This window comes from Scyliorhinus torazame, chromosome 5 (assembly GCF_047496885.1).
Source record: "Scyliorhinus torazame isolate Kashiwa2021f chromosome 5, sScyTor2.1, whole genome shotgun sequence".
NCBI lineage: Eukaryota > Metazoa > Chordata > Chondrichthyes > Carcharhiniformes > Scyliorhinidae > Scyliorhinus > Scyliorhinus torazame.
In genome coordinates this window covers 148651135-148771224 of record NC_092711.1, presented here as the reverse complement: position 1 = coordinate 148771224, position 120090 = coordinate 148651135, and the positions used below count along the sequence as shown (strand labels likewise).

At 46.9% G+C, this 120090-nt stretch overlaps 6 protein-coding genes and 3 long non-coding RNA genes across 18 annotated transcripts; 4 read left to right on the top strand and 5 right to left on the bottom strand.

Moving 5' to 3' along the window:
• The first annotated feature begins 6897 nt into the window (after nucleotides 1-6897).
• Nucleotides 6898-24718, top strand: LOC140422020 (uncharacterized). 5 transcript variants are annotated; one of them, XM_072506993.1, is made up of 3 exons: nucleotides 6898-7773; nucleotides 8536-9860; nucleotides 18421-22153. In XM_072506993.1, the coding sequence occupies exon 3, from the start codon at nucleotides 18763-18765 to the stop codon at nucleotides 19687-19689; it is 927 nt and encodes a 308-aa protein (XP_072363094.1). In that variant the 5' UTR covers nucleotides 6898-7773; nucleotides 8536-9860; nucleotides 18421-18762; the 3' UTR covers nucleotides 19690-22153. The 5 variants fall into 5 exon arrangements, with proteins under 5 accessions (XP_072363094.1, XP_072363092.1, XP_072363095.1 ...); XM_072506995.1 differs by lacking the exons at nucleotides 6898-7773; nucleotides 8536-9860 and adding exons at nucleotides 17588-17904; nucleotides 23971-24718 and having other exon boundaries at nucleotides 18421-18543; XM_072506991.1 differs by having other exon boundaries at nucleotides 6898-9860.
• A 2663-nt stretch (nucleotides 24719-27381) lies between these two features.
• On the bottom strand, nucleotides 27382-38482 carry LOC140422013 (uncharacterized). Of its 3 annotated transcripts, none has more exons than XM_072506974.1 (3): nucleotides 38439-38482; nucleotides 33055-33214; nucleotides 27382-30739 (listed from the first exon to the last, which is right to left on the bottom strand). In XM_072506974.1, exon 3 carries the CDS (start codon nucleotides 30387-30389, stop codon nucleotides 29289-29291), a length of 1101 nt encoding a protein of 366 aa, XP_072363075.1. In that variant the 5' UTR covers nucleotides 30390-30739; nucleotides 33055-33214; nucleotides 38439-38482; the 3' UTR covers nucleotides 27382-29288. The 3 variants fall into 3 exon arrangements, with proteins under 3 accessions (XP_072363075.1, XP_072363073.1, XP_072363074.1); XM_072506972.1 differs by lacking the exon at nucleotides 38439-38482 and adding an exon at nucleotides 38133-38426; XM_072506973.1 differs by lacking the exons at nucleotides 33055-33214; nucleotides 38439-38482 and adding an exon at nucleotides 38133-38426.
• A 3945-nt stretch (nucleotides 38483-42427) lies between these two features.
• Nucleotides 42428-45941, bottom strand: LOC140422023 (uncharacterized). 2 transcript variants are annotated; one of them, XM_072507008.1, is made up of 2 exons: nucleotides 45883-45941; nucleotides 42428-43883 (listed from the first exon to the last, which is right to left on the bottom strand). In XM_072507008.1, exon 2 carries the CDS (start codon nucleotides 43518-43520, stop codon nucleotides 42669-42671), a length of 852 nt encoding a protein of 283 aa, XP_072363109.1. In that variant the 5' UTR covers nucleotides 43521-43883; nucleotides 45883-45941; the 3' UTR covers nucleotides 42428-42668. The 2 variants fall into 2 exon arrangements, with proteins under 2 accessions (XP_072363109.1, XP_072363107.1); XM_072507006.1 differs by lacking the exon at nucleotides 45883-45941 and adding an exon at nucleotides 44992-45812.
• Nucleotides 45903-50666, top strand: LOC140422039 (uncharacterized). The gene is made up of 2 exons (XR_011947237.1): nucleotides 45903-46235; nucleotides 47562-50666. It is a non-coding gene; the product is annotated as an uncharacterized lncRNA (long non-coding RNA).
• Nucleotides 50667-66297: 15631 nt separating this feature from the next.
• On the top strand, nucleotides 66298-117410 carry LOC140422012 (uncharacterized). 3 transcript variants are annotated; one of them, XR_011947221.1, is made up of 2 exons: nucleotides 66298-66418; nucleotides 67359-72064. XR_011947221.1 is itself a non-coding variant. In XM_072506970.1 (2 exons), exon 2 carries the CDS (start codon nucleotides 115221-115223, stop codon nucleotides 116340-116342), a length of 1122 nt encoding a protein of 373 aa, XP_072363071.1. In that variant the 5' UTR covers nucleotides 66323-66418; nucleotides 114866-115220; the 3' UTR covers nucleotides 116343-117410. The 3 variants fall into 3 exon arrangements, 2 of the variants coding, with proteins under 2 accessions (XP_072363071.1, XP_072363070.1); XM_072506970.1 differs by lacking the exon at nucleotides 67359-72064 and adding an exon at nucleotides 114866-117410 and having other exon boundaries at nucleotides 66323-66418; XM_072506969.1 differs by lacking the exons at nucleotides 66298-66418; nucleotides 67359-72064 and adding exons at nucleotides 107194-107325; nucleotides 114866-117410.
• Nucleotides 76642-84201, bottom strand: LOC140422032 (uncharacterized). The gene is made up of 2 exons (XR_011947231.1): nucleotides 83748-84201; nucleotides 76642-77364 (listed from the first exon to the last, which is right to left on the bottom strand). It is a non-coding gene; the product is annotated as an uncharacterized lncRNA (long non-coding RNA).
• LOC140422015 (uncharacterized) lies at nucleotides 84203-88329 on the top strand. The gene is made up of 2 exons (XM_072506983.1): nucleotides 84203-84458; nucleotides 85696-88329. Exon 2 carries the CDS (start codon nucleotides 86052-86054, stop codon nucleotides 87060-87062), a length of 1011 nt encoding a protein of 336 aa, XP_072363084.1. The 5' UTR covers nucleotides 84203-84458; nucleotides 85696-86051; the 3' UTR covers nucleotides 87063-88329.
• LOC140422040 (uncharacterized) lies at nucleotides 96495-107110 on the bottom strand. Its single transcript, XR_011947238.1, has 3 exons — nucleotides 106837-107110; nucleotides 103257-103631; nucleotides 96495-96870 (listed from the first exon to the last, which is right to left on the bottom strand). It is a non-coding gene; the product is annotated as an uncharacterized lncRNA (long non-coding RNA).
• Nucleotides 99650-100772, bottom strand: LOC140422026 (uncharacterized). The gene has a single exon (XM_072507015.1). It carries the CDS (start codon nucleotides 100756-100758, stop codon nucleotides 100144-100146), a length of 615 nt encoding a protein of 204 aa, XP_072363116.1. The 5' UTR covers nucleotides 100759-100772; the 3' UTR covers nucleotides 99650-100143.
• Nucleotides 117411-120090: the final 2680 nt, after the last annotated feature.

The window sequence follows — 120090 nt, the reverse complement described above, 5'->3', positions numbered from 1 at the left end:
GGTTTATACGGAGAAGATTTTCCAGTAACAATGTTGGAAGGTTGCTGAATGTGATTCAGGCTTTTCAGAAATATGCTTTGGATGGGCTGGTGATCTCCTTCGATGCAGAGAAATCTTTTGCTTGAGTGGAATTATCTGGTGTATCCGCTGCGAGGCTTCGGGTTGGGTGAGGATTATATTGAGTGGATTTAATTGTTACATCACAGACCGGCAGCGGCGCTGCTCACCAATGGTTTGCGGGCATCGAATTTTCAGCTTCAGAGAGGGACTAGACAGGGCTGCCCTCTGACCCCCTTGTTGTTGGCCACTGAGCCATTGCCAGAGGCTATTAGAGCGGATCCTCTGATATCGGGACTGGGGGGTGGGGTGAGGCAGCACAAGATCACTCTGTGTGCAGAGGACAGGCTGCTGTTTGTGTTGAACCCCAGTGTTTCAGTCCTGGACATTATTGGAGAAGTGGATAGATTTTTTGAAGTATTTTCATTCAGATTTTAACAATTACAACACATAACATTACAAAGTAAAACCAACAAAAAAACCCTAAACCCACCCCAACTCCCTAACCAAACTCTTCACCTCCTTCCCTCCCACCTAGCAGTTGATGGTAACCAGCGCCGTGAAATTATAGGATCCCAACAATGCAGAAGGAGGCCATTCAGCCCATCAAGTCTGCACCGGCTCTTTGAAAGAGCACCCTACATAACCCGTGTCTCCACCCTATCCCTGTAACCCATTAACCCCACCTACCCTTTAATGTAAACCTACAAAGCCTCCGTCTCCCTGCTCCAACCCCACACCTACTCTGCGTTCGCCGCCCAATAATAGTATAACAGGTTCAGCAGGGCCAAGCCGCCTGACTGTCGCCCTCTCTGAATCACCGTCTTCTGAATACTTGCCACCTTATCTGCCCACACAAACGATTAAACCAACCAATCCACCTCCATAAAGAACAATTTCGGCAAAAAGACCATTAGGCACTGAGATAAAAATAAAAACCACAGCAAAATGTTCATCTTAATCAGCTGCACCCGATTGTGGACAGATTTAGTGACTTCTCTGGTTATAAGAGGACTTTTACTGAGTCAGAGGCCATGCTGGTGAGAGGAGGGGGGGCGGGTGTTGAAGGGTAAGCCCCCTCCTCTTGCTAACTTCCCAATCAGATGCTCCCCCCTTGGGATTTAAATATCTGGGAATGTCAATGACCCCCTCTTTCAGGCAACTTTTTGGGGCCAACTTTCCACAGCTGATGGTGACTATTAGGTGGGACCTTGTCCGGTGGTCGGCTCTTCTGATTTCATGGCGAGGGAGGATTGTCTTCATTAAAATGAATGTGTTGCCCAGACTGTTGTACCCTCTGCAGATGCTGCCTGTACTGCTGTCAACCAGAGTCGTTCAGGAAATTAATGGAATGATTAGTACAGTTATCTGGACCAAAAAGAAACTTTGCCTCAAGTTTGTTCAGCTCCAATCACCAGGATCTAAGGGAGGGTTGGGTCGCCGAAATATCGGGCTATATCAATTGGCCTCTCATCGAAGGTTCATAAGGGATTGGGTGAGGATGGACCCAACATCCCTCTGGCTCGATATAGAAGCAGGCCAGTCACTTCTCCCTCTATCCAAAACTGGCATAGGCCGATTACAGAATGCACCCCCATGGAATTTTTAATGTCTGTAGTTCATTCAAAGTCTGATACATTTGGTAAATTATACAGCCCTATATATCTCAGATATATAGGTTCCAATTTGACTGACTTGCTCCTCCAGAGATTTCCATCAGTGAATTAAATTCAACTTAGTTCGGGAGTAGGGCACAGTGAGGCACAGTGGTTAGCACTGCTGCCACACAGAGCCAGGGACCCAGGTTTGATTCCTTGAGTGGCTATCTGTGTGGAGTTTGCACGTTCTCCGTGTCTGCTCCTGTTTTCTGCCACAGTCCAAAGATGTGCAGGTTCAGTGGATTCATCATGCTAAATTGCCCCTTCGTGTCCAAAGGTGTCAGGTTAGGTGGGTTGACCATGATCAATGCACGAGGTTACGGGGATAGGGTGGGAAGTGTGCCTCAGTGGAGTGCTTTTTCGGAGGGTCAGTGCAGATTGAAGGAGAGAATGGCCTCCTTCTGCACTGCAGAGCTTCGATGTCATTATGTTATGTTATTCATTTGAATTCGACTATGCTGTTAGTCCACTTGTAATGTTTTGGGGGTGCGTCCTGCATTATTATCCTTCCATTTTTATATAATCTTACCCTCTTTCTCCACTCACTATGTTAACATGTTAACTGGTTGTTCAATGGATCAGGCATTTCATCACGAGGCTCTGGTCACTCAAATATTCTGCTATGAATTAATTCTGCAATGTGTTGCTTGTATTTATGTTGGCCGTATCAGTTGTTCTGCTCTGTACCCGTTTTCCACATTTTTTTCTGTTATTCTGTTGCATTCGTTATTTAAAAATTGGTTAATAAACATAACAAAATATTAAAAATATTAACTCATCCATGAACACATTCAGTGACTCCCAGACTCCACTGGTCCCGGTGGAAGAGAAATGCAGAAACTAACAACACTCTTGAAGGAAGAGATGACTGTAAATATATACCGTAGCTACAACACAATATTACACGACTGAAATAATAATAAATATACTTCATTATAGAACCATGAACAATATATCTAATATGTACCAAATAACAACACTGGACATATCTCTGTCCGATATTAATTTACTGACCCCTTAAATGTCAGACACCTCCTGGGGAAAGCAGCCCTTTAATTGTGAACTTCAAGAAATAGACCATTCTTTTAACCAAATAAATAAATGTGTCAAGCTGAGGAAGCAAAGGATGTCAATGTCTTTGAGGGAGAGAGAGACCTGGGCCAAGCTTTGCAGAGTCTGCACCCTCCCTGGATTCACTTCCTTTCCCTTCAGTTGCTGCAAGTCACCAACTGAAGGTCAGAATGAGAAATGAAATGGAAAGGGGGAGAAAAGAAAGTGTTTTACTCACAGATGTTGGAGACAGGAGGACGTTTCAGTCTGTGTGAAGCCCAATCTCCTTTCACATAAAGCCCGCGCTGACTGGAGGACCAGCGTCCTTCCGGTCCTAACTCTATCCATTGGCCAACACCTCACATGAAGGTCAGGGGCTGGGCTTTCCTCCACACATGCGCAGCTTCCCCTCACCCTTGGACATGCGCAGTACCTGATCACCCGCCTGTGCGGCGGATAGAGCGGGTTCCCCAGCGCGGGGGATTGTGGGAGCTACGGCCGACACTGTCCAAACTCCTGGGGTGAAAAGTGGTGGAGGCTTGGGCGGTTGTGTGCGAGCTTGGTGTCCGCCCCCGGGCCGATTCGAAAGGCAGGCCGCCTCTGGGAGCTTCCTGGATGGGGTGAAACAGCAACTCGGCGCCCATTGCTCCTGGTCCCCGAGGGAAGGGGAGAAGACCGGTTTCGGAGTACTGCGACCAGTCGTGTTTCAAGTCAGCGGTTGAGCTGCGGAGACGCTGCTTCGGACTGCGAGGTTTGCTGTCGCCGGTTTTGAGTTCGCCCAATGGAGGACGAAGCAATGGAGGAAGGATGGCAGCTGGATAGGCTGCTGGAAGCGGCGGGTCGGAACCGGGAGTGGATACCCGATGGGCGGCCCGCGGCCTGCACTCCGGGGTGGGTTGCTGCCGTTCCTGGGGTCTCCGGGGGTTCGGCCCCCCTTGTCGCCCTGTGGGCGGTTGGGACTGACTCTGGGACTTTCTTCCCCGTTGTCGACTGTTGCCAACATTGGAGCGACTCTGGCCGCTGCCATTGGAGGACTTTGAGGACATGTTGTTCCTTGTGAAATTTCGGCTGGAGCGCCGGGGTCATGAAGTGGAACGTGCAAAATTAATGGACTCTTTTTATAGACTTTTCTATGTGTGCTGAGGGATTTGTTTTCTAGTTTTCTTTGCTTTTGTTTTATTTAGCAGCCTATGACATTCAACTCATTTCGGTTTCTCCGAAATGGTATTTAGTAATTGTGGTGGAACGCTAGTTGGTGCGAAACTGCTCTCCCGCCGAATGGTCCCGTGCCCTTGGGCGGGGTCCAGGAGGGGGGAACCCTCTCTCCTCCGCCGCGCCCGGGTATGGTTCTCCGGAGGTCTGTGCTCTTAGCGAGGAGGGGCCTTTCCTCCGGGGTGTCGGCTGCAGGGCGGGGTGAACGGGGGTGGGCGAGCAGGGATTAGTGTTCGGTGATGGATTCTATCCTGTTAAATCTTTTCTGGGGTGAATTGAGGCCTGGTGCCTGGTGATTGGGTTTGATATGATACTGTTTAAATGAATCGAGGCCCTGTAGGTCATATTTGTACCGGAGCGGCCGTATTGTATCGGGGCCTCGCGACTGCTTGCCTTATGTGTTTAGAGGTCGTCACCTTGAAATGTGCCTGTGTCCTGTGTTGTATTTTTGGATTTTGTTCCTTTTCTTTCTTTCTTTGTTTTTTGTTGGAGTGGTCATATGGTTTTGAGGCCTTGTGCCTCGCGACTGCTTGTTTATGTGTTTAGAGGTCGTTGCCTCAATGTACTTGTGTTTTGCGGTTTTCTGTTCCTACTTGCTTTTGGAACGGTCGTTTGGTTTCGTGGCCTTGTGCCTCACGACTGTTTGTGTCATGTGACTGTCTGATTGTTACCTGAACTATACGTAGGGCCTGTGCCTTGCGGCTGGTTGTGATAAGTGACTGGTTAATAGGTATTTGGAACTGTATTTCGGCCCTGCGCCTTGCAGCTATTTGTGTTCAATGACTGTTACAATGTTACTGTGAAAAGTTCTTCATCCAGACGCACGGAACAGCCATGAGGACCAAATTCGCACCCCAATACGCCAACATCTTCATGCACAAGTTTGAACAGGACCTACTCACCGCACAGGACCTTCAACCGATGTTATATACCAGATACATCGATGACATTTTTTTCCTTTGGACCCACGGCGAAGAATCACTGAAACGACTACACGATGACATTAATAAGTTCCATCCAACCATCAGACTCACCATGGACTACTCTCCAAAATCAGTTGCATTCTTGGACACACTTGTCTCCATCAAGGACGGTCACCTCAACACTTCGCTTTACCGCAAACCCACGGATAACCTCATGATGCTCCACTTCTCCAGCTTCCACCCTAAACACTTTAAAGAAGCCATCCCCTATGGACAAGCGCTCCGTATACACAGGATCTGCTCAGGCGAGGAGGAGCGTAACAGACATCTACAGACGTTGAAAGATGCCCTCGTACGAACGGGATATGGCACTCGATTCATCGATCGACAGTTCCAACGCGCCACAGCGAAAAACCGGACCGACCTCCTCAGAAGACAAACATGGGACACATCCGACAGAATACCCTTCGTCGTCCAGTACTTCCCCGGAGTGGAGAAACTACGTCATCTTCTTCACAGCCTTCAACACGTCATTGATGACGATGAACATCTTGCCAAGGTCATCCCCACACCCCCACTACTTGCCTTCAAACAACCGCGCAACCTCAAACGAACCATTGTTTGCAGCAAACTACCCAGTCTTCAGAACAGTGACCTCGACACCACACAACCCTGTCATGGCAATCTCTGCAAGACGTGCCAGATCATCGACATGGATACCACTATTACACGTGAGAACACCACCCACCAGGTACGCGGTACATACTCGTGCGACTCGGCCAACGTTGTCTACCTCATACGCTGCAGGAAAGGATGTCCCGAAGCGTGGTACATTGGCGAGACCATGCAGACGCTGCGACAACGAATGAACGGACATCGCGCAACAATCACCAGGCAGGAATGTTCCCTTCCAGTCGGGGAACACTTCAGCAGTCAAGGGCATTCAGCCTCTGATCTCCGGGTAAGCGTTCTCCAAGGCGGCCTTCAGGACCCGCGACAACGCAGAGTCGCCGAGCAGAAACTTATAGCCAAGTTCCGCACACATGAGTGCGGCCTCAACCGGGACCTGGGATTCATGTCGCATTACATTCATCCCCCATCTGGCCTGCGAAATCCTACCAACTGTCCTGGTTGGTACAATTCACACCTCTTTAACCTGGGGTTACCCCATCTCTGGATCTGTAAAGATTTAATCACCTGCTAATGCTCGCATTCCAAGCATTGTTTGGCATCTTTGAATTTATATGTGTTTCTGGAACATACCTCTTCATTCACCTGAGGAAGGAGCAGCGCTCCGAAAGCTAGTGATTTGAAACAAACCTGTTGGACTTTAACCTGGTGTTGTGAGACTTCGTACTGTGCTCACCCCAGTCCAACGCCGGCATCTCCACATCACTGTGAAATGTAATTGGGCCTTGTGCCTTGCAGCTGTTTTGTGTTAAGTGACTGTTTAATCGTCAATTTGAAGTGTAATGAGGCCTGGAGCCTTGTAAATTGGTTTCTGTAATAATTGTGACGACAATAAAAGAGTTACTCACAAATGTTGGAGACAGGAGGAAATTTTACCTTCACTTCCGCTGTGACATCACAATGGAGCCCTGCCTGAATCAGCCAATTAGAATTACTCTATTCCGAGGTGTTGTCACTGGGTTCCAGTGCGCGGTCGCGGGAGCCCCGCCCCCACCCGTTCAACTTCCTCCCTCTACACCTCGAGACCAGGTTTCCAGGCAACCGGCTGACGGCTGCGACCAGAGCTGGAGGCGGCTCGGTGATCTCTCCCCTGCCTGAGACTGCGCACGTCTGAAGGAGAGTGGAAGCTGCGCGTGTGCAGGGGTGCTCAACTCCTGAGAGGCATTGACCAATGGGAAGAGTTGCACGACCGGAAGGAGTCTGGTCCTCCAGCCAATCATAGCGCGGGGTTTGTGTGACTGAGCTTCACTCCGGCGGAAACTTCCTCCTGGGCCTTCATCAAACAAACCTCCAGACGCCGCTTGTTCTCCATCATTCTGCACCTTTCATCAGCAATGACAGAAATGATCACCCCCCCCCCCGCCCCCGGAATGAGCTTTACACGTCTGGAGGGGGAAATACCAGGGGCCGAGTAAACGGAAGAACTCAAACTCTTCCTGAAAATGTGCAGTGAATGAAGTACCTCTGAGGACAAGAAAACAAGGGAATGGGGATCGAATTTCCTTCCCCCATTTTAGACCCACCCGTGAAGACCTACATCCACCACCACCCACCCTTCAGCAATGTCGCCACTCGGTTCTGCCATGATTAACGCTCGGATAATAGAAGGAAGCACACGGCACATCTACTATAACAGATAAGATAATACAATTCTCCGCAACACTCGAGGAGAAAAAGACATTCAAGCGGGACTTACAGAATAACAACTCCCTTCAACAGGATAAAAGATAACAAATTCAAACAACACCACGACAGGGAAAGAGTCCGGATTGGAGCCTGAGTTAGTCCGAGCTGCAAACCATCCCTCCAAATCTTTGCCCTTCATGGATTTAACGAAGACCAAGGCAGTAGTCGGATTATCGAAAGTCTTGACGGAGTTGTCAAATATAATTTTCAGGGTCACAGGATAAAGCAACATAGTTCCCTTCAAACTTCATCAAAGTCTCGATGCTTCGTTTGTGTTGCTGTTGAAAAATCCTGGAATAAGGAAATCCTCACTCCCTCATGGAGGCAGGTCCCACCTCGCCTTACCCGTCTTCAGGACATTCTGGTGATCTTTCAAGTTGTGGAAGTGAATGATTACAGGAACAAAGAAATGTACAGCACAGGAACAGGCCCTTCGGCTCTCCAAGCCCGTGCCGACCATGCTGCCCAACTAAACTACAATCTTCTACACTTCCTGGGTCCGTATCTCTCTATTCCCATCCTATTCATGTAGGATGAAAGCTATTCCTCGGCCTCAAAGACAGGACCCGATGCCCTTACTAATTTGAAACACCCAGGCTTCACATCCAGCTTGAGAATACGTGGCAGCCGGTCCTCGAAGAACCTAACGGGAGCCTCACCCTCCACACCTTCTGGCAGGCCGATGACTCGGATGTTCTTTCTCTGACCTTCAGTTTTCCAAATCCTCCAGGACCACCCTCACGTCACTCGGCCGGTTTTCCAAGGATTTAATTCTTGCCTTCGCCGAGGAGGCAACTTGCTCAACATTCAGGATTCTCTCCTCGGGATCGTTGATCCTTTCCTTGATGTTTTGCAGCTAGGCCTCATGAGCTCACAGATATTGAGTCAGCACACTCAGCCTCTGGTCAGTAACACGGAGAATGTCGCTGACATAGATCGGCCAATGATTCCATAGAATAGATGAGCAGGCTCGATGGGCCAAATGGCCAACTGCAGATCCTATTTGTTACGGTCTCTGTGACCAGGACAGGAAGCAGTGAGCAGGGATATGTCAATCAGCCTGAATCAGCACCTTTAGGAGAATTGGGAGGGTGAATATTAGATACAGCAGAGTGAGAATGGAGGGAGAGTGTGTGGGACGGAGATTTACAGCATTTGGGGAATAAGTGAAAAAAGAATGTTCTCTAGAAACTAGAATTGTCTGTTCTGAATTTCTATCCAGTGCTGACAGTGGTGTCTTTTGGAAATTGTTTTTCCAGGATATTAGAAGAGGAGGAATTACAGACAGAAATCTGAAACGTCATCTCTCAATCTGACTGAGTCTCTCAATTCCTTGGAACTGAATATCACCGGACTTTGAATCGAGAAGGAGAAATGTTTGTCTGTTCTTTCGGCTTCAAAAGATTTCAACCATCAGTGTGACTGGAAAAGCACCGAGACACACACACCCGAGTGAGAGTGTTCCAGAGTATTGACTATGGAAAGAGCTTTAACCAGTTACACAGCCTGAAAAAACATTGCATCATTTACAGCGGGGAGAGACCCTACACGTGTTCTGTGTGTGGACGAGGTTTCAGCTGATTGTCAAACCTGGAGGAACACAAAGAGACCTCAAACATGGAGAAACCGTGGAAATGTGGGGACTGTGGGAAGGGATTCAGGGCTCCATCTCAGCTGGAAGCTCATCGACGCATTCACACTGGGGAGAGGCCATTCACCTGTTCTCAGTGTGAGAAGGGATTCACTTTGTTATCCAGCCTGAAGTCACACCAGCGAATTCACAGTAGGAAGAGGCCATTCACTTGCTCTCAGTGTGAGAAGGGATTCACTCAGTTATCCAACCTGCGGATACACCAGTATGTTCACACTGGGGAGAGGCCGTTCACCTGCTCTCAGTGTGAGAAGGGATTCACTGATTCATCGAACCTGCGCAGGCATCAGCGGGTTCACACTGGGGAGAGGCCGTTTACCTGCTCTCAGTGTGAGAAGGGATTCACTACTTCATCGAGCCTGCGGACACACCAGCGAGTTCACACTAGGGAGAGACCGTTCACCTGCTCTCAGTGTGAGAAGAAATTCACTTGGTTATCCACCCTGTGGAACCACCAGCGAGTTCACACTGGGGAGAAGACGTTAACGTGCTCTTAGTGAGAGAAGGGATTCAGATATCCACCCTGCAGGAACACTAGCGAGTTCACACCTGGAAGAGGCCATTCACCTGCTCTGAGCAGGGGAGACATTCAATGAACCGTCCCAACTACGGATACACTAGCGAGTTAATTCTGGGGAGAGACCATTCATCTGCTCTCAATGTGGGGAGGGGTTTGTGATTCATCACACCTATTGTGACTCCAACAAGTTCACAATGAATTACAGATGTTGGCTTTGTTGTTATTGTTTCTGCTCTCACTTACATCCAGGACTGCATTTTGTTCATTCTGACATCTGGTGAATGGTGATGATTTGAGGGTTTCTTTCTGCTGGACTGGCCGGTCTAACACCTCTGCCTCCGGTGGGCTGACCATTTTTGAGCCTCGTTGCGATTACCTGGTTCCATGTTTGATGAGGAGCACCGAATGAAAAGGTGTTTGCATGTTGGAAGATACTTAGTTCCCAAAGCAGCCACGTTGCCATGAAGATGGGCTATGGCAGTTACAGGGTTCTTTTGTCTAATTTATCTGGGTGTTTCTCGCAGAAGGAAACTGTCATGGTATGAGGAGCAAGTTGACTGTGGTAGATTGGGAAATTACAATAAACATATAACTGAAAGTGGCAATGCAGGTGGATCAGGTAGCTAAGAAGGCATGATTAGTAAGTTTGCAGACGACACAAAGGTTGGTGGAATTGCGGATAGCGATGAGGACTGTCTGAGGATACAGCAGGATTTAGATTGTCTGGAGACTTGGGCGGAGAGATGGCAGATGGAGTTTAATCCGGACAAATGTGAGGTAATGCATTTTGGAAGGTCTAATGCAGTTAGGGAATATACAGTGAATGGTAGAACCCTCAAGAGTATTGAAAGTCAAAGAGATCTAGGAGTACAGGTCCACAGGTCATTGAAAGGGGCAACACAGGTGGAGAAGGTAGTCAAGAAGGCATACGGCATGCTTGCCTTCATTGGCCGGGGCATTGAGTATAAGAATTGGCAAGTCATGTTGCAGCTGTATAGAACCTTAGTTAGGCCACACTTGGAGTATAGTGTTCAATTCTGGTCGCCACACTACCAGAAGGATGTGGAGGCTTTAGAGAGGGTGCAGAAGAGATTTACCAGAATGTTGCCTGGTATGGAGGGCATAAGCTATGAGGAGCGATTGAATAAACTCGGTTTGTTCTCACTGGAACGAAGGAGGTTGAGGGGCGACCTGATAGAGGTATACAAAATTATGAGGGGCATAGACAGAGTGGATAGTCAGAGGCTTTTCCCCAGGGTAGAGGGGTCAATTACTAGGGGGCATAGGTTTAAGGTGAGAGGGGCAAGGTTTAGAGTAGATGTACGAGGCAAGTTTTTTACGCAGAGGGTAGTGGGTGCCTGGAACTCGCTACCGGAGGAGGTAGTGGAAGCAGGGACGATAGGGACATTTAAGGGGCATCTTGACAAATATATGAATAGGATGGGAATAGAAGGATACGGACCCAGGAAGTGTAGAAGATTGTAGTTTAGTCGGGCAGTATGGTCGGCACGGGCTTGGAGGGCCGAAGGGCCTGTTCCTGTGCTGTACATTTCTTTGTTCTTTGTTCTTTATACGGCATGCTTGTCTTCATTGGTTGGGGCATTGAGTATAAAAGTTGGCAAGTCATGCCCATCTCCGAGAGAACCCCGTCATGGTCCCTCTCAAGGCAAACTTTATTTTCTCAAGACTGAGAAACCCAGCCATGTCACCAAATCAGGTCTCCATACTCAGGGGTTTCGAGTCCCTCCACATTAAAATTATCCGTCTCCGGGCTATCAGGGAGGCAAAGGCCAAAACCTCGACCTCTTTCGCTTCCTGAACTCCCGGATCGTCTGACACACCAAAGATCGCTGTCTCTGGACTCGGCACCACCTGCGTGTTTAGGATCTTGGACATTGCCTTAGCGAATCCCTGCCAGAATCCTTTGAGAACCGGACATGCCCAGAACATATGGATATGGTTCGCTGGGCTTCCCGCACATCTATCCTTAACCCCAAAGAACTTGCTAATTCTTGCTGCCGTCATGTGTGCCTGATGGACCACCTTAAACTGAATTAAGCTAAGCCTGGCACATGATGAAGAGGAATTGACCCTATTTAGGGCTTCCGCCCACAGGCCTGCATCCAGCTCCCGCCTAGCTCCTCCTCCCACTTGCCCTTAAGCTCCACCACTGGGGCTTCCTCCGCCTCCTGTAGTTCTTGGTAGATGTCCGACACCTTCCCCTCTCCTACCCAGGTGCCAGAGACCACCCTATCCTTTATCCTACATGGGGGTAGCAACGGAAATGCCACCACCTGTTTTTTCAGAAAGGCGCGGACCTGAAGGTATCTGAAGGCATTTCCAGAGGGCAGATTAAATTCCTCCTCCAGCTCTGAACTAAAGAGGTTTGTGTGCACACAGATATTGACATGAAGGGTTTTTTATATTCACAGACCCTGAAGCAGATTATTGCAAGTCGCACTGAGGTGATTTCAGGTGCTGCTATTCCCATGTGTTTGCTGTCCTTGTCCTTCATGACAGTCAAGGTTATGGGTTTAGAAGTTGATGTCGAAGGAGCTCTGTTGAGTTCATAAATCATAGAATTTACAGTGCAGAAGGAGGCCATTCAGCCCATCGAGTCTGCACCGGCCCTTGGAAAGAGCACCCCACTTAAGACCACGCCTCCACCCTATCCCCTTAACCCAGTAAACCCACCAAACCTTTTTGGACACTAAGGGTGATTTATCTTGGCCAATCCACCTAAACTGCACATCTTTGGACTGTGGGAGGAAACCGGAGCACCCAGAGGAAATCCATGCAGACCTGGGGAGAATGTGCAGACTCTGCACAGACAATGACCCAAGCCAGGAATTCAACCTGGGAGCCTGGAGCTGTGAAGCAACTGTGCTGTCCCAACCACTGTGCTACCGAGTTGCCCCACCACTGTGCTACCGTGAACTATCTTGCAGATGGTACACACACTGCCGCCATTGTGCTCTGGAGGTCAAGGGAGTCATTGTTTCAGGTGATGGATGGGGCACTGAGCAAGCAGATGCTTTGTCCTGTGTAAAAAATGATGTGGAGATGCCGGTGTTGGACTGGGGTGGGGGGGGGGGGGGGGGGATGAGGAGGCATAGTAAGAAGTCTCATAACACCAGGATAAAGTCAATCGGTTTATTTGAAATCACAAACATTCAGAGGACTGCTCCTTCATCAGGTCTCACTTCACCTGATGAAGGAGCAGTGCTCCAAAACCTTTTGATTTCAAATAAACCTGTTGGACTTTAACCTGGTGTTGTGAGACGTCTTACTGTATAAAACAGACTCCATAATTTGAATAAGACTGGCTGATAAATAATAATTGTTGTCGGAAAGGACTGTGACCGAGAAAATATAACCAATTCAGTCCACTTGAAAAAAGATCTGCTCTTCAAAGATATATTGGAAGAAATCCCATTTGATGTTTGTGGTTGAATTTGTTGCCTCAGCAGCTCACTCAGGTACCGGACTGGCAAAGGCATTGATTGGACAATAGTGGAAACAATGATCTGAAATGTTCTGTGAGTGAAACATTTTCTCTTTAATCCAGAATGGACTATGTCAGAGTTAAAGGCAATAACAGTAGGATGTGGGTGGTGAGGGATATCACCGGTGTCCCCACTGACTATACCTGCGGGAAGTGCACCCAACTTCAGCTCCTCAAAGACCGTGTTAGGGAACTGGAGCTGAAGCTGGATGAACTTCGGATCATCCGGGAGGCAGAGGGGGTGATTGAGAAGAGTTACAAGGAGGTAACCACACCCAAGGTACAGGACAAGAATAGCTGGGTTACAGTCAGGGGGAAAACAACAAACAGGCAGAAAGTGCAGGGATCCCTCGTGGCCGTTCCCCTTCAAAACAAGTATACCATTTTGGATGCTGTTGGGGGGGATGACCTACCGGGGGAAGGCCCTAGCGGCCAGGTCTCTGGCACTGAGTCTGGCTCTGGGGCTCAGAAGGGAAGGGGGGAGAATAGTAAAGCAATAGTTGTAGGAGATTCAATGGTTAGGGGAATAGATAGGAGATTCTGTGGTCGCGAGCGAGACTCCCGGAAGGTATGTTGCCTCCCGGGTGCCAGGGCCAGGGATGTCTCGGATCGTGTCTTCAGGATCCTTAAGGGGGAGGGGGAGCAGCCAGAAGTCGTGGTGCACATTGGTACCAACGACATAGGTAGGAAAAGGGGTGTGGAGGTAATAAACAAGTTTAGGGAGTTAGGCTGGAAGTTAAAAGCCAGGACAGACAGAGTTGTCATCTCTGGTTTGTTGCCGGTGCCACGTGATAGCGAGGCTAGGAATAGGGAGAGAGTGCAGTTGAACACGTGGCTGCAGGAATGGTGTAGGAGGGAGGGCTTCAGGTATTTGGATAATTGGAGCGCATTCTGGGGAAGGTGGGACCTGTACAAGCAGGACGGGTTGCATCTGAACCAGAGGGGCACCAATATCCTGGGAGGGAGGTTTTCTAGTACTCTTCGGGAGGGTTTAAACTAATTTGGCAGGGGAATGGGAACCGGATTTGTAGTCCAGCAACTAAGGTAGCCGATATTCAGGACACCAAAGCGTGTAATGAGGCAGTGGGGAAGGGAACACTGACAAAGGAGAGTACTTGCAGGCACGGAGAGGGGTTGAAGTGTGTATACTTCAACGCAAGAAGCATCAGGAATAAGGTGGGTGAACTTAAGGCATGGATCGGTACTTGGGACTACGATGTGGTGGCCATCACGGAAACTTGGATAGAAGAGGGGCAGAAATGGTTGTTGGAGGTCCCTGGTTATAGATGTTTCAATAAGATTAGGGAGGGTGGTAAAAGAGGTGGGGGGGTGGCATTATTAATTAGAGATAGTATAACAGCTGCAGAAAGGCAGTTCGAGGAGTATCAGCCTACTGAGGTAGTATGGGTTGAAGTCAGAAATAGGAAAGGAGCAGTCACCTTGTTAGGAGTTTTCTATAGGCCCCCCAATAGTAGCAGAGATGTGGAGGAACAGATTGGGAAACAGATTTTGGAAAGGTGCAGAAGTCATAGGGTAGTAGTCATGGGCGACTTTAACTTCCCAAATATTGAGTGGAAACTCTTTAGATCAAATAGTTTGGATGGGGTGGTGTTTGTGCAGTGTGTCCAGGAAGCTTTTCTAACACAGTATGTAGATTGTCCGACCAGAGGAGGGGCAATATTGGATTTAGTACTGGGTAATGAACCAGGGCAAGTGATAGATTTGTTAGTGGGGGAGCATTTTGGAGATAGTGACCACAATTCTGTGACTTTCACTTTAGTAATGGAGAGGGATAGGTACGTGCAACAGGGCAAGGTTTACAATTGGGGGAAGGGTAAATACGATGTTGTCAGACAAGAATTGAAGTGCATAAGTTGGGAACATAGGCTGGCAGGGAAGGACACAAATGAAATGTGGAACTTGTTCAAGGAACAGGTGCTACGTGTCCTTGATTTGTATGTCCCTGTCAGGCAGGGAAGAGATGGTCGAGTGAGGGAACCATGGTTGACAAGAGAGGTTGAATGTCTTGTTAAGAGGAAAAAGGTGACTTATGTAAGGCTGAGGAAACAAGGTTCAGACAGGGCATTGGAGGGATACAAGATAGCCAGGAGGGAACTGAAGAAAGGGATTAGGAGAGCTAAGAGAGGGCATGAACAATCTTTGGCGGGTAGGATCAAGGAAAGCCCCAAGGCCTTTTACACATATGTGAGAAATATGAGAATGACTAGAGCGAGGGTAGGTCCGATCAAGGACAGTAGCGGGAGATTGTGTATTGAGTCTGAAGAGATAGGAGAGGTCTTGAACGAGTACTTTTCTTCTGTATTTACAAATGAGAGGGGCGATATTGTTGGAGAGGACAGTGTGAAACAGATTGGTAAGCTCGAGGAAATACTTGTTAGGAAGGAAGATGTGTTGGGCATTTTGAAAAACTTGAGGATAGACAAGTCCCCCGGGCCTGACGGGATATATCCAAGGATTCTATGGGAAGCAAGAGATGAAATTGCAGAGCCGTTGGCAATGATCTTTTCGTCCTCACTGTCAACAGGGGTGGTACCAGGGGATTGGAGAGTGGCGAATGTCGTGCCCCTGTTCAAAAAAGGGACTAGGGATAACCCTGGGAATTACAGGCCAGTTAGTCTTACTTCGGTGGTAGGCAAAGTAATGGAAAGGGTACTGAAGGATAGGATTTCTGAGCATCTGGAAAGACACTGCTTGATTAGGGATAGTCAGCACGGATTTGTGAGGGGTAGGTCTTGCCTTACAAATCTTATTGAATTCTTTGAGGAGGTGACCAAGCATGTGGATGAAGGTAAAGCAGTGGATGTAGTGTACATGGATTTTAGTAAGGCATTTGATAAAGTTCCCCATGGTAGGCTTATGCAGAAAGTAAGGAGGCATGGGATAGTGGGAAATTTGGCCAGTTGGATAACGAACTGGCTAACCGATAGAAGTCAGAGAGTGGTGGTGGATGGCAAATATTCAGCCTGGATCCCAGTTACCAGTGGCGTACCGCAGGGATCAGTTCTGGGTCCTCTGCTGTTTGTGATTTTCATTAATGACTTGGATGAGGGAGTTGAAGGGTGGGTCAGTAAATTTGCAGATGATACGAAGATTGGTGGAGTTGTGGATAGTAAGGAGGGCTGTTGTCGGCTGCAAAGAGACATAGATAGGATGCAGAGCTGGGCTGAGAAGTGGCAGATGGAGTTTAACCCTGAAAAGTGTGAGGTTGTCCATTTTGGAAGGACAAATATGAATGCAGAATACAGGGTTAACGGTAGAGTTCTTGGCAATGTGGAGGAGCAGAGAGATCTTGGGGTCTATGTTCATACATCTTTGAAAGTTGCCACTCAAGTGGATAGAGCTGTGAAGAAGGCCTATGGTGTGCTCGCGTTCATTAACAGAGGGATTGAATTTAAGAGCCGTGAGGTGATGATGCAGCTGTACAAAACTTTGGTAAGGCCACATTTGGAGTACTGTGTACAGTTCTGGTCGCCTCATTTTAGGAAGGATGTGGAAGCTTTGGAAAAGGTGCAAAGAAGATTTACCAGGATGTTGCCTGGAATGGAGAGTAGGTCTTACGAGGAAAGGTTGAGGGTGCTAGGCCTTTTCTCATTAGAACGGAGAAGGATGAGGGGCGACTTGATAGAGGTTTATAAGATGATCAGGGGAATAGATAGAGTAGACAGTCAGAGACTTTTTCCCCGGGTGGAACAAACCATTACAAGGGGACATAAATTTAAGGTGAAAGGTGGAAGATATAGGAGGGATATCAGAGGTAGGTTCTTTACCCAGAGAGTAGTGGGGGCATGGAATGCACTGCCTGTGGAAGTAGTTGAGTCGGAAACATTAGGGACCTTCAAGCAGCTATTGGATAGGTACATGGATTACGGTTAAATGATATAGTGTAGATTTATTTGTTCTCAAGGGCAGCATGGTAGCATTGTGGATAGCACAATTGCTTCACAGCTCCAGGGTCCCAGGTTCGATTCCGGCTTGGGTCACTGACTGTGCGGAGTCTGCACGTCCTCCCCGTGTCTGCGTGGGTTTCCTCCGGGTGCTCCGGTTTCCTCCCACAATCCGAAGATGTGCAGGTTAGGTGAATTGGCCAATGATAAATTGCCCTTAATGTCCAAATTGACCTTGGTGTTGGGTGAAGGTGTTGAGTTTGGGTAGGGTGCTCTTTCCAAGAGCCGGTGCGGACTCAAAGGGCCGAGTGGCCTCCTTCTGCACTGTAAATTCAATGATAATCTATGATTAATCTAGGACAAAGGTTCGGCACAACATCGTGGGCCGAAGGGCCTGTTCTGTGCTGTATTTTCTATGTTCTATGTTCTATGTTAACAGGCTAAATTACATTGAATATACAGCACAGAAACAGGCCTTTCAGCCCAACCAATCTCTGCCAGTATTTCTACTTCACTTCATCCTCCTCCCATGCTTTCCCATCTGACTCTATCAGTGTGTCCGTCTGTTTATTTCTCCCTCATGTGTTCATCCAGCTTCCTCTTCAATATATCGATGTTATTCACCTCCACCACTCACTGTGGTAGTGAGTTCCACATTCTCACTACTCTCTGGAAATAAGTTTCTCCTGAATTCAATTTTGCTCTTACCCCTACAAGTGTGACCCCCCCCCCCCCCCCCCCCCCCCTTTTCATCCCAGTACAAGGAGTTTGGAGACTGGAGTCCGGATGAGCAATGGCGGCCATCAGACCCAGAATCCACCGCGGTAACGGAACCACTCTATTCACCGAGCGGGTTGCCCGGACTGCGCATGTCCCTGGGAGCGATGGGAAGTTGCACATGTGCAGAGAGAACCCAGCCTCTGACCTTTCTGCTGAGGTGTTGACCAATGGGAGCAGTTGGAGGACCGGAAGGACTCTGTCTCTGAAGGAAAAGGAAGTGAATCCAGGGAGGGTGCAGACTCTGGAAAGGTTGGCCCAGGCCTCTCGGTGAGTGCACGGATTGTGCGACAATTGGAGGGGTGGTAAATAGTGAGAAGGATAGCCTTTGGTTACAGGGATAATAAGCTTTAATATTGACAAAAGCAGCGTCCATCCAATTCAGTCAGAAAGTATTGATCATCTCTGCTTGAGAACCTTCATAGGCAGAAAGTTCCAGATCATGATCAATCACTACCTCCTGTATCTGAACCAACTGATACAATCCTATATATTAAACACAATTTTCGTCCTGTTACATATTTCCGTTAGGCTGGCAGTCTGCATGAAGATTTCCAGGGCTCTCTGTCCACGATTGTAAGCAGTGAGCATGGATCTGTCAATCAGCCTGAATCAGCACCTTCAGGAGAATTGGGAGCAGAGTGAGAATGGAGGGAGAGTGTGTGGGACGGAGATTTACAGCTTTTGGAGAATGAGAGAAAAGAATATTCCATAGAAACTAGAAAAGTCTGTTCTGAATTCCGATCCTGTACTGACAATGATGTACTTTGTAAACTCCTTTTACAGGATATCAGAAGAGGAAGAATTACAGACAGAAATCTCAAACCAAACCTCACGTCCCGATTTAACAGATTCACTCAATTCACGGGGACTTGAATATCATCAGCCTTTGAATCGAGAAGGAAAAAGGTTTGTCTGTTCTTCCTGCTTCAGATGGTTTTAACCATCAGTGTGACTGGAAAATCACCGAGACACACACCTGAGTGAGAGTGTTCCAGAGCACTGACTGGAAAGAGCTTTAACCAGTTACACAAACTGAAAATAAACAGCACGGAGAGACCGTACACGAGTTCTGTGTGAGCCTTCAATTGACTGTCCAACCTGGAGAGACACAAGGACACCAGCACCATGGAGAAACCATGGAAATGTGGGGACTGTGGGAAGAGATTCAGATTCCCATCTATACTGGAAACTCATCAACGCATTCACACTGGGGAGAGGCCATTCACCTGCTCTCAGTGTGGGAAGGGATTCATTACGTTGTCCAACCTGAAGAAGCACCAGCCAGTCCATGTCGGGGAGAAGCCATTCACCTGCTCCACGTGTAGGAAGGGGTTCAGTACTTCATCCGAACTGCATACACACCAACAAGTTCACACTGAGGAGAGACCATTCACCCACAGTGAATGTGGGAAGGGATCTACTCGGGTATCCAATCTGCTGGGCCACACTGTCACTCACAGCAATGAGAGACCCTTTAAATGCTCTGACTGTGGGAGCAGCTTCAAAAGGTCTCACAAACTGATGAACCATCAGTGCATTCACACCAGGGAGAGACCATTCAGCTGCTCTCACTGCACAAAGAGGTTTCGAAACTCATCCCATCTGCTGATACACCAGATCCTGCACACCGGAGAGAGGCCGTTCACCTGCTCTCAGTGTAGAAAGGGATTCACTCAAATAAGCAACCTGCGGAGACACGAGCGAATTCACACTGGGAAGAGGCCGTTCACCTGCTCTGATTGTGGGAAGGGATTTACTCGGTTATCCCACCTACAGACACACCAGCAAATTCACACTGGGGAGAGGCCGTTCACCTGCTCTGACTGTGGGACAGGATTCACCCGGTTATCCCACCTGCAGGCACACCAGCGAATTCACACTGGGGAGAGGCCGTTCACCTGCTCTGACTGTGGGAAGAGATTCACTCAGTTACCCAATCTGCAAGCACACCAGCGAGTTCACACTGGGGAGAGGCCATTCATCTGCACAGTGTGTGGGAAGGGATTCACTTGGTCAACACTTCTGCTGAGACACCAGCGAGTTCACAAGTGATGACAGGGGTTGGATTCTGCTGTTATTGCTGCTGTTAATCACATCCAGGACTGAGCCATGTTCATTCTGACACTTGGTGAAGTGGGAGGGTCGGAGAGTTTCTTTCTGCTGGACCGGCCGGTCTCACGACTTTGCCTCCAGTGGGCTGATGCTCTTTGAGCCTGGGAGAGCACATTTCCACTGAAATGGTCCACGAAAGCTGATGAAGGACATTTATTTTATCCTGAATAGTAAATAGTGTTTTTCCCCCATTACAGGTAGATCTAAAATAAATACAGAAAGAACTGGAAAAACGCAGCAGGTCTGGCAGCACCTGTGAGAGAGAAACAGGTAATATTCCACGTCCAATGTAACTCTACCTCAGAACTAAAGAGAGGGAGAAATGTGATGGGTTTGATGCTGGTGAGAAAGGGGGGAGGATGAGACAGAACAAAAGATAAAATAAGGGATTGGTGAGATGAAATGACAAAAATGTCCTGGAACGACACCAGTGGAGGCCATGAGTTAATCAGACGAACACAAGGTGACTTCTGCTTGGAAGCTTGGATTCCTGGCCCTTTCTGCCCGGTTAATGGGCACTTTGTTTGTAAAAAGTGCAGAATAAGTGGAGGGAGTTGGTTTCTCCTCCAAAGTGGAATATCAGCAGGTTACAACACCTGGCAAAAGTCGAGTATAGCCTTGGCTTGAGATGCAGGATCTGTGTGGTGCAGCAGCTGAGAGTATGGCGGAGTTGGAGGGTGTTTCGGCAGCATCGGAAAGAGATGCAAGAGGATTGAGGAAACAGTAGCCCCTCTTTGTGGGACATTGGAGCGGGTGGTGGAACGCCTGCAGTCACAAGGTGCAATGATCCAAGAGGTGGAAAGGACGCTGTTGGATCCCAGTGATCAGATCGTGTTGCTGGAGGCAGAGATGGTGATGCTGGGAGAGGCCTGCAAGGTGCTGAGGGCGAAGGTGGACGACCAGGAGAATCAGTCCAGGCGACAGAATCTGTGAATTGTAGGCCTGAAGAAGGGGTGGAGGGAACGAGTGCCATGGGCTATGTATTGAAAATGTTCACGAAGCTGGTTGAGGAGGGGGTCTTCGATAAGGCCCCGAAGGTGGATCGGGCCCCCCAATCATTACAACAGAGGCCGAGAGCTGGGGAGCCGCCGTAGGCAGTGATCGGCCTGATGCACAAGTTCCAGGAGAGGATTCTGAGGTGGGTGAAGTCGACGTGAGGCTATAGCTGGGAGGGGAATCTGATCCGGATCTACCAGGACATTGGGGCCGACCTGGCCAAATGGCAGGTGGGTTGGGTTTTAACAGGGCCCAGGCTGCGCTCTTTCGGCCAAGGTCTGGTTCGGGGTGTTGTATCCGGACAAACTCTGGGTGACTTTCACAAGGGCAAAGGATATTATTTTACGATTTCAGAAGAAGCGGATGACTATGTCAAGGAGCATGGGTTTGGGGAGGAGTAATGGTGGGATCTGTTCTGTCTCGATGTGTATATATAAGTTTTGTAAATGTTATGTTCTTTCATAGAATTTACAGTGCAGAAGGAGGCCATTCGGCCCGTCGAGTCTGCACCGGCTCTTGTAAAGAGCACCCCACCCAAGGTCAACACCTCCACCCTATCCCCACATCCCAGTAACCCCACCCAACACTAAGGGCAATTTTGGACACTAAGGGCAATCTATCGTGGCCAATCCACCTAACCTGCACATCTTTGGGCTGTGGGAGGAAACCGGAGCACCCGGAGGAAACCCACGCACACACGGGGAGGATGTGCAGACTCCGCACAGACAGTGACCCAAGCCGGAATCGAACCTGGGACCCTGGAGCTGTGAAGCAATTGTGCTATCCACAATGCAACCGTGCTGCCCAAGTTTTTTGCATGTTATGACTCGAGCTCGTATGGGTGGGTTCTTCCCGGAGGTTGAGGACAGATGTGAGAGGTACAGGAGGGGGCCTGTCAATCATGTTCACATCTTTTGGGTGTGCCCGCAGTTCGGGGATTCTGGCCATTGATTTCCGAGACCCTGCCGGAATTGTGGGGGTGACGATGGCGCCGTGATCTTTAGTGGGGCTTTCATGTGTTTCGCATCTGCCAGAGCTGCTGGAGGGGAAGGGGGTCTTCACCACTCTGATTGCCCGGCGGCGAATCTCACTGGGTTGGAGGTCGGTCGCCCCATCGAAGGCATCGGCATGGTTGGGGGATTTGACGGAATTTCTGCAGTTGGAGAAGACTTAAGTACGTTCTCCGAGGGTGACGAGGGTTCTACTTAAGACGGAGGGTCTTTCTGTCTCTATTTAAGGATCTGTTTGTCGCCGTGCGTGGGGGGGTGTCAGTTGGGAAAGGGATGTTGGGGTAGTTTAGGGGGGAAAATGATAAATTGTTTGAAAGCCAATGGTATTTGATTGTTGTTTATTTGTATAATTGATTATGTTTCGAATAAAATACATATATTTAAAACGCGAACTAAAAGCCTAATGATCTTGTCCATTGTTGGTAGAAAAAAAACATCTGGTTTACTAATTCCCTTTCGGGAAGGAAATCTGCCTCCTTACCTGGTCTGGACGACATGTGACTCCAGATCCACAGCAATGTGGTTGACTCTGAAATGGCCCAGCACAAAGCTGTAAGAATCCTCAAGGATGTTTATTCCATAGAATGGAATTCTACAGTCCCAGAAGGGGACCATTCGGCCCATCGAGTCTGCACCAACCGTACCAAGAGCAGCTACCTCAGTCTGTTCCCCCGCCATATACCCATAAACCCACTTAACCTGTATATCTTTGGACAGTGGGAGGACTCCAGAGCGATGGAGGAAACCCACGCAAACACGGGGAGAATGTGCAAACTCCACACAGATAGTAACCCAAGGCTGGAATTGAATCCGGGTCCCTGGCACTGCGAGGCAGGAGTGATATTATGAATGAAACCAGTCTATTTGTGTGCCAAACATCAAACACAGCTAGCAATAGTCAGAGTTAAATGATGCAACAACCAATGGATCAGATCTGAGCTCTGCAGTCCTGCAAGTAACTTTGAGCCACACAAATGCCAGGCAATGACCACCTCCCTTATGAGAGAATCTATCCACCACCTCCTGACATTAAATGCCATTACCATTGTTGAATTCCCCACTATCAACATCTTAGGGGTTACCATTGACCAGAAACTGAACTGGACTAGCCATATAAATACTGTGGCTACAAGAGTGGGTCAGAGGCTGGGAATCCTGCTGTGAATCATTCACCTCCTAACTCCTGAAAGCCTGTCCATTATCTAGAGGTCCGGAGTGTGATGGATCACTCTCCACTTGCCTGGATGAGTGCATCTCCAAAATTAAAGAAGCTCGGCATCTTGCAGGACAATGCAGCTTGGTTCATTTGCACCCCGCCCACAATCATTCACTCCCTCCACCACCAAGGCACAGCAGCAGCAGTGTGTGTACCATCTACAAGATGCACAGCAGGAATTCACCGATGCTCCTCAGGCATTACCTTCCAAACCCCTGAACTACTATATAGAAGGACAAGGACAGCAGACAGACAGGAACACCACCACCTGGATGTTCCTCTCCAAGCCACACACCATCCTGATTTGTAAATATATCACTGTTCCTTCAGTCACTAATAGCAGTGGATGTATCAACACCACATGGACTGCAGTGGTTCAAGAAGGCAGCTCACCACTACCTTCTCTAAGGCGACTAGGGATGGTCAATAAATGCTGGGTTTAGCCAGCAAAGCCCACATCCTGTAACTATATGTATTTTTTTATTTAAAAATTCGATTGGGCCAATAATGGACTTGGGAGAAATAATACTGAGTAAGAACTGTCCACAAGTTGGACAGGGGTAAAGAGGGAGCTGGAGGATATTTTACATCCACGTTTGATCTGTTGCTTAAAGCATCTGTCCTTATGTACCAGTAACTTAGAACTCACGGCATTCCTTCAGGAGAAAAGATCGAGTAGATGTTACCGCGGGTGGGGCCAGAACAGAACTGGAAGACAACGGAGTGAAATTGAGTGAGGGGTTGGAGAGAGAGTTCTCCTCCCCCTCAAGGTGTGGACTGTAAGAATCCTGGGGGACTCCGTGCTTCGGGTTTTCTTGTTAATTAGTGATCATTAAATTAAATTCTATGACTGGCTGTGGATTTATTTTGAATTTGATTGTTACACTTCTGTTTTTATTCCTGTTGTGATCATGCTCTGGGTAAGGATGGTCGACAGGTGACAGGATGGGAAATTGTGGTTTGGGTCTTCACTGACAAAATGTTTTATTGATCCGAAAGGTGTAAAAGGGACCAAACTCCAGCAGAAATCGAGCAGAGCTGAGAACAGACGACTTGCTGTGTGGGAACAGGGAGATAAACAGCTCCCAGAGGACAGAGAAAACAAGAGTGCCTGGAATCCTAGATAACACCTGGGTGTCAAGGCCACCATGTTTTCACCGCTTGGCATGGGAATGCTGACTCCCTGTACCGGGGACGAAGCATAGAGAAGACAATTGTTTGACAGTTTGACGTGGTTTGGGCGGGTACAGATGGTTCAATGACAGGTTTTGTAATTGGTCCGTTCAAATGTTAGCTCGGCAATGATTGGGTTAAATCAGTCTCCATAGACTTTGTGATGTAATAAAGTATAAGAAGGGATTCCCCGAGCACAGAGATTTGTTGAGGTTTTACAGATTCCACTGACTGGGACCATAGCATCTGGGGCAGAGCAGGGAGCATTTACCTGGAGATGGTGCTTCTACCCAGAGTGTAATGGTAATACTGCTGCACTTTGATATTACTGCTCAGACACAGGAACAGGAGCAGGACATTCGGCCCCTCGAGCCCACTCCGCCATTCAATAAGATCAGGGCTGATCTGATTGTGGTCTTAACTCCACTTTCCTTCCTCCACCCGTTCACTCCCTCGTCAATCAAGAATATATCAAATTCAATCTGAAAACATTCACTGACCCTGCTTCCAGCACCCTCTGGGGATGGAGATTCACAGACCCACAGCCCTCAGGAGAAAAACAATATTCTCATCCGCGTCTTAAACGGAAGACCCCTAATTTTTAAGCAGTGTCCCCTAATTCTAGTCTCTGCCACAAGGGGGAAACATTCTCTCAGCAATCTCTCTGTCAATTCCACTCATGATCTTATTGAAACACATGAGATCCTCTCTCATTCTTCTAAACTGCAATGGATACAGTCCCAACCTGTCAAACCTTTCCTCAGAGGATAACCCCCTCATTCCAGGAATCCGGGGAGTCAACCTCCTCTAAACTGCTTCTGATGCAATTATCTCATTTCTGAAATAAGGAGACCCAAACTGTACACAGTGCTCTAAATATGGTCTCACCAAGGTCCTGTACAACTGCAACAAAACATCCCGACTTTTATATTCCAGTCTCTTTGCCATACACAACATTCCATTGTGCTTCCCAAGTGATTTCAACTCACTCGATAAAGCCTGATTAAACTGTTCAAGGACTCGATCGAGCCACTTGCTGTACCTGCAAACTAACTTATTGTGATTCCTGTACACGGACGCCCAGATCCCTCTGTACCTCATCATTCTGCAATATCTCACCATTTAAATAATATTGTTTTATTTAATCCTTCCTGACAAAGTGGACAATTCACATTTTCCCACATTATCCTCCATCTGTCGAGTTTTGTCCATTCACTTAATGTCCTTTGCAGTCTCCTTATGTCCACTTCACAAATTACTTTCTGAACTATCTTTGTGTCATCAGAAAATTTAGTCGCCATCCATTCAATCCCATCACCCAACTCATTAATACAGTTGTAAATAGTTGAGGGCCCAGCACTGATCCTTCTGACACTCCACTTGTCACATCTTACCAACCCAGAAATTACCCATTTAAACCTACTCTCTGCTTCCTGTGAGCTAACCAATCCTCTATCCCTGCTGATATGTTAACCCCCTACACCATGAGCTCCTATTATGTGTAATAACCTTTGATGTGGCCCCTTGGAAAATACCTTCTGGAAATCTAGATAAACCACATCTCCAGGTTTCCCTTTATTAACATTCCTTGTTCCCTCCTCAAAGAGCCTAGATAAATTAGCTCATCCCTGAATCTCATTTTTAAACATTGTGTGTCAAAAGAAAAGGTCTCCTCCATCCCTCTGTCTCCTTTGCTAATTACCTTCAAGGGGCTCACTCTCTGTTAAAGAGCCTGCCAACCCCTCTCACCCACTTTCCCCAAAGTGAATGAATTTAATCAGAAAAAGACAAAAAATATATATATATTTTTAATGAAACAAGTTTATTATTGAAACAGAACATGGGATTAAAAAAAAATCAGAAAATGACTTGAGGATCAAAGACAACCAGAGTAAAAGAATAACCAGAATAAAAACATGTTCACAATGTTTCAGACCCAAATGTTTCTCTTCAGCTCCCCTGTACCCTGCCCCTGTGACTCCCCACATTGGACACAGGGGCACTGAAACGAAAGAGAAAGTGCTGGAAAATCTCAGCAGGTCTGGCAGCATCTGTAGGGAGAGAAAAGAGCTAACGCTTCGAGTCCGATGACTCATTGTTAAAGCTAACAGACTAACAGAGAAAGTGGGAAATATTTATACTGTGGAGTGAGAATGAAAGATGAGTCATAGCCACAGAAACCCAGGGAAACCGGGTGCTGATGGTCACAGATACCAAGGGGAAAGAGTGTTAATGGCAGTCCCCAGAGAGAACAAAAGAGGTGAAAGGTCAAACAGCAGAGAAACTAACATCAGAGGATGAACTGTAGATGTGGGGGGAGGGAAAGGGTGTGACGTGAACCCACCACCCACCATTTTAAATGTCATATTAGTGAAGTAATCAGTGGGGGTGTTGCCCTCTATCCTCTCCGGCAGACCCACAATACGGACATATTGCCTAAGTGACCAGTTTGCTAAATTGCTCATCTTAGTCATTTTTGTTAACCTCGATTACTGATGTCAGGCTGGTTTCTATCAGTATGATCCGATCAGTGTGGTCGGAGAGGCTGTTACGATCTGATCAGTATGGTCAGAGAGGCTGTTACAATCCGATCAGTATGGTCGGAGAGGCTGTTACGATCCGATCGGTATGGTCGGAGAGGCTGTTACGATCCGATCGGTATGGTTGGAGAGGCTGTTACGATCCGATCGGTATGGTCGGAGAGGCTGTTACGATCCGATCAGTATGGTCGGAGAGGCTGTTACGATCCGATCGGTATGGTCGGAGAGGCTGTTACGATCTGATCGGTATGGTCGGAGAAGCTGTTACGATCCGATCAGTGTGGTCGGAGAGACTATTATGATCCGATCAGTGTGGTCGGAGAAGCTGTTACGATCCGATCAGTATGGTCGGAGAAGCTGTTACGATCTGATCAGTGTGGTCGGAGAGGCTGTTCCCAGCTTTTCTCGGTGGCACCACGTGTTTCCAGGATTTTACTCAGATTTTCCCATTTTGCAGAGCTATGAGCCGGGGCCTCCTCGACCGATTTCTTTAATTCCACCGCCAAGCTTTGGTGATGTTTCTCTAACTCGGCTGCCACATTGCGGCTGATATCGTCGCCATCGGTAACATAGTCGGCAGGGGAAAGGAGAGCCCACCCTTGCCACCTTGTTATTTGCCGAGCCCTGTGACACTTCAAAATCTCCCCCCCCCCCATCTCCCCCGTCTCCCCCCCCCCCCGCCCCCCGTCTCCCCCCGTCTCCCTCCCCCCGGGTTGCGCAGTTCTTTGGTTCCTCAGCTATCTTGTTTTTTAAAATTCTTAACTTACTCCTTGTTTCGGGCCTCGAACAGGTTTTGGAACACACCGTGGGGCAGCACGGTAGCACAGTGGTTAGCACAATTGCTTCACAGCTCCAGGATCCCAGGTTCGATTCCCGTCTTGGGTCACTGTCTGTGCGGAGTCTGCACGTTCTCCCCGTGTGTCCCACAGTCCAAAGATGTGCAGGTTAGGTGGATTGGCCATGGTAAATTGCCGTTAGTGTCCAAAATTGCCCTTAGTGTTGGATGGGGTTACTGGGTTATGGGGATTAGGTGGAGGTGTGGACCTTGGGTAGGGTGCTCTTTCAAATAGCCGGTGCAGTCTCAATGGGCCGAATGGCCTCCTTCTGCACTGTAAATTCTATGAACTACCCCCAAGTATCCAGGAAGCCTTCCTCTGACCCTCGGATGTCGTACTTAATCTTCTCCAGGTGGAGAAATTCCAAGAGGTCAGCGAGCCAGTCTGCAGCTGTGGGTGGTGCTGCCGATCGCCAGCCGAGCAGGGTTCTCCGGTGTGCGATTAGGGAAGCGAAAGCAAGGGCGTTGGCCCCCTTCCCCATGTGTAACTCTGGCTGCTCCGATACCCCAAAAATTGCCACTATTGGGCATGGCTTCACCCTCACCCCCACAACCTTGGACATTGCCTCGGAGAAGGCTGTCCAGAACCCAGCAAGCTTGGGGCAAGCCCAAAACATGTGGGTGTGGTTGGCCGGGCCCCTCTGGCACCGCTCACATTTGTCCTCCACCTCCGGGAAGAACCTGCTCATTCGGGTTCTGGTCAGGTACGCTCTGTGCACCACTTTGAGCTGCATTAGGCTTAGCCTTGCACAGGAGGAGGTGGAGTTTGCCCTACTCAGTACTTCTTTCCAGAGTCCCCACCCTACCTCTGTCCCCAGTTCGTCCTCCCATTTTTGTCTGGTCTCGTCCAGTGGTGTTCGAGCTCTGTCCAGTGGCTGTCAATTTATTTTCCCACATAGCCCCCCCTTCTCGCTGTTTGTGCCAATCAGATCCTCTAGTAGTGTGCTTTCTGGGATCCCGGGGTACCCGACTGTCCTTTTGCGGAGGAAGTGTTTTATTTGGAGGTGTCTCAATTCCTGTCCTTTTGAGAGTTTCCACTTCCTCGTCAGTTCGTCCAGTGTCGCCAGTCTGCGTCCTACGTAGAAGTCCCAGACCGTCAGTGTGTTACTGTCCCGCCTCCATCTTTTGAAGGTGGTATCTAGCATAGCTGGGGGGAGGGGGGAATCTGTGATTGCCGTAGATGGGGCCATGGGGGCCATTTTAGTTATCCCAAAGTGCTGTGTCGACTGGGTCCACGTTCTCAGCATGGCTGCTACCACTGGGCTTGTTGTGCATCTTGCTGAGGGGGACAGGAGTGCTGCTGTGGCCAGGGCCCAGAGGGTCGTTCCTTTACAGGATGCCTCCTCCATTTGTACCCAATCTGTGTTGGGTTCTTGTACCCATCCCCTCACTCTTTCTGCAGTTCCTGCCCGGTGGTAGTATTGTAGATTTGGTAAAGCCAGGCTCCCTTTGATTTTTCTTCTTTGCAGTGTCGGTTTGGGAATTCTCGGGTTCTTACCGCCGACAAATGCCATGATTAGACTATCTACGTTTTGGAAAAAGGCCTTGAGGATGAAGATTGGAATGGATCTCAACAGGAAGAGGAACCTTGGCAGTACGTTCATCTTAATCGTCTGCACTCTCCCCGCCAGGGAGAGTGGGAGTGAGCCCCACCGTTGAAGGTCTTTTCTAACTTCCTCCACCAGGCTGGTCAGGTTCCACTTGTGGATCTGTGTCCAGTTTCTGGCTATCTGGATCCCCAGGTAACGGAATCTGTTCTGAGCCGTTTACTAGTGGACTCGCTGGTGTCTCAGCAGGTGGGATGACCGAGAGAATCTCTGCCCACACACGGTGCAGGTGAACGGCTTCTCGCCAGTGTGAACTCGCTGGTGTCTCCGCAATGTGGATGATGTTTGAAACCTCTTTGTGCAGTGAGAGCAGCTGAACGGTCTCTCCTCAGTGTGAGTGCGCTGGTGTTCCATCAGTACCTGAGAGCTTTTAAACCCATTCCCACAGTCAGAGCATTTAAAGGGTCTCTCATTGGAGTGAGTGACATTGTGGCTCAGCAGATTGGATGAATGAGTGAATCCCTTCCCACACACTGAGCAGGTGAACGGTTTCTCCCCAGTGTGAACTCGCTGGTGTGTCCGCAATGTGGATGATGTTTTAAAGCTCTTTGTGCAGTGAGAGCAGCTGAACGGTCTCTCCTCAGTATGAATGCGCTGGTGGGACATTAGTTCCTGAGAGCTTTTGAACCTATTCCCACAGTCAGAGCATTTAAAGGGTCTCTCAATGGAGTGAGTGACATTGTGGCTCAGCAGGCTGGATGACTGAGTGAATCCCTTCCCACACACAGAGCAGACGAATGGCCTCTCCCCAGTGTGAACTCGCTGGTGTGTCTGCAGGTTGGATAATTGAGTAAATCTCTTCCCACACTGAGAGCAGATGAACGACCTCTCCCCAGAGTGAACTCTCTGGTGTCTCCGCAATGTGGATGATGTTTTAAAGCTCTCTGTGCAGTGAGAGCAGCTGAACGGTCTCTCCTCAGTGTGAATGCGCTGGTGGAACATTAGTTCCTGAGACCTTTTGAACCTATTCCCACAGTCAGAGCATTTAAAAGGTCTCTCATTGGAGTGAGTGACATTGTGTCTCTGCAGGCTGGATGACTGAGTGAATCCCTTTCCACACACAGAGCAGGTGAACGGCTTCTCCCCAGTGTGAAGTCGCTGGTGTGTCTGCAGGTTGGATATTTGAGTGAATCCCTTCCCACACTGAGAGCAGCTGAATGGTCTCTTCCCTGTGTGACTGTGTTGATGAGTTTCCAACTGAGATGGATATTTAAATCCCTTCCCACAGTCTCCACATTTCCACACTTTCTCCATGTTTATCATCTCATTGTATTTCTCCAGTTCGGATATTCAGTTAGAGCCTTGATCACACACAGAACACGTTTACGGTCTCTCCTCACTGTGAATGGTGTGATGTTTTTTCAGGGTGTGAAACTGGTTATAGCTCTTTCCACAGTCAGTGCTCTGGAACACTCTCACTCGTATGTGTGTGTCTTGGTGTTTTTCCAGTCACACTGATGTTGAAAATCTATTGAAGTCGACACAACAAACATTTCTCCTTCTAGATTCAAAGGCTGATGAGATTCAGGTCCCGATGAATCGACTGATTGTCAGACTTGACATGATGTTCGTTTTGAGATTTTTTTTCCTGTAAATCCTCACTTTCTAATATCCTGTAAAAGGGGGTTACAAAAATCATCACAGTCAGTACAGGATAGAAATTCAGAACAGACAATTCTAACAATTCTAGTTCTCTACGGAACATTCTTTCCTCTCTCATTCCCAAAGAGCTGTAAATCTCCATCCTGCACACTCTCCCTCCATTCTCACTCTGCTGTATCAATTCTGCTGTATGCAGAACTGGTTTAGCTCAGTGGGCTAGACAGCTGGTTTGTAATGCAGAACAAGGCCAGCAGCGCAGGTTCAATTCCCATTCCGGCTGAGAATTCTGAATTCTCCCTACCTGAACGGGTGCCAGAATATGGCGCCTACGGGCTTTTCACAGTAACTTCATACATGTGACAATAAAAGATTATTATTAATATTCACCCTCCCAATGCTCGTGAAGGTGCTGATTCAGGCTGAGTAACAGATCCACGCTCACTGCTTCCTGTCCTGGATGCAGAGATCTGAAAATCTTCATGCAGGCTGCCAGATATATGTGTACATTACTGGCTTAAAAATGTGTTTAATGTATAGGTTTGTTCCAGTTGGTTGAGAAACATGCATTTGTGACTGATCATGATCTTGATACTTGCTGCCTATAAGGGTAGACAAGCAGAGATGATCAATATTCCAAATGAAATTGGATGGTCGCTGCAGGTTACAGAATGGGACCCACTCGAGACTGACAGAATTGCTCAACAGAGTCGGCATCAACTCGAAATGTCCATTGGACTCCTGATCTTCTGTAATAAATCTAATCGGAAATATATAACGTAGCTACAGTACTATAATAATATTTTATTGTCACAAGTATGAAGTTACTTGTGACAATAAAAGCCCCTGGTTGCCACATTCCGGCGCCTGTTCGGGTAAGCTTGTACGGGAATTGAACCCGCACTGCTGGCCTTGTTCTGCACCACAAACTAGCTGTCTAGCCCACTGAGCTAAACTAGCTCCAGTACTATGCTACAAGACTGGAATAATCAATGTACTTTATTCCAAGGCCACCAATAATGTATCAAATCTGTGCAATGTAACAACACAGATATATCGCTGTCCTCATTGAATCAGAGTTTCACAGCAGAGCAAGAGGCCCTTCAGCCCATCCTGTCTGTACTGGTTATCAGGCACCTATCTATTCTCATCCCATTTTCCAGCACTTGGTCCGTAGCCTTGTGTGCTTTGACCTGTCAAATACTCATCTAAATGCTTCTTCAATGTTGTGAGGTTTCCCGCCTTGACCACAATTCAGGCAGTGAGTTCCATATTCCACCATCCTCTGGTGAAAATGTTTTTCCTCAAATACCCTCTAAACCTCCTGCCACTCATCTTAAATTTATGCCCGCTGTTTATCGACATGTCTACTAAGGGGAAAGGTTTCTTCCAATCTACTCTTGCGATGTCTTTCATAAATTTGTAGATCTCAATCACTTACCCCTCAGCTCTAAGGGGAACAACTCCTAACCAGCCTTTCTTCATAGCTGAAACGTCCAGGCAACATCCTGGTGAATCTTCTCGGCACCCTTTCTAGTCTAATCACATCCTTCCTCTAGTGTAGCGACCAGAACTGCACACAGTACTCCAGCTGTAGCCTAATGAGCATTTTATACGGCTCCATCATAACCACCCTGCTCCTATATTCTATACCTCAGCTGATAAAAAGCAAGTATCCCATACCTCTTATTATCCACCTTATCTCCGTGTCTTTCTGACTTCAGGGATCTATGGACATGCACACCAAGGTCCCTCTGGTCTTCTATGCTTCCTAGGATCCTACCATTCATAGTATATTCCCTTGCCTAGTTAGTCCTCCCAACATGCATTACCTTACACTTTGCAGGATTAAAATCATTTGCCACTGTTCTGACCATCTAACGAGATCATCTATAGCGTCCTGTAATATAAGGCTTTCCTCCTATTTACCACTCCACAATGTTTTGTCATCTGAATACATTCTTGCCTCCTACATTCACATCTACATTATTAATGTACACGACAAACAGCAAAGGGCCCAGCAGCAATCCTATCGGAACACACTGGACATGGGGTTCCAGTCACAAAGACAACCTTCAACCATCACCCTCTGCCTCCTGCCACAAAGCCAATTTGGGATCCAATTTGCCAAAATGCCCTGGATCCTTTGGGCTCCTACCTTCCTGGCAAGTCTCCCATGACAGACTGAAGCCTCACTGAAGTCCATGTAGACCACATCAACTGCACAACCGTCAGCACCTATTCACCGCCTCGAAAACTACAAATCAAATTTGAAAGACACGATCTCCCCCTGACAAAACCTTGCTGACCATCCTTGATTAATCCTTACCTTCCCAAGTGGAGATGAATTCTGGCCCTCAGAATTGTTTTCAATAGTTTCCCCACCACTGAAGTTAGACTCACTGGTCTGTAATTTCATGTTTTTTCCCTACTTCCCTTTGTGAATAATGGCACCACATTATCTGTCCCCCAGTCCTCTGGCACTGCTCCTGTGACCAAAGAAGATTTGAAAATTATTGTCAGAGCCTCTGCAATCTACTCTTTTGCCTCCCACAGCAGCCTGGGAAACATCTCATCTGGGCCTGAGGATTTAAACAAGCCACCAATTGAAGGTCAGAATAAGAAATGGAAAGGGGGAAGAAAAGAAAATGTTTTACTCACAGATATTGGTGGAACTTGGGTGAATTTATACCGGGGTTGGTAAATCCTTTAACGGATTACTGAGCTCTAATATGTATTTACGTTTCCTCTCCCTCATCGGACATATTTCTTCTCCCCCTGTTATTATCCCTGGTGCAGTTGCATAGCTCGTCCCGTCATCACCTCATAGGGTGATAATCCAGTTGTTCGATTTGGGCTCGCTCTTAACTGCATTAGGACAGTAGGCAGCACATCTACCCCTTGCTGCTGTTTCTACTCTTGAGCCTTTGTCAGGGCAGTTTTTAGAGTCCTATTCATCCGCTCTACCATTCCTGAGCTTTGGAGATGGTAAGGGATGTGGAATTTGTGTTTGATCCCCATCCACTCACATATTTTCTTCATTACTGTTCCAGTAAAGTGTGTTCCTTGGTCCGAATCTAGTTGCAAGGGTACCCCCCAGCGAGGAATCACGTCCTTGACTAATATTCGTGCCACGGTTGTGGCCGTGCAGTCTCGGGTTGGGAATGCCTCCACCCATCTGGTAAATTAGTCAATTATTACTGGCAGTATCGTTCTTCTGGCTCAGGGGCTGTGATCCAGTAAAGTCAATTTGGAGATTCTCCCAGGGTCCCTTTGGTCTCGGCTGATGTGCCACCCGGATCTTTATGGAGCGCCCCGGGTTGTACTGCGCACATGGGATGCATCTCTGACAGTGATTAACTAGATCTCTCCCCATTCCTGGCCACCACCATTCCTTAATAATAATATAATAATCACTTATTGTCACAAGTATGCTTCAATGAAGTTACTGTGAAAAGCCCCTAGTCGCCACATTCCGGCGCCTGTTCGGATGACTGGTACGGGAATTGAACCCGCGCTGCTGGCATTGTTCTGCATTACAAGCCAGTTTAGCCCACTGTGCTAAACCAGCCCCTTTCCGATTAAGTGTATCATGGCCTCTCTTCCTGAGTGGTCCATTCCATGGTGTAATTCAAGGAGGGTCTGCCTTATGCAGGCAGGGGCAATTACCCTTCCATCCTTCCTCCAGATCTTTTTCTTCCCTTGATATGTCTTTGTGTAATTGTTCATCACTGATGTCTTCTACCTGGGCATTCATGACGGCAATGTTGTGTTCCAGGGCAATTTGGGCCGCCTTGTCTGCTGCTTTGTTACCTTTTTTTTGGGTGTCTCTACCTTCTAGTGGGCCTTAACGTTTATCACTGCTACCTGTCTCGATAACCTTGTGACTTCCAATAAGGCTTCTACATGCTGTTGTTGTTTTATCCTATCTCCTCCAGAAGTGACAAAGCCCCTCCTGTCCTATGCCGTTATATAGTTGTGCACGACCCCGAAGGCATACCTATTATCTGTGGATATGTTCACCATCTTCCCCTTGGCCATGATCAGGGCCTGAGTGAAAGCCACCAATTCAGCCACCTGTGCTGACAGTGCTTCTTCCAGCCTTCCCGAGAGGACTGTTACTAATTTGTCATCTCCTACTGCCCATCCGGTTCGTGGGGACCGTTGACATATTTTCTAGATCCATCTACATCCAGGTGAGTTCTGGGGTTTCTCGAGGGTCTTCCACTATCGCTCCACTTACCCCAGGTTCGATTCCGGCTTGGGTCACTGTCTGTGCGGAGTCTGCACATCCTCCCCGTGTGTGCGTGGGTTTCCTCCGGGTGCTCCGGTTTCCTCCCACAGTCCAAAGATGTGCAGGTTAGGTGGATTGGCCATGCTAAATTGCCCTTAGTGTCCAAAATTGCCCTTAGTGTTGGGTGGGGTTACTGGGTTATGGGGATAGGGCGGCGGTGTTGGCCTTGGGTCGGGTGCTCTTTCCAAGAGCCGGTGCAGACTCGACGGGCGAATGGCCTCCTTCTGCACTGTAAATTCTATGATTCAATGATTCCTCACCTGTCTCAGAGTATACATGGGACTCTCCTGTGTATGTGATTCCTTCTGCAGGTTTTTCCCCCGTGTCCTTTATGATGACACTGATCTATCATTAGGAATTAAGATTCCCATTGGGCCTGTCGTAGGTTTGAGACTGACCTGAGTTTACTGTTGTTCAACATTTCTACAATGGTATGCCTGGTGTGTACGATGATATCTCCGTTCATTACTGTAGGTTCGCTGACCCTGACCACCCATGCTGCGCAGTCCAGAGCTGCCACGCAGCGAGCCAAGCCCGCCAGTGCGGGCGGCTGTCTTGTTGAGTAATATGCCACTGGTCTTCGCCTGTCCCCGTGGATTTCGGTCACTACTGCGGCATGGAACTCACCTTCGTTCCTGCAATGTATGTGGATCGGCTTTCTCGGGTCTGGCAGACCGAGGCCGGGGGCTGAAGTCAATGCTTGTTTTAACTTCCCGTGTGCTTCTTCCTGTTCCAGTCCCCAGCCTATGGACTGGGTGCCAGGATTTCCCCCTTTTACCAGTCTTTGGATAGGCTCCGCTATGGCGGCAAAGTCAGGTATAAAATTCTGACTATAATTAAACAGCCCTAAAACCTTACGAACTCCGTGGACAGAGATATCTTCTTGATTGCCGCTCGGCTTCCTGGGGCATGGTTCGAGTTCCCTGGGATATCTGTTGCCCCAGATAAATGACGGTCTTGCGTCCTATCTGAGCCTTTTTGGGGTTTACTTTAAATCCTCCTGTTTCTAATGCCTGTAGGACCTCCGTCAACGCTGCAGCGTATCCTGGTTCGTCCTCTGAGGCGGTCAACAGATCATCCACACACTGCAGAATTGTGCTGCGATACAGGCTTAAATCCACCCTTTCCAGCAGGGAGTTCATAACACGGTGGAATATGGCTGGGCTGTTGTGGAATCCCTGCGGCAGCCTCGTCCATGTGCATTGTTTATCCCCCACGTGAAGGCAAATTTATTCTGGGACTCTGGATCCAATGGTACGGACCTGAATCCATTAGCTATATCTGAAACTGTGAGTATCTTGTGTTCTAGGTTCAAATCGGTCAAAATGGTAGCTGGGCTCGAGACTATGGGGTGTAATTTAGGAGTCACCTTGTTCAATTCTGTGTAATCGATGGTCAGACGGAATGTTTTATCAGGTTTAATTACTGGCCATACTGGTTCGTAGTACTCTCGGTCAGCCTAATTATTCCCTTCTCTTCTAAATCCCGAACAACTTCTTGTACTGCCTGTTATGTCTCGGGCTTCATGGGAAATTGCTTTTGTGGTTTTTGTTCAGGTCCTTGGAGGACGATGGGTTCCATAGGGATCTCCCCCATCTCCTGTTTCATTTTGGCCCATACCCCATCCATCAATCTGCACACAGTGCCGAAAGGCCCCGGCTCCTCGTCCCAATCTCCTTTTAGGATGCTTGCACTCCTCACTTTGGCCATGTGGTGGCAATGTTGGTTGAATCGGACCTTGGATCGTCATTTCGTGGCCAGTGAACCTTGGGGTTCGCTGCGTCTATCAGTATATTCAGTTGTTTTAGTCGGTCCATTCCCAGGACGCATCCCTCATTATTAGGGCATACAAAAATCTGGACTGGTCTCAGTCGGTCGGCTATGTCTAATATAACTGTTTTGCTCTTATAGACTCGGGTCCTTGAACCCCCCAATCCAATTATATATATATATATACTTTTGTAAGTGGCAAGGGTTCCGAAACCCTTCAAAACAGCCAGCTTCTCAGCGGAGTGAGGCTTTGGGCGGGATTCTGCGGGAATCGGCGGGGCGGGCAACTCCAGCGCTGAGGAGTGGCGTGAATCACTCCTCCCGCCCAAAGGTGCTGATCAGGGGCTAGGCCCGCGCCGGAGTGGTTTGCGCCGCGCTGGCAAGGGGCTTGGTGCCACGTCAACCGGTGCCGCAGGGCCTCCGCCAGCCGGCGCGTGTTGGCGCATGCGCGGGAGCGCCAGCGTGTGCTGGCGTCATCCCAGCGCATGTGCAGGGGGCGTTCATCTCCCGTCGGCCATCGCGGAGGTCCACAGCGGCCGACGTCATGGCACAGGCCCGACCGCAGATCGGTCAGCCCCGATCGCGGGCCAGGCCACCGTGGGTGCACCTCCAGGGGCCAGATTCTCCAACCCGGCGGGGGGCGGGCAGAGAATCCCGCCCCTTGTATCTCTGGTTTGTGGCAGTAGCATCCCGCTGAATGGGTGCACACTTGACTCCTGTTACTTCTTCCCCGTCCCGTTTTGGTGGGGCGGAGCCATTGGGTGGCGGCTTTATCAGTTTTACCAGTTGATGGACCAAGATGATCCCGGCCTTTTCGGTCGTGTCCCGTTTTTGTCCATCCCACCACTTTCTCTGCGCTGTGAGGGACACTGTGGGATCCCATCCTTCTTTACACATTTTCTTCACTAACTCTTTGCCTACATTTCAGGGACCCCGGGGGGCCCCAGTTCGGTGGTCCTCGACCACTCGCTTCCATGACTTGTTAACTAATATCACCACGAATCCGGTCCCGCTCAGGCGACTCGTTCTCGGAGGTCTTCCCACTCGTCCACCTCGAGAGGTGGGGGTCCTGACTTGTAACTATGTTGTTATGGTGATTACACCGGACGGGTAACACATGGCACTCTGTGCGTCTCAGATTCCCAACTAACTCTGGCCGTCACGCGGGGCTCAATCGCACCCTTCATTCAGGCTCAGTCTGATGTGTGGCAGCAGTGCTAACCGCTGTGCAACCCGTAGTTGAAGTCGGCAACCACAAAGAGTTAGTTGAAGCTAACTCTGCAATATCCACAAACGCCTTTAATAGCAAGATGCTCACATTTTAAATTGTGTCTCTTACTCACTCGGTCTGACTGCCTGATCCGCTGAATATCACTTCGCCGTCCGGCCGCCTCGCCAAATGACTCTAATTTCTGGCTGTCAGAACTTTGACGACTTGCCCAGTTCACTGGCTCGGGCGGCATTCCAGCTTGTTACAGAGCTCTGGGAGAAGAGTCCCAGACCCTGCAGTCTGTGGAAACATCTTCTCGTTCGAGCCAGGGCTTACACTGGTTTAACATACAGTTTCAAAAAGCGGAATTAGTTTATGTACTCATTTACATGGAGCCTATTAACACATTTAGATCACATTTCTCCAATCAATTCCTGACACATTAGGTTACATTGTTCCAATCAGCTCTTCACATTCGTGATTATATGTTAGTCATGGTGTCTGTTAGTGACGCACAAAGAGGGCCTCTTCCTCTTTTGGTTGCTATTTTGAGTTTGGTCACCCGTTCCTGTGGTTGTGGAGCAATGGGTCAGTTACATACACAGGATGCACCTGGTCAGGGGACACTTATTTTCCCCAAAGTTTGTGTTCAGCAGAATTCGGTGTTCGTACAATAGTATCCCGGCGTGCACCGCCAAGTCCAAAAATTCATTCCAATAGTACTATGGTTAGTTAGGGTGAGGGGTATTTTGTTCCGGTTTTAGCGGGCTATTTTGAGTAAGAGAGCCTATTTTGGGGTTTGTAGGAGGAGATGCACCTGATGTGCGACTGCTCAGCACAGCTCCGTCTCCGGAAGTCTACGAAGGCTTTTGTGGATATTGCAGAGTTAGCTTCAACTAACTTTGTGGTTGCCGACTTCAACTACGGGTTGCACAGCGGTTAGCACTGCTGCCACACATCTGCAGGGTCCTGGGTTCAATTCCAGCCTCGGATGACTGTGTGGAGTCTGCATGTTCTCCCCGTGTCTGCCTGGGTTTCCTCCCACAGTCCAAAGATGTGCAGTTTCAGTGGTTTGGCCATGCTAAATTGCCCCTTAGTGTCCAAAAGGTTATGTAGGGTCCCCGGTTAGGGTGGAGGTGCGGCCTTAAGTAGGGTGCTCTTTTCAAGGGCCGGTGCAGACTCGATGGGCCGAATGTCTTCCTTCTGCATTGGAGGGATTCTATTCTACAAACTTGAATCCTCTGGTACATAAGCTCCCAGTTACCAGGAACCATCCCTCCCCCCTGGGCTTGTGAGGAGGTGGTTATGTGGATGTTTGAAGAAATTTGCAACCGGTGCAGGGATTTTCCCTTCTTTCCAGCCCCACAGCAATGTCATCCCAGAACCTCCTGGGCTTTCCATGAGGAAATTCAATTCAACTTATTCATTTTAATTCTGCTGTGTTATTAGTCTGTTTTGCCCCTACCTCCCTCCCTCCACCCCCCCCCCCCCCCCCCCACCCCCCATTTTGTATCTGCTGACACTTAATTTTCCCTGAAGAGGCCAATAAACGGCTGCCACCTCCGGGCGAACCCTAACATTGATCCTCTCAGGACGAACTTGATTTTCTCAAGCCTGAGGAACCTGGCCATGTCACTAACCCATACCACACCAATAAGATCCATCTCTGGGCTACCGGGGAGGCAGAGGCCAAAACATTAGCCTCTCTCAACCGCTGGGCTCCCGGGTCTTCCGACACACCAAAAACCGCCACCTCTGGACTCGAAACCACCCATACCTTCAATGTCGTGGATATGACTTCGGCAAATCCTTGCTAGAATCCCTAAGCTTCTGACATGCCCAAAACATGTGGACATGATTTGCGGGCCCTCCCACACACCGCCCACACCTATTCTCCATCCCTTCAAAGAACCTGCTCATACAGGCCACATATCATTGAAGACAAATGGACAATTCCAGTGATGCTGAATGCCACATTAATCAACTGCAAACTCGTCACGGGAACGAGTGCCAATCTCCTCAGCCTCTCCGATTTGAACCACCTGAGAGTTCAACCAACAGTTTTTGTTTGACTGGAACAACTGATTGGCTATGCGCAGAATGCGATTGAAATGCGAGGGGTATGTGACCTAGAAGCATGGGTGCATAATCAAAGTCACATTGTGCAATTCGCCATTGTGGACACAAAGTGAGAGTCCATATTGGGAGTGAAAGTGTGCGAAGCCCTGAACCTCGTTGAGCGACTGTACGTTCCAGACAGCGTGAAGACAAAGGATTATTGTAACTGGCTACGAGATATGATGCCGCAGTCATCCGATGAGGACAGTGATGAAACAGATGATGAGCCAGAAGAGGAAGACTATGAAGGTCTATCAACTTTATTTGCAACTGGTTGATCAACTGGATGAGTACCATTTGGACATGCAGCATTTGTGCAGTAGATTGGAGCAATTGTGCAAACATTTGGCCACCACAGTGTATGGTGAAGGTGAAGGAAGGGATTTAACTGAGCATATGGGAGCATCTCTTTTCCATAGTAACTGTGTTAAAGACCAAAATAAGCCAGAACTTTATTGCAAAATGGATTATATGAATGAGGAAATTGATGCAGATAAACTGTTTTACTGGAAACACAATTTTTGAAAGATTTTTCACCAATGTCTTTGGAATCCCAAAAGCTTTGTTTATTTCCTACTTTGGGCAGCTCGCCATTGAATGACCCAGAACCTGAAGATGACCTAATTGGCATTTGAGCTGCTTCCTTCCAACAATGAGTCTGAAAGTCCCACTGATTGTGAAAGATTCTCTACGGACGTGGGACAGTTAATAAACTTCTCGTGGTCTGAATGTTGCAATAAGATATGGTTGATATAATAATTGATATGGTTAATCTCTACAGATATGAGGAAACAATAATTGTAGTTGGGTTGACAAAAAGGGACTTATTGATGTCACTCAGAACATTGTGTACAACAGGTTTCTGCTGGATGCGTAGCCAGAGTGGCTCCTTCAACAATGAACCTGTTGATTCAATCTGTTCTCTGATGGATGTCCATTGGACGCCATCTTGGAAATATTGGGGCCAAAGAATCACATTAAAAATAAAATGTTTATCTTAATTAAAAAAACAAAAAACTTTATTTGCAACTAGTGACAAAGTGATCACGGGTGGCATGCAATGTGTGCAGGATAACGGTGAGACTGACAGTTCTAAGCTGGACTGTACAGAGGCTGACAATGAGAGTGCAACACTGAACAAATAAGTCGAGAGCACACCTATTGTGAACAGCCAACAAAAAAATGCAGACATCTTGGAGAAGTTGACTCCAGATGAGAAGCACAAAGAGGTCAAAGATACGTCAAATAATCTAAAGGGAACTGATCGTAAAAAGATTAAAGATTGTGGGAGAATCTAGAAATTGGAGTCACTTTAAAAGTAAGAACTTGCACATTTAAGGCAGAGGAGAAATTTTTCTCTCAGAGGGTCGTGAATCTTTGGAACTTTCTTCCTCAAAGGGCAGTGGAAGCAGAGTCTGTGAATATTTTGAAGACGGAGTTGAATAGATTCTTGATAGCAAGGGGATGAAAGGTTATCGGGGGGAATGTGGAGTTGAGGTTACAATCAGATCAGCCGGGAACCTATTGAATGGTGGAGCAGGCTCGAGGGGCCGAATGGCCTACTCCTGCTCCTAATTTGTATGTTATTACATCCTTTATAATAGATTGTAGCATTTTCCCTCCTACTGATGTCAGGCTAATGGGTGTGTGGTTCCCCGTTTTCTCTCTCCCTCCTTAAATATTGGGGTTACATTTACCACCTTCCAATCTGCAGGAACCATTCCAGAATCTATAGAATTTTGAAAGATGACCACCAATGTATCCACTATCTCTACAGCCACCTCTTTCAGCACTCTGGGATGTAGAGCAGCAGCTTTTGGAGATTTATTAACTTTCAACCACATAAATTTCTCCAGTACTACTTTTTCACAAATACTAATCTCTTTCAGTTCCTCGTGCTCACTAGTCCGTTGGTTCTCTCGTGTTCTGGGGACAAATTCTGTATCTTCCTCCATGAAGACAGACACACATTGTTTAGTTTCTCTGCCATTTCCTTATTCCCCATTATAAACTCTCCTGTCTCTGTCTGGAATGGACCCACATTGGTCTTTGCTAATCTTTTCCTTTTCACATACGTATCGGAGCTTTTCCAGTTGGTTTTTATGTTTATCGTCAGTTTGCTCTAATATTCTATTTTCTCTTTATCAGTTTCTTGGTCCTTTGCTGAATTCTAAAACAAGTTCTCAATCCTCAGGCGTACAGCTATTTTGGCCACTTTATGAGTCTCTTCTTTGATCAAATGGAATCTTTAACATTTCTTGTTAGACACGGTTGCATCACTTTTCCTGTTGGATTTTTGCTTCTTAAAGGAATCTATGTTTGTTGTTTTTGTGTGAAATAAGAGTCGTCAAGTCCCAGGGGACCAGAGGCTGCTTTCCCCTTTGAGAAAGTGAGCTGACTGGTGGTGATAGAATCTGAGGGTCACCACACCTCAGGCGAGGGGCAGTGTTGAAAAGGTGGGGCCTTCATGGATAACCTCAGCCGGTACGGGAGCTGAACCCATGATGTTGAAGTCGCTGTACACCACACACCAGCCATCCAGCCAACTGAGTTAACTCTCCCTGGTGTGAACTTGCTGGTGTCTCCGCAGGCTGGATAATGTAGTGAATCCCTTCCCACATCGAGAGCAGGTGAACGGCCTCTCCCCAGTGTGAACTCGTTGGTGTGTCTGCAGGCTAGATAACTCAGTGAATTTGTTTCCACACTGAGAGCAGGTGAACGGCCTCTCCCCAGTGTGAACTCGCTGGTGTCTCTGCAGGCTGGATAATTGACTGAATCCCTTCCCACATTGAGAGCAGGTGAACGGCTTCTCCCCAGTGTGAACTCGCTGGTGTGTCTGCAGGCTGGATAATTGACTGAATCCCTTCCCACATTGAGAGCAGGTGAATGGCTTCTCCCCAGTGTGAACCCGCTGGTGTGTCTGTAGGTGGGATAACTGAGTGAATTCCTTCTCACATTGAGAGCAGGTGAATGGCCTCACCCCAGAGTGAACTAGCTTGTGTGCATTCAGATAGGATGAATGAGTGAATCCCTTCCCACACTGAGAGCAGCTAAACGGCCTCTCCCTTGTGTGAACCCGGTGGTGTGTCCGCAGGGTGGATGAATCACTGAATCTCTTCTCACACTGAGAGCAGCTGAATGGCCTCTCCCCAGTGTGAATGCGCTGGTGTGACCGCAGGCCGGATGGATCACTGAAATCCTTCCCACACTGAGAGCAGGTGAATGGCTTCTCCCCAGTGTGAACACGCTGGTGTGTATTTAGGTGGGATAACTGAGTGAATCCCTTCTCACATACAGAGCAGGTGAACGGCCTCTCCCCAGTGTGAATACGTCGATGAATCTCCAGTTGAGATGGGGCACTGAATCCCTTCCCACAATCCCCACATATCCACGGTTTCTCCATGTTTTGTGTCTCCTCGAATCTCTGCAGGTCAGAAAATCAGTTGCAGCCTCGTCCACACACAGAACACGTGTGCGGTCTTTCCCCGCTGTGAATGGTGCAATGTTTTTTCAGGCTGTGTAACTGGTTAATGCTCTTTCCACAGTCAGTACTCTGGAACCCTCTCACTCGGATGTGTGTGTCTCGGTGCTTTTCCAGTCACAATTATGTTTAAAATCTTTTGATGCTGACAGGTTGGGCAAACATTTTTCCTTCCCCTTCTCGATTCAAAGGCCGATGATATTCAGGTCCCAAGGAATCTGGTGACTGTCAGATCGAGAGGTTATGTTTGAGATTTCTGTCTGTAATTCCTCCTCTTTTCATATCCTGTAAAAGGAGTTTACAGAAGACATCACTGTCAGTACAGGGTAGAAATTCAGAACAGAGATTTCTAGTTTCTAGAGAACATTTTTTTCTCTCACGTTTCCCAATACCTAGTCTCTAATACCTATTTTGCCATACCTAGGGAGTGGACTCAGAGGGTGGAGTGCCGGAGCAGTAAGTACAAAACACTTACCTCGGGAATTCAAGGCCTAGTCTCCAGGGAGAGGATTTGAAGAGGCGGAGCATCAGAGTAGTAAATATAAAGACCTTTCCTAGTTTCCAGGGTGAGAACTGAGAGGTCTGGATTTTTGGAGCTGAGTAAAAAACCTTTCCCTGGGGATTCGTGGTCTGCTCGTGGAGCGGACTTAGAACATACAACATACAGTGCAGAAGGACACCATTCGGCCCATCGGGTCTGCACCAACCCTCTTAAGCCCTCACTTCCACCCTATCCCTGTAACCCAATAACTCCTCCTAACCTTTTTGGTCACTAAGGGCAATTTATCATGGCCAATCCACCTAACCTGCACGTTTTTGGACTGTGGAAGGAAACCGGAGCACCCGGAGGAAACCCACGCACACACGAGGAGAACGTGCAGACTCTGCACAGACAGTGACCCAGCAGGGAATCGAACCTGGGACCCTGGCTCTGTGAAACAACAGTGCTATCCATGGGATGGCCGGCAATCTCGAAAGTCCGTTGCAGCTCGCATTTTACAAGCCGGTCTCAACCGTTGGGCGTTCCTCTCGCAATCAGAAATGCCGCGAACGAGTGCCGCGATCCTCCCAAAACCTGCCCACTACCCACCCGCGGGTTGCGACACTGAGTTTGTAAACCCCTTGAGTGTTGGAGGCGTGAGTACAAAGACCTTGCCTCAGAGATTCGCAGCCTAACTCTCCAGGAGTGCACCCGGAGGGACGGAGTATCGGAGCTGTGAATATAAAAACCTTACCTCGGGAATTCACGGCCTAGTCTCCAGGGGGCGGACTCGGAGGGACTGAGTACTAGAGCTGTGAGTGTAAAAACTTTACCTCAGGGATTTGCGGCCCAGTCTCCAGGGAGTGGACTCGGAGAGGCAGAGTATCGGAACTGTGAGTATAATAACATTACCTTGGGGATTCGCAGCCTGGTCTCCTGGTAGTGTACCCGGACATGTGAAGTTTCGGAGCTGTGAGCATGAATTTGCACTGGTTGGAGATTTTAAATCTGGGGCATAGTCTAAAAATTAGGGCTAAACTGTTCAGGAGCGATATTTGGAACAACATTTTCACACAAAGGATGGTAGAGGTTCGGATTTCTTTTCCACAAACAGCATTTGATGTTGGATCAGTTGTTAATTTTAAATGAGATCTATAGATTTTTGTTGAACAAAGATTTGATGGGATATGGACCAACGGCAGGTATGTGGAGTTAGGCACATTCTCCCCAAGTCTGCATGGGTCGAACACCCACAACCCAAAGATGTGCAGGATAGGTGAATTGGCCACGCTAAATTGTCCCTTATTGCAAAAAAAATTATTGGATACTCTGAATTTATAGAAAACAAGGAAAGAAAAAGGTATAATGGAGTTAGGTCACAGATCAGCCATGATCTCCTTGAATGGTGGGGCATGTGCAAGGGACTGAATGGCCTACTCCTGTTCCTATAAGACCATAAGAGAACCATAAATAATATATCTAATCTGTAGCATATAACACTAGGCATATCTCTGTCCTACATTAGTTAGATGTCCACTTAAATGTCAGCCATCGCCTGGGGAAACCAGCCCTTTAATTGTGAACATTGGGAAGGAGACCATCCTTTTAGCCAGACAAATAAATGTGTCAAGCTGAGGGAGCAAAGGATGTCAATGTCTTTAAGAGAGAGACCTGGGCCAAGCTTTGCAGAGTCTGCACCCTCCCTGGATTCACTTCCTTTCCCTTCAGTTGCTGCAAGTGACCAATTGAAGGTGAGAATGAGAAAATAAATGGAAAGGGGAGAAAATAAAGTGTTTTACTCACAGATGTTGGAGACAGGAGGAGGTTTTAGTTTGTGTGAATATTCAGTCACACAAAGCCCGCGCTCTGATTGGCTGGAGCAACAGAGTCCTTCCGGTCCTGCACCTCTTCCCATTAGTCACCAAATCAGCAGGAAGGTCAGGGGGTGGGCTCTCCTCCGCACATGCGCATCTTCCCCTCTCTCTTGGACATGCGCAGTCCCGGGTCTGGGGGAGATCACCGAGTGGCTTCTCGCTCTGGCCGGAGCCGTCAGCCGGTTGCCTGGAAACCTTGTCTGGAGGAGGTTCTGTTGTCGGGTTTTTCTCCCTCAACCGACAGTAAATTAATATCAGAGAAATGTCCAGTGTTGTTAAATGGTGCAGATTAGATATATTATTGATGGTTATGTAATGAAGTACATTTATTATAATTTATAGCTGTGTAATATTGTGCTGTAGCTACGTTATATATTTCCAGTCATCTCCTCCCTCAGAGGGTTGTTCATCTCTGGAATTCTCTTCCACAGGGACCAGTGGAGTCTGGGGGTCACTGAATATATTCATCGCTGAGTTGGACAGATTTCTGATTGACCAGGGAGTCGAGGGTTATGGGGAACAGGCAGGAAAATGGAGAGAAAGCTGAGATGAGGAGGGATTTCCTCACTCGAGGATGAAACTTTGGAATTCTCTCCCCTAGAGACCGTGGAGCCTCAGTCATCAAGTATTTTCAAAATGAGGAGATGCCGGCGTTGGACTGGGGTGAGCACAGTAAGAGGGCAGCACGGTAGCATTGTGGATAGCACAATTGCTTCACAGCTCCAGGGTCCCAGGTTCGATTCCAGCTTGGGTCACTGTCTGTGCGGAGTCTGCACATCCTTCCCGTGTATGCGTGGGTTTCCTCCGGGTGCTCCGGTTTCCTCCCACAGTCCAAAGATGTGCGGGTTAGGTGGACTGGCCATGCTAAATTGCCCTTCGTGTCCAAAATTGCCCTTAGTGTTGGGTGGGGTTACTGGGTTATGGGGATAGGGTGGAGGTGTTGACCTTGGGTAGGGTGCTCTTTCCAAGAGCCGGTGCAGACTCGATGGGCCGAATGGCCTCCTTCTGCACTGTAAATTCTATGATAAGTCTTACAACACCAGGTTAAAGTCCAACAGGTTTGTTTCGAATCACTAGCTTTCGGAGCAGTGCTCCTTCCTCAGGTGAATCATCTGCGGAAGGAGCTGTTCTCTGAAAGCTAGTGTTTGAAACAAACCTGTTGGACCTTAACCTGGTGTTGTAAGTATTTTCAAGACAGAGATTGATAGGTTTCTTGATATTGAAGATATCAAGGCATATGGGGGAATAGTGTGGGAAAATAGTGCTGAGGTAGATCGGTCAATTAGCTCATTAAATGGTTCAGCAGATTTGATGGGCTGAATGGCTGACTGCAGCCCCGATTTGTTATGATCTCTGTGCCCAGGACAGGAAGCAGTGAGCATGGATCTGTCAATCAACCTGAATCAGCACCTTCAGGAAAATTGGGAAGGTGAATATTAGATACAGCAGTGTGAGAACAGAGTGAGAATAGAGGGGGAATGTGCGGGATGGAGATTTACAGCTTTGGGAAATAAGAGACAGAAGAATTTTCCATTAAAAACTCAAATTGTCTGTTCTGAATGTCTATCCTGTACTGACAGTGATGTCTTTTGTAAATTGTTTTTGCAGGATATTTGGCAAGGAGGAATTAGACACAGAAAACTCAAATATCAAGTCTTGATCTGACAGAGTCACTCGATTTAGCAGGCCCTGAATATCATTGGCTTTGAATCTCAAAGGAGAAATGTTTGCCTGAACTGCCAGCTGAAAAGATTTTAAATATCAGTGTGACTGAAATAGCACCAAGGAACACGCAGCCGAGTGAGCGTGTTCCAGAGTACTGACTGTGGAAAGAGCTTTGAACAGTTACACAGCCTGAAAAAACATCGCACCATTTACACCGGAGAGAGACCATACATTTGTTCCGTGTGTGGATGAGCTTTCAACTGATCGTTAAACCCAGAGAGACACGAGACCCAAAACATGGAGAAACCGTGGACCTGTGGGGACTGTCGGAAGGGATTCAGAACCCCATCAGAGCTGGAAGCACATCGACGCAGTCACACTGGGGAGAGGCCATTCACCTGCTCTCAGTGTGGGAAGGAATTCACTCGGTTATCCAGCCTGCGGACACACCAGCGGGTTCACACTGGGGAGAGGCCATTCACCTGCTATCAGTGTGAGAAGGAATTCACTCGGTTATCCAGCCTACGGACACACCAGCGGGTTCACACTGGGGAAAATCCATTCACCTGCGCTCAGTGTGAGAAGGGATTTACTCAGTTATCCCATCTGCAGACACACCAGCGAGTTCACACTGGGGAGAGGCCGTTTACCTGCTCTGTCTGTGGGAAGGGATTCACTCAGTTACCCCATCTGCAGACACACCAGCGAGTTCACACAGGGGAGAGGCCATTCACCTGCTCTGTGTGTGGAAAGGGATTCACTCAGTCATCCCACCTGCTGACCCACAAAGTCACTCACACCAATGAGAGACCCTTTAAATGCTCTGACTGCGGGAGAGATTTCCAAAGCTCTCATGTACTGATGATCCACCAGCGCATTCACACTGAGGAGAGACCGTTCAGCTGCTCTCACTGCACAAAGATGTTTCAAACATCATCCGCACTGTGGCAACATCAGCAAATTCACATTGGAGAAAGGCCATTCAACTGCTCTGACTGTGGGAAGGGATTCACTCGGTTATCCACCCTGCTGACACACCAGCGGGTTCACACTGTGAAGAGACCGTTCCCTGATCCATGTGTGGGAAGAGATTCACTTGGACATCCAGTCTGATGAAATATAATGTCACTCACACCAATGAGAGACCCTTTAAATGCTCTGACTGTCGGAGAGGGTTCAGGAGTGCTGGAGTTCTGATGATCCACCAAAGCATTCACACTGAGGAGAGACCATTCCGCTGCTCTCACTGCACAGAGGTTTAAAACATCGGCCAATCTGCATTTACACCAGCGACTTCACAAGTGATGACAAGAGTTGGATGCTGCTGTTATTGCTGCTGTTAATCACATCCAGGACTGAACCATGTTCATTCTGACACTTGGTGAAATGGGAGGGTCGGAGGTTTCTTTCTACTGGACTGGTCGGTCTCACGACTTTGCTTTCAGTGGGCTGATGCTCTTTGAGCCTGGGAGAGCACATTTCCACTGAAATGATCCACAGAAGCTGATGAAGGACATATATTTTATCCCGGACAGTAAATAGTATTTACCCCCCACTACAGTTAAATAAATACAGAATTAACCGGAAAAACACAGCAGACCTGGCAGCATCTGTGGAGAGAGAACAGAGTTAACATTCCACGTCCAATGTAACTCTACTTCAGAACTAAAGAGGGGGAGAAATGTGATGGGTCTGATACTGTTGAGAAAGGGGAAGGGTCAGGTAGAACAAAAGAGAAAGTCAGGGATTGGTTAGAGGGCGGGTGAGATTAAAAGACTAAAATGTCCTGGAACAAAAGGCAAAGGTAGAGGCAATGGATTGGATTGGATTTGTTTATTGTCACATGTACCAAGGTGCAGTGAAAAGTATTGTTCTGCAGACAGCTCAGACAGATCATTCAGTACATGGTTGTAGTAAAGAAAAAAAACATTGGTCCAGAGTAAGTGTTAATGGCAGAATAAAGGACAGCTCTGTCTGGAAGCAAAAAAAACCCCATGAAAACAAGATGTAGACTGACACTCAGCAAAAAAAAAAAAAATCAAAATTGAGGAGAGAGTTCAGGGTGTGAAGTTGTTGAACTCAATGTTGAGTCCAGAAGGCTGTAAAGTGCCTCATGGGAAGATGAGGGGCTGTTCGTCCAGCTTGTGTTGGGCTTCTCCGGAACATTGCAGCAGGCCGAGGACAGAAATGTGAGCCTGAGAGCAAGGTGGTGAATTCTAATGGCACCAAGCGGAAGGTCAGGGTCATGCTTGTGGACTGAGCGGAGGTGTTCCACAAAGAGGGCAGGGAACAGGCTACAGATGAATTAAAGAGTTTGGGTCCAGAACATTGTGAACATCCTTTTACTCTGGTTGTCTTTGATCCTCAAGTCATTTTCTGTATTTTTAACCATGTTCTGTTTCATTAATAAACTTTTGTCAGAAATGTTAATAATTGGGGAAAACTAAGATTTGGAAAATGAAATGGGGATAAAATAAAACGGGGAGTTGATAATGGCAACTATCTGAAGAGGTTTTGAGATGCAAATTTGCACATCAGTGAGAAAAGCAAGTGTTTACCCATGTGACTAGAGGATAACAATGGGGTTTAGAAGAGGTAACTTCAAAGTGGAGAGATAAGGAAAGTGATATGTATATGCTAAAAGCTGACTCCACAGGGTGGATAACATCAAAGGGAAAGAATGATATATCAATAACATAATGCTTGTGACAAGGACAGAGGCAAACAAACCATCACAGCCACACCCAGCTGCAGAAAATGTCTCCCGAAGAGAAGTAGCAGATTTTGCCTTTGCTGAAACTGAGTACGGTTTCCCCAAACTTGGCAAATAACCAGCACATGGTAACTATCTGCTGGATTTGGCTCAGAGTTATATAATGGATGTTGGTTGGGAACAAGGAGGCATCTCAGAGTTCAGGAGACATAGGTAGTTGGGAACCAAGTGGTAACTGCCTGTAACACAGTGTGTGTATAGCCATCAGTGTACTTAACTGTTGTAGTGTATTATTGTCTTCCTGTTTTTTATTTTAAATAAATGTTCTTTATTAATGGTTCACACAACGACTGGAATATTCCACCCTGGTTCACATTTTTCTCACAATATACCAAATTAAAAATATACGCTGTGAAGAACCAGTGTTCCAAGTTACTCTTCTGGATTTTGGGATACCCTCATATTAACATCAGGTGGATTCTTAACAAATTGGGGGCTTGCCTGGGATTTTGGAAAGCATAATCCCTTGGGTGTAAAGGAATTTGTGAGTTGTAAATATAACAAGAGTGGGGAAAGTTTGGAACAAAGTAAGCAATACATGGTTTAAACTAAGGTGACTGCAGCATGATTCTTCCTGTGGCTAAGGCTTTCCTTAAGGCGGAGATGTAACTCTGCATGATCACTTCTGGTGACAGCCATGAGCTGACCGGTCGCACGCAAGGTGACTCTGGTGTGAAATCCTTGAATATGACCTTTTGACCCCATCAATTGGGCACCAAAATTATTCACGACCCCACTCCCACCCCTCACACACACCGCCTAACCCCCGTAAACCGCATCAACGAGAAATAGAAAAGACAGCCAACCACCCAGCGGAAAAGCCAGCAAGGACAAGGGGAGGATACCGCAGCTTCAGAGCAAGGGGGGGGGGGGTACCGCAGCTTCAGAGCCGGCAGCCACACGAGGTGGCACGGAACCGAGAAGGACCAACTCCACAGAGTTCTCAGCGCAGTCCCAAGCTGATGGACAAACTTATCGGCTTCATCACCTCCAAGCCCCATAGCCACAGGGAGGAGCTGCAGACCTCTTGGCAGCCGTCGAGATAGCAGTGGAGGCGGCAACGGCCCCCATGAGGGAGGCTATGTCCAAAATGGAGCGGCGGCTTGAGGCCCAAAGATCGATGGCGAGAGCCCTCGAGAAGGCTGCCATGAAGCAAGGGAATGGGATCGTGGTAAGATTAATCAGGGCCCAGAAGGGCTTAGAAAAAATAGACGACCGGGAGAACAGGTCTCAATGCCAAAACCTAAGAATTGTGGGGTACCAGAAGGTATGGAGGGGCGGAACCCCACGGATTATATATCGGCAAAGCTCGGGAAACCGGTTGGTGAGGAGGGCTTCGCCAAACACCCGAAGGTGGACCACGCCCACAGGTCGCTTCAGCAGTGGCCCAGAGTCAGGAGACCTCCGCAGCCGATAATTGTAAAGTTCCACAAGTATCAGGACAAAGAATGGATCCTGAGGTGGGCGAAATGTGCGAGAGGGTGAAGTGGGAAGGACATTTCATCTGCTTGTATCAAGACATTGGGGCAGACCCGGCCAAGTTCCAGGCCGAATTTAACAGCCCTAAAACCACCCTATACAAAAGCAAGGTGCGGTTTGGCATGTTTTACCCTGCCAAGTTATGGGTCACATGCCAGGGGAAAGAGTACTATTTCGACATGCTGGAGGAGGCCAACAAATACATCCAGAAGAATGGTCTGGACAGGCAGTGCGAGTGCACATGGGCTAGAATGCGAGAGCTGAGAGGCAGGAACGAATGTGGACAGAGATGACAGGGGCAAGGGAGCGGGGAAGAGGCAGACGGGGTTAAATAGGGAACCTGTCCAAGAGAGGAGCCACTACACCAGCGAATAAGCTGGTGCATGGAAGTACAATGAAGCAGGAGGCTGCGGCGCATCTCCTGGGAGGGAAGGCACGCCTGGCAGGCGGGAGAGGCAAGACAAATTCAGGGAAAACAAAGGGGCAAAGAAGGCAGTGCCGGGGTTGTGGGGGGAGGGAGGGAATGGTAGGGGGAAGCACAAGGGTAAGAGGAGACGGGGGAGGGGGTAGAGAGCTGGCTGCAACAGGCAACACGTGGAGATGGCGAAAAAGAGGAAGCAGTTTGCGGCCAGTTTGAACGGCCTGAGAGCAAGGGCAGGCCCGATCGGACAGGGCCGGGCCCACATGGTGAGTACAGTTAACCCCACAGGAGGGGGCAGCACACCAGCACCTCCAACCCGGTTGTTAAATAGACCGTGAGGGTATCAACGGGCTGTTGAATAGATCCGGATGCCTCGCCCATCTCAAGAGTCTGAGGATGGGCGTAGCCTTCCAACAGGAAACAAACCTGGGAGAGAGGGACCGACAGCGGGTAAGGAAGGGCTGGACAGCACAAACGTTACACTCATGTTTCGACACTCGGACAAGGGGGCATGGTCATAGTCTCATTTACAGCAACAAGCACAGTGACGGATCCAGGAGGTGGTACATAATGGTCAGCGGGACCCTGGAAGGGGCCCCTGTTGTTTCGGTAAACGAATGCCCCGAACTGGAATGACACAGAGTTCATCAAGAAAACAATGGCCGAAATCCCGGACTTGGACACACACCAACTAATCATGGGGGCCACTTTAACAGGACCTGACATTGGACAGATGAGACCCCAGGACAGGTAACATGTCAGGCATGACATGAAAATTGAACACCTTTATGGAGCAGATGGAGAGGGAGAGGATGGGTTGGGGGTAGACCCGTGGAGGTTCCACCAGCTGAGAAAAAAATAATTCTCCTCCCACATGCATAAGGCGTACTCACGGATAGACTTTTTTGTGGTAGGGAAGCGAGTACTCCCAGGAGTAACAAAGGCGGAATACTCCGTGATTGTAATCTCCGACCACTCGATGCATTACATCGACATGTGATTGGAGAAGGAATGGGTCCAACACCCTGCCATGGAGGCTGGACACAGCCCTCCCCGCCAATAAGAAATTCAATACTAAAATATCCCAAACCCTCAGCCATTATGTTTCCTGCAACCAGAACAGGGAGATCTCACCCTCCACATTCTGGGAGGCACTGAAGGTGGTGATCAGGGGGAAACCATAGCTTATAGGACCCTTAGGGACAGGAAGGAAAGGGAAGTCGAGCAGCGGCTGATCGACTCCATACTGGAGGTGGATCGACAGAACTCCACAGCCCCAACCGTGGAACTGCTGGCAGAAAGGAATAAGCTGCAGATGGAATTTGACCAGCTCTCCACACGGAAGGCAGCCCACCAGCTCTACCAGGCACGGTGGGCCCAGCTCTCCACACGGAAGGCAGCCCACCAGCTCTACCAGGCACGGTGGGCCCAGCTCTCCACACGGAAGGCAGCCCACCAGCTCTACCAGGCACGGTGGGCCCAGCTCTCCACACAGAAGGCAGCCCACCAGCTCTACCAGGCACGGTGGGCCCAGCTCTCCACACGGAAGGCAGCCCACCAGCTCTACCAGGCACGGTGGGCCCAGCTCTCCACACGGAAGGCAGCCCACCAGCTCTACCAGGCATGGTGGGCCCAGCTCTCCACACGGAAGGCAGCCCACCAGCTCTACCAGGCACAGTGGGCCCAGCTCTCCACACGGAAGGCAGCCCACCAGCTCTACCAGGCACAGTGGGCCCAGCTCTCCACACGGAAGGCAGCCCACCAGCTCCACCAGGCACGGTGGGCCTTTTACGAACATGGAGACAAAGCCAGCCGCAAGCTGACATACCAGTTGAGAAAACAGGCGGCCAGGAAAGAGATAGCTCAACTTAGGGACAGTAACGGTCGGACGGTAGCGAACGCAAACAAGGTTAATAAATAAATCCTTTAAAATCTTTTACCGAGGGCTATACACCTCCAAGACCCTAGAAGGGGTCTCCGGGATGGAACAATTCCTTGACAGACTGGATATGCTGGTGGTGGGGGAGGACGGGAAATGGGTGCTGGAAGCACTGCTAGTGCTGTGCAAAATCGTGGAATGTATCAACACCATGCAATCAGGGAAAGCAGCAGGACCGGATGGGTTCCCGGCAGACTTTAAAAAACATCCTCAGCAGCACTGGCCCCACACTTGCGGGAGATGTTCAATAACTCATTGTCAAAGGGGGCCCTGCCACCCATGCTAGCCCAGCCGCGATCTCTTTAATCCCCAAGAAGGACAAAGACCTAATAGAGTGTGGACCATACAGACCCATCTCTCGCTTAAATACTGATGTGAAAATCTTTGCGAAAGCACTGGCGAGGCGACTGGAGAGCTGCCTGCGGAAGATCAGACCGGGTTTGTTCAGGGCAGACAACTTGCAACAAACATCAGACACCTGCTGAACGTTATAATGACCCCATCAGTGGAGAGGACACCAGAGGTGATCGTCTCCCTAGATGCTGAGAAAGCTTTTGATCGAGTAGACTGGAGGTATCTCCTGGAGGTGCTTGAACAGTTTGGGTTTGGGGCAGGGTTCACCCTGTGAGTGAAGCTGCTGTGCAGCACTCCTATGGCGAGTGTTTAGACAAATGCAACCAGCTCTGAGTACTTCCGGCTGCACAGGGGAATGAGGTGGGGGTGCCCGCTATCCCCACTCCTGTTCATGCTGCCAATTGAGCCACTGACTCTCGCCCTTAGGTCGGCACCTCCGGCCCAATGGTCCACAGCTCAGCTGGTGGACTTTTTAACAGCTCATTTCCAAAAACAGAGGTTTGAAATCTCTGAAGATCTAGTAAGGGCCATTGACCCAATTAAGACGGAAGTGGAGAGAGTTGAGCAGTGACTAGAGGCTCAGGGTGCATCTCTACAGAAAATGGAGGAGTCTGTCGCCGACCACGAGGACTGGCTGGGTGGAAGCAGAGCTCTCCTTGGTGGCTGATAGCTTCAGAAAAGTACGTGACAAGGTTGACAAGTTGGAGAATCGAGAGCTTCGGCAAAATATCCGAATAGAGCGTCTGCCAGAGGGGTTAGAGGGCTAGTTATCTTTGGAGTATGTCGCACAGATGCTGCAGAAGCTGGTCGGTGAGAACGTTTTCAGTCACCCCTGATTGGGCCACGGAACTGGCCAAATGGCGAGTCAGATTGAACAGGGTCAAGGCGGTCCTGCATAAGGAATGTGTGAGATTTGGAATGTTGTATCCGGCTCTTTTATGGATCACCTTTCGGAACCAGAAACACTTTTGAGACACTCCAGAGGAGGCAGGCAAGTTTCTGAGGTACCAGGTGACTGGGGATCTGTAAATATGTTAAAATGTGCTTGTTCTGTGCTGTTGATGATATTGTTGATAGTTCAGTTGTTGTGCATTTCTGTACATTTGTTATGTTCTCTTTATCATTCTCCTTCCAGTTTTCTTTTTATTGAGGTGTGTTTGATGTTCTGGGTTTGGGAGATGTGGGATAGTGATTATCTTTGATTCGGTTTGGGTAATATTTTATTTTATTTGATTTATTGTCACATGTACCGAAGTTCAGTGCAAAGTATTTTTCTGCGGCCAAGAGAACATACACAGTCCGTATTTGTATATATGGGGGTTCCTGCTCTGTTGTAATGCTGTAGTGTTATATGTACTGTTACTGTATTACGGCTTGTTCAATATTGTTTTGTTTTTGTCTTTTCCTGTTTTTGTATTTTCTGGATATATCTTCAATGAATTATCTTTTTTAAAAAATAATAGCAGGGTGAGTAAATGCGTTGTGATTTAAAATGATGCTGGTGAAGTAAAAAAAGACAGAGCTATCATACTTAAATGTGGTCAGGTACACGGGAGTCTGGTCCCCACACTTTTAGGAGAAAACACAGCAGTAGTTATTCCAGGATTTTATACTGAATTGTGGGACACAAGCTCATCACATGATTTGGTCTTAGCATTATGTGAGAGGTCAAAGGGTGAACATTTACTATTCATGAACTATCCTCCTTCCTCAGAATTAAAATAATTAGTTCTGTTCTCTAAATTCAAAGAAAAACAATCATTAAAGTATTCAGCCTTTCACGGTGCTGAGGACCCAGGTTCGATCCCGGCTCTGGGTCAATGTCCGTGTGGAGTTTGCACATTCTCCCCGTGTCTGCGTGGGTCTCACCCTCACAACCCAAAGATGTGTAGGGTAGGTGGATTGGCCACACTAAATTACCTCTTAACTGGAAAACAAGAATTTGGTACTCTAAATTTTAAAAATAGATTAGTGAATGAAAATCGCTTATTGTGGCAAGTAGGCTTCAAATGAAGTTACTGTGAAAAGCCCCTCGTCGCCACATTCCGGCGCCTGTTCGGGGAGGCTGGTACGGGAATTGAACCCGCGCTGCTGGCCTGCTTTAAAAGCCAGCTCTTTAGCCCTGTGCTAAACCAGCCTCAGTTAGTGTCGTCTAATGTGTTTTTTCCCCCAATTACGGGACAATTTAGTGTGGTCAGTCCACTTACCATGCACATCTTTGGGTTGTGGGGGGGGGGGGGGGGTGAGACCCATGCAGACACGGGGAGAATGTGCATAACTTGTGATGTTTAAAAGGAGTCACTTTATTTCCCATAATGCGAGAGATATTCCCACAAATAATTGATACCTTAGAGGGCTGGTCAAGTGGCTAGGCGCAATACAAGGGACTCTGGGAAATAATATTAATAGCTGACCATCATCCTGTTTTAAACCCCAGATACCAGCCAGGTCCAGCCAAATTGAGCTGGTTGACGTACATAAGGGGGAAGAAACTGTTAATAATGTCATTGGAGGGACTTCCAGTGGTGGCCATGAGCTGAGCGCTCACACAAAATCTTTGACTACGAACCTTTAGTCCCAGCAACGGGCACCAAAAGTAACTGTAATCCCACAGCCTGACCCCCGTCAACCGCACTGACAAGAAGAATGGGAAAAAGTCAGCCGCCCAGTCGAAAAGCCAACAAGGACAAGGGGAGGGTAACCTCAGCCTGGGAGCCGGCAGCCACATGAGGTGGGGCTGACCCCACAGAGCTCCCAGTGCAGACCCAGGCACTGATGGACCAGCTTATGGGCTTCATCATCATCTTGGAGCTCCAGGGACATAGGGAGGAGTTGAGAAGAGACCTCCAGCTGTCAAAACAGCAGCAGAAGCTGCTACGGCCCCCATGAGGGAAGCAATGGCCAAGACGGAGCTTGAGGTCCGGAAGACAATGCAAGAGACCTTAAGAAAGGTGCCATGGATCAAGGGACCGGGTCGTGGCACTTGAGGCCAAGGTGGCGAGCCTGATCAGGGCCCAAGAGGAGCTAAAAGGAAATGTCGATGGCCAGAACAGATCGCGTCAACAGAACTTGAGAATTCTGGGGCCGCCGGAAGGAACGGAGGGGAGGAACCCAATGCAGTGCGTAGCGGTGATGCTCGGGAAGCTGGTCAGCGAGGAGGGCGTCACCAAGCCCCGGAAGTAGACCTCGCCTACAGGCCACCTCCCCAAAGTTGGGGAGCCACCGCAGGTGATAACCGTGAGGCTGCACAAGTCCCAGGACAAGGAGCGGAGGTGGGCGAAAGGCGTGAGAGGGGGCAAGTGGGAAGCACATTCCATGTGCTTGTACCAAAACATTGTGCCGACCTGGCCAAGAGTCGGGCCGAATTTAACACCGCCATATCCGCCCTGTACAAAAATGAGGTGCAGTTTGGCATGCTCTACCCTGCCAAGCTATGGGTTACATATCATGGGAAGGAACATTATTTTGATGCCCCGGAGAAAGGCAACACATTTGTCCAGAAGAACGGACTGGGCAAACAGCGATAGAATGCAATGGCCAGAACACGGGCTGCAAAGGATGAGAGGGGCAGGGGCAAACACAAGCAAAGGTGCGGAGAAAGTGGGATAAGCAGACGGGGGTTAAATAGGGGAACCTGGCTAAGGGGGTTGCCGCTACACTAGCGAGTAAGCTGGTGTATGGGAGCATAGTGAAGGAAGAGGCTGCCGCATGCCTCCCAGGAGGGAGGGAGCGTCTGGCAGGAGGAAGGGAAAACAGAGAAATTCAGGGAAATAAGGGCAAAAAGAGCAGTGGTCCAGGGTTGCATTGAAGAGGGAGAGTCAAGGGGGAGGGGGACCAGGAGGGGGGAGCACAAGGGCGGGGGAACAGGGAGAAACAGAAGGGGGAATGGAGGCGGGTAAAGGGCTGGTTACAACAGACAACACGTGGAGATGGTGAAAAAGAGGACGTAGTCAACGGCCATCTTGAATGGCCTGTGAGCAAGGGCAGGCTCAAACGGACAAGGCCGGGACCACAAGGTGCGTGTGGTTGACCCCATAGCAGCGTGCTGGGGGGCGGGGGGTGGGGGGGAGAGGGGGCAGACAGCACAGAGTCTCACTCGATGTTGATGACCTGCTCCTCTACATGTCGAACCCCCTAGCCAGCATTCAAAAGCTAACTGGACTCCTCAGGGAGTTTGGCGTCTTCTCAGGTTACAAACTCAACCTGGGAAAGAGCAAAACCTTCCTGGTAAACCCCCGAGGGGGAGGAACAGAGCTGGAGGAATTGCTACTTAATAAAGTGGCCCAAACCAAGTTCAGGTACCTGGGGATCCAAGTGACCCACAACTGAAAGAGGCTCCTCAAATGGAACCTCTCCAGCATGGAGGAGGTGAAGAGGGACCTGTAAAGATGGGGCTCACTCCCTCTTTCCCTGGTGGGAAGGGTACAGACAATCAAAATGAATGTACTGCCTAGGTTCCACTTTGTGTTCAGGTCACTCCCAATCTTCATCCCAAATGCTTCTTCACCAGGTCGATAAGTTAATCATGATCTTAATTTGGGGAAGGGGGGAGGGGGGGGGAAAGAGATCCTAGGGTGCGTCAGAGTATTTTACAATGGGGGCGGCATGTGGGAGGCCTGGCCCTACCAATCTCCTATTTTACCACTGGGCGGCAAACGAGGAGAGGTGAGGGGGCTAAGTGAACTGGAGGCTGGGTCCGAATGGAGGAGGCCTACTGCATGGGGACGTCTCTCCAAGCGCTGGCCACCGTACCACTCTCTTTCATCCCACCCCCCACCCCCGCCACACCCACTTCAGGTGCCCAGTGGTAGTGGCCACCCTAAGGACATGGAACCTGTTCAGGCGGCACTTCGAACTGGGCGAGGTGTCCATAGAGACCCCCAGCTGCAACAACCACAGGTTCACACTGGCGAAGGTAGACGCCACATTTGGGTCATGGAAGGCAGACAGAGGGACACTGACAGGAGAGGACATGGACAACAGACTGGTAACCATGGGGAACTCACAGAGAGGCTCCAACTCCCTTAAGGGAATGAGCTCAGGTACCTGCAGCTGCCTGACTTTCTCTGTAAGGAGGCAAAAACATTCCCGCAAAGACTCAGACATACATTTCTGGACACAATGGTAGGGCTGGACGGGTTAGGGGGTGACAAGTGTGGCGACATCTGCTGATGACTTATGGAAAAGGTCAGGACCCCACTGGATGAGACCATGCGGAAATGGATGGAGGAAATCAGCATGGAGATAGGGGGAGGACTCTGGATCGAGGCGTTGTACAGGGTCAACTCCACCTCCTGCGTGTGAGTTGGCGAGGTGGACAGAGAATGTCGACTGGATGGATGGGAGCTTGTGAATAGCAGAGAAGGAACAGGGAGGGGGCCACCCACAGGAGGGATACAAACCCCTCCCACACAGGCTAAACCAGGAAAATGGAGGGAGTCGCCCTCAATAACTAAATAATGTAATGTGACACTGGGACCTCAATCACGGATATGGTGACAGCACGGGGCTCGTGTTTTGTTGTTTTTATTATTAACTATTATTACCGTTGTTCTTGTATTGTACTTTGTCTGTGGAGCTCTGTCTTTGTATTACATTCAGGGGCATCAAGGGGCTGGTTTAGCACATAGGGGCTGGTTTAGCACATAGGGGCTGGTTTAGCACAATGGGCTAAATCGCTGGCTTTGAAAGCAGACCAAGGCAGGCCAGCAGCACAGTTTAATTCCCGTACCAGCCTCCCCGAACAGGCGCCAGAATGTGGCGACTAGGGGCTTTTCACAGTAACTTCATTTGAAACCTACTTGTGATAATAAGCGATTTTATTGTATTTATTTTTTATATAACGCACAAGGGCTTTGCATCCTGAAGTGCATTGACACAATTAAAGCCATATCTCAAGAAATCATCTTTATACAGCTTTGTTCCCAATTTCAGTTTCTTCTTAATGAGGCCCTGAGGCTCTGTATTTATCTCACACCAGCACTGCTTTGTCCTGCCGTGGACTCTCCTGCGAAGCTCTCTCCAGTAGATTCAGTTGTGAGATCCTGGTCTGTTTGTGTTCTGCCCTCTCTTCCTTATTACAAAATAATCCATCTTCAGTTCTTCACACAGTCCTGTTGCTTGCTTGCTGGCAGCTACAAAATGGAGGAATCTCTGCTCCACGATTTCACACCCAAAGCATGGACGTACAGGGCACATGGCGTCAGTGTACGTACCGGACGCGTGACCTTCTCACCGCCCTCTGGCGGAAAGACTCCATCGTTCATATTTAAAGGCCAGTCACGGTCGACATTCTTTTATTTTTTTAAACTTTATTTCCAATACCTGATTTTTCCAAGTTTATGACTTTATAATTACTGAAAATTAAAACATTTTCAGTTGAACATGTGCATCCTTACATTTACACACAAACTTTGTTTTAAATATATTCCCATTTATTCAGATATTTAAACAAGTACAGAAAAAAGTACAATCTTGTTTTTACTTTACAAATTATGACTTTAGACAAGATGAAGTAACTTGTCAAACACACACAATGTCACAATATTTCTCACTGTTTCCACTGCATTGCACTATCCAAACATCCAAGTCATCTCCTTCTCCATTCTCACCAAAAGCACTTACTCCCTGGTTTCCAGAGAGTGGTGACACAAAGCAATGACTGTGTAAGTTTCTGTGTAAGTGATGACTGTTAATATGTGTCGGCTGTATTGACTGGCCTCGTTTGATCGGTATTCCTCGCCAACAAATCTGGCCTGACTTCGCTCTCACTGTCCAGTAGCTGCATCCGCCCCAGTCACAGACTGCTGACCACTGCCCGATCAGGACTTCACAGTGTGGGAGTGCAAGCAGACATTGTGCCAGCTGTTGAACAGCTTGACCACAGAGCCGCAGGTCGTGTACTATCGATCGGTGGAGGGTGACGAACTGAGCAGCGCACAGAAGACAAGCACCAGAGCGGAGCTCCAAGCTGGGGCCACCACTGTTACCATTGTGCACCCATGTGGATGTCTGTCAGCCCCTGTCCCCATCCCCTGCGTGCGGTGACCAGCACATAGCCCAGCCTCGAACCCCATGCCCCCAACACTGCAACCAATTGGAGACTGCCCGCAGCAGCATTCCTATAAGCTGGTCACGGCTGTTGGGGTCATCTTCCTATGATCGGGAATGCCACAACCGATCACTCCACGACCCTCCCGACACCTTCCCATGACCCACCCATGGGTCGCGTTGGTCGCTGAAGGAAACCAACTGGTTCTGATAGGTAAAAAGGTTAATTAATGATCCTTTGATTGTAGATTTTTAAAAACTCAGTTCAAAAGTCATTTTAAAATGGATTCCATCATGACACTGCAAAACTGTACAAATTTAACATCAGTTTACAAAGCACACAGCTTGCAGAAATAAGTAAAGCGAAGGCACAGCATTTGAAACAGTTTGCAAACGAACTAAGCAAATGCCACATTTCTACTGAAGGTCAGGTTGACATTAGAGTTCATATGAGCCTTCCATTGTTGGAAAGAAGGAATTACAGGATAAAGCGCATACCAGTCCATGATAAGAACAGATTTTGCATACCAATGCCCACTAAAGAATTCACAGATGCAACATGGCTGTTAATTCTAAGTTAATGTTGCATATTGAAGGTTGACAACCCAATTATCGAACCAAATGTATTGAAGACTCATCCAAACCAATCAGCATGTTACAGGGGCAGGAATAGATTGACTTAGGCTGATAACAAATTCCTTAAAGGTAATAGTTTTAGGCTATTATTTCATTCTAGAATCATCTTATACTTTTGCCAAGCTATTTACTATCTTTATTTCGTATTTTCATATTTTCATTCTACTTCTAATCTGCACAGCTGTTTGCTTCGAGCAAAGAAACCATTACTGTATTTTGAATTCCAAGTCGTTTGTAAATTACTAAGTATAATCATCACAAGTAAAGCTTTCAGCAGGGGCCTGAATTGAGAACATTTTGATTTTGTAACCACAAGAAGATTATTCTCTTTATAATCAATAGATATCAATACAATTTCATTTTGCATCCGAGAAGTCTAGTGCAAATTTCTGCCTCGTTAATTGTATAGGAGAATACAGTAACACAAAGGCACTCTTCATCAGTCGGGACCCTGAGTTTGAAAAACCCTGCCATAACTTAATGGTACAAGAAATAAGGGGACACAGATTTCAGGTTTTGCAGAAGAGTTATATCTCTATCACAGCATTGTCTTGATGGGCTGAATAGCCTCCTTCACAGCCCCATGATTGTGATGTAAAGAGAAAATTTTCAGCTGTACCACTCTCTCTAACCCCCCCAAATCACTCTTCTCTGGTGCCATTCTCATAAATCTCCTCTGCATTCTCTCTGAGAACTTTATTTTTCTTAAAGTGTGGGGCCCACAAATAGGGTTCCATTCTAGAGGGATAGAATTGAAAAGCAGGGAGATTATGTTCAACTTGTTTAGAACCAGGGTTAGACTACACTGGGAGGACTGTCAACATTTGTGATCTCCATTTCGAAAAAGGAACGAGAGGCACTGGAGAAAGTTCAACAAAAATTCATAAGAATAATACCAGAACTGAGAGCATTTCACCCTCAGGAAAGATTGAGGCTGCTTTTCTCTAGAAAAGAGAAGACTAAAGGGTGACGTGATGGAAATCTTTCAGATGATGAAGGAGGTCAATAATCCAATAGGGATTTGATGAGAAACCTCTTTACCCAGTGAGTGGTGAGAATGTGGAACTCACTACCACAGCGAGTGGTTGAGGTGAGCAGCATGAATACATTGAAGGGGAAGCTAGATACATACATGGGGAGAAAGGAATAGAAGGATATGCTGATGGGGGAGATGAAGAGGGGTGGGTGGAGGCTCTTGTGGAACATAAATACTGACAGAGACCAATTGTGCTGATGCGCTCCAAGGCTCAAAGAACATCAGACTAATGAAGATTTTGACCAATGGATGAGCGAGTTATTGACACAAAAAGAAGCCATTTTGAACTTGCTGTCTCCAAAAGATAATCCAAAATGTTGGAGTCTGGGAAATGAACTGAAAAATGAAGCTCCGCCTAGAACTGAGCCAGAAGAATAGAGTTTAAATGTGGGATTGACCGGGACATTCCCTTTGGATTGAAACAATGGGGAAACTACACACATAGAAGAAAATAAAGTTCAAAACTTGAACTCTGAACAGACTATTCGAAACTGAACTTGAAAACGCACATCTGAGCAGCAATGAGGACTCTCCTCTCGCAGAAGGAACTTTGGACGATAATTATTGTAAGAAGAAAACTTTCAGAAAATATAGCGAGCAATAATGTTTTCCACCTTAAGTGAACTGTGATTCCTGGACATGGAATTCAGCAGTGTGCTGTTAGCAAGATGGACTTGTGAATGTGAAGGGGACAATGGAGGGATTATTATGTCTTTAACAGATTATCAGATATTTAAACACAGGAAAACATAGGAACAGGAGTAGGCCATTCAGCCCCTCGAGCCTGCTCCACCATTCAATAAGATCATGGCTGTTGTTAAAATATACAGAAGGGTGTAAGTTGTAATATTCTAAATGGGGTATTACGAGGGTGATACATTTTCATTTCTTCCTGGGGAAGATGTTGTGAAGATCTAGTTTCATGATTCATGTTTAAGAAATATAACTTTTAGTTTGGGAATTGGATTTTTTAAAATTTAAGATAAATGGAAAACCTGGGTTGAGAATCTTACAGAAACACCCTCAGGGAATTCGCAATCACCCATGTTGACTTAAGAAGTCAAAGCTGGAAGGGTAAGATCTGTAAAAGGGCAGCTGAGCTCTTTTTGCTGGCGACCTGGAGACACCGGGTCTGACAATTACTGCCCTGTCTTTGTCACAGAGGTGAATTCGTCATGCAGACCTCCGGGTCGAAAGGTATGGTTTTTGAAGCTGAACGCTTTAAACATCTGTTGGACATCCCCAAGAGTCTGTGTTGCCATGGGGATAAGTGATTCAGGGTGGAGCCTTGGTTTGAATTCTGGGTGTTTCTCATGGAAAGCTGGCAATCTGCAGTTCGCTTGGAAGTAGTCAGCTGTGGGACCAGGAGCTGTGAGACCAGAAGTCAAGAGGGCCGTGAGGAACCAGGGGTGTTGCTAATGTTTAAGTCTTTTAGTAAGAAGATAGTGAAGCCCACGTTGGACTGAGAGGTCCACAATTTTGAGGTATTAAAGGAAAGTTGGAGGGTTGTTCATCCGAAAGCTAATGGAAGGACCTCCATAAAATCTTGGCTAGCAGGGGCACGATGGGAATTCCAGATATTATTGACATCACTGTCTATATTGCAGCCACATATTTATTTATCTGCGATCACATAATCTCACCTCACAGAAAGAGGCAGTTCGGTCCATCGTGCCTCTGTTGGCTCTTTGAAAGAACTACTTAATTAGTCCAATGATCCTGTCCTTTCCCCATGAACCCTGCAAACTAATCCCCTTCCAGTATTTATCCAACTCCCTTTGCTGAATCTGCTTCCACCAGCCTTTCAGACAGTGCATTCCGTATCACAACACCTCATTGTGTAAAGATTTATCTTTCTCATTTCCCCTCTGGCTTTTATGTCAATCACCTTAAATCTGTGTCCTCTGGTTAACAATCCCTTTGTCAGTGGAAACAGTTTCCCTGTATTTATTTGAGGTAAACCAGTCATGATCTTGTCCAAATTCATTTAAAAGAAAGGTCCTGAACAGTCCCATTGTTCTGCCCATGGAACAATTTACATAAAAGCTTACATTCAATAAAATTAACCCAGTGACAGCAATGAGCAATTGTCTGCTTAAAACAAGTCTGATTCCAGATTGGGTAATGCTCATTCACGTGTTTAAAGTGGGTTTCCAGAACGGTCTTGAGCTAAGTTGGATTCTAGTCCTGGAGATACTGAATGTCCCTGGGGCAATTTTGCAAAATGACTGTTGGCTCAGGAATCGGAGGAAGATTCACAGATCCACATTGAATGGTCGCAAATTCAGGAGATGAAAATCACTTGTGTCTTTCATCAGCATACTATCTTTAAAAAATAAATACGGATAAATATTTACTATTTCAGAGTCCTGTCTTGCCTTTCTTTCAAATTGAAGCATTTTAGAGGGTCAATTTGGAACTGAGTAATTGGCACCTGTAACCAAATTAAACTGAGCCTAAATATTAATTATATACCCCTTAAAATCTGACAGAGAAAGATTCACGAGGATGATACCAGAACTGAGTTACAGGATAGATTGAACAGGCTGGGGATATTTTCTCTGGGAAAGAGAAGGTTGAAGACTGACCTGATAGTGATTTTAATGGGTGTGATGGGGTTGACATCATCAAGTCATGACTGATCACAGGATATAAATTCCAAACTGACAGTTCCAGTTGTCACAGAAAATGCTGTCGGCCACACACTCCTTTCTCCCTATTGATTTTAAGACTAATTAATCCCACTATTCGTCCCCAGTTCTCATCCCCTGAAGGTGCTGATTATCGGGTTCAGTTTCACTCCCACCTATTATCCTCCCCAATATGTTAGCCACATTGGGTTCCGTATGAATAATGGCGGGTATAACTCCCACAATCCCTCACGCTCGGGAAACTGCTCTATCCGCCGCGCAGGCGTCTCGGGATGCGCATGTCCAAGGGAGATGGAAACTGCGCATGTGTGGAAGTTTCACCCCCCCCCAATTCGGCTGAGATGTTGACCAATGGGAAACTTGGAGGACCGGAAGGACTCTGGTCCTCCAGCCAGAGTGCGGCCTTTCTTGAGGATGAAGATTGAGTAAAAGACTAAAACGTCCTCCTGTCTCCAACATCTGTGAGTAAAACACTTTCATTTCTCCCCCCTTTCCATTTCTTTTCTCATTCTCACCTTCAATTGGTCACTTGCAGCAACTGAAGGGAAAGGAAGTGAATCCAGGGAGGGTGCAGACTCTGCAAAGCTTGGCCCAGGTCTCTCTCTCTCTCTAAGATATTGGCATCCTTTCCTCCCTCAGCTTGACACATTTATTTGTCTGGCTAAAAGGATGGTCTCTTTCCTGATGTTCACAATTAAAAGGCTGCTTTCCGAGGAGGTGGCTGACAGTAAATTAATATCAGACAGAGAAATATCCAGTATTGTTATATTATGCAGATTAGATATATTATTTATGGTTCTGTAATAAAGTACATTTATTATTTCTAGTTGTGTAACATTGTATTGTCGCTACATTTTATATTTCCAGACACAGAGTCATTGAGTCACAGAAGCAATCCATTCTGTAACTGACAGGAGAAATGTTTGTGATTTTGTGAAACCTGTTTTTGATGTATCAGCTATTTAAAGTCGAATTTATCATGTCTATTCAAATATTGGTCATGCCAGTGATGCCGCTATCTTAAGAAGGATAAATAAATTCAGAGTGTTGTGGATGTTCAGTCACTGAGTTTGTTCAAGACAGAGAATAGAGGAATTTTGGATATTTTAGGAATGAACGGACTTGGGGTGAGCGCAGGGATGTGAAGATCAGCCGTTATCTGATGAAGTGACAGAATAGTCTTGAGGGGCTGAATGGCCTCCTGCTGTTCCAGTTTCTCATGTTCTAATGTTATAAGAATTATCAGGAGTAAACAATGGCGACAGAAGGAGCGGGGGAAGTGAGGGTGCATGGGGAGGATTACAGTCAAGATGGGGGAACAACTGAATCAAATATAAAATGGTCTGTTCTGAATTTCTGTCCTGTACTGACAGTGATGACTTTTGAAAACACCTTTTACAGGATGTTCGAAGAGGACGATTTACAGACAGAAATCTCAAACCAATTGTCAAGATATGGCATTCACTCAATTCATCAGGATCTGAATCTCAAGGGTGATTTTTTGTCTCTTTTGTCGGCTTCAAGATATTTAAAATTTCAGTGTGACTGGAAAAGCACTGAGACGCACACACCTGAGTGGGAGTGTTCCAGTGCACTGACTGTGGAAAGAGCTTTAACCAGTTATCCAGTCTGAAAAAATCACAACGTTCCCAGCAGGGAGAGATTGCACCTTTGTTCGCTGTAAAGTCGAGGCTTCAATTGATCGTTCAACGTGGAGATAAACAAGGGCACCCACGCCATGGGGAAACCGTGGACATGTGGGGACTGTGGGAAGGGATTTTGTACCCCATCTGCACTGGAAACTCATCGACGTGGTCACACCGGAGAGAGGCCGTTCACTTGCTCTGTTTGTGGGAAGGGATTCACTCAGTTATCTCACCTGCAGACTCATCAGCGAGTTCACACTGGAGAGAAGCCGTTCACCTGCTCAGAGTGTGGAAAGGGATTCACTAATTCATCCAACCTGTTGGTGCACCAGCGGGTTCACACCAGGGAAAGGTCATTCATCTGCTCTGAATGTGGGAAGGGATTCAGTGATTCATCCACCCTGCTAACACACCAGCGAGTTCACACTGGGGAGAGACCGTTCACCTGTCCAGAGTGTAGGAAGAGATTCACTCAGTTATCCAATCTGCGGAAGCACCAACAGGTTCACACTGGGGAGAGGCCATTCACCTGCTCCGAGTGTGGAAAGGGATTCATTCAGTTATCCAACCTGCTAACACACAAGAGAATTCACACTGGAGAGAGGCCATTCTGTTGCTCTGGGTGTGAGAAGGGATTCACTGATCTATCCAACCTGCTGGCACATCAGCGAGTTCACACCGGGGAGAGGCCGTGCATCTGTTCTGAGTGTGGGAAGGGATTCACTCACTTGTCAAGTCTGCTAAGACACCAGCGAGTTCACAAGCGATGACAGGTTGGATTCTGCTGTTATTGCTGGTGTTAATCACATCCAGGACTGAACCATGTTCATTCTGACACTTGGTGAAGTGGGAGGGTCGCAGGGTTTCTTTCTGCTGGACTGGCCGGTCTCACAACTTTGCTTCCAGTGGGCTGATGCTCTTTGAGCCGAGGAGAGCACATTTCCCTGAAATGATCCACAAAAGCTGATGAAGGACATTTATTTTATCCTGGATAATAAATAGTGTTTTTCCTAACACTACAGGTAGATCTAAAATAAATATGTTCATAAGAAATGGGACTTTGAATTAATGATTCTTTTGAGCGTATGTCTAGAAGTTTTACAGAATCAAGAGGAGGAGGGGGGGTTTAAACTAAAATAGTCAGGGGGTGGGAACCTATGTCAAGATTAAGAGCAGGGGGAATCAGAAACACAAGAAAAATACAGCAAAGAGAATAAAAAAGCAGAGAAACCAAGGGCCTGTATCAGATAACGACATTGTAATAAATAGTAGGGACCGGTCAAGGAATGTTAAAAGGACTATCCTTTTTTTCCCCATAAATTTAGGATACCCAATTATTTTTTTCAATTAAAGGGGAATTTAGCGTGGTTAATCCACCTAACCTGCACATCTTTGGGTTGTGGGGGTGAAACCCACGCAGACAAAGGAGAATGTGCAAACTCCACACGAACGCTGACCCAGGGCTGGGAGCGAACCCGGGTCCTCAGCGCCGTGAGGCAGCAGGGCTAACCACTGTGCCACCCAAGGTTTTGTACTTGAATGCTCAGAGCATTTGAAATAAAATGGATGCATTCGCTGTGCAGACGGATGTCAAGGGGTCTCACACAGCAGATTGCTAAATCAAAGGGCATAGGATTACGGGTAGTGTCTTGAGATGGATAGAAAGCTGGTTCGCTGGCAGGAAGCAAAAAGTTGGAATGAATGTTTTTTTCCGATTGGCAGGCAGTGACTAGTGAAGTGCCACAGGTACTGTGCTGGAACCCCAACTGTTCACATTATATATTAATGATTTGGACAAGGAAAATAAGTTTGCAGATGATGCAAAGTTGGGAGAAGATGATCTGTGAGGAGGATGCAGAGATTATTCAGCAGGATTTAGACAGGCTGAGTGAGTGGGCATATGAATGGTAGTTTCAGGAGAACCTGGATAAATGTTAGGTTAGCCACTTTGGTAGAAAAATAGGAAGGCAGATTATTATTTCAATGGGTGTTAATTGAAAGAGGTGGAGACTCAGTGAGACTTTGGTGTCCTCATGCATCAGTCGCTGAGAGTAAACGTGCAGGTATAGGGCGGGGGGGAAAGAGGCAGCACCCAAAACACAGGGGAAATATATAATACAACAGGGTGCAGGGCCCACGAGCAGCACCCCCAAAAGAAGGTCAAGTTCTCCTGGTGAGGCCTCACCACCCTCACAGCGCTGGGACTATCCACTCCCCCACAGGTGACAACGGGGGGGGGGGGGTTCTCAAGCCATGAAGTTACCATGCTGGGCACGCACGGTGACACAGTGGTTAGCACTGCTGCCTCACAGCTCCAGGGACCCGGGTCCAATTCCAGCCTCGGGTGACTGGTCTGTGTGGAGTTTTCACTTTCGCCCCGTGTCTGCATGGGTTTCCTTTGGGTGCTCCGGTTTCCTCCACAGTCCAAAGATGTGCAGGTTAGGTGAATTAGCCATACTAAATTGCCCCTTAGTGTCCAAAGGGTTAGGTGGGTTTACTGGGTTATGGGGATAGGGTGGAGGTGTGGGCTTAAGTAGGGTGCTCTTTCCAAGGGCCGGTGCAGACTTGATGGACCAAATGGCCTCCTTCTGCACTGTAAATTCTGTGGTCTAATGATGCACTAACATAGACCACACCGGCAAAATGTAGAGCACAAATGTACAGCCTAACCGCACTGTGTCTAGAACGAGTTAAAGATGCAAAATGTTTGTTTCTGTTACCATGGCGAATCCTGTGTTATGTTTTTGTTATTATTATTACTCCTGTGTGGTTTTTTTCTCTCTGGGCAGATACAATTGCGCAGTCGGAGTGTGTGGATGATAAGTCTGTCTGTCATAAAATGAAAATCTTTCAATAAAAATAGTTTTGTTTTAAAGTGAGTGCCCAAAAGCTTGGCAGATGGAAGATGATGTAGCAAAATGTAAAGTTATGCATTTTGGTAGGAGAACTAAAGGGGCTGAGCATTATTTAAATGGAGAAAGACGGCAGAACACTGCAGCACAGAGGGATTTGGGGGTCCTCCTGCATAAATCACAAGGTTGGCATGCAAGTTCAGCAGGTAATTGCCAAGATACATTGAATGTTGGCATTTATTTCAAAGGGAATGGAATATAAAAATAGGGATGTTCTACTAAAACTATACAAGGCAGTAGTTAGACCACACCATAAATACTGCGAGCAGTTTTGGTCCCTTCATCTAAGGAAAGATATACTATCATTGGAGGCAGTCCAGAGAATGCTCACAAGGTCGATCCAGGGTTTGAAGGGATTTTCTGATGAGGAGAGGTTGGGCCTGTACTAATTGGAGTTTAGAAGGATGAGAGGTGACCGTATTGAGACAGGATTCTCAGGGGGCTCGACACGATAGATACTGAGAGGATGTTTCCTCTTGTGGGAGAACCTAGGACCAGAGAGCATCATCTCAGAGTAAGAGATTGTTGTGTTCTTTGTTTTTGTCCTTCAGGATGGTGAAGGTTGTAGTGTTAACAAAGAACAGCAAGCAGCGTTTAACAAACAAAGCTAATTTATTACACTACACTGAATTAGATTCGAACATATTACTAAGGAATTAGACAAGTCAAGATGACACTACACTTCTACAACACTAAATTATTCTATCAGTTAAACTATCTCACACCTACTCTGTCTGGTTCCCTTCCACTCTCTCCCAGAAGTCAAGGAGGCCAGTGATATTTATATGGTTGCTCTATGGCACCATCTAGTGAGTAGAGTAGTAACATTACATTAACCCTTTATGTGCTTTATAAAATCCACATATTGTGATAGCCCCCTTTCTTTGAAAAATTTGATTCTTGCATTCAAAGTTACATACAGGCAGTGTAATGGCAATGTACAGTAATGAACACCAGTAAAAGTTATACGAGTTAAATCAGTGTTTTATAGTTCATAAATTGAGACGATCAGGTTTCTTCCTTCATCTTGTTGATGTTCTCAATCCAACTGTCATTGAGTCAGAATTTTTCTTCTTTTGATTCATATTTGCATCAGTAAGTTGAGCATCAGATGATGAAGTACTGAGTTTTAACCAATGTCCAGGAAACCTACTGTTGGAAAACAATTGTTGAGGTTGAATTGGAGTTGGAGGTTGCTTCACCTTCAACAATGCACGACGATTTCTCCTGAATATCGAACCTTCAGATGTTTTTGCAAGATAGGAATGTGGAGCTGCCTGACTTAAAACACGATCCACCTGTTGGATCTTGTACACGTCCACAATCTCCTGGAACTAGCGGAATCAGCTGTTTGGCTGACTTGTTGTAATACAAGCTTTGAGTTTGCTGCTGCTGTCTCATCTTGTTTACAATTGATTTATCATCAAGATTTGGTACAGTTAGGTTGGCAATGTTGTATGCAGCAGTCTGTTCATAAGAGGTTGCGCTGACGAAAGACCTGTCGATAAAGGAGCAGCTCTATAACTTAATAAAGCTAGCACAAAATCTAGTCTCGCCTCGTATGCTTTCTTCAACAATCTCTTCACGATACCTACACCTTTCTCAGCATTCCCATTGGACCGGGTCCATTCCCAACTGTCGAAACAAGGTCCATTGTCCCTTTCGACGATCAATGTTATCCCGTGTCTAGAAAAAACATCTTTTAGTTGACTTGATGACTGATTTTGAACTTGAGTTTGTAAGTTTAATCACTTCTGGATAATTTGAGTAATAGTCAATAATGACGAGGTAACCTTTGCCTTGAAAGTAGAAAACATCTATTCCCACTTTAGAACATTGAATTGTACAATATTCATCATTGGGAATTTATCTTTTTGTTAAGCAGACTAGTTTCTTTGACAAATGTCACAATCAGAAACATAATTTTAAATGTCTGAATTTATACCAGGGCAATATACGGATTGCCTCGCGCGTCATTTACATTCCTGAATACCCTGGTGTCCTTCATGGACCTGGGTAAGAATCTGTCTTCTCAACTTTGTAGGAATGACTATTCTATCCAGTTTGAGGAAAACTCAATTTACCACAGAAAGGCCATTTTTAACATTTCTGAAGCAAGAACGGCTTGCATTTGGCCATCCATCAGTCATGTGCTGAATCATTCACTGCAAAACTTCATCCTTTGCAGTTTCTTCTTTAATTAATCTTAATTTGCAATCAGAAACATGTAGTGTGTCAGCTAGCATGTCAGCTTGAGCTTCTATCACCTGCACAAGATCTGGAATCTTATCTTCATTTCAGTAGCACGTGATAATGTATCTGCAAGGATCAGAACTTTTCCTGGAGTATATACTGGACAAAAATCATATCTTCTTGGTCTCATTAGGATTCTCTGTAATCTGGGCGAATATCATTAAGACTCTTGTGAATTAGTTAATTTACACACGTGGCCTATGATCAGTCATGTAGGTAGACCATAAACACAGGAAAATATTTCAACACCCTTCACCAGACCCAAGACATTCTTCCTCAATCTGTGCGCAGCATTGTTCAGTGGGCATCATGGCTCAAGAAGCATATGCTACCGGTCTCCACAGATCATTTTGAAGTCTTCTGTAGAAGAACAGCTCCCATCCTGACTTGACTCGCGTCCGTCGAGATCTTTGCCTACTTTGTCGGATCGTAAAATGTGAGAAGTGGGGCTGAGGTCAGTGCGGGTTTGAGGTCAGACTTTTCCGTTTCATGCTGTGAAGTCCAAGAAAAAGAAAAATATTTCTTGATCACTTGTCGACGCGCTGTTGTCGCCACATTCCGGCGCCTGTTCGGGGAGGCTGGTACGGGAATTGAACCCGCGCTGCTGGGTCTTGTTCTGGATTACAAGCCAGCTGTTCAGCCCACTGTGCTAAACCAGCCCCTAGCATCAACACCTTGTAGAGATGATTTATTGGCATCAACTATTTCAAATCGCACTGGCAGGTGGATATCATTGTTACTTACTGTTAGACAACACAACCCTCTTGTGCTGATGATGTTGCCACTGTAGTCCCTCAATTGGCATTTAGTAGCTTCAATTGGAGGAAAGAGGTGTGATACAGTGATCAAATTTGCATGAGCTCCAGTATCCAACTTGAAAAATATTTTGGACCCATTTACTTTCAATGATGTGTTCCAATCTTTCTTAATATGAACAGATGATATCTGCTTTGTCATTTTTCAGCATTATCAATCTTGTTGACTGCATCAACAAAGAATGTGTCTTCTAAATCGTATTGTTGTGCTTCAACATCGAAATGAGAACATTTTGCTTTGTTTTGCATACTTTGAATTTTCATGGCCTTGTTAAAAAAGTTTTTTGTATTAATTGGAGGCTTTTTTGTACTTGAACGGCACTGTGAAGCATAATGATAAGTTTGCCAATGGCTGGGCATTTTATTCCTTGGTGGGCGTGGCCACAGCGTGCACACATCACCAAGCTGCATATGTCATTTGTAAAATGGCTGCCAGCTGCAACGCGTCATTTTTAAAACTGCACCACAGCTGTAATGGCGTCAGCAACGTTGTCTTCTTTCGCGCCTTTTTCCCGGGTCTGTATATCTGCAGACTGACTCGCGGCAAGCTCACTCACTCGGCACAAACATATTGCATCTTCTAACGATACATTGTGCTGCTAAGCAAATGCTCACAACGTTTTTCAATTTTAATACCAAACACGATTTGGTTACTGAGGAGGGAATCAGTCTGCGCTCTTAAACGGAGACTCCATAGGATCCATCACCACCTCCAAAATATCCATCAGACCCTCCTCAATATCCATCGCCACCTCCACAATATCCCTCAATGAACATCACTAAAAACATTTGCTCATTATCACATTGCTGTGTGTGGGATCTTGCTGTGTTTCCTACATTACAACAGTGACTGCACTTCAAAAGTACTTCATTGGCTGTAAAGCACTTTGGGACGTTCTGTGGGTGTGGAAGGCGCTAGAGTAATGCATGTTTTTAAATTGAAGATTTGTTATCTGATCTCATTATCTGGAAATTAATTGATTTCAGCCACCCCCAACTTACCATTTAATAAATTCACTTTGGTTCAGACAAGACTTTAACCAATTAAGACAAAGGCAGAATTCTCTGGATAGTAAATTTTAAAATAAGTTTATTAAATGAAAAAGGTTTTCTGAACAACTTTAAGACATTCACTTTTATAACTTCATGTGGGTGATCAGTCTGTAGAAGCGTAACCCTCTCTGGCTCCTTCTTTGATAGTAATTCTTGTGGAATTCAGCCTCGGGAGTCTGGCTCCTTATTTGACAGTAATTTCCTTGGAACTCGGCCTCGGGAGTCTTCAGTACTTGGCCAGCAAGAAAAACGTTCGGAACCTCTACTTTTATCCCCAAAGTGACCATTATCTCACGTCAGAGTTGGGCCTGTTGTAACAGGATAATTTGGTCACATTTGGGACACATACAGCAACCGACCTACGCCACAAACCTTGGCCCGAACGCAAACCTCCTCAGGATTTCAAACAAATACCTACACCCTACCCAGTCAAAGGCCTTCTCTTAGTCCATTGGCACAGTCACCTCTGGCACTCACCCCCTCCACTTCCTCGCCACAACAGGGTCATAATTATGTTTAACAACCTCCTACTATTGCAGGAGGGAGCTGCCTCCCCTTCACAAACCCCATCTGATCCTCGGAGACCACCTCCGGCACACACCCCTCCAACCTTCTCACCAATACCTTTGCCAGGACTTTCACATCAGTATGCAGCAGCGAGATGGGTCTATAGGACCCGCTGTCCAATGTATTCTTCCCCCTTTTCAAGATTAGTGAAAACGACGCCTGCGCCATAGCCCGAAATCCCCCCCTCTTCTCCGTCGGGAACGACTTATAAAATTCCACCGGAAAGCCATCCAGCCCCGCCGCCTTACCTGACTGCATCGTGCCAATGCATTCCATCACCTCCTTTAGTCCTAACGGCTCATCCAGTGCCTGCCTCTTCCCCTCCTCCAACTCCGGGAAGTCCAGCCCATCTAAAACTGACTGGAACACCTCATTTATACTCTCCGGATCCAACACCATGTTCCCCCCCACTCCAGCTTCACCTGAAGAATTTCCCTGACCGCTGTCAGTCATCACAGTTGGTGGGCCAGCGTGCGACTCACCTTTCCCCCCCCCCCCCCCCTACTCTGCACCCCCACTCCCTCTGCAGCTGACCCACCACCCTTCCCATTGTCAACCGATCAAACTGCCCTTGTAACCTCCTCCTTTCCGCCAACAACCCCATCGTGGGGGCCACAGAATACCTCCTATCCACCTCGACTATCTGGTCCAACAGTCGCCGATGCTCCTCCCTCCCATCTTATCCTTATGGGCCTTGGACAAAATAATTTCCTCCCGGACCACCGCCTTCAAGGCCTCCCAAAGCATGGCTGCCAATACCTCCCCATTCTGATTAAGCGCAACATAATTCTTAATCACCATTGCTACCTTCCCACGGAACTCCCTTGTTGGTCAAAAGCTCTGAATCCCGCCTCCACCCCAACCTCTGCGCCTATCCCGAACGAACTCTCACATCTCAATAGTCGGGGCGTGGTCCGAAATCACTATTCCTGCATATTCCTCACCTCCCACCCCCATCAGCACCGCCTGCACACTGGGAGCACTGTCAACATTTGTGATCTCCATTTAGAAAAAGGAAATAGAGGCACTGGAGAAGGTGCAACAAAGATTGACAAGAATAATACCAGAACTGAGGGCATTTCACCCTCAGAAAAGGCTGGAGCTGCTTTTCTCTAGAAAAGAGAAGATTGAAGGGTGACCTGATGGAAGTCTTTAAGATGATGAAGGGGTTCAATAATCCAATAGGCATTTGATGAGAAACCTCTTTACCCAGTGAGAGTGAGAATGTGGAACTCACTCCCACAGCGAGTGGTTGAGGTGAACAGAATTTTTAAAAATTCAGTCATGGGATGTGGGTGTCGCTGGCTGGGCCAACATTTATTGCCCTGGAACTGAGGCCATTTCACAAGGCCCAAGTAGACAAGGACGGCAGATTTCCAGCCCTAAAGGGGAACCACACTGGTTCATGTGACAATCAACAATGGTCTAACCTTTAGACTTTTAATTCCAGATTTTTATTTAATTGAAATTTCACCATCTGTCTTGTGGGATTTGAACCGGGCTCCTGGAACATTACACAGGGCCTCTGGAATACTAGGGACGATGCCACTACGCCACTGCCTCTCCTGAATACATTGAAGGGGAAGCGAGATATATACATGAGGGAGAAAGGAATAGAAGGATATGCTGATGGGGGAGATGAAGAGAGCTGGATGTAGGCTCATGTGGGGCATAAATACAGAGAGACAATTGAGCCGACTGGCCTGGCCCTGTGTTGTAGACTCAATGGAACAGAGACAAATGTGTTTCTTTTCGTTCTACCCGAGGCGGTAGGACTATTTACTCTGCAGGATAAAAGTCCTGTCAGCCCACTGGAAGCAAAGTTGTGAGACCGGCCAGTCCAGCAGAAAGAAACCCTTCGACCCTCCCACTTCACCAAGTGTCAGAATGAACATGATTCAGTCCTGGATGTGATTAACAACAGCAAAAACAGCAGAATCCAACCCCTGTCATCACTCGTGTCTGGGTGTCACAGCAGGTGCAATATTTTTACAGACTGTGTAACTGGTTAAAGCTCTTTCCACAGTCACTGCTCTAGAACACTCTCACTCGGGTATGTCTCTCTCTCTCGGTGCTTTTCCAGTCACACGGATGGTTAAAATCTTCTGAAGCCAACGTGATCTTTGAGATTTCTGTCTGTAATTCCTCCTCTTCTAATATCCTGTAAAAACAATTTACAAAAGACATCACTGTCAGCACAGGATAGAAACTCAGAACAGATAATTCTAGTTTCTATAGTACACTTTTCCTCTCTCATTCCCCAAAAGCTGTAAATCTCCATCCCACACACTCTCCCTCCATTCTCACTCTGCTGTATCTACTATTCACCCTCCCAATTCTCCTGAAGGTGCTGATTCAGGCTGATTGACAGATCCCTGCTCACTGCTTCCTGTCCTGGATGTAGACATTATAACAAATAGGGAAGGGATTCACTCACTTATCCAACCTGCAGTTGGCCATTGGGCCCATCGAGCCTGCTCAACCATTCAATGAGACCATTTACCGATCTACCTCAGTACCATTCCCCCACACTACCCCCATCTCACTTGATATCTTCAATATTGAGAAACCGATCATTCACTGACTTGAAAATACTTGATGACTGAGGCCCCACAATCCTCTAGGGTAGAGAATTCTAAAGCTTCACCACATCGGGGCAGCACGGTAGCATTGTGGATAGCACAATTGCTTCACAGCTCCAGGGCCCCAGGTTCGATTCCGGCTTGGGTCACTGTCTGTGCGGAGTCTGCACATCCTCCCCGTGTGTGCGTGGGTTTCCTCCGGGTTCTCCGGTTTCCTCCCACAGTCCAAAGATGTGCAGGTTAGGTGGATTGGCCATGATAAATTGCCCTTAGTGTCCAAAATTGCCCTTAGTGTTGAGTGGGGTTGCTGGGTTATAGGGATAGGGTAGAGGTGTTGACCTTGGGTAGGGTGCTCTTTCCAAGAGCCGGTGCGGACTCGATGGGCCGAATGGCCTCCTTCTGCACTGTAAATTCTATGATAATCTATGATCCTCGAGTGAAGAAATCCCTCCTCATCTCCGCTTTCTTTCCATTTTCCTGCAGGTTTCCCATAACCCTCGACTCCCTCGTCAATCGGAAATCTGTCCTGTGGAGGGCGACATAGTGGTGCAGTGGTTAGCACTGCTGCCTCACGGTGCCGAGGACCCGGTATCGATCCCGGTCCCGGGTCACTGACTGTGTGGAGTTTTCACATTCTCTCCGTGTCTGCGTGGGTCTCGCCCCCACAACACAAAGATGTGAGGCTAGGTGAATTGGCCACGCTAAATTGCCCTTTAATGGGCAAATGAAATAATTTACTTTACAATTAAAAAAAAAAAAATCTGTCCCGGGTTTGGGGGGTGGAAACCACGTGGTGCGGGCGCCGGAGTAGCTGTTTTTCTGCAGGTTATGGTGCCACTCGCCCATAATGCATCATTTATCTTGAATGCCCAGCACTCATCTACCGAATCCTTGAATTAATATTTGTTATCACGTCCCTGGAAGACTTCGGGATTGAGTTTGCTAAGATTATCCTGAAGAACATCAAGGAATTAGTCGATAAAAGAGCACAGGCAGATTCAGCGGGGCTGGAGTCGCCTTTTCAACATGGCGGCCTGACCCTCAGGAGGTCTCCCGACCCCGCGCTCTCCGGGGCTCTTTCGGAGGCTGTGAAAATGACTGCCGACATTCTCCGTGTTATTGACCAGAGACCGAGTGTGCTGACATTCTAGTGATGTGTCGGTGGGCGTGGAGCATTTATTCTCTTCCCTGAAGCATCCGGAGGCCTCAGAAAGCCAGTGTGACGCTCTCAATGCTCCCCTTTCCAGGGAAGAGGTGTCAAAGGCCATGAAGGAGCTGCAGCTGGGTAAAGCCCCGGGACCAGATGGCTGTGGGTGAGGTTTATCGGGGGTTTGAGGATTTGTTGTTGGATGACCCGTTGGTAGATATGTGTTGTCACTCTTTTGACTCTGTGATGCAGCACCGACTTTTCGTGAGGCTAATATCTCTTTGATTCTGAAGGTGGGCAAGGACCCAGAGAAGTGGGTCTCTCATCACCCAATCTCTCTTTTGAACGTTGACTTGAAACCGCTATCTAAAGTTTTGGCGATAAGGCTGCAGGACATCCTTCCGACAATTGTGCGGGAGGACCAGACTGGGTTTATCAGGGGAAGATTTTCCAGTAACGGTTCGAATGTTGCTGAAGCTTGATGAAGTAAAATGGGAGGAGCCCTGTGTACAGTATAAATGACAGGGACTGAATGTCCTGGTTCTGTGCTGTACATTCTGCGTGAAGAACTTGCATCACACAAGATTCCCCATAAAATACTTTTTCTGAAGATTTGGCATTTGTGTTTTTAAACTTAGGTCGAGACAAAATGTTGTGGCATATAAACCATACAAAAGTTCAGCGTGGCAATCTTGATGTTGAAACAGCACACACTTGGCGGCATGGTGGCGCAGTGGTTAGCAGTCCTGCCTCATGGTGTTGAGGTCCCGGGTTCGATCCTGGCTCCAGGTCACTGTCCGTGTGGAGTTTGCACATTCTCCCCGTGTCTGTGTGGGTCTCATCAAAAAGATGTGCAGGGTAACTGGGTTGGCCACAATAAATTGCCCGTTAATTGGGGAAAAAATAATTGGGTACTCTAAGTTTTTGTGAAAAATCACAGACCATCCGCAGCGGTGCTCCAGAATGGTTTACGGTCGTTGAATTTTGAGCTTCAGAGAGGGACTAGACAGGGCTGCCCTCTGTCCCCCTGGTGGTTTACATTGGTCATTGAACCCTTGCCGGGAGCTATTAGATCGGAGTCTCTGATATCAGGACTGGAGGGTGGATCACTCTGTGTGCAGATGACGGGCTGCTGTTTGTGTCGATCCCCAGTGTTTCAGTCCCGGCCATTATTGGAGTAGTGGATAGATTTAGTGACTTCTCTGGTTATATGATCAATTTTACATGGGCAGCGCTGTGGTTAGCACTGCTGCCTCATGGTGCTGAGGACCTGGGTTTGATCCCGGCTCAGGTTCACTGTCTGGAATGGAGTTTGCACATTCTCCCTGTGTCTGTGTGGGTCTCACCCGCATAACCCAAAGATTGCAGGGTCGGTGAATTGGCCACGCTAAATTGCCCCTTAATTAGTGGGGCGGGGTAAGCCCCCTCCTCTTGCTAACTTCCCCTTCAGATGGCACCCCCCTTGGGATTTAAATATCTGGGAATGTCAATGACCCCCCCCCCCCCCCTCTTTCAGACAGCTATATGCAGCCAACGTTCCACAGCTGATGGTGGCTATTAGGTGGGACCTTGCCCAGTGGTCGGCTCTTCCAATTTCATGTAAAATGAAATGTGTTGCCCAGACTGTTGTACCTTCTCCAGATGCTGCCTAAACTTCTGTCAACCAGTCATTAAGGAAATTGATGGAATGATTAGTACATTTATCTGGAATTTAAAAAAGCCTTGCCTCAAGTTTGTGCAGCTCCAATTACCAGGAGCTAAAGGAGGTTTGGGTCTCCTGAATATCAGGTTATATCAATTGGCCTCTCATCTAAGTTCGTAAGGGGTTGGGTTAGGATAGACACAAGATCCATCTGGCTCGATATAGAAGCAGACCAGTCAGTTTTCCTTTTACAGGTCTTGTTGTTTTCTGGTGACATTAAGACAGGTTCTGCTAAGTGTGATAATCCTGTTATTATTAATACTCTCAGGAGCGTGGAGGTTGGTCCGCCAATTCGAAGGGAAATCTAAGTTGACTTCCACTGTCTCTCCTGTCCAAGGCAGTCCAGACTTCTCACCCGGTCCCATTGACCATGGATTTGATACCTGGATAGAGGCATTTTGAGGCTGGAAGACATGTTCAGAGATGCTTCCTAGTCATCCTTTGGGCATACTTTTGTCAACAGTTTGACATCCCTAGACTGTCCTTTTTAAGTACTTACAGCTTAGAGACGTTATCTGTAACAAGACATCTTTGCCTCTTGATTCCTCAATTTCCCCAGTGAAAAGAACCGTGAATTCTGTGGAGCCTAAACAATTGATGAGCCAGTTCTATGATGCTCAAAATTCCATAACCTGAATTTCAATGCTGAGATCTTCGTAGTCATGGGACTTAGCAGTCAATATTGATGTGGAGATCCAGGGCAACATATAGGACTATGGCTGATGAAATTTTGAACAGCAATAATAGGAAGGAGACCCAGTTGAAGATACTACACAGCCTTCATCTGACACCCAGTCTTAGACACATGTTTGATCCTAATACGTCCCCTTTCCCTTTCTCTACTGAGTAGTACTGCACTTCTGTATGCTTCACCCAATGCCTTTGTCTATGTATTTACATTGTGTATTCATCTATGCCCTATGTTTTATTTCCATGTATGGAATGATCTGTCTGGATTGTACGCAGCATAATACTTTTCACTGTACCTCGGTACACATGACAATAAATAAATCCAATCCCTGTGAGCCTAAAGTGCCTGGTAGTTGAGGGTGACTATATACATCGTCTATGGAGCTGCATCAAGATTCAATCCTATTGGTCAAATGTAGTCAGGGAATTGGAGAGAATTTTTGATCGAGCCTGATCCTGTATTCCTGATCCTGGGTCTCCCAGATGGGGAAATCACTGATTCGAATGAAAAAAGGTGATATAATACCCTGATCTTTGCTCCTGGATTAGCCACAACTTTCCCTCCATCCAAAACTGGCATGGGCTGGTTATGGAATGCACCCCGATGGAATTTTCAAAGTCTGTACTCCATTCTAAGTCTTATGTTTTCTGGAAGGTATGGGACCCCTATCTCAAATGCATCGGCTCCAATTCGCCTGACTTGCTTCTCCTGGGCTTTCCATGAGCGAATTCAATTTAACTTATTCATTTGAATACGATCATATTGTTAGTATGTTTTGCAATGCTCTGATTGTGCAACTGGCAGTTATCCTCCTGTTTAAACATGATCTTACCCTCTTTCCTCAGTCACTAGTTGTGATCCAATGGCCATGCTGCGCTGGCAGAACATCTCACCGTGGCGCAGCATGGCTGATGAAACCCGGGAGACCCCGCTCCCAGGATCTACCTGGCACGCCATGCCTCGCGAGATTCAACACGTTCTCGCAAGACATTGTGATGTAAAATCCCAGCCATTGTTAGCAAGATCACTTTTTGGCAAATCTGCATATTAGAGCAAGGAATTAGCCCCACTCTAATGTGCATGTTGCCGAGGTACCGGAGGCTCTGGGATTCATTCCCTTCACCTCAGAGACCTTGGGCGAGCACCGTTCAGCACTAAAACGGGGACCAGATGGAGCAGCACTTATGGGGGTCGCCCAGGGGATCCAAGGCCCCCAAATGCATGCCTTTTGGACAGGTGGTACCCTGGCACTGCTGGTGCCACCTGGGTACCAGCCTGACACTGCCAAGGTGCCTGTATGGCACTGCCAGTGGGAATGGGCACTGCCAAGGTGCCAAACTGGCATTTTCTGCATGTGCATGATCAGGCATGAGGTGCCCGGTGTGGGTCTTGAAAGAGTTACGAGGGGAGGGGATTGTTTCGGAGATCGAGGCACTCTTTAAAAATGATGTCGCGATCTCTCACTGCAAGGGGGAGATCCAGCCAGCCGAGCTCCCCAGTTTACAAAATGTGGCTATGTGTGGCCTTGGTCGCGTGTTCCCATTCAGGTCCCTTTTACAACGCGAGTTGCGTTGAATAGCCATGTGTTTCTCGGAACTGAGTGGCAGGAAACGCACAGCTAAACACGCTTGCTAGGGGACTTTGTTCCCTCTTCGGAGAATCGAGCCCATGATATTAACAAGTTATCTGGTTGTTCAATTGATCCGGCATTTCATCTGGAGGTTTTGGTCCCTCAAATATCCTGTTCAGAATTAATTCTGCAACATGTTGTTGTATTTGTGCTGGCAATATTTCTTGTTCTGCTCTGTACCCATTTTCTACCAATTTTTCTGTTACTCTGTTGTGTTTATCATTATTATAGTTTTTTAAAACTATTTTTTAAACAGATTTTTAAAAATCTGTCCAATTTATCTGTGAAAATATTCAATGACCTTCCCGGCCTTCACTGGTCCCGATGGATGTGAATTCCAGAGACGAACAACCCTCTCAGGGAAGTAACGAATGGAAATATATAACGTAGCTACACTACAGTATTACAAGACTAGAAATGAAAACAAATGTACTTCATTACAGAACCAGAAATAATATATCTAATCTGTACCATATAAACAGACATTTCTCCGTCCAATATTAATTTACTGTCCCCTTAAATGTCAGCCATCTCCTGGGGAAACCACCCTTTAATTGTGAACAGTAGGAAAGGGACCATCCTTTTCGCCAGACAAATAAATGTGTCAAGCTGAGAGAGCAAAAGATGTCAATGTGTTTAAGAGAGAGAGAGAGAGAGACCTGGGCCAAGCTTTGCAGAGTCTGCACCCTCCCTGGATTCACTTCCTTTCCCTTCAGTTGCTGCAAGTGACCAATTGAAGGTCAGAATGAGAAAATAATTGGAAAGGGGGGGAAAAGAAAGTGTTTTACTCACAGGTTTTGGAGACGGGAGGACGTTTTAGTTAGTGTGAAGCTCAATCCTCATTCACACAAAGCCCGCTCTGATTGGCTGGAGGAGCAGAGTCTTTCCGGCCCCAACTCTTCCTATTGGTCAACACCTCAGCAGGAAGGTCAGAGAGGGTTAATTCTGGCTGGCACATGGACACCTTCCCCTCTCCCTTGGACACGCGCAATCCCGGGTAAAAAGGGGGACTCACCGAGCGGCTTCTCGCTCTGGCGGAGCCGTCAGCCGGTTTCCTGGAAACCTTGTTTCGGGGAGGTCCAGGGGGAGGGGAATAACGGGTGAGGCGGGGCTCCTGTATCGGCACCGAGTCTGCGCACTGGAACCATGAGACGTCACAATGACTCAGAGGGACGTTCCCAGTACACAATATCCCATTGGGGGCAATATCACTGGTTGCAGAAAATAAATACTGCGGATTGGTCAACAGCTCAGCACGTCTGGAGGTCAAACGGCTTCCCACCCCACGTGAGTCGAGGTCCACCCCTTTATTGTCGCCATGAGGGGGATTGACCAATGGAAACACACGGAAGACCGGAAGGGCTCTGGTCATCCAGCCAATCAGAATCTGGGATTTGTCAATGGCTATACAGCTTCTTCCTGCCCAGGAAAGCTGTTACTCTTCTGCCTCTGAATGAAGATTGACTCCCAACAGGCTGAAACGTCCTCTTGTCTCCAATATTTGTGAGTAAAACACATTCTTTTCTCCCCATTGCATTTATGCTCTTTTTCTGGCTTTCAGTTGTTCACTTGTTTAAATCCCAGGCCCATATGAGATGTATCCAAGGCTGCTGTGGTAGTCAAGGGAGGAGATTGCAGAGGTTCTGACAATTTTCACATTTTCTCTGGCCCAGGAAGAAACCTTTCCCCTTGGTAGACCCGTCAGTAACAAGGTGAAGGGCAGGGGATTTGAGGAAAATCATTTTCACCCAGAGGGTGGTGGGAATCTGGAATTCAGTGACTGAAAGTGTGGCAGAGGCGGGAAACCTCACAACATTGAAGTAGCATTGAGGTGTGCACTGGATAAGCCAAAGCATGCAAGGTTACGGACCAAGTGCTGGAAAATGGGATGATCGTAAATAGGTGCTTGATGGCTAGTATAGAAATGAAGGGCCGAAGGGCCTCGTGCTGTACTGTAAAACTCTGATTCCATGAGGACGGGGATATGTTGTTATGGTGATATGGTGTTGTTATCCAGATTGAAATGAAAATGAAAATCGCCTATTGTCACAAGTAGGCTTCAAATGAAGTTACTGTGAAAAGCCCCTAGTCGCCACATTCCGGCGCCTGTTCGGGGAGGCTGTAGATTAGATATATTATTGATGGTTCTGTCATAAAGTACATTAATTATTTTACTCTTGTAACATAGTACAGTAGCTATGTTATATATTTCCAGTCAGATTTATAACGGAAGGGAAGAAGTCCATTGGACTTTTCAAATCGGCAAGCAATTCTGTCAGTCTCAAGTGGGTCCCATTCTGTAAGCCAGCAGAGCCCATCCAGTTTCATGTAGAAATTATTGATCATTTCTGCTGATTACTCTCATCGGCAGCAAATTCAAGGTAATGATCAATCACAACCCCCTGTATCTTAACCAACTGAAACAATCCTATACATTAAACGCATCTTTAGCCCACTAATATAGATATATATCTGACTAGCAGCCTGCATGAAGATTTTCAGTCTCTGCGTCCAGGACAGGAAGCAGTGAGCTTGGATCTGTCAATCAGCTTGAATCAGGAGAATTAAGAGGGTGAATATTAGATACAGCAGAGTGAGAATGGAGGGAGAGTGTGTGAGATGGAGAATTACAACTTTTGGGGAATGAGAGAGGAAAGAATGTTCGATAGAAACTAGAATTGTCTATTCTGAATTTCTATCCTGTACTGACAGTGATGTCTTCTGTAAACTTCTTTTCCAGAATATTACAAAGTGAGGATTTAGAGAAAGAAATCTCTAACCAAATGTCATGTCAAGATCTGACAGAATCACTCGATTCATCAGGACCTGAATATCATCAACCTTTCAATCTAGGAGGAGACGTGTTCTGTTGGCTTCAACAAATGTGAAACATCAGTGTGACTGGAAAAGCCCCGAGACACACACGCCCGAGTGACAGTGTTCCAGAGCACTGACTGTGGAAAGAGCTTTAACCAGTTACACAGCCTGAAAAAACATCACACTATTCGCAGTGGGGAGAAACTGTACACGTGTTCTGTGTGTGGACAAGGCTTCAACTGATTGTCCAACCTGGAAAGACCCGAGGAGACCCAAAACATGGAGAAACCTTGGAAATGTGGGGACTGTGGGAAGGGATTTAACTGCCCATCCAAGCTGGAATATCATCGACACAGTCACACTGGGGAGAGGCCCTTCACTTGCTCTTTGTGTGGGAAGGGATTCACTCAGTTATCCAACCTGCTGAGACACAATCTCACTCATACCAACGAGAGACCTTTTAAATGTTCTGACTGTGGGAACAGCTTCAAAAGCTCTCAGGAACTGATGTTCCACCAGCGAGTTCACAGCGGGGAGAGGCCATTCACCTGCATTCAGTGTAGAAAGAGATTCACTCAATTATCCAGTCTGCAGAAACACCAGCGAATTCACACTGGGGAGAGGCCATTCACCTGCTCTCAGTGTGGGAAGAGATTCACTCAGTTATCCCACCTGCAGACACACCAGCAAATGCACACTGGGGAGAAGCCATTCATCTGCTCTGACTGTGGGAAGGGATTTAATCGGTTTTCCAGTCTGGAGACACACCAGCGAGTTCACACTGGGGAGAAGCCGTACACCTGCTCTCAGTGTGGGAAGGAATTCACTCAGTTATCCAGCCTGCAGACACACCAGCAAATACATACTGGGGAGAGGCCGTTCACCTGCTCTCAGTGTGGGAAGGGATTCCCTCGGTTATCCCACCTGCAGACACACCAGCGAATTCACACTGGGGAGAGACCGTTCACTTGCTCTCAGTGTGGGAAAGGATTCACTCAGTTATCCCACCTGCAGACGCACCAGCGAGTTCACACGGGGGAGAGGGCATTCACCTGCTCTCAGTGTGGAAAGAGATTCATTCACTCATCCAAACTGCAGTCACACCAAAGAGTTCACACGTTGGAGAAGCTGTTCACCTGCGCTCAGTGTGGGAAGGGATTCTCTGAGTTAACCAGCCTGCAGGCACATCAGCGAATTCATACTGAGGAGAGGTCATTCACTTGCTCAGTGTGTGAGAAGGGATTCACTCGGTCAACACACCTGCTGAGACACCAGCGAGTCCACAAATGATGGTACGGGTTGGATTCTGCTGTTATTGCTGCTGTTAATCAGGTGCAGTGGTTAGCACTGCTGCCTCACGGCGCTAAGGTCCCAAGTTCGATTCCAGCTCTGGGTTACTGTTCATGTGCAGTTTGCACATTCTCCCATGTCTGCATGGGTTTTGCCCCCACAACCCAAAGATGTGCAGGGCAGGGTAGGGGCTAAATTGCCCCTTAATTGGAAAAAACGAATTGGGTAGTCTAAAATTTAAAAAACAAATTGCTGATGTTAATCACTTCCAGGATGAACCATGTTCATTCTGACAAGTTGGCGAAATGGGAGGGTCAGAATCTCTGCGGGACAGCCGGTCTCAAGATGCTCTTTGAGCCTGAGAGACCAGATTGCCACTGAAATGATCCGCAAAAGCTGATGAAGGATATTTATTTTATCCTGGAGAGTAAATAGTGTTTTTCCTACACATACAGGAAGATCAAAACTAAATACAGAATACAGCAGGGTGACAATCTGCTAAACACCCACAAAGCATGATGGGAAAAGTAGCCAATCTTGCACAGGGACTGTGAACACAGATGCAGTTTAATGAACCAGCCTGTTGAGTTGGCAGGGTGTGATAAGATAAGATATACTCAACATGAAACTGCTGCAGCTGTAGAGACTGCTCAGCAAGGACAGATAAGAAGAACATGGACAGCACTTGTGCCCTGTTGTTTTCAGCTGGTAATGTACAAACTGATGTACTAAGAACGTTCACGATACTGGGAGAAACGGGATAAAAGCGGGGATGCTCAGAGCCACCACAGCAAAGATCTACAGGAATAACCATCACGCAGGGAAACCCTGGGTCCTGGGCTCAGAAAAGAAGACAATCTATCAAAGGGAGACTGACCACCTCACCTTGCAATGAGTAGTATTTGGGCCCAAGCCACGAGTTTTACGATTCATTGTAACAAGTAATCAGTACTTTAACAAGTGAGATAAAGAACAGTTCATGTTGATCTTTTGTTTTCAACATTAATTAAAAAAAAAAAAAAAATTTAGAGTACCCAATTCATTTTTTCCAATTAAGGGGCAATTTAGCATGGCCAATCCACCTAACCTGCACATCCTTTGGGGCAAAACCCACGCAGACACGGGGAGAATGTGCAAACTCCACACCAACAGTGACCCAGAGCCGGGATCGAACCTGGGACGTCTGCGCCATGAGGCATCAGGACTAACTCTGCGCCACCGTGTTGCCCCCTGTTTTAAACATTAATAAAGAATGAGTTGTACTTAATATCTTGTGTCAGTGTTTCTTTGTCGCCACGTCAGTTGATATCGTCGTCTGAGGGTCAACATTTGGCGTCTCTGGGTGGGCATGGTTAAGTGATCACCTTAATGTCACACTGTCCAAATTAAAATTGTGGCTGGTAATAATCCAGATTGGGAAAGAGTACTCCAAGATTACCGAAAGAATAAATGGCCTAAATGAGTCAAAGATGCCAATAAGGCATTCAAAGGTCCGGGACCCTTTGGACACTGCAAAGGGGTGAGAAAGGGGCAAGCGAAACGTGCCTCCAAGCTGAGGAAGGCTACAGCGAAAGCTAGTTGTATGAGGAGGTAGAAAATGCAAGGTTACAATAGCAATTGAGTGCTGCAAAACAGGAAACCGACACATAGCGCATTAGAGCCTTAGAAACAACCGAGGAATGAAATGCAGGTGTTACAGATGAGTCAATTTCAGACGGTGTGAGGAGGAAACTAGAGAGAGAGAAAGCTTAGAGAGAGATATGCACCTAAGAAGAGGTTTGTGGGTATAGGGCAAAAGTAGCGATTTACAGGCTGCTGTGAAGTCAAACACAGACCAGAGACAGAAATCAACCAACCACACAAAGTGTCAGAAAGAGAGAGAGACGCAGATAAAGAGGATAAAGGCATGTGTTCAGACCATCTGTATTATACTGTCCCTTTATACAGACATTTGATCTTTTACCTTGTTACCCTAAGTACGATGTAAAAGCTACTAAGCCGAATTCCCCATTGCCATTTCTTCCTCGTCTGGAGAATAAGATACATTAGGTATATAATCAATATCATTTGCGTTATGACTGGGGCATGGAGATGGTGCAAATCATAAGTGTATTTGGACATTTGAGCACCAATTCCACAAACTCTCCCACAATGTGGAGGAGTCTATTTGTTCAATATCATTTGTAAAAGCCTTGGTTCATTGTTGGAGTGGATAGTATGACGGGTACACTTGTTGGATTTGCATCTGAATTCCGATCAGGTGCTGTGGTAGTGTGGGATTGTATAAGAGAAGTGATTCAAGTATTGTGTTTATTGATTCAAATATTGTGTTGTGATTCAAGTGTTTTATCTTTTATGTTTTCCATAATTTAAATACCAACTGTTTCTCTGTTATATATTTCAACCAGTTCCACTTTGGTATCTGGGGGTATAAACAAACAGAGCGATTGAACAGGGGGTATACCCGGTTGTTGCCACTGGGGTTCTCATTGTCCTATGGTTGTACAATAAGTCCCATCAAATGTATGCAATATGATACACAGTAGCACAAATGGCTAGCACTGTGGCTTCACAGCGCCAGGGTCCCAGGATCGATTCCCCGCTAGGTCATTGTCTGTGCAGAGTCTGCGCGTTCTCCCCGTGTCTGGGTGGGTTTCCTCCGGATACTCCAGTTTCCTCCCACAGTCCAAAGACGTGTAGGCTAGGTGGACTGGCCATGATAAATTGCCCTTAGTGACCAAAAGGGTTAGGAGGGGTTATTGGGTTATGGGGATAGGGTGAAAGTGAGGGCTTAAATGGGTCCGTTCAGACTCGATGGGCCGAATGTTCTACTTCGGCGTTGTATGTTCTATGTTCTTTGCAGCCCACAGCATTTCCATTGTTAAATTATTGTAGCACTAAATCTACATCTTGCTTCTTCACGGTCATATGTTAGATGTGCAAATACTCCAGAAGTGGCTTCTATCTGTACCCCATTATATTGTATTAACCATAATATCCTCTATTAAAAGAGGAGCATACGATGGAGTGTTATGATATCTGATATAACGACTTCCTCTAAGTACCCAATATTCCCCACTCTGTATAATTAGTGTTGACATTGTTACGACACCCTGGGTGAGAACACGGTCAATTCCAGCCCCACAGACCCCGGAGTCCCAACATAAGTGAATTAACCAATAGTTTGTGTATTTTCCTGAGATCTTTGACCATTGACTGCTCCAATCAATGTGACTTACAGGCACAAGATTGTAAGTAAAATATGAAAATGTGTTTATTCATAAGAAGAGATAAACATGTAATTGTAACAATGGAACAACAGTCTGCGAATCTAATTATTCCCTTCACTGTCCCATCCTCCACCCACACACACACACACATGGCAGGCACACAGTGGGGGTAAGGAAGGGTTAAAAACAAAAAGGTAATTAAACTGGGAATGTGAGATGAGTATCTTTGCTGAGGTTGTGATCTTTGTAGGTAGTGCTCTTCTCAGAACATGAAGTGTTGAAAACCACCAATTGGTTTTGGATCTTTTAGTTCCTGCCTTCAATGAGACCTCGCGGGCTGCAGAAATTCCTCTGGAGAGTCGCCTTTGCCAGATTGACTCTCAGTATCACTGAGATAACATTAGAATTCTCTACCTGAGAGTTTACAGCAGTTCTCCATCCACTCTGCCTTCCAACTGCTTGTCAGGTCTTTGTGCAGGGTTTCTAGCTGTGGTATGAAGAGAGAGAGGTGGGTCTGGTCTTCAGGACCTTTTGGGGTTCTCAGGAGAGAAATATCAGACTAGGCTTTTCCCAGCCTTTCAACAGAGGATTAAGCTTTCACAGGCTTGGCTGGAGAGACCGCTTGCAGCATTGCAATCCGAAGTCACTTTCACAGGCCTGTGTTATGGGCCAGGGTTTAGTGAACCCCAAAGTGTATCATGGAGTTCACCTTACCCACAGGTTTTAATAGATTGTGGTATGGGGAGCACACGGCCACTCTACAGGTGTGATACAGCAGAAATTGAAACGTTTTTTTTTAAGCAAAACAATGTTTATTCTATTAACTCAAGTTAACCTTCTTTTTAAAACATACAGTGAACATCTTAGCAACCATCAATTCAAATACAACCCCCAAAGAATGCAACACTAAGTAATCCTTTAAGCTATCCTTTTAACATGCAAAAGACTTTAAAAAAACGTTTAAAACACAAAGATCAGGTTGAAATTCACTATTGAGAGCAATTATCAGTTTTAAATCACCAAAGGATCGATTTACAGTCTTTAGATTACAGAGAGCGAGACTAATACACCTTCTGGCTGTGACAGCGGCTATCTAGCTCTGAAAATGAAACTAAAACATACCCTGCAGCAAACAGCCTAAAACGAAAGTAAAAAGCTGACAGACAGCCCAGCTCCACCCAGACTCTGACATCACTGATAAACACCCATTTCTTAAAGGTACATTTCTTAAACACCCATTTTTTAAATGTACTCTCACATGACGCCTGGCTAAGAATGTTTTAATCACCAGCCTTAGCTGATAGTGAGAGTCCAGAGCTGCTCACTCCAGGGTTTTAACAGAACTAAATTAAAATGGATTCTGTGCTGCTTCTTCGCAGAAATCTCGGAAGCACTCTCCCAATCAAACTTGTAAACTGAATGTGCCCTGGAATTTCAGGAGCATTGGTTAGCTGCTAGCCAAGTCCATCAAAATGATATCACTGGACTATGCCACATAGCACACTGCACTGAGGGCAGTTCTCTTGGGCCAGTTCAAGTAGCACCAGAGGGGTTTCAGTTTAAAACCAAAGCCTGCAATTTCATAGCAGCCAACAAGACAGAAATTAAAAAGGAAAACAAGGGGCAGGTAAGGATTCATAAGAGGTTCCTTACAACATGGCTAGAATGGGTATCGCTAAAACAGTACCCATTAACAAATTGTTATTCATAATACATTCAACATCAATACTATATACATGTGTTAATCCCCTGAGCTGGCATCCAGGCAACCTATGGTTGTGACGGGCTAATTAGATGTTCATTTGTAACCCACAGTGGGACCATTCCCTCGCTAATCTGCCTCAGATGTTCTCACACCTGATCAAGCACCCATGATCCATTGGTGCTACAAACATCGTTCTTATTTTCATCATCCAAAATATTTTTCCCAATTAATTGATTACTTTTTTAAAAAGAAAGAAATTTAGAGTACCCAATTCATTTTTTCCAATTAAGGGGCAATTTAGCACGGCCAATCCACCTACCCTGCACATCTTTGGGTTGTGGGGGTGAAATCCACGCAAACACAGGGAGAATGTGCAAGCTCCACACGGACAGTGACCCAGAGCCGGTATTGAACCTGGGACCTCGGCGCCGTGATGCAGCAGTGCTACTCACTGCGCCACCGTGCTGCCCCCCCCCCAATTAATTTATTAATGGAGATTGCATGATTTCCCAATAGAGCGGCCAAGTTTTAAATTACCCAGGTCTGTACCCAGTTGAGTTCACTGAATCCCTTTCCCCTTCCCCAGAATCCTTTTTGCTGTAAGCTGAACGTTCGGACCTTCAGGTTAACAGTTGCTAGATCAATAGAATTAATCATTGTAGTTCTGGTATTAAATGCCGTAGTGGTATTCGTCAAGCTGCATTTTAACCTGTTTTGTTCCTCGGTGCAGCTATTGGCCATGTCCCGCCGTTATAATGGGCTGCTTCAGTCATTGAGGTAGGGCTATGTCTGTAATGTTTAAGACTACGGGCACCAGCTCATGGTGTACATTATCATAGAAAATCTTATTCTCATTAATTAATACAACCCCATCTCTTGTCCTGGACTCGTGGTTGGATGAAGTGGGCCAGTTGACACGGGTGGTGACGAGGTCTTGACTGCTTCTTCTGTGGTGATGTCGAGCGAGCGGGTACACCTCCCATTCCTGTGGTCAACAGTCCCACGAGAATCGATACGGCTGTTAACATTCTATAAACTTAAACAAATGCCCGCCCCAGTCGTCACCGTTTGGCTACTGCTAATGTTCTAAAAAACAAGATCAATTAGTGAGGTGCTTTGGTTGTGACCAGTGTTTCTAGCGCCCACCTCCTTGGATGTCCAGCATGTATCCCTGGTCATAGTTACTTTGCACGGTCCCACTCACTTGGGTGGAATCCGGGTTTGTCAGCTGATAACATTTTCTTTTAAAGTAGTTTTCGCATTCCCGAATTGTCACTAATTCAAACAGCAGTGTGGTTGGCTTTTAGATTTCCATTACATGTATTTCATCTCCTCTTCAAAAGAAGCCTTGTCCTTGTATCCATAGAAACCATCTCAATTCCCTTTTACTTTCATCCCGCCTTGTCCAACTATCACCCATCTTGTTCTTGCTCTCCATTCACTCCGCCGTAATCCGGCGACAAACAGGGTCACAAAAACCTCCTCGAACGGATCTTTACCCTATTCACTTCCTCAGCTTCCATCTGCAAATACAGACATGATCCTTTTCCTGAATGTCCAGAGATCCCACTCAATGATACTGGGATGTTTCCCTCATCCTTAACTACTGTAATTCACCCATTGAAGGAATAGACTCTTCCCTCTAGCGTCTGACACTGTTTTCAAAAACAACAACCATTTTCACAGGTGTAACTTTCAAACAGTTCATTCTCTTGTCGCTCGAGGACCTCAAAGACAGAACACTGCAAACTCACAATCCCGCACTGCAAATTTAGACACACACAGTTATCACTTTTCATAATTCCCTAGAAATATGGGACACACATATTAAACAGGCAAGGAGCAAAACTGAGACGACACACGAGCCGACGATAGGGAGTTAACAAGTCATTAGATCGCTCACACAAACAGCACTTACACACACACAAGGAATCATTCACACAGGAAAGGATTTGTGTTCATTTTCTCTCTATTCTTTGTTGTCCTTTCTTAATTATCTTAACCTCACTGGTGACTGGGTGGGATTTAGATTGTGGGAAACAGATTGTTACATTTTGTCAAAAATAAAGAAATTACCACCTGCAAAAATGCTTGTTCCTTATTTGGCGAGATGTGATAAACATGATCTATTTCTCACACTGATTCCAAATTGCCCTGAATTACGCTTAAAATTTCCACTTTTAACTGGTCTTGTTGAATTCCTACAAATCCACAGTTAAACTTTATTTAAATTAAAATAGACATCTACAGAATCACAGACACACAATTTTCTAGGCGATTTAAAACAAATCTGCTGTCTCCTGAAATGGTTAATTTCCCTACAGAACCTAAAGGGACAGGAAGACTTGGCGCGCAATGTGTGTCCCCTTTCGCAATTTAGAACATCTTTTGTCCTATTTGCTTCAATTTCATTTCTGTTGTCTATCCTTTTCCCCTTCAATTTCCAATATTTGCTACTTAACCAAAGTTGCAAGCGATATTTTGTGAAATGAGCTGTTAAGTGACTCTCAACATTTTTATCACCCAAATGTACTGGGGAGTTAAAATTAGATTGCTGCCAAACTCATCTTATCTTTGTTTTGGAACAGACTGACCGAAACATGGGTTACTTACTTTCAAACCTATCTCTTAAATCCAAGCGGTTGGAATTTTATTTAAATCAGAGTTTCACATTAGATCGCAGGAGGAGCTGTACTTGTCCTTGTCAACTTTGGTTTAAAGTTTGCAAAAATGCTTTTTCACAGACGGAGTTTTCCTTTGAGACACAAGCCTGTATTTCATTTCCAGCTGTCCAGCTGAATTGTTTCATTTTATCGTTCAGTTTCCTGTGTCTTCAGGCAGGTAAAGTGACACCATTGCCTTTCCTCAGCAAATTTGTGTTCCTTCAGGATTAGTCTTACCCTGTGGGTTTACTAAATGTCTCTCCTTTTCCTTCAATTCTCAATATCTATTGGTTCTGGCCACAGGGAGATGAGGCTCAGTATCCTCGGCCCAAGGGCGATTGGTGATTGTGTTTTATCCACTGGGGCGGCCCCACCCTATCTGCCCAACTGTGTTGCTGCAAACTGCAGCCACCGGCTGGACTGGATTGTCTCATTCCTTTGTCTAATTCTTCACTAAATATAGGCTGCTCAGAATTATTACCCCTTTTGTTCTCTAACCTTCTTCTGACCCATCCGCCAGTTTTCCTGTTCCCTAGCCGTAAGGTGTGGGTCCCAACCATCTTTCTGCATTAACTGAGATTGATGTTCCGCTGTGAACCCTGTGATGGAGCTCACGGCTCCTCAATCAGAACCCGGGACATTCTCTTTCTTTTTGTATTCGGCAATATTTATTTATTTATTTTCTGATGCGATGGAGAAAGAAATCTAACAAATAGACAAAGGGAAAGAAAAAGCAGTGAACTATGCGGCTTCAACTAGACACTCGAGTGAGCATTGGCCCACTTGCATGGCTTCAACAACCTGTGCAGCTTCAACCAGACGCTCGAGTGAACGTTGGCCCACCTCCGCGGCTTCGAATCCGTCAGTCACGTTGGCGTGGCTTCAACCAAAATGGTCCGCCTGCGTTCATTCCCTGGTGCACGGTTTCAGATAGACACTTGAATGAACGTCAGTCACGCCTGTGCAGCTTCGTCAATGTTGGTCACAGCTAGACACAGTGTTCGAGCTAGGAGGGCCAGGCACGTCGAGGATCACCGAGGGCACTGGGTGCAGGGGTGGGGGGGCACCACGCCACCAGGAGTGGGATAATGTACAGCACAATAAATACCTCTTTGCACAAACATTATATTATGATGCCTCTGTCACTTTCTTCTGCAATGTGGGCTGATCCCCGGTCCCTTTGCCCATCTCTCCAGGCATCCCCCCCCCCCCACCTGACGTGGCACCCACCCACCCTCTGGCCGTGGACGTCCCTGAGGCTCTGTCCCATCCCCTGGGTGTGCAGATGCTGCGTGTATGCTCTTGTCTCCTGCAGTGTTCAGGCACAGTGTCCAGGCATCAAGGTTTGATTGCAATGCGAGGCAATGACTCCCACATGCTACAAGGCCTGCCCACCCACGGGAATCCTCTTGGCATCTGTGAAGGGCTCACTTTAAGGGCGCACAATTGCCAATTCCTGATCAGCAATAGCCTTCAGCCACACAGCCAGAGGCCTCAGCAGTCGGTGGGGTTATCGGTGGTCGTTGGGGCAGATGGGCAGGGACAAGGGTTGGCTCTGGAATGGGAACACATGATCCAGGGGTTGGCGTGGTGGTGCCCAGGTAGTTGCCACCCCCAGAGCCTCCCCTCACCCCTTGGCGACCCACCCCTGCAGAAGGTCCCCCACCCCCCGAGTACTGGGGCAGCATGCCCAGCGCCCCCGGGCTCTTTGCCTGTGAGCAAAGATGGCTACTCACCTCGGCTCACCACAGGAGTCCTTCTGCCTGGTGTTATGGGAGAAGCGTTTTCAGAACCCCAAAATGTATCATGGAGTTCAACCAACCTCCTCCTTTAATGGATTGCTGCTTTTGAAACACGTGGCTTGTTCCCCAGGTGTGATATTACAATTATGGACATGTGGTTTTTAACACAAAACAATGTTTATTCTATGAACTCAACTTAACCTTTTAAATAAACATTGGATCCCTTAACACCCCTTACTTCAAAGATAACCCTGAAAATAATACAACACTTAATAATCCCTAAAAATGTTCCGTCAAACATCCAAAAGACTTCAGACCTTCAAAACAGTAACACACCAGGTCACAGAATATATATATTTTCTGTTGGGTGGGAGAGATATATCAGCTTGGTTGACTTGAGCTCCAGCACCTTGCTTTTCTTCCTGCAGCTCTCTGGAAACACAGATACATCCAAGCTGCTTTCTCAAACTGAAACCAAAAGCAGAAGTGAGCTCAGCTCCTCCCTGTGACATCACTTCAGTAATATGATCAGCTTAATCTGTTAAAGGTTCATTTCTTAAAGGTAATCTCACATTACACTGGTTTCAGCTTTTCAAAAGAAATACTATTCGGCGCCAGTGTGAGCACTTGCTGAAGAGGCCGCTGAATGACGGGAGGCCATTGGATCTGGGGTAGCCCTTGTTAATTGTATAGAAATGGGGCTGAAGTGGCTTCTCACCTCGCTACGGCGAGATCCTGATTTCACCAAGGGGAGTGGGCTGGTTGCATCGCAAACTGTTTGGCGCCTGGCGTGGATCTCGTTTTGGGCATTTCCCGCTGTTCAGCGGCCTCGTTTCTCTTAATCGAGAGCGCAACGAGGCCGGAGAATCGCGTCCATAGTCTATAGTGTCAGCCGTGGCTCAGTGGGCAGCTCTCTCACCTCTGAGTCAGAAGTGTGTGGGATCAAATCCCAGTCCAGAGACCTGGGGACAAAAATCCAATCCAACATTCCTGGTCCCAGCACTGAGGGATTGCTGCACTGTCAGAACAGCCTTCTTTCAAATAAGATGTTAAACTGAGGCCCTGTCTGCCCCTCTCAGGCGGGTGTAAAAGTTCCCACAGCCACTATTTTGAAGAAGAGCAGGGGAGTTATCCCTGGTGTCCTGGTCAATATTTATCCCTCAATCAACATCACTAAAAACACATCATCGGCTCATTATCATTTGCTGTTTGTGGAAACTTTGGATACTAAGGGGCAATTTAGCGTGGCCAATCCACCTAAACTTTGCGCATCTTTGGACTATGAGAGGAAACCAGAGCACCCGGAGGAAACTCAAGCAGACACAGGGAGAACATACAAACTCCACACATCTCTCATTACTTAGACATGAATACAACAGAACTGTTTCTTACTATCCCCTTATCTGATTCTATACAATCCCTTATTCATGGTTTCAAATGTTGAGGCTAATCAGAGCTTGAAGGCCTCTCTTGCCAGTACATTTATCCTCATTGCACATTCTTTACATACTCAGAAAGTGAGCATTACATTTTTACAGCAATTAAACCTGTCTTTTAACATAACAATTGATTCATTAACTGTAACTCAATTAAAGCTCACTACTTATTCAATCATCTGTTTCTGACAGGGAGCTAATTAATTCAGTAATCTTCAATTAATACATTTGGTTAATACAGGATACAGTAGTTCAAAAAGACAGTTTTGTAGAATACAATAGCTTACTTTCTTACTAATTTTGATCAGATGGAACAATCAATCTTATTCTTGAGCCAGATTTTGGCAGTATATGATGACCCAGTAGCTTTTCAAAACTTTGGAATGAGTAGTTTAAACAATTTCCACGACTTCAGCAGTTTCTGGAAACATTTTGGTTTATACAGTATGCATTTTTTAATTAGAAGTCCACTCATGTGCTCGAGTTTAACACAGCTTCCTTGACCTTGTTACTTATGGATGAAGATTATTTTTAAATTAAATTTTGTCACGAAGCATACCCATCGTTCCCCACATGACAACAGTGGCTACACTTCAAAAGCACTTCACTGGATGTAAAATGTGTTAGGAGATCCTGTGGTCATGAAAGGTGCTATAGAAATGTAATTTCATTTTAGAAATAGTCCCCAGACTTGGACATATCATCCTCGGCCCACTCACAATGATAATTAATAAAGATTGAGTCGTAGTTTTGTGTAACAACCATGCCTTTCACTCCATTTCAAATACCTTGTGAAAAACCAAACATAGGATATTGTGGAATTATTTAATTTGAAACAGAACGAGTTATTGTGATTTGAGATTCACAGTCTGACAATTGTGCAGGAAGTAAATTCAACTATAGCTTTCAAAATGGAACTGCACACACTCTGGAAAGAAGTATAAACTTTCAGTGTACTGGGATTAATTAGATAGTTCATTCAAAGAGGCAGAATGGGGACGATGGGCAGAATGGCCTTCGCTCTCTGAAACCAATTTGCATTTAAAGAAATTGGTAAACATCTGGAGCCCATTCCCTACGATGGGGGTAGAAGCAGAGATGATGGAATGTTTCCAAAAGGAAATTGGATGGGGACCTGAGGGAAATAAAACGACAGGGATAGAACAAGGCGATGGTGAGATCTACAGAGAGCCAGCATGGACTCAATGGGCCCATTGGCCCCATTCCCAACCCTAATTCCTGTTTGATCTAAAAAGAAAATTCAGATGCTCCAGTCTCTCCAACTCACTGAAGTCCGTCATCCCTGATACCATTCTTGTAAATCTCCTCTGCACCCTCTCTTTTCCTCTTCACATTCCTATAGCAGCTTTTCCAGTCAGTTTTTATGTTTCTCACCAGTTTGCTCTCATATTCTATCTTCTCTTTATCAGTTTCTTGATCCTCCTTTGCTGAATTCTAAAACAAGTTCCCAATCCTCAGGCTTACTACTATTTAACTTTCCTTGTTAGCAACGGTTGTATCACTTTTCCTGATCGATTTCTGTTCCCAAAAAGAATCTATATTTGGTGTATATATGAGAAATGAGAGGCACCAAAGTTCTAGCAAGGGGGAGGGAGAAAGTGAAATAGAGGGAGAGAGGGCCTCGTGCGAGGGACAATGTTGAGAAGGTGGACCCTTCATAGATAACCTCAGCCAGTACGACAGTTGAACCCCTGCTATTGGAATCACTCCACATCGTGAACCAGCCATGCAGCAAACTGACCCCCCTCCCCCTCCCCCCCCCCCCCCCCGGTAGATATATAATAATTCCTTAAATATTAGCTATTGCCTGTCTCTCATTATACCATTTAATGTGGTTTCCCAGACCCTCTCAGACAACTTGCCCCTCATACCCTGATGGTGTTTCTCACAGAAGAAAACTCAGATAAATTAAACAAAAACATGTAACCACCAGGGCCCATCGTCATGGCAATGTGGTATAATTTGGGAGGATCCAAACAGAAATGCAAACTAAATATCGGCTCACTTCCAAACATCCCTTCACTCTGATCCTTGTGAAATTTGAAACAAGGAATTTGCAACAAGGCTCAAAGAGCGTCAGCCCACCGGAGGCAAAGCCATGAGACTGCCAAGTCCATCAGAATGAAACCCTCTGACCCTCCCCATTGACCAACTGTCAGAATGAACAAAATTCAGCCCTGGATGTAATTGAAGCAGAAACAATAACAGCAGAATCCAACCTCTGTAATCACTTGTGAATTTGTTGGTGTCGCAGCAGGTGCGATGAATCAAGCGTTCCCTTCCCTCACCGAGGGGTGATCGGCCTCTCCCCAGTGTGAACCCGCTGGTGTTTCTTCATGCTGGATAACTGAGTGAATCCCTTCCCACACTGAGAGCAGGGGAACGGCCTCTCCCCAGTGTGAACTCGCTGGTGTTTCTTCAGGCCGGATAACTCAGTGAATCCCTTCCCACACTGGGAGCAGGGGAATGGCCTCTCTCCAGTGTGAACCCGCTGATGTTTCTTCAGGCTGGATAACTCAGTGAATCCCTTCCCACACTGGGAACAGGGGAATGGCCTCTCCCTGGTGTGAACTCGCTGATGTGACTTCAGGTTAGATAACTGAGTGAATCTCTGTCCACACCGAGAGCAGGTGAACGGCCTCTCCCCAGTGTGAACTCGCTGGTGTGATGTCAGACTGGAAAATTGAGTGAATCCTTTCCCACACTGAGAGCAGGTGAACGGCCTCTCACCAGTGTGGCTGCGTCGATGAATCTCCAGCTGAGATGGGACACTATATGCCTTCCCATAATCCCCACATTTCCACGGTTTCTCCATAGAACATAGAACATAGAAAATACAGCACAGAACGGGCCCTTCGGCCCACGATGTTGTGCCGAACCTTTGTCCTAGATTAATCATAGATTATCATTGAATTTACAGTGCAGAAGGAGGCCATTCGGCCCTTTGAGTCTGCACCGGCTCTTGGAAAGAGCACCATACCCAAACTCAACACCTCCACCCAACACCAAGGGCAATTTGGACATTAAGGGCAATTTATCATTGGCCAATTCACCTAACCCGCACATCTTTGGACTGTGGGAGGAAACCGGAGCACCCGGAGGAAACCCACGCAGACATGGGGAGGACGTGCAGACTCCGCACAGACAATGACCCAAGCCGGAATCGAACCTGGGACCATGGAGCTGTGAAGCAATTGCGCTATCCACAATGCTACCGTGCTGCCCTTAAGAACAAATAAATCTACACTATATCATTTGACCGTCATCCATGTACCTATCCAATAGCTGCTTGAAGGTCCCTAATGTTTCCGACTCAACTACTTCCACAGGCAGTGCATTCCATGCCCCCACTACTCTCTGGGTAAAGAACCTACCTCTGATATCCCTCCTATATCTTCCACCTTTCACCTTAAATTTATGTCCCCTTGTAATGGTGTGTTCCACCCGGGGAAAAAGTCTCTGACTGTCTACTCTATCTATTCCCCTGATCATCTTATAAACCTCTATCAAGTCGCCCCTCATCCTTCTCCGCTCTAATGAGAAAAGGCCTAGCACCCTCAACCTTTCCTCGTAAGACCTACTCTCCATTCCAGGCAACATCCTGGTAAATCTTCTTTGCACCTTTTCCAGAGCTTCCACATCTTTCCTAAAATGAGGCGACCAGAACTGTACACAGTACTCCAAATGTGGCCTTACCAAAGTTTTGTACAGCTGCATCATCACCTCACGGCTCTTAACTTCAATCCCTCTGTTAATGAACGCGAGCACACCATAGGCCTTCTTCACAGCTCTATCCACTTGAGTGGCAACTTTCAAAGATGTATGAACATAGACCTCAAGATCTCTCTGCTCCTCCACATTGCCAAGAACTCTACCGTTAACCCTATATTCCGCATTCATATTTGTCCTTCCAAAATGGACAACCTCACACTTTTCAGGGTTAAACTCCATCTGCCACTTCTCAGCCCAGCTCTGCATCCTATCTATGTCTCTTTGCAGCCGACAACAGCCCTCCTTACTATCCACAACTCCTCCAATCTTCGTATCGTCTGCAAATTTACTGACCCACCCTTCAACTCCCTCATCCAAGTCATTAATGAAAATCACAAACAGCAGAGGACCCAGAACTGATCCCTGCGGTACGCCACTGATAACTGGGATCCAGGCTGAGTATTTGCCATCCATCACCACTCTCTGACTTCTATCGGTTAGCCAGTTCGTTATCCAACTGGCCAAATTTCCCACTATCCCATGCCTCCTTACTTTCTGCACAAGCCTACCATGGGGAACTTTATCAAATGCCTTACTAAAATCCATGTACACTACATCCACTGCTTTACCTTCATCCACATGCTTGGTCACCTCCTCAAAGAATTCAATAAGATTTGTAAGGCAAGACCTACCCCTCACAAATCCGTGCTGACTATCCCTAATCAAGCAGTGTCTTTCCAGATGCTCAGAAATCCTATCCTTCAGTACCCTTTCCATTACTTTGCCTACCACCGAAGTAAGACTAACTGGCCTGTAATTCCCAGGGTTATCCCTAGTTCCTTTTTTGAACAGGGGCACGACATTCGCCACTCTCCAATCCCCTGGTACCACCCCTGTTGACAGTGAGGACGAAAAGATCATTGCCAACGGCTCTGCAATTTCATCTCTTGCTTCCTATAGAATCGTTGGATATATCCCGTCAGGCCCGGGGGACTTGTCTATCCTCAAGTTTTTCAAAATGCCCAACACATCTTCCTTCCTGACAAGTATTTCCTCGAGCTTACCAATCTGTTTCACACTGTCCTCTCCAACAATATCGCCCCTCTCATTTGTAAATACAGAAGAAAAATACTCATTCAAGACCTCTCCTATCTCTTCAGACTCAATACACAATCTCCCGCTACTGTCCTTGATCGGACCTACCCTCGCTCTAGTCATTCTCATATTTCTCACATATGTGTAAAAGGCCTTGGGGTTTTCCTTGATCCTACCCGCCAAAGATTGTTCATGCCCTCTCTTAGCTCTCCTAATCCCTTTCTTCAGTTCCCTCCTGGCTATCTTGTATCCCTCCAATGCCCTGTCTGAATCTTGTTTCCTCAGCCTTACATAAGTCACCTTTTTCCTTTTAACAAGACATTCAACCTCTCTTGTCAACCATGGTTCCCTCACTCGACCATCTCTTCCCTGCCTGACAGGGACATACATATCAAGGACACGTAGCACCTGTTCCTTGAACAAGTTCCATGTTTTGGGTCTCCTTGTGTCTCTCCAGGTCAGAGAGACAATCAGTTGAAGCCTTGACCACACACAAACTGGTGAAGGGCTGGTTTAGCTCAGTGGCTAGACAGCTGGTTTATGATGCAGAACAAGGCCAGCAGCGCGGTTTCAATTCCCGTACCAGCTTACCCGAACAGGCGCCGGAATGTGGCGGCGAGGGGCTTTTCACAGTAACTTCATACTTGTGACAATAAAAGATTCTTATTAAACACGAGTATGGTCTCTCCCCGCTGTGAATGGTGTGATGTCTTTTTCAGGCAGTGTAACAGGTTAAAGCTCTTTCCACAGTCAGTGTTCTGGAACACTCTCACTCGGGTGTGTGTGTCTCGGTGCTTTTCCAGTCACACTGATGGTTAAAATCTTTTGAAGCCGCCAGATTGGGCAAACATTTCTCCTTCTAGATTCAAAGGCCGATGATACTCAGATTCCAAGGTATCGAGTGACTCTGTAAGACCGAGACGTGATAATTGAAATTTCTGTCTGTAATTCCTCCTCTTGTAATATCTGTAAAAGGAGTTTACAAAAGTCAACACTCAGTACAGGATAGAAATTCAGAACAGAGAATTCTAGTTTCTATGGAACATTGCTTCCTCTCATTCCCCAATACCTCGTCTCCAATACCTATTCCCCAGACCTAGTCTCCAGGGAGCGGACTTGGAGGGACGGAGTTTCGGAGCTGTGACTGTAGGAAGGATGAGCTCGCTGACCACTGCACCCTGGTACAGGAGGCCATTCAAGCGGGGAGAGAAAGTGGTAGCTGATGGGGATTCTGTAATTAGGGAACTGATTCCCTTTGGAAGCAGGACCGAGAGTCCCACGTGGTATGTTGCCTGCCTGGTGCCAGGGTGAGGGGCATCTCTAACCGGCTTGAAAGGATATTGGAGAGGGAGGGGGAGGATCCAGTTGTTGGGGTCCACATTGGGACAAACAATATCGGCAAGACTCGGAAAGAGGACCTGTTTGGGAATATCAGGAACTCGGAACAAAATTAAAGAACAGATCCTCAAGGGTTATAATCTCTGGATTATTCCCCAAGCCATGTGTAATTTGGCATAGGGACGAGAAAATTAGGGAAGTAAACACGTGGCTATAGGAGTGGTGCAGGAAAGAAGGGTTCCATTTCATGGGGCACTGGCATCAGTATTGGGACAGGAGGGATCTGTACAGTTGGGACGGTCTCCACCTGAACCGATCTGGGACCAGTGTCCTCCCGGAACGGATAAATAGGGAGGTAACAAGGACTTTAAACTAACAAATGGTGGGGGAGGGGAAGGTCTCAGGGGAACTCAATACAGTTCCAAAAACAAGTAGCAGCATGGTCTGGACTGGACAAATAGACCGGTTATAAAGTTTACAGGAGGGACAGAGAATACAGCAGAGTGGGTGGAGTAGCCTTACTGATTAGAAATACTATCACCTCAATGGTGAGGATTGGATTTGTTAATTGTCACGTGTATCGAGATACAATGAAAAGTATTGTTCTGTGTACAGTTCAGACAGATCATTCCATACATGAGAACAATACATAGGGCAAACATAAATACACAGGGGGCCTTCTCCTCCTCCAAAATAGCCCCGTAAACCACCAATACTACACCTTCCCCAGTCCCCTGTCGTCAGCACCTCCTCCAGCAATGTGGAAGCCGGCTTTACTTCAAAGCTCTGTATCTCCTTTCTGGCAAAGTCTCGAATCTGCATGTATCTAAATATTTTCCCTTGCTCCAGCCCATACCTCGCTCCCAGTTCCTTCAATCCCACAAAAAGACCCCCAAGAAATAAATCTTTTAGTGCCCTAATTCCTTTCCAATCCCATCTCCGACAATTTCCAACCCCACTTCCCTATCTCAAATCTATGGTTATCCTCTCCTTTTTTAAGGAGAAAGTCGACATAGCTTTATTACAGGAAACTCATCTGGACGATGACGAACACTTTAAATTGGGGTGGAATTAGGTGGGGCAGGTTTTTTCATCTCCTTTTCATCTACTTGATAGCAGGGGTGTTGCAATCTTTATTAATAAAAATATCTCTTTTAAGGTTGAAACCTGCACCAAGGACAAAGGAGGTAGATATGTGATCATTAGAGGTTCGGTGCATGGAGATATTGTTTCAATAATGAATGTTTATGGATCGCCAAATTACTCCCCGGAGGCCTTTGTGGATTTGCAGAGTTAGCTTCAACTAACTCTTTCGTGGTTGGCGACTTCACCTGTCCCTTAAATCCTCTGGTAGATAAGCTCCCGGTTACCAGGAAAGCCCCCCCCCCCCCCCAATGCTGCTAGGGCGTTGGCCTTTACTTGTGAGGAGGTGGGTTATGTGGATGTTTGGAGCACTTTGCACCTGAGGGGAGGAGATTTTACCTTCTTTCTAGTCCTAATCAATGTCACACTAGAATCAACGACATTTTTATGTCAAGGACGATCCTACACCTGGTGTCCTCGTGCACCAAAGTGAACATCGATTGTGGACCATTCCCCTGTTTCTCTGGAATTCTACTCGAGGGTTCACCCCCAGGTCGAGAATGTGGACGGTTGCTGCCTCTCTGATAAGAGATATTTCATTTACTATGCATTTTAAGAACGAGTTTGAGTTCTTCCTTTGGATTAACTTGACCCCTGGTATTCCCCCTCCATTTTATGGGAGACGTGTAAAGTTTATGCTCGGATGCTGAAGAACCAGAATGTCTGGGGGTTTGTTTCACGAAGGCCGAGCAGAATTATGAGGAGATCTCAAATAAGCTATTGCTGAAGGAGGTTAATGCGGCAAGAGTGGCTTTGGACTCCCTATTGATTCAGCAGGTTGAGAAAGGTTTGCGAGGCAGACGTTGTACGAGTTTGGGAATAAACTGAGCAAATACTTGACCTGTTGGACAAAGAAAAAGGCCGACATTGGAACAATTCCCTCTGTGTGACGTGGGGGAGGGAAAAGGGTTGTGAGGACAGAGGAGATAAACAGGGATTTGGGGAATTCTATACAGAATTATAAAGTCTCTGAAGTCTGGTGAAGTGTTGTTGGATATGGAGCATTTATTCTCTTCCCTGAAGCTTACGGAGGCCTCAGAAAGCCAGTGTGAGCCTCTTAATGCTCCCCTTTCTAGGGAAGAGGTCTCAAAGGCCATGAAGGAGCTGCAGCCGGGTAAAGCCCCGGGACCGCAATAGCTGTGGGTTTGAGTACTATCGGGCGCTTGAGGATTTGTTGTTGGACCCATTGATGGGTATGTATTGTCACTCTTTTGACTCAGGGATGCTGCCATCGACTCTTCGGGAGGCTACTATCTCTTTGATTTTGAAGGACCCAGAGGAGTGTGTCTCTTATTGGCCAATATCTCTTTTGAATCTTGACTTCAAATTACGATCTAAAGTTTTGGCGAGCAGGCTGGAGGACATCCTTCCAACAATCGTGTGGGGGCGGGGGGACCAGTCTGGGTTTATAAGGGGAAGACTTTCCAGTAACAATGTTGGAAGGTTGGTGAATGTGATTCAGGCTTTTCAGAAATACACAGTGGATGGGCTGGTGATCTCCTTCGATGCAGAGAAAGTTTTTGCTCGAGCCTCCATGAATGTCTTTAAGAGAGAGAGAGATCTGGACCAAGCTTTCCAGAGTCTGCACCCTCCCTGGATTCACTTCCTTTCCCTTCAGTTGCTGCAAGTCACCAATTGAAGGTGAGAATGAGAAAAGAAATGGAAAGGGGGAGAAAAGAGTTTTACTCACAGATGTTGCAGACAGGAGGATATTTCAGTCTGTGTGAAGGTCAAACTCCATTCACACAAAGCCCGCACTGATTGCCTGGAGTACCACAGTCCTTCCGGTCATCCAATCTTTCCCATTGGTCAACGCTTCAGCAGGACGGTCAGGGGTGAGCTTTCCCTCGCACATGCGCATTCTCTCCTCTCCCTCGGACATGCGCATTCTCTCCTCTCCCTCGGACATGCGCATCCCCGGGCCGGGGGGAGGGGAAATCACCGTGCGACTTCTCGGTCTGGCCGGAGCTGTCAGCCGGTTGCCTGGAAACCTTGTCTCGAGCAGGCGGAACAATGAATGAGGCGGAAGAAGGTTGTTGACCAATGGGAAGAGTTGGTGAACCGGAAGGACTCACTTCCACCATCCAATCAGCTCCCCCGTTGTTCGAACGTGGAAACTGGACAATGAGGAAAACTGGGGCCTCACACAGTTGTGAACTTCCTCTTGTCTCCAGCATCTGTGAGTAAAACACTTTCTTTTCTTCCTCTTTCCATTTCTTTTCTCATTCTGACCTTTAATTGGTCACCTGCAGCAACTGAAGGGAAAGGAAGTGAATCCAGGGAGGGTGCAGACTCTGCAAAGCTTGGCCCAGGTCCCTCTCTCTCTCTTAAGGACATTGACATCCTTTGGTCCCTCAGCTTCTCACATTTATTTGTCTGGGTAAAAGGATGGTCCCTTTCCTAATGGTCACCATTAAAGGGCTGGTTACTCCAGGTGATGGCTGACATTTAAGGGGACAGTAAATTAATACCAGACAGAGACATTTCTCGTGCTGTTATATGGTACACATTAGAAAAATTGTTTATGGTTCTGTAATAAAGTACAATCCAGTCATCTCTTCCCTTGGAGGGTTATTCATCTCTGGATCTTTCTTCCACAGGGACCAGTGGGGTGTGGGGGTCATTGAATATATTCACAGATGAGTTGGACAGATTTTTAATAAATTGTTATGTTTCAAATAATTTTTAAACACTGAATGCAACAGAATAACAAAACGAATCGTGGGCACAGAGTGGAACAAGAGATATTGCCAACATAAATCCAAGCAACATATTGCAGAATTAATTTGGAACAGGATATTTGAGAGACAAGAGCCTCGAGATGAAATACTAGATCAATTGAAGAACCAGTTAACAGGTTAAAGTAGTGAGTGGGGAAAGAGGGTAAGATTATATAACAATTCAGTTTGTAAACCCAAAAATTTCACAAACTGACTAACCGCATAATCAAATTAAAACGAATAACACAACATAGATGATATAGAACTCCAGTAGTGCAGAAGGCTATTCGCCCCTTCACATCTGCACTGAGACTCAGAAAGAGCATTTCACTGAGGCCCACTCCCCATCCTATCCTCGTAAGCCGGTGCATTGATCATGGTCAACCCACCTAACCTACACATCTTGGACACGAAGGGGCAAATTAGCGTGACCAATCCACTTTCGCTGCACATTTTGGACAGTGGGAGGAAACTGGAGCACCCGGAGGAAATACACAAAGACACAAGGAGAATATACAAACTCCACACAGACAGCCATCCAAGGATGTAATTGAACCTGGGTCCCTGACGCTGAGGGAGCAGTACTAACCACTGTGCCCTAAGTTAAATTGAATTCACTCATGGAAAGCCCAGGAGGAGCAAGTCACTCAAATTGGAGGCTATGTATTTGAGATAGGAGTACCACACTTTACACAATGCATCAGACTCAGAATGAATTAGACATTAAAAATTGAATGGAGATGCATTCCATAATCAGCCTATGCCAGTTTTGGATCGAGAGAGAACTGACTGGTCTGCTTCTGTATTGAGCTAGATAAATGTTGGCTCCATCCTAATCCAATCCCTTATGAACATAAGACGAGAGGCCAATTGATGAAGCCTGATTTTCGGGAGACCATCTTCTCCCTTCGCTCCTGGTGATTGGAGCTTAACAAACTTGACGCGAGGTTTCTTTTTGTTCCAGGTGGAGTTATAGATGTTTACAGCTTGGAAACAGGCCCTTCAGCCCAGCTTTTCCATGTCGCCCAGTTTCTATCACTAAGCTAGTCCCACTTGCCAGCATTTGGCCCGTATCCCTCTGTACCCACCCTGCCCATGTAACTGTCTAACTGCTTGTTAAAGGACAAAATTGTACCCGTCTCTACCACTGACTATGGAAGCCATTCCAGATGCTCACCACCCTGTATGTAAAGAAACTTCTCCTCTGGTCTCTTTTGTATCTCTCTTCGCTCACCTTAAACCTATGCCTTCTAGTTCTAGACTCCTCCACCTTTGGGAAAATATGTTGACTATATACTTTATCTATGTTCCTCACTTTGTAGACTTCTATAAGGTCACACCTAAGCCTCCTACGCTCCAGGGAAAAAAGTCCCAGCCTATCCATGTGCGGTCTCACCAATGTCTTGTCCAACTTCAATAAGAGATCACAACTCCTGTATTCAATATTCTAACCAATAAAACCGAGCATACTGACTGCCTTCTTCACCAGCCTGTCCACCTGCGACTCCACCTACAAGGAGCTATGAACCTGGACTCCTAGATCTCTTTGTTCTGTAACTCTCCCCAACTCCCTACCATTAACTGAGTAGGTCCTGGCCTGATTTGATTAATTTCCCAAACGACTCTGGTCGACAGCAGTATAGGCAGCATTTGCAGAGGGTACAACAGTCTGGGCGACACATTCATTTTAATGAAGGCAATCCTCCCTCACCGTGAAATCGGAAGAGCCAACCACCAGGCAAGGTCCCACCTAATAGTCATCATCAGCTGTGGAAAGTTGACCTCACATAGCTGCCTAAAAGAGGGGCCATTGACATCCCCAGGTTTGAAAATGGCTTCCGGGGGGGGGGGGGGGGGGGGGTGCACCTGAAGGGGAAGTTAGCAAGAGGAGGGGGATTACCCCTCAACCCCTCCCCATGGGCATGGCCTCCGACTCAGCAAAATTGATCTTGATACGAGAGAAGCCACTAAATCTATCCACTGCTCCAATAATGTCCAGGACTGAAACACTGGGGTTCAACACAAACAGCAGCCTGTCATCTGCACACAGAGTGATCTTGTGCTGCCTCACCCCACCCTCCAGGCTCGATATCAGAGGATCCAATCTAATATCCTCCGGAAAGGGCTCAGTGGGCAACGCAAACAGCAAGGGGGACAGAGGGCAGCCCTGTCTAGTCCCTCTCTGAAGCTCAAAATTTGACATCCTTATACCATTGGTGAGCACCGCCGCTGCCGGTCTGTGATATAACAATTGAATCCACTCAATATAATCCTCACCCAACCCGAAGCCTCACAGCGGATACGCCAGATAATTCCACTCAACTCGAGCAAAAGCTTTCTCTGCATCGAAGGAGATCACCAGCCCATTCAATGCATATTTCTGAAAAGCCTGAATCACATTCAGCTCCCTTCCAACATTGTTACTGGAAACTCTTCCCCGTATAAACCCAGTCTGGTCCTCCCGCACGATTGTCGGAAGGATGTCCTCCAGCCTTATCGCCAAAACATAAGATCGCAGTTTCAAGTCAACATTCAAAAGAGAGATTTGGCAATAAGAGGCCCACTCCTCTGGGTCCTTGCCCACCTTCAGAATCAAAGAGATATTAGCCTCACAAGAGTCAGTGGCAGCATCCCTGAGTCAAAAGAGTGACAATACAGATCCACCAACGGATCCAATAACAAATCCTCAAACCCCCGATAAAATTCACACCCACAGCCACCTGGTCCCGGGTCTTTACCCGGCTGCAGCTCCTTCACGGCCTTTGACACTTCTTCCCAAGAAAAAGAAGCATTAAGATTTTCTGAGGCCTCCAGAAGCTTCAGGGAAGAGAGAAAATGCTCCACACCCACCAACACATCACCAGACTGCTTAGACTTGTGTAATCCCGCATAGAATTCCCAAAATCCCTGTTTATCTCCTCCGTCTTCATGACCCTTTTCCATCCCCCAAGCCACACAGAGGGATTCGCTCTAAAGTCGGCCTTTTTCTTTGTCAAACAGGCAAGTATTTGCTCGGCTTATTCCCAAACTCGAAAACTTCGACCTCATAAACGTTCAACTTTTCTCGGCCTGCTGAGTAAACAGGGAGTTCAAAGCCACTCTTGCTGCATTAACCTCCTTCAGTAATAGCTTACTCGGGCCCTCCATATGATTCTCCTCCACCTTCACCAAACAAACCTCCAGAAGCCGCTGGTTCTCCAGCATCCTGCACCTTTTATTAGCAGTGTGAGACATGATCAGCCCCGAGCATAAACTTTACACATCTCCCACAAAATGGAGGGGGAAATCCCAGGAGTCGAGTTAACCAAAAGGAAGAACTCAAACTCTTCCTGAAAGTGCATAATAAATGAACTCGGGGAGGCTGCAAACCTCCACGTTCTCGACCTGGGGGTGAGCCCTCGAGCAGAAACTCCAGACAAACTGGGGAAGGTCTGCGATTACGATGCTCCCTGTGATGCAAGTGGACACCAGGTGTAGGATCGTCCTCGGCACAAAAAAGTTGTCGATTCTAGTCTGACATTGCTGTGGGGCTGGAAAGAAGGTAAAATCTCTGCTCCTTGGGTACAAAGTTCTCTAAACATCCACATAAACCACCTCCTCACTGTTATGATCCCGGACCAGACCCCAACAGTGGCTCGGATACTGGACACAAACCCCAATATTTTATTTGTGTTTTGTCAGACTGTGAGTAAAGGATACCTCACTCCAGGAGTGATTTTACAAAAAATAGGGCCATGCTGTATGAAAACAAACTTTATTACTAAGAATATTAAAATAAATTTAACACCACACCAGGAAACCGCTGACAATTAGCCCTTAAACAATGCTAATCAATACAGTGAATACAGTAACCCTTAACTGCTACCTTTATTCCCACTCAAACAACAAAAACACCATCTCAGCTCTCAATCCACCGTTAAACACAGTTAGCCCTCAGCAATACCCGCTTTACGCAGATGTTCTTTGAGAGAGATCTTGTGTCACCGCTTTAAAGACAAGGTCTCAATCCTGTCAGAACCATGAAGAAACTTGGGAAGTTGTTTCAGCTTAGACCATAGACCATGGAATTTACAGTGCAGAAGGAGGCCATTCGCCCATCGAGTCTGCACTGGCCCTTACAAAGAGCACCCTACTCCAGCCCACGTATCTACACTATCAGCATAACCCCCACTTAACCTTTTTGGGCACGAAGAGCAATTTAGCATGGCCAATCCACCTAAACTGCACATCTTTGGATGGTGGGAGGAAACCGGAGCACCCGGAGGAAACCCATGCAGCCACAGGGAGAATGTGCAGACTCCGCACCGACAGTGACCCAGCCGGAAATCGAACCTGGGACCCTGGAGGTGTGAAACAATTATGCTAGCCACTATGCTACCTACTGTCTACGTGAGCTTGTTTCAGCTCACCTTCTGAACTGCTTGGAAAGAAACTGCGAATCTAGCTCCAGACTGAACTGAGATGCTTGACCTCTGCTCATATCTTGAACTAATTCTCAACTAAAACACTTCTTGCATGCCAAACGCCTGATACCGTGGCTCCTCCCAGAACTGACATCATCTTACCAAGCTGAAATCTAATTAACTCCACAGGGAATACCCTTCATCAAAACAACTTACCATGAGCCCACATGTTTATGATGCTTTAATTGCACCTCTGGCTCCAGAACCCAGTTGTCTTTCAAACTAGGATTTCTTTTAGAAACATGGCTGCAGCAGTCACACACACTAATTCAGGCTTTTAGCCCTCACTGCGCCAAATACCCAGAGTACAAAAACTCTGAAATTCCTACAGTCATCAAATTACAAGCCAAGGCCAACGCCCAAGCCTGCAGCGTGGGGGTGTTGGTGGTAACCGGGAGTTTATCTACCAGAGGATTTCAGTGGCAGTTGAAGTCACCAACCACAAAAGAGTTAATTGAAGCTAACTCTGCAAAGTCCTTTATAATGAACTCCGGGGAGCAATTCGGGGATCCATAAACATTCATTATTGAAACAACACCTCCATTCACCGAACCTCTAATGATCACATATCCACCTTCTTTGTCCTTGGAGCAGGTTTCAACCTTAAAAGTGATATTTTTATTAATAAGCATTGCCACACCCTTGCTGCTTGACGAAACGGAGGCAAAAAACGTGACCCACCCAATCCCGCCTCAATTTAAAGTATTCCTCATCATCCAAATGAGTTTCCTATAATAAACCTATGTCGACTTTCTCCTTAAGTAAGGAGAGGATCTTTTTCCTTCTGATAGGGTGATGGATGCCCCGTACATTCCCTGGGAAAATTTGCAGATTAACTGCCGCCGTTAGTCAGACGACAGAGAGAACCGGAACAGATTTTCACACCACAATCGAGCGTGCGCCATTACGTCCTCCTCCAACTCACTTTGCACCAGAGGCACCAAAGTCTCCCCAAACTGCTCCTTTCACAGATAAAAGCCCCGTCTGTACCAGAGTAGGATAAAGTCAACAACACATAAACCCTCCCATAATAACAAAAATACAAAAGGATCACCACCACAATAGATCCAAGGGGACATTCCTCAATAAGACTGAGGACCCGGAGGATTAACCCCACGGCCAGACTGTCGTTACCCTCAGGACACCTTCTCCAAAATGAGGAGAAGAAAAGGGCCAACAAGGGAATGGGGATCGAATGTCCCTCCCGCATTTTATACCCACCTGTGAAGACCTGCATCCACCACCACCCACCCTTCAGCAATGGCCCCACTCGGTTCTGCCATGATTAACGCTCGGATAATAGAAGAAAGACGGCGGATAATAAGCATATGGCACATCTACCATAACTGAGATAAGATAATCCGAGTCCCTGGGACACTCGAGGAGAAGAAGAAGACATTCAATCGGCGCTCACAGAATAACAACTCCCTTCAACAGGATAAAAGATAACAAATTCAGACAACAAAACAGTGATAAGGAAAGAGTCTAGATCAGAGCCGGAGTTAGTCTGAGCTGCAAACCATCCCTCCAAATCCTTGCGCTTCGTGGATTTAATGAAGGCCAAGGCAGTAGTTGGATTATTGAAAGACTTGACGGAGTTGTCAATATAATTTTCAGGGTCACAGGATAAAGCAACATAGTTCCCTTCAAACTTCATCAAAGTCTCGATGCTTCGTTTGCGTTGCTGTTGAAAAATCCTGGAATAAGGAAAATCCTCATTCCTTATGGAGCCACGTCCCACCTCACCTTACCCGTCTCCAGGACCCTCTGGTGATCTTTCAAGTTGTGGAAGTGAATTGTTACAGGCCTGGGATGAAAACTATCCCTGGGCCTCAAAGACAGGATCCGATGCCCTTTCTAATTTGAAACACCCAGGCTTCACCTCCAGCTTGAGAAAACGTGGCAGCCGGTCCTTGAAGAACCTAACGGGAGCCTCACCCTCCACACCTTCTGGCAGGCCGACGACTCGGATGTTCTTTCTCTGACCCTCTGTTCTCCAAGTCCGCCAGGCTTCTCCCACGCCACTCAGCTGGTTCTCCAAGGATTGAATTCTTGTCTCTGCCGAGGAGGCATCTTGCTCGATGTTCAGGATTTTCTCCTCCGCATCATCGAGCCTCTTCATGGTGTTGTTCAGCTCGGCCTCATGAGCTCACAGATATTGAGTCAGCACACTCAGCCTCTGGTCAATAACACGATAATGTCGCTGACATAGATCGACCAATGATCCCACAGAATAAATGAGCAGGTTCGATGGGCCGAATGGCCAACTGCAGCTCCTATTTGTTATGATCTCTGTGCCCAGGACAGGAAGCAGTGAGCATGGATCTGTCAATCAGCCTGAATCAGCACCGTCAGGAGAATTGGGAGGGTGAATATTAGATACAGCAGGGTGAGAATGGAGGAAGAGTGTGTGGGATGGAGATTTACAGCTTTTGAGGAATGAGAGAGGAAAGAATGTTCTCGAGGAACTAGAATTGTCTGTTCTGAATTTCTATCCTGTACTGACAGTGATGTCTTTTGTGAATTGTTTTTACAGGATATTTGAAGAGGAGGAATTACAGACAGAAATCTCAAACGTCACGTCTCGATCTGGCTGAGCCTCAATTCCTTGGAACTGGATATCACTGGACTTTGAATCTAGAAGGAGAAATGTTTGCCCAATCTGTCGGCTTCAAAAGGTTTTAACCATCATTGTGACTGGAAAAGCACCGAGACACACACACCCGAGTGAGAGTGTTCCAGAGCACTGACAGTGGAAAGAGCTTTAACCAGTTACACAGCCTGAAAAGACATCACACATTTACAGCGGGGAGAGACCGTACACGTGTTCTGTGTGTGGACAAGGCTTCAACTGATAGTTAGACCTGGAGAGTCACAAGGACACCCAAAACATGGAGAAACCGTGGAAATGTGGGGACTGTGGGAAGGGATTCAAATTCCCATCTCAGCTGGAAGCTCATCGACGCAGTCACACTGGGGAGAGGCCGTTCACGTGCTCTGTGTGTTGGAAGGGATTCATTCAGTTATCCGCCCTGAAGTCACACCAGCGAGTTCACACCGGGGAGAGGCCATTCACCTGCTCTCAATGTGGGAAGGGATTCACTGAGTTATCCGGCCTGCGGAAACACCAGCAAGTTCACATTGGGAAGAGGTTGTTCACCTGCTCTCAGTGTGGGAAGAGATTCATTGAGTTATCCAGCCTGTGGAAACACCAGCGAGTTCACACTGGGGAGAGGCTGTTCACCTGCTCTCAGTGTGAGAAGGGATTCACTCAAACATCCGACCTGCGGGCACACCAGCGTGTTCACACTGGTGAGTGGCCGTTCACCTGCTCTCAGTGTGAGAAGGGATTCACTCAGTTATCCAGCCTGCAGAGACACCAGCGAGTTCACACTGGGGAGAGGCCGTTCACCTGCTCTCAGTGTGAGAAGGGATTCACTACTTCATCGAACCTGCTGACACATCAGCGAGTTCACACTGGGGTGAGGCCGTTCACCTGCTCTCAGTGTGAGAAGGGATTCACTCAGTTATCCAACCTGCAGAGACACCAGCGATTTCACACTGGGGAGAAGCCGTTCACCTGCTCTCAGTGTGAGAAGGGATTCACTCAGTTATCCAGCCTGCAGAGTCACCAGCGATTTCACACTGGGGAGAAGCTGTTCACCTGCTCTCAGTGTGAGAGGGGATTCACTACTTCATCGCACCTGCTGACACACCAGCGAGTGCACACTGGGGAGAGGCCGTTCACCTGCTCTCAGTGTGAGAAGGGATTCACTCAGTTATCCAGCCTGCAGAGACACAAGCGAATTCACACTGGGGTGAGGCCATTCACCTGCTCTCAGTGTGAGAAGGGATTCACTCAGTTATCCAGCCTGCAGACACACCAGCGAATTCACACTGGGGAGAAGCCATTCACCTGCTCTCAGTGTGAGAAGGGATTCACTTGGTTATCCAACCTGCAGAGACACCAGCGAATTCACACAGGGGAGAAGGCGTTAACCTGCTCTGAGTGAGAGAAGGGATTCAGATATCCATACACCCTGCGGGAACACGAGTGAGTTCACACCTGGAAGAGGCCATTCACCTGCTCTGAGCAGGGGAGACATTCAATGATCCGTCCCAACTACGGAGACACTAGCGAGTTAATTCTGGGGGGAGACCATTCATCTGCTCTCATTGTGGGGAGGGGGTTTGTGATTCATCACACCTGTTGTGACTCCAACAAGTTCACAAATTACAGATGTTGGCTCCGTTGTTATTGTTTCTGCTCTCACTTACATCCAGGACTGCATTCTGTTCATTCTGACATCTGGTGAATGGTGATGATTGGAGGGTTTCTTTCTGCTGGACTGGCCGGTCTAACACCTCTGCCTCCGGTGGGCTGACCATTTTTGAGCCTCGTTGCGATTACCTGGTTCCAAGTTTGACGAGGAGCACAGAATGAAAAGGTGTTTGCATGTTGGAAGATATTTAGTTCCCAAAGCAGCCACGTTGCCATGAAGATGGGCTGTGGTGGTTACAGGGTTCTTTTGTCTAATTTATCTGGGTGTTTCTCGCAGAAGGAAACTGTCATGGTCTGAGGGGCAAGTTGTCTGTGGTAGATTGGGAAATTACAATAAATATATCACTGAAAGTGGCAACGCAGGTGGATAAGGAGCTAAGAAGGCAGACGGCATGCTTGTCTTCATTGGTCGGGACATTGAGTATAAAAATTGGCAAGTCATGCTGCAGCTGTACAGAACCTTAGGCCACACGTGGAATATTGCCTATAATTCTGGTCAGCACGTTACCAAAAGGATGTGGAGGCTTTGGAGAGAGTACAGAGGAGGTTTACCAGGATTTTGCCTGGCCTGGAGGCTATTAGCTATGAGGAGAGGTTGGATAAACTCGGATTGTTTTAACTAGAGCGACGGAGTTGAGGGACGACCTGATAAAAATTTACAAAATTATGAGTGGCATGGACAGAGTGGATAGTCAGAAGCTTTTTCCCAGGTTGGAAAAGTCAATTACCAGGTGACAGAGGTTTAGGTGCGAGGGGCAAAGTTTAGAGGAGATGTGTGAGGGAGGTTTTTTTTTTTACACAGAGGGTGTTGAGTGCCTGGAACTCGCTGCCGGAGGAGGTGGTGGAAGCAGGTATGACAGTGACGTTTAAGAGGCATCTTGATGAATACATGACTAGGATGGGAATAGACGGATACAGACCCTGGAAGGTTTTAGTTTAGACAAACATCATGATCCGAGCAGGCCTGGTGGGCCGAAGGGCCTGTTCCTGTGCTGTGCTGTACTGTCCTTTGTTCTTTGTTCATCTTTGTATGACGATAGACAATAGACAGGCAACCTCTCGCATTTTATTTTCATAAAATATAGATTCCTTTAAGAAGCAAAAATTAAATAGCAAAATGAAGCTATCGTGGCTAACAAGAAAAGTTAGATTCTATTAGATCAATGGAGGAGACTCAAAGTGGCTAAAATATTAGTGAGCCTGAGGATTGGGAACTTGGTTTAGAATTCAGCAAAGGACCAAGAAACTGATAAACAGAAAATAGAATACGAGAGCAAACTGGGGAAAAACATAAAAACTGACTGGAAACGCTCCTATCGGAATGTGAACAGGAAAAGATTAGCAAAGACCAATGTGGGTCCATTCCAGGCAGAGACAGGAGAGTTTATAATGGGGAATAAGGAAATGGCAGAGAAACTAAACAATGTGAATCTGTCTTCACGGAGGAAGATACAGAAATCATCCTAAAAACACCAGAGAACCAAGGGACCAGTGAGCACGAGGGAATGAAAGAGATTAGTATTCGTGAAAAAGTAGTACTGGAGAAATTAATGGGATTGAAAGTTAATAAATCCCCAAATGCTGATGCTCTACATCCCAGAATGTTGAAAGAGGTGGCTGTAGAGATAGTGGATACATTGGTGATCACCTTTCAAAATTCTATAGATTCTGGAATGGTTCCTGCAGATTGGAAAGTGGTAAATGTCACCTCACTCTTTAAGGAGGGAGAGAGAAAACGGGAACCACAGACCCATTAGCCTGACATCAGTAGGAGGAAAAATGCTACAATCTATTATAAAGGATCTGATAACATACGAATTAGGAGCAGGAGTAGGCCACTCGGCCCCTCGAGCCTGCTCCACCATTCAATAAGTTCACGGCTGATCTGATTGTAACCTCAACTCCACAGAGGCCCCTTAGAAAATACATCTCAGGCGATAGTAATAATATTCTTTATTATTATAATCTTTATTATTGTTACAAATAGGCTTACATTAACACTGCAATGAAGTTACTGTGAAAATCCGCCAGTCGCCACACTCCGGCACCTGTTTGGGTACACAGAGGGAGAATTCAGAATGTCCAATTCACCTAACAAGCACGTCTTTTGGGACTTGTGGGAGGAAACCCACGCAGTTTTGGGAGAACGTGGAGACTCCGCACAGACAGTGACCCAAGCCGGGAATTGAACCCGGTTCCCTGGAGCTGTGAAGCAACAGTGCTAACCACCATGTGCCTCCACGCCGCTGTGTCAGTTATGGGGAACAAGGAAATGGCAGAGGAGTTAAACAGATTTTTTTGCATCAGTCTTTATGGTGGAAGATACTTTGACTATCCCATTTAATACTAAAGAATACGAATGGAGCAATTAAATACCATCACTGGAGAAGTCATTTTGGACAAACTGATGGGGATAAGATATGTCCCCTGGATGGCTGCATCCTAGGATCCTAAAAGAAATGGCTACAGAGATAGTGGATGCATTGATTGTAATTTTCCAAAAATCCTTGGATTCTGGAGAAGTACCAGAGGATTGGAAAACTGCCAATGTGACAACCCGCCGATTCAGAATGGGAGGGAGGCAAAAACGAGACACTATAGGACGATCAACCTAACATTTATTGTTGCAAAAAATGTTGGAATCAATTATGAGGAAGTAATAGGAGCACATTGAGAAAATCATAATCTAATCAAGCAGATTCAGCATGGCTTTGTGAAAGGGAAACCGTGTCTGACTAATTTATCAGAGTGTTTCGAGGAAGTCTCAACCAGAGTGGATAGAGGGGGACCAGTAGATGTGTTGTATTTAAACTCCCAGAAGGCCTTTGACAAGGTATCTCACAAAACGTTAAGTCATGAGATAAGAACCCATGGAGTTGGCCTGGATAGAGAATTGGCTAATGAGCAGGAAACAGCGAGTGGGGATAAGGGGTGCTTTTTCAGGTTGGTGACCTGTAACCAGTGGGGTTCCACAGGGATCAGTCCTGGGACCACAACTGTGTACAATTTATAATAATGACTTGGAGGAAGGAAGCGAACGTACTGTGCCCAAATTTGAAGACAACACAAAAATAGGTGGACAGGTAAGTTGTGAGGGGGATACAAACAGTTTGCAAAGAGATATTGAGAGGTTAAGCAAGTGGACAAAAAGTTGCCACATGGGGCATAATGTGGGAAATTGTGAAGTTCATTTTGGAAGGGAGAACAAAAGAACAGTATTATTTAAATGGAGAAAAACTGCAGAAAGCTGCAACACAAAGGGACTTGGGGGAACTTGTGCATGAAACACAGAAAGCTAGCAGACAGGTGCAGCAGGTAATCAGGAAGGCTAATGGAATATTGGCCCTGATTACAAGGGGGTTGGAGTAAAGGAGTCGGGAAGTCTTGCTGCAGCTGTACAAGGTGCTGGTGAGGCCACATCTGGAGAACTGAGAGCAGTTTTGGTCCCCTTGTTTAAGGAAAGATATTATTTCATTGGA

What these genes read in the sequence shown, in the direction of transcription:
- LOC140422020 (XM_072506993.1), top strand. Translation starts at nt 18,763, where the DNA reads ATGGAGAAACCATGGAAATGTGGGGACTGTGGGAAGAGATTCAGATTC.
- LOC140422013 (XM_072506974.1), bottom strand. Translation starts at nt 30,389, where the DNA reads ATGATAAACATGGAGAAAGTGTGGAAATGTGGAGACTGTGGGAAGGGA.
- LOC140422023 (XM_072507008.1), bottom strand. Translation starts at nt 43,520, where the DNA reads ATGGAGAAACCGTGGATATGTGGGGATTGTGGGAAGGGATTCAGTGCC.
- LOC140422015 (XM_072506983.1), top strand. Translation starts at nt 86,052, where the DNA reads ATGGAGAAACCTTGGAAATGTGGGGACTGTGGGAAGGGATTTAACTGC.
- LOC140422026 (XM_072507015.1), bottom strand. Translation starts at nt 100,758, where the DNA reads ATGATTAATCTAGGACAAAGGTTCGGCACAACATCGTGGGCCGAAGGG.
- LOC140422012 (XM_072506970.1), top strand. Translation starts at nt 115,221, where the DNA reads ATGGAGAAACCGTGGAAATGTGGGGACTGTGGGAAGGGATTCAAATTC.